Raw genomic sequence first — 130146 nt, 5'->3', positions numbered from 1 at the left:
CAGCCTGGTCTACAAAGTGAGTCCAGGATGGCCAAGGCTACACAGATGAACCTTGTCTCAAAAAACTAAAAAAAAAAGAGAAGAAGAAGAAGAAGAAGAAGAAGAAAGGGGAATAAAGGAATATCATATGGAAAATACATAGAAATAATAGAAAAGGATAGGTTATTTAATATGCTTTTCAACTATAAAACTATTGAGCATCTCAGACTTTTAATTCATTGGTATAGAATTCCATATATTGATACAGAAATAAGGTTACTTTTGGCCAGGTGTGGTGGCGCACGCCTTTAATCCCAGCATTCAGGAAGCAGAGGGAGGCAGATCTCTGTGAGTTCGAGGCCAGCCCGGTCTACCAAGCAAGTCCAGGATAGCCAGGGCTACACAGAGAGATCCTCTCTCAAAAAAACAAAACAAACAAGAAAAAAAAAAGGTTGTTTTTGATAGATGGGTATAAAATTTTACATATTGATTCTAATTTAAGGTTATTTTAAAATATTTATTTATTTATTATTATGTATAGTGTTCTGCCTGCACGTACACCTGTAAGCCAGAAGAGGGCACCAGATCTCATTACAGATGGTTGTGAGCCACCATGTGGTTGCTGGGAATTGAACTCAGGACCTTTGGAAGAGCAGGTGGTGCTCTTAACCTCTGAGCCATCTCTCCAGCCCCAAGGTTAATTTTGGTACACACATATATGTATGTTTCTACTCTGGTATATGAGGTATCAGACCTATGCAACCCATTTACAAATGGAAGGCTTTCTTCCAGTCCTGCTTAAAAACCGTTCAGGATAATTGACTTATACAAGTTAATGGTTAATCATTCAGACTCACGGTTAAGTCCAGTTGATCAGAGAAATATACATTCTAGGTTGAACAGATAGTACATATCTAGAAACAAGCAACATTTGCCTATTCAGACTTATGATGATAGATACACACATACATACATACAAGCCGGGCGTGGTGGCGCACGCCTTTAATCCCAGCACTCGGGAGGCAGAGGCAGGTGGATCGCTGTGAGTTCGAGGCCAGCCTGGTCTACAAAGTGAGCCCAGGACAGCCAAGTCTACACAGAGAGACCCTGTCTCAAAAATAAATAAATAAATAAATAAATAAAAATAAATAAATAAAATAAATAAATAAAAATAAAAAGATACATACATACATACATACATATATAAATACATAGATAAGCTAGGTAGATAGATAGATGACAGATAGATATGATTATGCATTATGTAATAGTCTTGAAGAACTTGAGAGGCCTACAGAATATAGCATTTAAAGAGCTCCTGGCAACATCTCCAGCCTACCTCAATGAAGATGATGAGCATCATAAAAATCTCCTTTTTTGGGCTTGTAGAGATGGCTCAGTGGTTAAGAGCATCGACTGCTCTTCCAGTGGTCCTGAGTTCAATTCCCAGCAACTGCACAGTGGCTCACAACCATCTATAATATGATCCGATGTGCACTGTATATATAATAAATAAACAAAAAAAGATTTATAAAAATAAAAATTAAAATCTCCTTTTGGAGATAGCTTCAGGAATGGCAAGCCAGCTGCTGGAGAAAAATGTCCCAGCTCTCTTTACAGACAACATGTTATCCAAAACGGACAAGACTTGCATGCGGGCTGAGTTGTCTGCCAAGCTCTGCCGTGACAACGAAGCCCTTCACATTTCCTGCTCCACAATTGTGTCTGCCAGATATACTGGGCCATAAGACTGGAGGTGATGTTCCATTGTTTGGTTGGTTTTTTAAAATAATTTTTTAGATTATTTATTATTACATATACAGTGCTCTGCCTGCGTGTACACCTGCCGGCCAGAAGAGGGCACCAGATCTCATTATAGAAGGCTGTGAGCCACCATGTGGTTGCAGACAGTGCCCTTAACCTCTGATCCATCTCTCCAGCCCCTTGGTTTTGTTTTTATGCTTACTTGTTTGTGTGTGTAGGCACATGCGGAGGTCGGAGAATAACCGACAGGAGTCAGTTCACTCATTCTACCCTGTGGGTTCTGAGGATCAAATTCGGGGTGTCAGGGTTAGCGCCAAGAGCCTTCATCCAAAGAGCAAGTTAGCACTTGCCAGCCTTGTTTGGTTTGTGAGACGGAACCTTGCTCTGTAGACCAGGCTGGACCATAACTCAACACTGTTCTTCTCTTCCTCCTGAACAGTTAGGTTTCCAAGTATCTGAAAGCACATCCAGGTTCAATCCTCCCTCTCTCTCTCTCTCTCTCTCTCTCTCTCTCTCTCTCTCTCTCATGTTTGTTGTTATTGCTTTTGGAGACAGGGTTTCTCTGTGTAACCCTGGCTGTTCTAGAACTCACTCTGTAGACCAGGCTGGCCTTGAACTCACTAAGACCCACCTGCCTCTGACTCTGACTCTGACTCCTGAGTGCTGTCATTAAAGATATGTACCACCAACTCCCTGTTTGTTTTTTGTTTGTTTGTTTTTGTTTTTGTTTATTTGGGAAGGGAGGTTGCTTTGTTTTGTTTCTTGGCTTGTTTTGTTTTGTTCTTTTGTTTTTGTTTTTTTTTTTTAATATTTTATTTAATTTTAATTTATGTGCATTGGTGTGAGGGTGACAGACCTTGGAGTTACAAACAGTTGTGAGCTGCCATGTGGGTGCTGGGAATTGAACCTGGGACCTTTGGAAGAGGAGACAGTGCTCTTAACCACACAGCCAACTCTCCAGCCCTGTTCTTTTGTTTTTTGAGACAGGGTTTTTCTGTGTAGTCTTGGCTGTCTGGGACTCACTTTGTTGACCAGGCTGGCCTCGAACTCACAGAGATCCACCTGCCTCTGCCTCCCGAGTGCTGGGATTAAAGGTGTGCGCCACCATGACCAGCTAATTATATATAATATATATATATATATATATATATATAATATAATATAGATATATTTTTTTTTTTTTTTTTAATAATAAAAAAGTATTGCTGCAGGCATGGCAGCACATGCCTTTAGTCCCAGCATTTGGGAGGCAGAGGAAGGCTGATCTCTGTGAGTTTGAAGCCAGCCTGGTCTACAAGAGCAAGTTCCGTGACAGCCAAGATTATATGGTAAGACCCTTTCTTAAAAAACAAGGGAGCTGGAGAGATGGCTCAGTCGTTATGACTGCTCTTCCAAAGGACCAGGGTTCAATTCCCAGCATCCACATGGCAGCTCACAACTGTACCGCCCTCACACAGACATTTATGCAAGCAAAACACCAATGTACATAAAATAAAAATAAATTAATAAAAACAAAAACAAAACAAAACAAAAAACCCACAGAACCACAAACCAAAAAAAGAAAAAACAAAAAAAAAACTGTCTCGAAAAACAAGAACAACAAAAGGTGTGCGTGTGTGCGTGTGTGCGTGCGTGCGTGTGTGCGTACCCGTGTGCGTACCCGTCCGCCCGCCTGCCTGCGTGAGCACCGTGCGCAGGGTGCACCCCTGAGGCCAGAGGCATCAGATCTCCTGCATCTGAAGTTACTCTCCCGGATGGTTCTGAGTGTTGGGCACTGAACTCTGGTCCTCTGAACACGTAGCAAGTGCAGTCTGCAGGCAGAGACAGGATTGTTATCGAGGCAAGTTTGAAGCCATCCTCCGCTAATCGGTGAGATCAAGGCCAGCTTGAGCTACTTAGGAAGACCCTAGTTAAAACAGAGAGAGAGAGAGAGAGAGAGAGAGAGAGAGAGAGAGAGAGAGAGAGAGAGAGAGAGAGAGAGAGAGAGAGAGAGAGATGGCGAGATGGCTCGGTGGTCGAGAGTTCAATTCCCAGCAACCGTACTGTGGCTTCCTTCCACAGAGAAGGAAGAAGGGAGGGTGTGTGTGGAGCCAAGAGGAGGAGCCTGCCTGGCTGGGGTGGTGGCTAGCTTACTGGGTGCCCTGGGGCAAAGAGACCCATGTCCACGGAGCCCCGTGGCGGCTGCCTGAAGCACAGTTAGGGAGAACCCTACAGGTCCGGCAGGTTGGGGTGCAAACCTGCCTGGCAGTCACTTCCTGCAGCCCTGTGCATTCCTGAACTTGGCTTTCCGCCACACCCTTTTCACTTCTTTTGAAAATCTGGGTACTTAAACCGCAACTTAATCTCCTTCACCTGCCGTGGGACCCAGAGCGCCGGTCGTTTTAGTGCCTCCCCTCTAGGACACAGCTAAGTCCTCGACTCTGTTCTTAGCGGACTCAGCTCTCCGACCTTTGATCCCACGCTACGAGCAAAGACTGACACCTTCAGCCACAATTCAGGAAGGGGTGCTGTGCCCCGAAGCCCCTCCCTACGGGGTGTGGAAAACCAAGGCTCCAGCACCCTCCTCCTCTGCCAGCCACCTCTTTCCTCATACCAATAAACCTGGACTCCAGCAGTCCTCCCTCAGACCCAGGGCTCCAGGCCCAGCCCTGGTCCAGCCCCAGCCCTCCTCCCTCAGACCCAGGGGTCCAGGACAGCCCTCTACTCTCAGACTCAACAGCCCGTCCCCTTTAAGGCTGCAGCCACCTGCAGTCCCCTCCCCGTTTTCCAGAGCCCGCCCTCCCACCCCCCGTCCCTCCTGGTCCCGCCCCAACCTGGAGCCTTTTCCCTCCGCACCCCTTGGTCCCAGACCGCCCGAAGGACCCATGGCTGCGGGGACAGGCGCGCGAGGATGGCAGTGGGGAGAGCCACGCACGCTCGACCGGGCGGTGAAGTTGCTACAGCGCCTGGAAGAGCAATGCAGGGACCCCAGGCTGGTCATGGGCCCCCCGTCGCTGCGGGACCTGCTGCCCCGCACCGCACAGCTACTTCGAGAGGTGGCAAAAGCCCGGCGCGAGACCACGGGAGACCCCGAGGGTCCAGGTGGCGCCGGGGATTTTCTGGCCATTTACCTAGCCAATCTGGAGGCGAAAGGCAGACAGGTGGCCGAGCTCCTGCCACCCCGAGGCAAAAAGGATGGGAACGAGGAAGTGTTCCGGGAGGGCTCCAGATTCAGGTGAGCGCTGACCTCCTCATAAACTAGCGGTCTCCGAATTGGGCTACCAGCCACCTCTTTCCTCAGACCCATGGGGCCCAGACCCCCAAACCCCTCCCCCTCAGATCCCAGAAGACCAAGTTCCCGATCCCAAACCTTCTCCCTTAACTCCAGGAGTCCAGGCCCCTCCTTCCTCAGACCTAGGGGCACAGGGCCAGCCCTCCTCCGGAAGACCCAGGAAAACTAAACATTCCATGATTTCCCCTCTCTTAAGCACTCATGTCGCCAGACTCCCTTTCTTCCTTTTTTGGAGCACCTTGCACCTGGGGGCCACCTTGCACCTGGGGGGTCACCTGGCACCTGGGGGCCACCTTGCACCTGGGATCCACCTTGTACCTGGGGGGTCACCTTGCACCTGGAGGCCACCCTGTACCTGGGGGGCCACCTTGTACCTGGGGGCCACCTTGCACCTGGGGACCACCTTGCACCTGGGGGCCACCTTGTACCTGGGGGCCACCCTGTACCTGGGATCCACCTTGCACCTGGGGTCCAGGAATCCCTCTCTCCTAAAGAGCTTAGATACACATCTGCCTGTGAACGTAGGGATCTGTAGAGACTTCCTGTTGGGGGTTGAGTGAACTCACCTCTCCTACCTGAACACAAGGCCAGCCCAGGTCCTGCCTGGGTTCTGTCATGGACGTCAGTTCCTGAACCCGAGGCTATGGACCTTGGACTTGCCTGCCCTCTGTCCTGAGGGACAGCTGCACGGGAGAACTGGACACCCGACACAACAGCTAGGTCTAAGCAGGTGTTTTGGGCCTGGCTCTCTAGCCTTAGCAGTGGCTGGCCTGGCTTACGACAAAATGAAACAAGCCACCTGTCTGTCCATGTTATTTAAATTCCCATTATCCCTGAATTATACCTGGTGAAAGAAATACTATTTAAAATATAGTTATAGGGCTGGAGAGATGGCTCAGAGGTCTTCCAAAGGTCCTGAGTTCAATTCCCAGCAACCTCATGGTGGCTGGCGCCCTCATCTGGAGTGAAGGCATACATGCAGGCAGAACACTGTATATATAATAATAAATACTTAGAAAAAATAAATAAAATAAAATATATTTATATATACTATATGAAAAGTGCAAAAAAATCAATTTGTTTTGTTTATTTGAGACAGGGCTTCTCTGTATGGCGTTGGCTCTCTTAGAACTCACCTGGAATTCACAGACATCCATCTGCCTCTGCCTTCTGAGTGCTGGGATTAAAGGTGTGCGCCACCACTGCTCAGCTGCAAATATTTTGGTGTTGTTTCTTTCTCCTTTTGGTTTTTCAAGACAGGCTTTCTCTTGTAGTTCTGCCTGTCCTGGACTCACTTTGTAGACCAGGCTGGCCTTGAACTCACAGAGATCTACCTGACTTTGCCTCCCAAGTGCTAGCATAAAAAGTATGCCCCCACCACTGCCCAGCTACAAATGTCTTTTTGCCGGTGTTCTTAACAACAACTCTTGCCCCAATTGTTAAAATTTCTGTTGCTTTCTTTTAGCCTGCCTTGTTGCAGTCTGGCAAAAGGTCCACAATTAAAGCACCTGCTAGAGAGATGGCTTGAAGTAGTGTTTCTCAACCTGGGGGAGGTCCACAGAGGTCACCTAAGGCTATCAGACTTTTAAATTACAGTAGCAAAAATTACAGTTATGAAGTAGCAATGAGAACAACTTTAAGGTTGGGGGGGTCACCGCAATTTGAGGAACTGTATTAAAGGCTCACAGCATTAGGAAGGTTGAGAACAGGTAGCTTGGAAGTTAAGAGGGCTTACTGCTCTAGCACAGGACCCAGGTTCGCAGCATCTAGATGCGCACAATTGCATGTAACTCCAGCTCCAAGGGATCTGACACCCTCTTCTGGCCTCCTCTAAAATCCAAATTCCTGCGCACACACACACACAAATGCACACACACACAGACACACACACACACTTAAAATAAAATTTAAAAAAAGAACCAGTTTATTACTCTGGGCTGATCTTGGTTGCAGAGGCTTTTGACTCCATATCTCGGGAGGCAGAGGCAGGTGGATCTCTGCGGTTGAAGCCAGCCTGGTTCACACAGTGAGTTCCAGGTAATCTGGTAATGAGACCCTGTCTCAAAACAAAAAATAACAACAAAAACAAAAAGGAAAGAAAAGAAAGAAAGGATAAAGAAAAAAAAAGTACCTTCCAGTCTGAACCAGCCAGGTTGCTAAGAAACTGTCAGGAGCCCTACAGACCTGAAGGAAGCTATTAATATAAATGAGAAATATAGTAAAATCAGCATATACTGAGTGTTAACCCAATACAATGTGCAGGTTTTGTTTGATTTTGAAATGCTGAGGATGGAACCCAGGACCTTGAGCATGCTAGGCTAGGGCCTCTACCACTGAGCCACACCCCCAGCCCCTCACTGGGGGATTCTAGGCAGGGGCTCTACCACTGAGCCACGCCCCCAGCCCCTCACTTGGGGGATTCTAGGCAGGGGCTCTACCACTGAGCCACACCCCCAGCCCCTCACTGGGGGATTCTAGGCAGGGGCTCTACCACTGAGCCACGCCCCCCAGCCCCTCACTGAGGGATTCTAGGCAGGGGCTCTACCACTGAGCCACACCCCCAGCCCCTCACTGGGGGATTCTAGGCTAGGGCCTCTACCACTGAGCTACACTCCCAGCCCCTCACTGGGGGATTCTAGGCTAGGGCCTCTACCACTGAGCCACACCCCCAGCCCCTCACTGGGGGATTCTAGGCAGGAGCTCTACCACTGAGCCACGCCCCCAGGCCCTCACTTGGGCATTCTAGGCAGGGGCTCTACCACTGAGCCACACCCCCAGCCCCTCACTGGGGGATTCTAGGCAGGGGCTCTACTGCTGAACCACGCCGGGAGCTGTGCCCTCTCTGTGTTCATAAGGCATAGCCAAGACTCTCATTGCTCCCCAGTGATTCAGGAGCTAAATTCACATGTTTATTTCCACTTCACAGGTGAGGAACTGAGGAAACTTGGGGAAAATATTTTTTGATGATTTTCCAATACTTCCATAGTTGTTGAGTGGGGAAAAAAAAGAAAGAAAAGAAAAGAAATACAGCTTCCTATATCCTGATCTCAAAACTCAGGGCAGCCAACACACTCACTGGTGTGGAGGACCGTTCTGGGCATGCGCCGAACAGAGACTGCAGATAGTTGGTTCCCGCCATCTTATTTGTTTGTTTGTTTGTTTTTCGAGACAGGGTTTCCCTGTGTAGCCTTGGCTGTCCTGGACTCACTTTGTAGACCAGGCTGGCCTCAAACTCACAGCGATCCGCCTGCCTGCCTCCCAAGTGCTGGGCTTAAAGGCGTGCGCCACCACGCCCAGCAGTTCGCACCATCTTAGTAGGCAAGGTTTCTCCAGCCAGTGCCGGCTTTGGTCCTGGACCGTGCTGCCTGAAGGCTGATCTGGTTAAAAGCTTCCACACTTCGTTCCTAGATGAGCAAACTGACGCAACGAGTGGAGCGGCCTCAGGACAGAGCCGCGCTCCTTTGGTGCAGTGACTCATTAGAGGAAGGTGGGGAGCCTTGCACCTGTAGGGACTCTCCCTACGTCGCCACGATGTTCCTATCTTTTTTCCTGCAGGCGACAGCTGGCCAAACTGGCCCTCATCTTCAGCCACATGCACGCGGAGCTGAGCGCACTCTTCCCTGAGGGAAAGTACTATGGACACCTGTACCAGCTCACCAAGGCCTCTGCGCACACCTTCTGGAGGGAGCGCTGTGGAGTCCGGTGAGTGAGCTTTCACCAGGGGAAGATGGGCTGCAAGTCCCTTAAATGCCCGGCCCAAGGACTCCAAGTGCGTGGGTGGGGTGAGGTGGGGGGGCGGAGAGGGGAGGGGAGGGAGAGCCGCTGCCTCCCGTTCTGGATAGACTCTCCCTCTGCCCCGGACCTCCTCCAACCTCACCCCTTCCCATCTAGGTGCGTTCTTCCCTGGGCCGAGCTCCAGTCCCTCCTGTGTGCCTGTCACCCTGTGGAGCCAGGCCCTACCATGCAGGCCTTGCGTTCCACCTTAGACCTCACCTGTAGCGGCCACGTGTCTGTCTTTGAATTTGACATCTTTACCAGGCTCTTCCAGGTCAGGGGAAGGTCAACGCTTGAGGACAGGGCCTGGACCCCTGGGTCCGAGGGAAGAGATAGGGACTGGGTGGGGACAGTGCATCTAAGGGAAGAAGGCTGGGTCTGGACCACTGAGTCACAGGGAAGAGTGGGTGTATGGCTGCCTGTGTGTATAGACATCGGGCAGAGGCGCCATGGATGTGAGCAGAATGGTGAATTCTTTGGTTTTTCGAGACAGGGTTTCTCTGTGTAGCCTTGGCTGTCCTGGACTCGCTTTGTAGACCAGGCTGGCTCGGAACTCAGAGAGATCCAGCTGCCTCTACCTCGCCAGTGCTGGGATCAAAGGCGTGCGCCACCACATCTGGCGAGCAGTGGGTTCTTGAACCCTGAAGGCCCTAAGGCATAGGCTGCTCCCTCAGTCGTTAGTGACCATCTCTGACCCCGCTCCCCCCCCAGCCGTGGCCCACCCTACTCAGGAACTGGCAACTCCTGGCTGTCAACCACCCTGGTTACATGGCCTTCCTGACATACGATGAGGTCCAGACACGCCTACAGGCCTACAGGGACAAACCAGGCAGGTGAGCAAAGCGGCACTTCATGGGGACAGGGCTGGGTACCTCGGGGGTCCTGGCTAGTGTGTGGGACAGTCTCTAAGCTTCCGAGAGACCAAGAATTGAGGTTCTGCTGGGCATGGTGACACAGGCCTTTAATCCCAATACTTGGAAGGCAGAGGCAGGAGGATCGCTGTGAGTTCTAGGCCAGCCTGGTCTACAAAGGGAGTCTAGGACCGCCAAGGTTACACAGAGAAACCCTGTCTCCAAAAACCAGAAAAGAAAAAGAGATCCTGACCCTCCCTGTTTGTTTTGTTTTGTTTTTCCAAGACATGGTTTCTCTGTGTAGCCTTGGCTGTCCTGGACTCACTTTGTAGACCAGGCTGGCCTCGAACTCACAGCAATCCACCTGCCTCTGCCTCCCGAGTGTTGGGATTAAAGGCGTGCGCCACCACACCCAGCCGGATCCTCCCTCTTTTACCTCCCTGAATACTGGGGTACAGTCACCACCGCATACAGCAGTTTGCCGTGGTTGTATTTGTTTGCTTCTGTTTTGTTTGGAGTCAGGGTTTCTCTGTGTAGCCCTGGCTGTCCTGGAACCCTCTCTGCAAACAAGGCTAGCCTCGAACTCAGAGATCCGTTTCCCTCTGCCTCCTATTGCCACCCAGCTAGCTGGATCTCCTTAATAGACTAGAGTAAGTTGAGCACCTGCAGGTTGGGAAGAAGACATCGGGGGGTTCATTGGTCTCTGCAGGGCCAAAGTGTGGCAGCCTCTGATAGGCAAGGCTACTCTCTGGAGCTTCCCTTCCCCCTTTCCCCTCTTCCCCACTCCCCTTCACCTCAAGCTGGGGGAAGGAAGAGAAGAAAGAGAAAGGGGAGACAAAAACAAAAACAAACAAACAAACAAAAAACCTACAAACAGGTCTCCAGCTGGGCGGCGGTGGCGCACACCTTTAATCCCAGCACTCAGGAGGCAGAGGCAGGAGGATCCCTGTGAGTTCGAGGCCAGCCTGGTCTACAAAGGGAGTCTAGGACAGTCAAGGCTACACAGAGAAACCCTGTCTCCAAAAAAAAAAGGGGGGGGGAGGCTCTTTCTCAGTCTGTGTCTATCCTCTGTCAGTATCTCTGTCTCCACGCTACACCAGACATGCATCTCAGTGGTTGCGTCCTTGTCAGGATGGGTCACTGGACAAGGTATCCTGTAGCCCAGGCTAGCCTTGAATCAGCTGCATAGGGGGAAAGTGAGGGGAAATTATAAAAGGAGAGAACCAGAATTCAGGCACAGATGGATCCAAGCTTTCAAGCCCTTTCCTTGGGCGTCAGCGTCTGGGTGTTCCTTGCCTCTGCGTTTCCCACGTTAGCCTCATTCTTGGATGTGTCCTGTCCCTGCCGTGGGCAATGGTACCTAAAGCTACAGCCATAGCCTTCCAGTCTGTAACTGTGGGTGGGAAGCAAGCCCCTCAACCCCGACCCTTTCCATAAAGTGTGAGTGAGGTAAGAGTAAAGACTGAGGAGGCAGAGGCCGGTGGATCGCTATGAGTTCGAGGCCAGCCTGGTCTACAAAGCAAGTCCAGGACAGCCAAGGCTACACAGAGAAACCCTGTCTCGAAAAAAAAAAAAAAAAAAAAAAAAAAACATGGGGGAGAAAAAAAAAAAAAAAAAAAAAAAGAATGGGGACTGAGGTACCCAGATCCCCAACAAGGCAGGCCGCTAGCTATTCCCAGCAAGGACAGCAGTGACAACTCCCCCCACCCCATCCTCCACCCCATCGCATCCTCCCATGCATCTTTCCACAGCTATATCTTCAGGCCCAGCTGTACTCGCCTGGGGCAATGGGCCATTGGGTACGTGAGCTCCGACGGAAGCATCCTACAGACCATCCCTCTCAACAAACCCCTTCTCCAGGTGCTCCTGAAAGGACAGAAGGACGGCATGTGAGTCCCCAACCTGATAGGAAAAGGGTGTCAGCAAAATTGCAGTTGGAAAGACTTTGCACAAAAATCATGGTTTTTGGCTGGAGGGGTGGGGCGAGGTAGCGCCCACGGCACACTAAGCTGCGGTGCCGCCGGCGCCCAGCAGGGGGAGGCCAGGAGGCTCTCGAACCAGGGAAATGTGTGCATCCACACAGCGGGCTGCACAGTGCAGGATTCCTTCCTTACACCGAACCCCAGAGCCTGTGCTTCTAGAGACCGTATCCTGCTCTAAGATCTAGACCGGCAGGGTGGGGGCAGGGAAACAGTCAGACTAGTGGTTTTCCACCTGTGAACCTCAGCTGCCTCCCGGAGGTTTCCTGCAGGGGTAATAGCCCGTGGTAGGGAGGGGAAGGGATGGGACGGGAGGTGCCGGCCTTGAATTCACAGAGATCGGTCTGCTTCTTCCTCCCTGAGTGCTAGGATTACAGACGTGCACCACCATGCCCGGCGCTTGCGCTCCCTCTCTCTCTCTCTCCTCTCCTCTCTCCTCTCCCTCTCCTCTCCCTCTCCTCTCCTCTCTCTCTCTCTCGCTCCCTCTCTCCCTCCCGCTCTCTCTCTCTCTCTCTCTCTCTCTCTCTCTCTCGGGTTTCTCTGTGTAGCCTTGACTGTCCTGACTCACTCACTTTGTAGACCAAGCTGGCCTTGAACTCACAGAGATCCGCCTGCCTCTGCCTCCAGAGTGCTGGAATTAAAGGCGTGCGCCACCATGACCAGCTCAGCTTTCATTTTTTTAGTGTCATTTTTTAAAAAATTTTTTTGGTCTTCTGTTATTTGTTTTGAAAATGTATTGGTCATGAGCAGGAGTGGCGGGGGTAGGGGGGATTGGAAGGTGTAAGTATTCAAGGTATAGGAGGATCCTGAGATCTGCATTCTAAGCTACACAGTTAGACCCTATTTCAGTAAGAAAAAGAAAATAAAAGTATAGATCATGCATGGCTGAGTGGTAGGGCCCCTGCCTAGAATCCCCCAGTGAGGGGCTAGGGGCATGGCTCAGTGGTAGAGCCCCTGCCTAGAATCCCCCAGTGAGGGGCTGGGGGTGTGGCTCAGTGGTAGAGCCCCTGCCTAGAATCCCCCAGTGAGGGGCTGGGGGCGTGGCTCAGTGGTAGAGCCCCTGCCTAGAATCCCCCAGGGAGGGGCTTGGGGTGTGGCTCAGTGGTAGAGCCCCTGCCTCGAATCCCCCAGTGAGGGACTGGGGGCGTGGCTCAGTGGTAGAGCCCCTGCCTAGAATCCCCCAGTGAGGGGCTGGGGGTGGGCTCAGTGGTAGAGCCCCGCCTAGAATCCCCATGAGGGGCTGGGGTCGTGGCTCAGTGGTAGAGCCCCTGCCTAGAATCCCCCAGTGAGGGACTGGGGGCGTGGCTCAGTGGTAGAGCCCCTGCCTAGAATCCCCCAGTGAGGGGCTGGGGGCGTGGCTTAGTGGTAGAGCCCCTGCCTAGAATCCCCCATGAGGGGCTGGGGGCGTGGCTCAGTGGTAGAGCTCCTGCCTAGAATCCCCCAGTGAGGGGCTGGGGGCGTGGCTCAGTGGTAGAGCCCCTGCCTAGAATCCCCCAGGGAGGGGCTGGGGGTGTGGCTCAGTGGTAGAGCCCCTGCCTAGAATCCCCCAGTGAGGGGCTGGGGGCGTGGCTCAGTGGTAGAGCCCCTGCCTAGAATCCCCCAGTGAGGGGCTGGGGGTGTGGCTCAGTGGTAGAGCCCCTGCCTAGAATCCCGGAGTGAGGGGCTGGGGGTGTGGCTCAGTGGTAGAGCCCCTGCCTAGAATCCCCCAGCACACACACCAGGTAGATGAGGTAGGTGGGTCCTTGTGAGTCCAGACACTCACAGCCTATTTTTCCCTCAGCTACCTCTACCCTGATGGAAGGAACCAGAACCCAGACCTGACTGAGCTTTCCCTCGCAGAAGCCCATCAGCGCATACAAGTGTCAGAGGTGAGTTTCACACTCATACTTGCTACCCACTCCCTACTCTTAGCCTCAACTTGCCTCAGCTCAGAGACCTGGGGGTGTGATGCTGGCTTCAGGCTCAGTGACCTTGAGCCACGCCTGGCTTCTCTGAGGCTCTCTGATTTTTTCCATTGGGGACTACAGCCTCCGCAGCCTCCTTCCCAGGGGTTTTTCTTGGATATGAAATAAAGAAAATAGCTTCTGAGATCATCAAAACAACTGATGTATTTGAGTGCTTATCAGCTCTGAGTCTGAACAGATACCCAGCAGCAGCAAGGCTAAGAGCCAAGATGTTTTTCTTTTAGTTTTTAGCATGGAACCCAGAAAGTTGTGTGAGCTAGAGCTCTACCACTGAGCCACGCCCCCAGCCCCTCACTGGGGGATTCTAGGCAGGGGCTCTACCACTGAGCCACGCCCCCAGCCCCTCACTGGGGGATTCTAGGCAGGGGCTCTACCACTGAGCCACACCCCCAGCCCCTCACTGGGGGATTCTAGGCAGGAGCTCTACCACTGAGCCACACCCCCAGCCCCTCACTGGGGGATTCTAGGCAGGGGCTCTACCACTGAGTCACACCCCCAGCCCCTCACTGGGGGATTCTAGGCAGGGGCTCTACCACTGAGCCACATCCCCAGCCCCTCACTGGGGGATTCTAGGCAGGGGCTCTACCACTGAGCCACGCCCCCAGCCCCTCACTGGGGGATTCTAGGCAGGGGCTCTACCACTGAGCCACGCCCCCAGCCCCTCACTGGGGGATTCTAGGCAGGGGCTCTACCACTGAGCCACATCCCCAGCCTTCCACCTCACCACCATACTTTTTAATAAAAAAAAAAAAAACAAACCTTATTGACTGTACTGCAAGGGCTGGGCAATAACACTGCTAACGAAAGACACTGCAGCCAAGCCTCATGACCTGAGTTCAGTTCCCGGCATCCATGTGATGAAAGGCAAGAAGTGAAAGTCAATCCTCCTCTGGCATCATCATTGCACTATGGCATATATACAGAGTATCACCAACGGTCAGTCCAGCCATTGGTTCTTGTGGGTGTCCCCTCCCGTGGTTGTTTTCGTTGTTGTTGTTGTTGTTGTATTGACGCTAGGTCTCTCTTTGTAGCCATGATGTCTGTTCTGGAGCTTGTTATGTAGTGGTCTCCTAGGCTGGCCTTGAACTCACAAAATCCATCTACCTTTGCCTCCCAACTACTGGTATTAAAAGTATGCACCACCACACCTGGTCCTTGAGTTTTTGGTACAAGGTCTTTCTATGTAGCTGAGCCTGGAGCTCCGAATCCTCCTGCCTTGGCTTCTAGTACTAACAGGCCTTTGATACCATGAAATCTATTTTTTTAATTCATACGGCACTCTGCCTGCATGTGCGCCAGCGCGCAAGAAGAGGGAACCAGAAGTCACGATAGATGGTTGTGAGCCACCGCGTGGTGGCTGGGAATAGAACACTCAGGACCTCTGGAAGAGCAGTCAGTGCTCTTAACTACTGAGCCATCCCTCCAGTGCACTATGAAAACATTTTAACCTAAGAACATCCCATTCTATATTTAAGATACATTTTCTCTTCACATATATATGAAGAGTAAATGTATCATATATATATTTGTCCTTTTTTGAGACAGGATTTCTCTGTGTAGCCCTGGCTGTCCTGGAACTTGTGCTGTAGACCAGGCTGGCCTCGAACTCACAGAGATCCACCTGCTTCTGCTTCCCAACTGCTGGGATTAAAGACATATGCCATCACCACCCAACTTCATGTTACTTTTTTATATTTTTTTTAGTACTTATTTTTATTATTTAAAAAAAAAATATTTTATGTGTATGAGAGTTTGCCTGTGTGTGTGTGTGTGTGTGTGTGCACCTTCTGTGTGTTGTGTCCAGAAGAGGGCCTCAGATGTCCTGGAACTGGACTTATAGAGGTTGTGAGCTGTCACGTGAGTGCTGGGAATTGAACCTGGGTCCTCTGGAAGAGCAGCCAGTGCTCGTAACCACGGAGCCATCTCTCCAGCACCTGTTTTTTTGTTTGTTTTTCCATTATGTGTCTATGTCTCTGTCTGTGTCGGGGTTTATGCTTGTCAGTGCTGATGCCCGGGAAGGCCGGAGGTGATGGGTCCCTCTGGAGCTGGAGTTACAGGTGGTTCTGAGTTTCCACATATGTAATACTGGGAACCTCAGGGCTGGAGAGATGGCTCAGTGGTTAAGAGCGCTGCTTGATCTTCCAGAGGTCCTGAGTTCAATTCCCAGCAGCCACATGATGGCTCACAACCATCCGTAATGTGACCTGATGCCCTATTCTGCAGATAAAGTCCTCATATACAATAAATAAATAAATAAATAAATTAATTAATTTAAAAAATACTGGGAACGTCACTCAGGTCCTCCGCGAGAGCAGCGCAGCCTCCTCACAGAGACGCCATCTTCTGCTTCATACTCTGCCCTCTGTTCTTCTGAAATCCAAATGGGGCCATGCTGCATTTGCTAAATCAAGCAGTTCTGGCACCGGAAATGAAGCTCAGTGATTAAGAGCATTTGCTGGTCTTGCAGGGGACCCAGGTTCGGTTTCTGGCACCCACCTGGCAGCTATAACTCCAGCCCAGGCATTCAACGCCTTCCTCTGACATCCGAGGGCACCAGGCACACGAGAGGTGCACACAGGCACACACGCAGTCACTCACACGTACACGTTAGAATAAAAACAGAAGAACCTTTCAGAACAAATAGCTAAAAATTGCTAGCGCTTCCGAGGGAAGAAGACAAATCCAAAGGATGAGTCTCTTGTCCAGAGTTGAAGAGATACTTGGCCCGGTGGTGACATGGGACTGTAATTCCACCGCCAGGTAGACTAGGCTCCGTCCCTGGACTACGCAGTAGGATCCCGTGGCCAGGAAAAATAAGGCAGAATGAAGAGAGCTGTGAGAGCCTCAGTTGCACTGACCTGCAACCTGGTTGTTGGTTTTCTGGGCGTGGTGGTGCGCACCTGTAATCCCAGCACTCCGGAGGCAGAGGCAGATGGATCGCTGTGAGTTCGAGGCCAGCCTGGTCTTCAAAGTGAGTCTAGGACAGCCAAGGCTACACAGAGAAACCCTGTCTTGAAAAAAAAAAAGCAAAAACAACAAAAAAAAAGGGGGGGTGGCTGAGGAGATGGCTCAGAGGTTAAGCGCACTGACTGCTCTTCCAGAGGTCCTGAGTTCAATTCCCAGCAACCACATGGTGACTCCCAACCATCTATAATGTGATCTGACGCCCTCTTCTGGAGTGGAGGTGTACATGCAGATAGAGCACTGTATACATAATAAATAAAATCTGAAAAAAAGAAAATTAAAAAAATAAGTTCCTAGGTAATCGGAGGTGACCTTGAACTTCTGACCCTCCTGCATGTACCCTCCTCCCCCCACCCCCTCCCCCAGTGCTGGGATTACAGGCCTGCGCTGGCACACCAAGTTTATGTGGGGCTGGGGGGGGGGGGTGGTGGGGAGAATGTCAGGCTGTCCCAGATGTTGGAGACCTCCCTCCCAAATGTCCCCATTCACGAACCTCCAGGAACAACTGCACCTCTATCAAGCCATGAACTCCACATTCGAGCTGTGCAAGATCTGCGCCGAGAGGGACAAGGACGTGAGGATCGAGCCCTGTGGACATCTGCTGTGCAGCTGCTGCCTGGCTACCTGGCAGGTGGGGCCACCGGCTGCCTCTGCCCACCCGCATCGCCCCTTCTCTACCCTAAAAGCCCCACCTGCGTCACTCAGGGCCCTCCCTGGCTATCAGCGTGGGTGCCCCGGTAACCATCTCACCCTGAGTTCCCTACCCTCAGTTTCTCCCCGAGCAGCTACGTAATGTGTTTTAGAAAGGGCTCCTTAGCCCGGCCGTGTTGGCGCACGCCTTTAATCCCAGCACTCGGGAGGCAAAGACAGGCGGATCGCTGTGAGTTCGAGGTCAGCCTGGTCTACAAAGTGAGAAAGTGAGTCTAGGACAGCCAGGGCTACACAGAGAAACTATGTCTCGCGGAGAAAGAAAGAAAGAAAGAAAGAAAGAAAGAAAGAAAGAAAGAAAGAAAGAAAGAAAGAAAGAAAGAGAGAGAAAGAGTTGCTCCTTTGCAACAAGCTACATGGAGCCAATAGCTTTCCCTTACTGGATCTTGACATCAAAAAATAGAACCAGGGCTGGAGAGATGGCTCAGAGGTTAAGAGCACTGTCTGCTCTTCCAGAGGTCATGAGTTCAATTCCCAGCAGCCACATGATAGCTCACAACCATCTATAATGAGATCTGGTGCCCTCTGCTGGTGGGCAGCACACGTAAACATAATAAATAAGTAAGTAGATAGATAAATAAATAAATATTACAAAAAAAGAAACAGAACTAAATATCCTATCATCGGTGGCATGGTGACTGGCCAGTCCCAGGAGGCCTTCAGCAGAGGCCCTAGCAGCTCTCCTGGGCTAGGCCCTGGCCTGTGGCCACCTCCTGGAATCAGACTATACCAGCCACATTCCAACTTTACCCCACCACCCCCACCCCACCCCCCCACCCATTCCACACAGGAGATGACAGGGTGAGTCACATTTTTCTTCTGGGTCCCCAGCAGTCAGACAGCAAGACCTGTCCCTTCTGCCGCCGTGAGATCAAAGGCCGGGAAGCTGTGAGTATCTGTCAGGCACAAGAGAGGGCAGCGGAGGTCAGGGCCACTGCAGATGAGTCAAGAAACCACCGTCACCAGGACGCTGCAGAGGCGGAGCTGGAGCCGGTGAGCAGGGCCATGGGGGGACCTGGAAACCACTATTCCCAGGGTCTGAGGGATGAGGGCGGGGACTGGAGTCCTGGGTCTGGGGGAGGATGCTAGAATCTCTCCATCTGGGTCTGAGGGAGTGGGGCTGAGACCTGGATTCTGGTGTGAGAAAAGAAGGTTTTTTTGTTTTGTTTTGTTTGTTTGTTTTTCAAGACAGGGTTTCTCTGTGTAGCTTTGACTGTCCTGGACTCGCTTTGTAGACCAGGCTGGCCTCGAACTCACAGCGATCTCCCTGCCTCTGCCTCCCGAGTGCTGGGATTAAAGGCGTGTACCAACACGCCCCGCTGAAAAGAGGGTCTTGAACAGGGTTCTGGGTTGCTAAGGTTCCTGTTCCCGGTGTCTGCCCTAGCTTTCCCTGGCAGTGTGGCCTGTGGGGGAGCCAGCCCCTGCACCTGTGGCTTACAGAATCTGCCCAGCGCCTCCTGCTGGCCGCTAGGAGAAGCGCGTGTAGGTGTGAGGAAAATAGCCCACAGTCCGCCTCCTCTGTCTCTCCTCAGGTGACTCCCTCTGTTCCGCCACTGGCCCCTGAAAATCCGTCTCCTAAGAGACCCCAAGACAAAGGCTGGCTGACAGTGGTGAGTGAGGGCTGAGGTGGCTGGCTGGGGTATTACTTCACCCTGTGAGGGTTCTGTGCTCACCGGCACAGGCTCATCCTCAGCACCAATATGCCCGTTGTTGTTGGGCTTTGTCCTTTTGTGTTTCAAGACAGGGTTTCCTTGTGTAGCCCTGGTTGCCCTGGAATTCATTCTGTAGACCTGCCTCTGTCCCCCAACTGCCGGGTTTAAAGGCGTGTGCCGTCACAACTGACTTTTTTTTTTTTTTTTTTTTGGTTTTGGTTTTGGTTTTGATTTTGGTTTTTGAGACAGGGTTTCTCTGTGTAGCCTTGGCTGTCCTGGACTCGCTTTGTAGACCAGGCTGGCCTCGAACTCACAGCAATCCGCCTGCCTCTGCCTCCCGAGCGCTGGGATTAAAGGCGTGCGCCACCACGCCCAGCTTTAAAAAAAAAAAAAAAAAAAAAAAAAAAAAAAATATATATATATATATATATATATATATATATACACACACACACTATATATATATAGTGTCTGTGTGTGTGTGTGTGTGTGTGTGTGTGTGTGTGTGTGTGTGTGTGTGTGTGTGTGTGTGTGTGTGTGTGGATGAGTGTTTGGCTTGCATGTATTTCTGTGCGCTATGAACATGCAGTACCCACAGAGACCAGAAGAGGGGGTCGATCTGCTGGAACTAGGGTTGTAAGCTACCACGAGGGAGCTGGGAACTGAATCGGGGTCCACTGCTAGAGCAGCCAGTGCTCTTAACTGCTGAGCGAGCCTTCCAGCTCTCTGTTTTCTTTTCTTGTACTTTTCCTCCTCTCCTTATTCCCACGCCCGTCCCCTTCTCATCCGACCCCTCCTTTTCCTCCCTCCTCCCCTTTCCTCTCCTTCTGGAGACAGGCTTGCTTAAACCCTCCATCCTCCTGCCTCGGCCTCCCCCACGTTCCTAGGCCCAGCTCCCACACGCTCACTCCCTAAACTGAGCTCCGTTTAGCTTTTGTCCCACCTTCCCATTTATTTACCCACCCGTGGACCTTCTGAGATCTTTGCCCAAGCAGGGAGGGCAGTTGTCCCAGCATCCTAGCTGAGCACACACACGGACTGAGATCAGTACCCAGCTGACTTCAAACAAACAGCTCAGGAAATCCGGGAACATTATTCTACCCGAGCAAGCGGGGGAGAGAGGCAGCAGGAAGGGGGGCCAGGGAGCCCAGGGGAGGGAGGGAAGCTAAAAACAGATCTGGACCCACGGCCAAAGGCAAATGGAAACATTAGGAGGCACTCAGCTGGCTCCCTTGAGGGCCAGGAGGGGGCCACAGCCAGGACGGCAGCCTGCTGGTCACCTCTACCTTGGCCTGGGCTGTGTCCTCTGTTTGGCGTGAATCTCCCCAACTCGCGACACATTCCTGTCCACTCCTCCTCCTATTTTCAATCAAACGCACCAGGGAAGAGAAAGCCTTGTGAACACACCCGTGACCATAAAAGTGGCTGTAATTTGAGAACAGTTCAAACGCACGTGGCTTTTGTTATGTCCTTCACCCCCTCCCCCCACCCCCCCATTATTATTGTCATTTTAAGATTTATTTAGTTTTTGGATGGAATGTGGCAGCACGGGTCTCTAAACCCAGCATTCAAAAGGCAGAGGCAGGCAGATCTCTGTGAGTTCGAGGTCAGCCTGGTCTACAGAGTGAGTTCAGGACAGCCAGGGCTACACAGAGAAGCCCTGTCTCAAACAAACAAAGGTTTATTTATTTTACGGGATGATTATTTTGTCTGTCTGTGTGTGTGTGTGTGCATGTGTGGTGGTCAGGGAAGTCAGAGAGTGTTAGGTCCCCTAGGACAGGAGTTACAGTTATACACAGTCACCAAACCATCATATGGGTATTGGAACTGAACCCAGGACCTCTGCAAGAGCAGCTAGTGTTCTTAACCACTGAGCCATCTCTCCAGCCCCATTCTTTTATTTTATTTTGAGACAAGGCCTCACTATGTATCACTGCCTGGAACTTGCTCTCTAGACCAGGATGGTCTAGAAACTCACAGACATCCTCCTGCCTCTGCCTCCCCAAGTGCTGGGATTAAAGGCTCTTAACCTCTGAGCCATCTCTCCAGCCCCCCTACTCCTACACCACGCCTTGCCTGGTGGGTTCTCCCTCCCTCCCTCTCTCTCTCTGAAGCAGTAAGTCACTTTCGTTTGTGTTTTCGTTTTTGTTTTTTGAGACAGGGTTTCTCTGTGTAGCCTTGGCTGTCCTGGACTGACTTTGTAGACCAGGCTGGCCTCGAACTCACAGCGATCCTCCTGCCTCTGCCTCCCGAGTGGGAGGCCACTTCTCATTTTATGGCCATGCGTATAGGCCTGATGCATGGTGCGTACAGTGTGCATACAGGTGTGCACACATCTGCAGAGGCCAGAGAGTGTTCGGTCCCCTGGAACTCGAGCTAAAGATGGTTGTGAGCTGCCATGTCGGTGTTGGGAACTGACTCTTGCGCTAAATCACTGAGCCATCTCTCCAGCACCCCTTCCATCTTTATTTTTGAGGTCCTAAGGATTGAACCCAGAGACTTGGATATTTTAAACAAGTACCCCAGTACTCCACTGAGGACCCTAGCCCTTCTCTGGCAGTCACCCCTCCCTTCTTTGTATGTGTGGGGGGTGGTATTAGGTTTGGGGTGGGCGTTGAGACAGAGTTTCTCTGTGTAGCTCTGGCTGTCCTGAAACTCATGACATAGACCAGGCTGGCCTCGAACTCAGAGATCCGCCTGCCTCTGCCTCCCGGGTGCTGGGATTAAAGGCGTGCGCCACCATGCCTGGCATAACTTTGTATTTTTACAAGGATAAAATAGTTCTAGGGTCTGGAGGAGATGGCTCAGCGGTTAAGAGTACTGGCCACTTCTTCCAAAGGACCCAGGTTCAATTCCCAGCACCCACATGGGAGCTCACAACTGTCTGTAACTCCAAGATTGGACACCCTCATACGTATATGCAGGCAAAACACAATGCACATTAAAAAAAAAAGTTCTAAGTCTGCTTCTCTGAGGTCAGTCTGGGGAGTTGGTGTGTGTGTGTGTGTGTGTGTGTGTGTGTGTGTGTGTGTGTGTGTGTAAAACTGAGTTCGAAAGTGACTTACTGCAGCCTGGTATGGTGGCGCACACCTTTAATGCCAGCACTCGGGAGGCAGAGGCAGGCGGATCGCTGTGAGTTCGAAGCCAGCCAGGTCTACAAAGCGAGTCCAGGATAGCCAAGGCTACACAGAGAAACCCCGTCTCGAAACACAAAACCGAAAACACAAACGAAAGTGACTTACTGCTTCAGAAAGAGAGAGGGAAGGAGGGAGAAACCATCAGGCAAGGCATGGTTGTACACACATGTCATACCAACATGAAGGTGGAGGCAGGAGGATTAAGAGATCAAGGCCAGCCTTGGCTACATAGAGAGTGAGAGGATAGCCTGAGGTCCATAAAAGAAGGGACGCCAGGCAGTAGGGCCCGGTCTGTTATTAGGGATCTAGGCTGCTTGCCAAGCCTCGCCCTTCCAATAGCGCCGCAAGCCCCGCCCACCAGAGAACCTCCCACTCTGGAGCTGCCCCCTTCCCCCCCTCGCTCCCTTAACCCTCGTCCCCCACCCCTACCCTTGCCTCCTTAACCCCCATCCTACCCCCCCTTCCCATCCACCCCGGCTTCTGGTCTGTTATTCCAGTCTCCCAGAGGCCTTTGCAGCTGCACTCCTCTCTCTGGCCAAAGTCACTCTCTCCTCCTTTACTTGAAAAGACTGAGAACATCCATTTCCTTGCTTGGGAGTGCCTGCCGGTCCCTCCTCCCTCCACCTCAGCCCCACCACTGCAAGAACGCTTTTCTTTATTTCTCCATGTATGTCAGTTCTACAAGAACAGAGATGTTTTTCTCATTCGTAGCTGTGTCCTGAAGGCTGCAACCATCCTCCAGAAATGTTTGTGGCATGAGTATATAAGTGTTTTTGAGATGGGGCCTCACGTAGTTCCTGCTTTGCTCAAACTGGCAGTGTAGCCAAGGATTACTCCCCCCCCCCCTTTTTTTTTCCTTGTTGTTTGTTTTTGTTTGGTTTGGTTTGGTTATGCTTTGGTTTTTTTTGGGTTTTTTTTTTTGTTTTTTTTTTGTTGTTGTTTTTTTTCTTTTTTCTTTTTGGGTTTTGGTTTTTCAAGTCAGGGTTTCTCTGTGTAGCCTTGGCTGTCCTGGACTCACTTTGTAGACCAGGCTGGCCTCGAACTCAAAGCGATCCACCTGCCTCTGCCTCCTGAGTGCTGGGATTAAAGGCGTGCGCCACCACGCCCGCCCGGCTTTATGCTTTGTTTTTTCGAGACAGGGTTTCTCTGTGCAGCCCTGGCTGTCTTGGAACTCACTCTGTAGACTAGGCTGGCCTTGAACTCACAGGAATTCCTCTGCCTCTGCCTCCCAAGTGCTGGGATTGAAGATGTGTGCCACCATTTCCGGGGCTGGCGGGGGGGGGGGGGGACTTCCCACTTCTGATTCTCCTGTCTCTGGCATTCCCAGCATCCTTCTACCTTTGTTTGAGACAGAGTCTCCTGGAACTCACTCGGTAGCCGAGGCTGGTTTCAAACTGTCAGCAACCCTCCTACCTCAGCCTCCCAAGTACTAGGATTACAGGTGTGATTATAGGATGGACGGATAGATGGACAAATGGACGGATGACAGACAAGCAAACTAACACTTATTTGAAAACAGACAGGCGAAGCCAGGTGGTGGTGGCGCATGCCTTTAATCCCACAACTCAGGGAGGCAGAGGCGGGTGGATCTTTGTGAATTCTAGGCCAGCCTGGTCTACAAAGTGAGTCTAAGACACTCAAGGCTACACAGAGAAACCCTGTCTCGGAAGAGAGAGAGAGAGAGAGAGGAGAGAGAGAGAAGGGTTTGACAGCAAGCAGCATTATACACTGAACTGTCTCACTCGCCCAAGGAAACATTTCCAAATCTTTCCCTTCCAGGCACCACTCACCCTGCCCAGACTCCGAGCTCCACTTCCCTTGCCAAAAGTGGCGTCAGTCCTGTGGGATGTCACCTCCAGGCCTCAGGCCAGGGAGAGGACCACAGAGTAAGTAGAGAGGCCCCTCCATGTGACTAGGTCTTGGGGTGCAGTGGGTAGAGGGAAAAGACTGACCCTCACTGACCAACACTACCTGATAACTCTCTTCATGGCAGAGGCTGCTGAAAGCATTTGCACCCCTCCAGCTAGCTCTGTGGGGCCTCCCGTTGTGTCCAAGACCCAGAGGCAAGGTGAGTCCAGCTTACTTCCCCACCCTACTCCCCGTCCCAGATATGACTGGATCTGATACCACTATTAGCAGAGCGTGGTGGCGCAGGCCTTTAATCCCAGCACTTGGGAGGCAGAGGCAGGCGGATCGCTGTGAGTTCAAGGCCAGCCTGGTCTACAAAGTGAGTCCAGGACAGCCAAGGCTACCCAGAGAAACCCTGTCTCAGGGAGGAAAAATCCTGTCTCAAAATAAGGAAGGAGAAGAAGTTGAGCGTGTGGATTTGGGTTGGGTGCTTGCCTGACTTAAAGTCCTGGGTTCGATTCTCAGCACTTCAGAAACTCAGTGGTGACAAATTTCTGTAATCAGAGCACTCAAGGGGGTAAAAATGGGACGATCGGGAACTTAAGGTCATCCTCGTCTACATACTGAGTTCCAGGTCAGCCTGGGCTACATCAGACTTGCTCTTTATTTTTAATTACAAGTATGTATTTACATTGTGGTGGGGGGTGGAGGTATGGCACATGCCACAGCATATGTAGGCAGCCAGAGGACAACTTCTGGGAGTTCATTCTTCCCTTCTACCATGTGGGTCTCAGGAGAACGGAACTCAGGTCTGCAGGCAACGCCTGATGAGCTGTTTTGCTGGCTCTCTGTCGTTTGTTCTTGGTAAGCAACAGCAAACGAGGTTTGGGAGAGATAGCTCAACTCAGTTCCCAGCACCTACCTAGGTTAGATGGCTCACAATTGCCTCTCTCTTTCCAGTTCCAGGGGGAATATAGCGCCCTCTCTGGCCTCCTTAAGCATTGCACCAACGTACACATACTCACACACAGACACATAATAAAAAAAAAGGAACCTACATTTTAAAAACACAAATAAAAGCCGGGCGTCGTGGTGGTGCACGCCTGTGATCCCAGCACTTAGGAGGCAGAGGCAGGTAGGTCACTGTGGTCTACAAAGCAAGTCTAGGACAGCCAAGGCTACACAGAGAAACCTTGTCTCGAAAAAACAAAAACAAACAAAACAAAATCCCACACAAATAAGCAGGATGGTGGTGACAGACATCTTTAATCCCAGCACTCAGGAGGCAGAAGCAGGCAGATCTCTGTGAGTTCGAGGCCAGCCTATTCTACAGAGTGAGTTCCAGGCCAGCTAGGGCTACACAGAGAAACTGTCTCAAAAAACCAAATATATAAGTAAATAAGTAAAAAAATAAAAACTCTAACGCCCTTTTCTTCTGCATGGCAGGGCACCTGGACTGGAAGAAAGGAGCCCTGGGGCTGGATGGGTAACGCTGAAATAAAATTAAATCTTGGTTCTTTAGTCCTCCAGATTGTGAAGGAAACCAGCAGTGCCACCAGGGCGTAGCTTGGCTCTGGGGACGAGTGGCCTGCAGTCTTGACACCTGCCCCATCCCCAATTAACTCAGGAACCTGGGTTCCCCCTTCCTCAGATCTTCATACCCAGGAGCCCTATGTTAGATGGCTCACAGTTGCCTCCACCTCCAGTTCCAGAGGAATCCAGCGCCCTCTCTGGCCTCCTTAAGCATTGCACCCACGTGCACATACCCATCTTTCTTCATCAGACATGGAGTCCTGCGTCCAGCCCTGTCCCCATCCTGTCACCACCTCTTGGGGCCAGATACCCAAATTCAAGAATCCACTTTGGGGCATAGGAGTTGGCAGTTAGGGACCTGGCTTGCCACAGCCTGTTATATCCCTGTATAGCCCAGGCTGACCTCGGCCTTGCAGCAATCCCCCTGCCTCTACCTCCCGAGTGTGGACACAGATGAACGGTGCCACAGCGAGCCACAGCTGTCTCCTTCCTCCTTTCCTCTCACCCCGTCTCAGAAAGCAAAGGACCCACTGGTCTTGAGCAAGATGCAGACTTTCCTATCACTGTCATTGACTCTGGAGGGACCCGGGCTCTGTTGGCTTTACGTTCGGCCAGCCCTGTGGCTTCCGCACGCCCTCTCTCTTACCCATTCTCCGCTGGGCCACTTGTTCCATGTGTCTGTGGCCCAATGGACGACGCAAGTGTCAGCTGGCCCCAAGTGGGCAAAGTTGCTGTGGAAGGGGACACTGGGGGACTGTAGGAGCTCAGAGGGAGGTACCTAGCCTGACCCCAGATAATCAGGGAAGGCTTCCAGGAAGAGGGGACGTGGACACTGAGACTGTGGAGATGAGGAATCAGTGTTCCGTGGGAAGGATGCCAGGAGGCTTTGACTTGCAAATAATAAGTAACAAGAACCATGTCGGGAACACAAAGGAGTTTGTTGAGAGGACGGGGTTTTTTGGTTTTTTTGTTTTTTGGGTTTTTTTTTTTTTTTGGGTCAGTCACAGAGTCCCAGGAGCAGCTGGGAGAGCTGGGATTGGAAAGCAAGTGAGACCAGTGGCAGCTAGCCAGCAACGGGCACCAACTGAAACCACTCGACAGAACCGGTTGGATGAGGACACCTCAGGTTCCCCCAGTGACTGAAGTGTGCCATAGTCCCAGCCACTAAGGCAGGGTGTTCCTGGCCTTTTGCTCAGCACTTGCTCGTCAAATGTCGCTCCTTAGAGTAGCGGATGATGGTGCTGACCGTTTAACTGCTTGGAATTGCTGCAGATGGGGAAATGAGGGTGTGTGTGTCTGTGTGTGTGTGTGATTTGAGTGATTCTGGCTCAGGATTCCATCAGAAGATGTGATCAGTAGCTCCCTGGACCTGGAGGTATCATTTAGCAGAAGAGCCATTGCCTAGAATTCCCCAGTGAGGGTCTGGGGGCGTGGCTCAATGGTAGAGCCCCTGCCTAGAATCCCCCAGTGAGGGGCTGGGAGTGTGGCTCAGTGGTAGAGCCCCTGCCTAGAATCCCCCAGGGAGGGGCTGGGGGCGTGGCTCAGTGATAGAGCACCTGCCTAGAGTCTTCCAGTGTGCTGGCTAGTTTTATATTAATTTAACATAGACTAGAGTTATTTAAGGGAAGAGACCCTCAATTGAGAAAATGCCTCCATAAGATCAGGCCTGTTCTTTCTTTCTTGTTTCTTTGTTTTTGAGATGGTTCTCTGTGTTGCCCTGGCTGTCCCAGAATACATTCTGTGGACCAGGTCTACCAAGAATGCAGAGATTCACCATTGCACCACCAATTGATAGGGTCAGGCCCAGCCCATTGTGGGTGGAGCCATCTCTGGGCAAGTGGTCCTGGGTTCTATAAGAAAGCAGACTGAGCTGGGGGTGCTGGGGGTGCACACCTTTAATCCCAGCACTTGGGAGTCAGAGGCAGGTATATCTCTCAGTTTGAAGCCAGCCTGGTCTATAGACCAAGTTCCAAGAGAGCCAAGGCTACACAAAGAAACTCAGTCTCAAAAAGCAAAACAAAAAAAAGCCAGTAAGCAGCACCTCTCCATGGCCTCTGCATCAGTTCCTGCCTTCAGGTTCCTGCCCTGCTTGAGTTCCTGTCCTGACTTCCTTCGATGATGAACAATGACGTGGCAGTGTAGGCCAAATGAACCCTTTCCTCCCCAAGTTGCTTTCGGTCATGGTGTTTCGTCACAGCATTAGTTACCCTAACTTAGCTGCCCAGTGAGGGCCTGGGGCTAAGTTGTTGAGCAGTCCCCCAGCATGCAGGAGGCCCTGAGCTCTATCCTAGCCCCACCCAAAAAGACAAAAGTTCAGTGCAAGCCTAGGCTACATAGCAAGACTCTCAACAAAAAATGAAAGCCAGGGGCTGGAGACGTAGCTCAGCTGTTAAAGGCTAGGCTCTCAACCAAAACAAAAAGAAAGAAAGAAAGAAAGCAGGGCGTGGTAGTACACCCCTTAAATCCCAGCACTTGGGAGGCAGAGACAGGTGGATCACTGTGAGTTTGAGGCCAGCCATGGTCCAGGACAGTCGAGGCTACACAGAGAAACCCTGTCTCGAAAAAGCAAAAACAAAAACTGAAGAGCCAAGCTCTCAGATACGGGAAAATGACTATTCCACTGAGCTCTGAAGAAGCTGTGTGGCTGCTTCCCCTCACGGTGGTGGGGTGATGGGTGGTACTGCTTCTGGTTCCTCCTGTTAGTTGTGTACCCCAAACTTTATGATCTGACAGGAAGAAACGAAGAACCTTACTTTTCCTTTCATCTTTCCATTCTTCCATCCTTCCTTGTTTTCTTGTGTGCTAGGATAGAACCTAGATCTCTGGCCTGCTGAGCAAGCACTCTGTCATTCAGCGACCGACCTGACCTGTCGTAGCCCCTCACTGGGGGATGCTAGGCAGGGGCTCTACCACTGAGCCACACCCCCAGCCCCTCACTGGGGGATTCTAGGCAGGGGCTCTACCACTGAGCCACACCCCCAGCCCCTCTCACTGGGGGATTCTAGGCAGGGACTCTACCACTGAGCCACACCCCCAGCCCCTCTCACTGGGGGATTCTAGGCAGGGGCTCTACCACTGAGCCACGCCCCCAGCCCCTTACTGGGGGATTCCAGGCGAACACTCTACTGAGCCAAGGCTCCAATACCCACTTCCTCATGCAGGGAATGTCAAGATATGATTGTAGACGGTCTTGTGAGGGTGAGAAATTGTTTCTGCCATCTTTAGAAAATAGGATCTCCTCCAGTTGCCACGGTTGGGAAGCCTAGCCAAGGCTGGCTTTCTCTGCAACATTCACTCCTAAGTCAAACGTCTGGCAGGGTTTTCCAAGCTTAGATCACCTTGGCTCCCGGCAGCAGAACAACAAACACCTGCCACCGTCAGTCTCCATAGAGGGCGGGGAGCTTCCAGACGTGAGGGATGGGGCAGGTGGCATGTAGCCAATGCCTGACAGCATCCAGTGATGCACTGGTGAGATGGCTCAGTAGCTAAAAGTCCTTGGCACCAAGTCTTACCACCTGGATTGGATCCCTCGAACACACAGGGGAAGGACAGAACCATCTCCAAGGGTTGTCTCTGACCGCCAGTGTGCTATGCCCCATATTAATGTTAATAATGTGTTTTTAAAATGCATTAGGCAGGGGCTGGAGAGATGGCTCAGAGGTTAAGAGCAATGCCTGCTCTCCCAGAGGTCCTGAGTTCAATTCCCAGCAACCACCTCACAACCATCTATAATAAGATCTGATGCCCTTTTCTGCTGTGCAGGTGTACGTCCAGGCAGAGCACTGTATACATAATAAGTAAATAAATCTTTAAAAAAAGAAAACAAAAAACATTAGTGGCTGGGTATGGTAACACACGCCTTTAATCTCAGCACTCAGGAGGCCGAGACAGGCGGATCTCTGTGAGTTCGAGGCCAGCCTGGTCTACAAAGTAAGCCCAGGACAGGCAGGGCTACACAGAGAAACCTAGTCCCGAAAAATCAAAACAATAAGAAAATTATTGACCACCCCTTTGAACACCCTAGAGACATATGCCTTTGGTGTTTGTTTGTTTGGTTGGTTTTCATTTGGGGCTTTTTTCTATTTTTTAATAAGTTCTCGTGTACCTTAGGCTGGCCTTGAATCTACCATACAGTCAGGACTGGCTGAAGTCTTCATCCTCCACTTCTACCTCCCGAGTGCTGAGGTTTCAGGTGTGTGCTACCATGCACGGCTCTCATCTTTTGGGGTGTGTGTGTGTGTGTGTGTGTGTGTGTGTGTGTGTGTGTGTGTGTACACACACATATGTGGAGGCCGAAAGCTGAGGTTGGATATCATCCTTAGTCACATTCCAATTTTATTTTGGTTTTTTGGGGGGGATTTTTGAGACAGGATTTCTCTGTGTAGCCTTGGCTGTCCTGGACTCACTTTGTAGACCATGCTGGCTTCAAACTCATGGAGACCTGCCTGCCTCTGCCTCCTGAGCGCTGGGATTAAAGGCATGTGCCACCACTGCCCAGCCACACTCCAGCCTTGCTTGCTCAGCCTGTTGTGTAGCTGTTTCCTGCCCGTTAAAGCATTTCATTGTAGGGGAAAGCTTTAGACTTGTTAAGACTCTGGAAGCTGGCAATTCACAAGTCTCAGGAAGTCCCTGAAACTGACAAACTGCACAGGACTCCCTTGGTCCCCAGGGTTATATAATCAGTGAGGAGTGATGGGGAAAGGAGGGGACGCCCTCTCTCCAACCTGCTGAGCTGCCTGCAGGTTGTACAGTGACCTCCAGGGTCTCAGATTTTGTCAGTCATCACCCACGCCAGGCTGGGCTTTTGGTGATGGAACCTGTCTCTGAGTGTTCTCTGCTCCTGTAAGTGACCCCAATAAACTCATTTGTTCACTTCAGCCTGTCATTAGTTCTCTGCCTGGGATGGGTAGACGTTTTTACATGCTCCCCAGGAATAGTGTCACACAACACTGTTCCACAGTGGTAGGATTATAGGTATATGCCACTAGCCCCAGCTTTCATGGGGATGGGGTACTGGGGACCCAAACTCAGGGCCTTATGCTTGCTCAGCAATCACTTTACCAGCCGGGCAGTGGTGGCGCACGCCTTTAATCCCAGCACTCGGGAGGCAGAGGCAGGGGGATCGCTGTGAGTTCAAGGCCAGCCTGGTCTACAAAGTGAGTCCAGGACAGCCAAGGCTAACACAGAGAGACTCTGTCTCGAAGAAACAAAAAACAAAAACAAAACCCAAAGCAATCGCTTTACCAAGTGAGCCTTCTCCCTACCCCACCTTGTTTAGCTTTTTGAGACAGGGTTTAGCTCTGTAAGTCAGGCCAGCCTGGAATTTATTCTGGTTTTTATGGCCTTGTTTGTTATTGTTAGAGACAGTCTTGCTATGTAGTCCCCTTTGCTGGCCTAGAACTATTTAGACAAGTCTGACTTTGAACTTTTGCTGGTTCTCCGGTCTCCCGGTCTCTGCCTCCATGTGCACACACACTCACTCATGTGCACTCAACACATGCACACACTCACATGTGCATGTGCGCATGCATGCACACATACACATACAGATGTACACAAGCACACACAGTCAACACACATGCATGCAACACATGCACACATGTAGGTGCACACACACGCACACTCAACACATGCACACATGTAGGTGCGCACACACACACACGCACTCAACACACATGCACACACTTGAATGTACATGTGCACATGCGCACACACATACACATACTGATGTGCACAGGCACAGTCAACACATATGCCCACATGTACGTGCACGTGCACACTCGTACACACACATGCACGCTCCCGTGTAGCCCAGGCTGATCTTGAACTCCTGCTCCTCCTCCTGCCTCAGTCTCCCACGCTATGACTGCACCCGTGGGTCCAGCCTGCCCTTGGTTCACATCCTTCCACCTCATCTCGCCAGAGCTGTTTTCTGAGACATCCTCGCACATGTAGCTCTCCACATTAAACCCTAAGTGAGCTCACACAACAAAGACTATCCAGCCGGGCAAGGTGGGGATTACGTGCCTGCCATCCCAGCACTCGGGAGGCTGAGGCAGGTGGATCGCTGTGAGTTTGAGGCCAGCCTGGTCTACAAAGCGAGTCCAGGACAGCCAAGGCTACACATAGAAACCCTGTCTCAAAAATAAACCTTACAACAACAATGAATTAAATCAGAAAGAGAGTCTCTCTCTCTCTCTGGATCTCAGCTACGGCTACAGGAGGCTCCCCATTGTCATGTCAGTGAACTAAAAACTCTGACGCTGTGAACAAGTCCCCAGCTAAATGCTTCCTTTTATAACAGTTACCTCGATCATGGAATAGTGACTATGACAATGGCTCAGTAGTGAAGACACTTCCAGAGGACCCTAGTTCAGTTCCCAGCGCTTGCCTGGAGGGGCTCACAGCTGTCTGTAACTCCAGCTCCAGGAGCTCTGGCGCCCTCTGCTGGCCTCTGCAGGCTGCTGCATAGACATGTACACACATAACAAATAAAGAAAAAAAATCATTATTATAAAGTCTACGGAGAGACGCACATAGCTGATTAGCAGTGTTTTATTTGGGGGACAGTGAGATGGAGTCATGTGCCACACAACACAACGAGACTCCGCGTGCAACAGTGGCCCATAAAATCCTATCGTCTGATGATGTCCTAGATGGTTTTGCTTCCTGATGCTCACATGAGGACCCATTGCCTAGCAACGCCTTAATCTGAACGGATGCCCATTGTTAAGTGGCCACTGACTGTCAATCAATACATATGAGACAACATGACAGAGCCAGAACATGACTTAATTCAGTACATAAATATTTGTTCCAAGCCAGGCAGGCACTGTCCTAGACTCTAGAGATAGATACCCTTGCGGAGTTCCTGTTCCCTTGGGGCATGGATTCTGTGCCAGACAATACAAGACAAACAAAATTTACCCAATTTTCCCGCCACGATAAACGGGACAGAGGTGGGACAGGCGGGGCAGCTGGGAGGATGGGAGCTGGTATCCGAGGCTCTCTAAGGATGCACGAAGCACAGAGAAGGAGAGATTAGAAGCAAGCCAAGAGGAAGCCACTCAGTGAAAGGATGCCCTGGCAGAGGGGATAGGAAGTGCAAAGGTCCCGGGGTTGATGGAACAGCGAGTCATCAGCGCGACAGAAATACTGCTTGAGAGGGAGAACGGACAGAAGGCGGATGAGGTCTGAGGAGCAAAGGGGTCAGGTCTGCAGGACCTTACAAACCGCAGGGACAGCGCTGGCTTTTACTTTCAGCGAGATGGAGCCAGCCGTAGGCGCATTCGGAACAGAGTGGTGGCCAGAGCTGACTCACATCTCCACAAGATTCTCCTGGCTGCTTTATGGGACCTAATTGTAGGGGACAAAGGAAGGCAGCACTGGTGCTAGTTTCTACAAGTTCAAGCCTGATTCCTGTACACTTGCCCTGTGGCCTCTTCCTTCACACAGCACCGTGGCCTGCTGACTTCTCATATACATATTTGTTTATTTATTTATTTATGTGTTTATTGGCCTTTCTCCTCTTCTTCTTCTTCTTCTTCTTCTTCTTCTTCTTCTTCTTCTTCTTCTTCTTCTTCTTCTTCTTCTTGTCTTCTTCTCTTCTTCTTCTTCTTCTTCTTCTTCTTCTTCTTCTTCTTCTTCTTCTTCTTCTTCTTCTTCTTTCTGAGACAGGGTTTCTCTGTGTAGCCTTGGCTGTCCTGGACTCGCTTTGTAGACCAGACTGGCCTCGAACTCACAGCAATCCACCTGCCTCTGCCTTCCGGAGCACTGGGAGCTAAAGGCGCCTACCACCATGCCCAGGTATCCTAAAACTCACCGTAGCCAAGGATGACAGAACTTTTGCTCTTCCTACCTCTAGAGTGTGAGGATCATGGGAGTGGGCCACTCTGCCTAGTTAGCGGGCGGGGGGGGGGGGGGTGGGGGGGTGGCATTTTCCTGTGAGCCTCTGGGCCTTTGCGTATGCATCTTGCATCCCTTCCTTGCCTGCTGTGGGGCCAGGAGGAGCTGGGAGGCAGCCTGGACTTGCACAGTAGCTGGGAGTCACGTAGAAGAGATAGATGCATCCCAGGCTGTTACAGAGCTGACAGGGGGAGTCCAGAGATTTGCAGGGACACATAATGACATGCCAGGAGAGAGTCAAAGGAGGACTTCCTGAAGAGGAGTTGGAGGAGCCCAATGCAAAGGTCACTTTTTTCTGGTTTCACAATTACTGTCCTGTGTGACAGGAATGCTAAAACAGCTTTGAGAGCCAGGCCCACACCTATAACATAAAGCCTTTCCACTGGGGCTGATGGGTAAAACTTTGGCCCCCTAAGCTCACTGCTGGTCACCCTCAGACTGGCTAGAGATGCGAGGAGGGGGAGGAGGAGCCCCTCTTAGCATGACCAGTGAGCCGCCCGCGGCCCCGCCCCCCATCCCTACCAGTATCCTAGGCTAGCTTCTACCCGCTGAAGAGCGGCAAAACCCTCTCCTTCCCTGGCTCCCACCCCGGCATTCTTGAGATTTTGTTCCAGACTGACTTGGCTTGTGAGGACCCTGGAGTAGAGTGATCTGTGACCCCTTACTGTGACCTGTGACCTTCTCTTCCGTCCAGTGGCCCCAGTGGCTCGGTCTTCTCGTCCCTCCCCCACTCACCTGCCCGGAGCCAGCCCACTCCTCCTCCCCTCCCCCCCAAGGTGGGGAGGGAATAGCGGGGAGAGACTCGAGGAGGAAGGGGGGTGGGGTGGTGGCATTCCTTGGATTCCCAGGATGGGGGGAAGTGAGGGAGTTAGGGAGAGCAGAGAAGAGGGAGGGCTCCCCCCCCCATCCCCACCCCATCCCCAAAGAGGCCTTACCGAGGACTGGGAATTGAAAACCCATTAGAGAAAAGATTGACCTGACCAGTTCCAGGCCACTGCTCAAGTCAGAGGGACACTTCCCAGCAAGGTGGCTCTAAGGGGAGGGCATCCTAGGGCACCCTGGGAAGAGCCAGCCATGCAGGAGAGACTCCGGACAGAGAGAGAGAGAGAGAGAGAGAGAGAGAGAGAGAGAGAGAGAGAGAGAGAGCCCAGCCCAGCCAACTAATTGTACCAGGGACCGTTGGTTAAAACCGACAGTTCACAAACCCAAGGGCGATGTCTCTCAACCTTGTAATCCCAGTATTTGGGAAACTGAGACAGGATTACCACGAGTTCCCGGCCAGCCTGAGCTACAGTGTGACACCTGCTCAAAAAAAAAAAAAAAAAAAAAAAAAAAAAAACCAAAACAAAACAAAACTAGGAAGAAGATCCACCCACAGCCAGGGGCCTTGGCCACTTTTTGGAATGAGAGTCAAGGCCCCGCAGGTGGCCAGGAAGTAAAGGAACCAGGCTCTAAGCGGTGTCCCTCAGATCTCAGCTCCGGGCACTGGCTAGACTGGTCTGTCAGGACCCCTGGCCGCGAGGGACAGCCGCAGGCGTGGGGTTGCATGGAGCGGCTAGCAAGGCGGTGCTGGCGGGTCCCCGCGCGCGCGAGGGTGGGAGGTCCTCTCAGGGCAATAGGAGGTCTTGGACCTGCGCCCAGCCTGGGGATGGGGGGGGTGGGCGTGGCCCGGGGCGTGGCCTCCGCTGCCAGCCTCAGTACGGCCGAGAGCCTCACCCGATCTCAGTCGCCGCCGCCACCGCAGGGAACATGGAGCCCCCAGACGCCCGCGCAGGGCTGCTGTGGCTCGCCCTCTTGCTGGCGGGCCATTCAGGTATGACTTGGGGCTACGGGCAGATCTGAGACTTGGGGTTCGGGGTTGTGGGGGAATGGCCCCTGGGATCCTCGCGAAGACAAGAGGAGCAAGCTTTCATCTCTCCAGGGAACAAAATCTAGGGATTCCCCACCAGGGAGGAAGGCGGGGAGGCCTTGGGATGTACCCGATCTGAGAGCCCGAGGTCCTCAAGCGCTGGAGCAAACACAATCTGAGACAGCTGTCCCTTTCCGGCTCTCTGGGAACCCGGCAATCTAAGCCCTGCGACCCCTAATAACCTTGGGTACCTGGAATCTAGGCTCGGTGTCCCCCTTAGTCCCTTAGACTGGAGTCCAGCCCACGCCCTCTCCCGTAGTCAAAGTACCTTCTGCTAGGACGCTGAAGATTAACATCCCATAGCTGTTCCCTAAGTAATTAACTTTCAGAGTTTCCTCCGAGAAGCTGGGGACCCTGAGGCTACAGCACTTTCTATAGTGTTGAGGTTTCCCCTTAATTAAGAGCTTAGGCGGTCTCTAAAGGACATCCCCCTCCCCCGCGCACAACCCCCCCCCTCCCGCCTCCGAAACGGCGTGGAGTACCAAGCCTGTCAGGGAACATGGAACAGTGTTTGCCACTGACAGGGCCCCTTTCCTGGGGCCTCTGATAAATCCACACACCTGCGTGTGGTGAGACGCGAGGAGGAACAGAGGGGCTGAGGCGACACTGGGACAGAAGTAAAGACATCAGGGAAGACAGAGGTTACGTATCTGCTTTGCCTTGGCTCTTTGCTGCTCACAGCCCAGTCTGGGGCACCAGCCTGGCCCCACATCAGCTCCCCTGGGAACAGGCTGGGGCCAGAGGTGGGTACCTAGGAAGCCAGGCTCCTGGCACAGATGTGGTGTAGAGTGGAATAGGCCTGGGCCAGGCTGGGTGGGAAGGAAGGATGCCAGGATGCCAGCCCAGAGGGTAGATTCCTAGCAAGAACCACGCTACCTGCCAGACTCTGACAGGGATCCAAGACCCAAGTTCCCTGCTCCCTAGGACCCAGGGGTGCATGTTTCCAACACTCAGCCTGCTATGCCTCAGGCGGCTGGGATGGACTCCCAGCCTTTTCTCCCTCAGGACCCAATCTCATCCCCTGCCCAGGTGACTCACCTAACCAACCCTTTTCAATCTACTCTTGTAGAGAGGTGGAGGGGAGGTGTTGTCAAGGGGCTGGTAGGGGGCTCTGGCGCCAAGCCGGGCAGGTCTCAGCCAGCCTGGCCCTCCCACATTCCTGAAACCTGCCCAGCCCTGTCCCCCCCCTCCCCTCCTCTTTGCCACTCCCACACATCCATCCAGCTCCTGGCCCAGCTGCAGCCCCACACCCCAGCCCACCATGCATGAGAGGGCCCCCAGGAGCTACCAGGGAAGATAGGATGAGACATGGAAACAGATGGAGAAAGACCTGTTATTCAGCCCCAGGCCAGATCCTGCCCTGGGTGCCGGAGGCTGAGGGGAAAAGCCAGGCCAGGCCCTTCCTTGAGGGGACGTTTGCTGTAGTGGGTGAAAAGAAGTCAGACTTTATCCTGCAGTGCTGGAGAAGACTCTACCTTAAGCCTTACAAGGCCGGGTGGCCCAAGACTTTAATCCCGTCGCTCAGGAGGCAGAGGCAGCTGTAGATCTCTGTGAGTTTGAGGCCAGCCTTGGTTGCAAAGCTAGCAAAGCCCAAGAAGCCAAGGCTACCAAGTAGGACCACATCTTCAAGAAGAAGAACCGAAGAGATGCTGGTGGGACCCAGGTTCTGAGGGAACCAAGGAAGGAAAAGAGGGCTGCATCTGACGGAAGAGCCTGGGCTCCTGTCTGAGGGAGGAGGCGAGAGTCCGGACTTCTGTGTCTAAGGGAGGAGAGCTGTGGGCTACAGCTCTCCAGTCTGAGGGAGGAGGCTAAGACTCGGAGGGCTCTCCCTGTCGGTGGCATTGGGCAGACATCCGATGCTGCGCCATCCTGCAGGTGCCCAGGCTGAGGTGCACGTGTCTGTACCCCCACTGGTGGAGGTGATCCGAGGAGAACTGATCACCCTGGACTGTACTGCATGGGAGCACCCTGAGCATTATGTGATGGAATGGTTCCTTGTAAGTGCTCTGTGCTGGAGATGGGGAGGGGGGACGTAGGAAGGGGTGTGGGGGGAAGGAGGGAAGGGAGAGTCCAGTGGCCTGGTCGCATTAGTACCCATTAGCTCTGCTTACCCCGATCCTCTGCTCAGAGCCAGAAGACCCTACATGGAGCCATCTAAGGCTGTTATTTCTGCCTCACAGATGAGGAAGTTGAGACCTAGGAAGGCATGTGGTCTGCAAAATGCCAGGTGTCTGAGCAGGGCAGTCTTGAGGAACTTAGGAACATGGCTCTCTCTGGAGAGAGGGGTCACACAGAGTCAGAGACTACCACAGACAAGAGGGAAGAAGAGGAACGGAGAGACAGGGCAAGCCGGGCGGTGGTGACGCGCGCCTTTAATCCCAGCCCTTGGGAGGCAGAGGCAGGCGGATCGCTGTGAGTTCAAGGCCAGCCTGGTCTACAAAGCGAGTCCAGGGCAGCCAGAGCTACACAGAGAAACCCTGTCTCAGAAAGAAAGAAAGAGAGAAAGAAAAAGGGCAAGAGCCCAGTGAGATGGAGGAGACGTGGGGACAAAATACAGACAGTGGAGGACACTCGGGAATTCATCGGGACTTGAGAGAGAGGACAAGGATGGGAACAAAGGGACTAGAGAAGTGACAGGTGGCTCAGGCCTGGAATCCCGGTGGATCATGAGGGTGAGAAGCTCAGGGTCTAGCCACGCTATGAAGTTGGACCCCATCGCGACATAAAAATGAAAGACAGCCGGGCGTGGTGGCGCACACCTTTAATCCCAGCACTCGGGAGGCAGAGGCAGGCGGATCGCTGTGAGTTCGAGGCCAACCTGGTCTACAAAGTGAGTCCAGGACAGCCAGGGGTCCAAACCAAAGCAAAAAAAAAAAAAAAAAAAAGGCAAGGCTGAGGGTTTGCAGAGGTGGGTGAAGCCCTGAGCTCACTTCTCAACACTCATAGGCCTGTGACCTAGCTCCAGAGGATTCTATGTCCTCCACGGAGATCTGTATTCATGTGCACACATACATCACACAGAGACATATATACATACACATAAATACCAAAATAAATACTGTTTTATAAAAAAGATTTAAAGCTGAGCTGTGGTGGCACACGCCTTTGATCCCAGCAGGCAGAGGCCGGCAAGATGACTGTGAGTTCAAAGCCAGCCTGGTTTTCAGAGCCAGTTTCAGGACAGCCAGGACTACACAGAGAAACCTTGTCTCCGGGGGGGGGGGGGTGGGGGAAGGGGGAAATCAGTTTTTTAAAGAAGGAATGACCATGCATGGTGTCCCACACCTTTAATCCCAGTCTCAGGAAGCAGAGGCAAGCAGATCCTTGAGTTCAGAGCAAGCCTGGTTTACAGAGCAAGTTCCAGGGCAACCAGATATATACAGAGAAACCCTGTCTCAAAAAAAAAAATAAATTAAAATTAATAATAATAAGAGAGATGAAGGTGTAACTCACTGGTAGCTGATAGAAAACTAGCATAGGATCCCCAGTGAGGGGCTGGGGGTGTGGCTCAGTGGTAGAGCCCCTGCCTAGAATCCCCCAGTGAGGGGCTGGGGGTGTGGCTCAGTGGTAGAGCCCCTGCCTAGAATCCCCCAGTGAGGGGCTGGGGGCGTGGCTCAGTGGTGGAGTGATTACTTAGCATATGGGGGCCGTTATGTTTCTTCCCTAGATGCAGAGAGGGAAAAAAAATCTTGGAGAGAGAAAGAAGTAAAGGAAGGCTTAGGTTCAAGCTAAGACTGTCGCCTGGACGTACCCACAGGTTGATGCTTCTGGGGCCCGGCACCACCTGGCTTCTGTGGAACCACAGGGCTCAGAGTTCCTAGGCACAGTCCACAACTCTCGGGGCCGCAAACTCCCATACAAGCTGGACTCCCATGGGCGCCTGATGATAGAAGATGCCCAGGTGGGGGATGAACGGGACTACGTGTGCGTGGTGAAGGCTGGGGCGGCAGGCACCTCAGAAGCCACTTCAAGCGTTCGTGTGTTCGGTAAGTGTCTCCCAAACCATCCCGAGGAGCCAGGGGACCAGAGGAGGCCCTCCTGACGTGACCGTATTTCCAACAGCAACACCGGAGGATACGGAGGTGTCTCCCAACAAAGGGACCCTGTCTGTGATGGACCCGTTTGCTCAGGAGGTAATGTGGGCTGGAGTTGTGAATAGAAGGTGAAGAGTCCAAACTTGGCCCTTTTTTTTTTTTTTTTTTTTTGGTTTTGGTTTGGGTTTTGGTTTTTTGAGACAGGATTTCTCTGTGTAGGCCTAGCTGTCCTGGGCTTGCTTTGTAGACCAGGCTGACCTCGAACTCACAGCGGTCCACCTGCCTCTGCCTCCCAAGTGCTAGGATTATAGGCGTGCGCCATCACACCCAGCTCACTTTTTGGTGTGTGTGTGTGTTGTTGGAGTTTGAACTCAGGGCCTCGAGGATACCAGGCAGATACTCTACCAATGAACTATAAGCTATAATCTTCAGTCTCCCTATTGATAGGGTTTTTTTCTCTTATTTCGGTCTTATTTTTGTTATTGGAGGGGGGTGAGGGAGACTTTATGTGCCTTGACGCATGGCTGGTTTTGGTTTTTTTTTTTTTTTTTTTTCTTGGTTTGGTTTGGTTTGTAGCAGCGTCTCATAGCCCAGCATGACCTCAAACATGACCTCCTGATCTTCCTGCCTCTACGATTGGTTCAGCGCTAGGATTACACGCCTAGCTTTGGTTCGAGGTTGTGTGACACAGGGTCTATGGAGCCCAGGCTAGTGTCAAACTGATGTTTCTAGCTCAGCCTCTGGAGAGCAGGAATTAGACTCGTGTGCTGCTACACTTGATCCGGGTTTTTAATTAGTTATTGAGGGGTTGGAGCGGGGGCAGGGGGATGATTCTCGAGATCTAACTCAGGTCTTCCACCTCCCCCACAAGCACGCTTGTCAGCTCAGCAGTCTCACAGGCGGGGAGGGGGGGCACTCTGGGCCTTTTAGTGGGAGGATGGGGAGTCAGGGATTTCTATTTGCTCTCCTGGAGAAAGAAAGCCCAGTGGACACATCTAAAGGGGAAAAGAGAACCAGACCTCAGAGTCCTGGCACCAAGCCTAGGCCACGCCCGTGTCTTTCCCAGATTGCCACCTGCAGCAGCCGCAACGGAAACCCAGTGCCTCGGATCACTTGGTACCGGAATGGGCAGCGTCTGGATGTGCCCATGGAGGTGAACCAAAGTGAGCAATCAAGGAGCCCCGGGGGACAGATGGTGTCGAGGACAGGATGGGAGTGGGGTTTTTTTTTGGGGGGGGCGTGAGGGGGTGGGTGTCAGGGCTGGGGAAGGAGATGGAGGCTGCCAACCCATGTCATCCTGCCCCTATCTCACAGAGGGCTACATGACCAGCCGCACCGTCCGGGAGGCCTCGGGCCTGTATTCCCTGACCAGCACCCTCTACCTGAGACTCCACAAGGATTATCGGGATTCCAACTTCCACTGTGCAGCTCACTACAACTTGCCCTCAGGCCAACATGGCCGCCTGGACAGCCATACTTTCCACCTCACCCTACACTGTGAGTCCCCGTGACCCCACCCCCCAGCCCCTAACCTAAGATCCCATCCCATCAAGGCCCCAATTCCCAGGCCCTAATTGTAATCTGTGTCCTTGCCCGGCAGTGGTGGCACACGCCTTTAATCCTAGCAATTGGGAGGCACAGGCAGGAGGATCGCTGTGAGTTCGAGGCCAGCCTGGTCTACAAAGTGAGTTTAGGACAGTCAAGGCTACACAGAGAAACCCTGTCTCGAAAAACAAAACAAAACAAACAAAAAAACAATCTGTGTCCTTACCCTACCTCCTTACCCCTGCTGAAATGACCCTGGGGTGGGCTGTTAACCTTTGACCTCTGACTTCAAACAGTAACCCCCCCCCAAATAAACATACTGACACTGACTTCAGCATAGGGCCCTGCACCCCGTGGGATGCTCCACCTTCTCTCACTGAACTGGGTCCCCACCTGTTGTCTGGTCTTAAACCTCAAATTGTACCTAGACCTCTGACCTTTGAGCCATCCTGTCAACTTACCTCGACCTCTGAGAGTCAGTGTGAACCTATTAGTGAGGTGTCATGTGCCTGTCATCTCAGTACTGAGTAGGCTGAGACAGGAAAAAGGAGAGTTCAAAACCAGGCTGAGTGACAGAAACATTTGGAGTGATCTCAAAATCAAACACACACGCACACACACACACACCAACACCAACCTTACTTCCTATTCTCCCACAGATCCCACGGAGCATGTGGAATTCTGGGTGGGCAGCCCATCCACCACTGAGGGCTGGGTACGTGAGGGTGACACTGTCCAACTGCTCTGCCAGGGTGATGGCAGCCCCAGTCCAGAGTATTCATTTTTCCGTGAGCAGGTAACTCCCTCTGTGGTTCCCTTTGGACCCCAACGGATCCTGTGTCATATTAACCCCATCAACCTCTTGTTTATATTTAGTGGTGAGGGAGATAGAACCCGGGGCCTGTCACAAGCTACCCGGGGCCTGTCACAAGCTACGCAAAGGCTCCCCCACTGAGCCACACCCTCAGTCCCTCACTGGGGGATTCTAGGCAGGAGCTCTACCACTGAGCCACACCCCCAGCCCCTCACTGGGGGATCTAGGCAGGGGCTCTACCACTGAGCCACGCCCCCAGCCCCTCACTGGGGGATCTAGGCAGGGGCTCTACCACTGAGCCACGCCTATAGCCCCTCAATGGGGGACTCTGGGAAGGGACTCTACCACTGAGCCACACCCCCAGCCCCAACTGCTAATTTTGACCCAGGGGTGTTTGTCTTGGCAAGGAACCTTGATCTGAAAGACCTCTAACCCTGACTTGAGACAGTTTGGAGGATACACCCAACTTGTGTGACCCCCGCCCCCTCCGACCCTCTGCTTGAACAGGCTCTAACCAAGTATGGCACCAGCTTGGTGGACCCTTGGCCCCACTCCCAATTCCCCCCCCCACAAAACAGCTTAAAGCTGGTGTCCCTTACTCAGGGTACCCAGGAAGAACAACTGAACGTCAACCTCAAGGGGAACCTGACCCTCGAGCGGGTGCGTCGGGGCCAGAGCGGAACCTATGGCTGCAGAGTGGAGGACTACGATGCAGACGAAGCTGTGCAGCTTGTCAAGAAGCTAGAGCTCCATGTGGCCTGTGAGGACATTGGGGGAGGGGTGGGGGAGGGATGGGGAGGAGGGGGCGGGGTGGGGAGGGAGGGAGGATAGGGGAAGGAGGCCCAGGCTTCATCAGCGCCCCCTTCCTCTGGGTCCCCCACCCTGGCTCCCCCCACAACTGCCTCTTAGACTCTCCAGAGTGCCATTTCCAGAGCACACACACACTGGACTTTCCCCCCTGCTTAGAACCTGCTGTGGGTCCTTGGTGTTTTATAAAGAAAAGATCAGGTCCCTTTTAACCAGCTATGTTCACTGGAGCAGCTTCACCGTCAATTGACTCTCCACCCCCACCCCCATGCCCACCCCTACCCCCACCCTCACCCCCACCCCCATGCCCACCCCCACCCACCCCCCCCACCCCCATGCCCACCCCCACCCTCACCCTACCCCCCCCCCCCCCCCTCCCCCACCCCCCCCCCCACCCTCACCCCCACCCACCCCACCCACACCCCACCCCCACCCCTCCCCCCACACCTCACCCCCACCACACCCACACCCACCATGTCCACCCCCACCCTCACCCCACCCCCACCCCACCCACCCCATGTCCACCCACCCTACCCTCACCCCTACCCCCACCCCCACCCACCCCCACCACCCACCCCCCCCCCCCCCCACCCTCACCCCTACCCCCACCCCGACACCCATGTCCACCCCCACCCTCACCCCTACCCCCACCCCATGCCCACCCCTACACCCACACCCATGTCCACCCTCACCCCTACCCCCACCCCCACACACATGTCCACCCCCACACCCACCCCCACCCTCACCCCCACACCCATGCCCACCCCCACCCCCATGTCCACCCCCACCCCCATCGAGGCTGCAGCTCCAGCACACTGAAAGTTCCTCTCTTTCCTTTAACTTCTCAATCTTTTTTTTTTTCCTTTCCAAGACAGGGTTACAAGCCAGGTAGGTGGTGGCGCACACCTTTAATCCCAGCACTCGGGAAGCAGAGGCAGGCGGATCGCTGTGAGTTTGAGGCCAGCCTGGTCTACAAAGTGAGTCCAGGACAGCCAAGACTACACAGAGAGACCCTGTCTCAAAAAACACAACAAAACAAAACAATCCAAGACAGGGTTCTCTATGTATCACTGGCTGTCCTGGATTCTTTTTGTAGACCAGGCTGGCCTCAAACTCACAGCAATCCACCTGCCTCTGCCTCCCAGAGTGCTGGGATTAAAGGGGTGTGCCACCAAGCCCGGCAATCCTGGGTTTCGAAACAGCTTTTTCAGTTCACTTCACCAGGAAGAAAGCTCTGTTCTTTAGTATGTGTGTGTGTGCCTGTGCACATCCACCCCTATGCATATGTGTGTTGAGGGTGGAGTCAACCTTAGCTGTTGTATTCCAAACTGATTGCTTTAGTTTTTTTTTTTTTTTTTTTTTTTTTTTTTTTTTTTTTTTTTTTTTTTTTGGTTTTTCGAGACAGGGTTTCTCTGTGTAACCTTGGCCATCCTGGACTCACTTTGTAGACCAGGCTGGCTTTGAACTCACAGCGATCCGCCTGCCTCTGCCTCCCGAGTGCTGGGATTAAAGGCGTGCGCCACCACGCCCAGCCTTGCTTTAGTTTTTTTGTAAAGGATCTCTTCATCGGCCTGGAGTTGATTAAGCTAGTCTGGCTGGTCAGCCAGTATACCCCAGAGATCTTTCTGCCTCTGCCTCTGCCTCTGCCTCTGCCTCTGCCTCTGCCTCTGCCTCTGCCTCTGCCTCCTTAGTGCTAAGATTATAAGCATGTACAACTATGCCTAGCCTTTTTGTATGTGTGTGGAATATGGGGCTTCTAGGCAGGTTCCCTACTACTAAGCCACACCCCAACCCCTCACTGAGCGATTCTAGGCAGGGGCTCTACCACTGAGCCACGCCTCCAGCCCCTCACTGGGGGATTCTAGGCAGGGGCTCTACCACTGAGCCACGCCTCCAGCCCCTCACTGAGCGATTCGAGGCAGGGGCTCTACCACTGAGCCACGCCCCCCAGCCCCTCACTGGGGGATTCTAGGCAGGAGTTCTAGGACTCTGGCCCTTATACTTGCATAACAAGCACTGGATCCACGGAGCTGTCTCCACAACCATTGTTTGGCTGTTTTGTTTTCATTGAGACAGTTTCATGAAGCTAGGCTGACCTTGAACTCACTATGTAGCCAGCGCCACTATGGAAGCAGAGGCCACAGAAAAGTGCTAGTCTGAGCACTTTTTAGTGACATTAGCATGTCTTAGCGCAGGAGCTTTGATAAGACAGAGGTAATAGGTTACATAGGATTGTCACAGTCTGAGTTCCCTGGAACCGTTCTCCTCCACCGGCTTGACAGGTAGAGTGTTCATGCAAAGTCTCTATGTATTCTGAAGCGGCAAGAATCAGGCAGGAACAGAAGTTTGACTGAGGTTTACGAAAGGCATGGGGGGAGGGGAGGGGAGGTCCCACAGTTGTCCCCAGTTAGGATGAAGGAGCTGAGCCTGTGCAGGAAAAGGGGCACGACCTTGGGTGAAGGGACTCCTTGTAGTTGAGGGCATTCCCACAGAGGGTTGACAGCTGAAGGTTGGCAGCTGCCAGCCCTCGCGGCAGCTGGGGGAATCAGTTGTCAGGGTTGGGAGAGAGAGATCCGGGTGTCTCCAGTAGCCAGGGCAGTGAGGGCCTCTGAGGGAAGGCGACACGTGGGTAAGAAACTGAGTGATGATCCAGGGAACCCAGGGAGCTGGAAGTTTCTGCTGCAGGTGGAGAGAACTAGTGCAAAGGCCCTAGCGATGCACTTGATGTCCTTGAGAAAGCTAAACCTACAAACAGGTCTCCAGCTGGGCGGTGGTGGCACACGCCTTTAATCCCAGCACTCGGGAGGCAGAGGCAGGTGGATCTCTGTGAGTTCGAGGCCAGCCTGGTCTTCAGAGTGAGTTCCAGGACAGCAAAGGCTACACAGAGAAACCCTGTCTCCAGCCAAACAAAAAGCTGAGGGATAAACTAATGTAAAGAAGCTAGGGTTGGGGCTGGAGAGATGGCTTGGTGGTTAAGAGCACTGCCTGCTCTTCCAAAGGATCCAAGTTCAATTCCCAGCACCCACATAGCAGCTCACAATTGTCTGTAACTCCAAGATCTGACACTTTCACACCAAGGCACATAGATTAAAACTAAATAAAATATTAAAAAGAAAGTTAGGGGTGTTGTGGGGGAAGAATCTCATGAAGGGAAGTAGGGGTGCTTTCTGGAGAACAGATTTAAAATCTTTTTTCTGCCAGCAGTGCCTTGCTATATAACCTATGCTGGTCAGAAACTCAGATTTTTTTTTGGGGGGGGGGGGGCCTCAGCTTCCCAACTGCTAGGATTACACGCATGAGCCGGAATTTTTTTTTTTTTTTTCTGCCTTTTGAGATGCTAGCAAATGAACCCAAGGTCTTATCTATGCTGGACAAAGTCTCTACCACCAGTATTTATAGCCAGCTATGGTCCCATCCAATTGTCTGGTAACCTTAAATTATTCTTACATTTTATGTGTGTGTGTGTGTGTGTGTGTGTGTGTGTGTGTGTGTGTGTGTGTGTGTGTGCGCGCGTGCGCACGCGTGGGTTCATCAGAGGACCACTTGCAGGAGTCTGTCGTCTATGGATCTAGAGGAGAAAAGACAGGTTGTCTGGCTTAGAGATAAGTGTCTACTCATTGAGCCATCTTGCTGGTCCAAGCCTATCACGTTTCTATGGAGATGGGTTGGGAGTGATGCAGAGGAGAGAGCAAAAATTTGAGCTTAAGGAAAACTTGGGGCAGAGAGCTGGAGGCATAGCACTGAAGTAGAGCCCCTGCCTAGAATCCCCCAGTGAGAGGCTGGGGGCGTGGCTCAGTGGTAGAGCCCCTGCCTAGAATCCCCCAGTGAGGGGCTGAGGGGCGTGGCTCAGTGGTAGAGCCCCTGCCTAGAATCCCCCAGTGAGGGCCTGGGGGGCGTGGCTCAGTGGTAGAGCCCCTGCCTAGAATCCCCCAGTGAGGGGCTGGGGGCGTGGCTCAGTGGTAGAGCCCCTGCCTAGAATCCCCCAGTGAGGGCCTGGGGGGCGTGGCTCAGTGTAGAGCCCCTGCCTAGAATCCCCCAGTGAGGGCCTGGGGGCCGTGGCTCAGTGGTAGAGCCCCTGCCTAGAATCCCCCAGTGAGGGCCTGGGGGGGGCATGGCTCAGTGGTATAACACTTACTTGCTTGGCATGTGGGAGGTCCTGGGTCCAATCCTTAGTCCTGTAAAGCCTCACATAGCAGGTTAGATAGCCCATTGTTTAAGACTGCTTTTACAGGTGTTGTCTGAAGGGCCTGAATGGAAAGTAAGGATGTCATCGTATTGGGGAGAATTAGAAAGAACAACATGGCGTCATCTACCCCTGAAAGCCAACTAGAGACCCTGACTGAGTGGGCACAGGGCTGGGGAATGTGACCATATTTTCTCGGCTGCAGACCTGGATCCATTGGAGCTGAGTGTGCCTGAGGAGCTCTCTGTATTTCTGAACAGCAGTGGCACAGTGGTGAACTGCTTGTCTGGAGGCCTGCCTTCCCCTACTGTGCGCTGGACCAAGGTGAGGAAGGGAAGAAGGAGCTGTGGGCCCCCAGGGAAGGGGAGGACTGTCTCCGCCTATGCCTCTCATCCTCATCGCCCTGCCCTGCCGGCTTCCTTCCTGTCCCTTCCCCAGGATTCTGTGACAATTGCAGATGGCCCCATGCTCTCTCTTGACTCGGTTACCTTTGACTCGGCTGGCACCTACATGTGTGAGGCCTCCACACCCATAGTCCCCCTGCTGAGCCGCACACAGAGTTTCCAGCTGATGGTCCAAGGTTTGGATTATTGGGCGGTTTGTGTGGGGACAGTGTCTGTCTTTATTTTTCTTTCTTTTTGGTGTGTGTGTGCATGTGTGGTCTATGGAGGTATTCACGTGTGTGTGTGTGTGTGTGTGTGTGTGCGCGCGTGCGCGCCTGAGATCGGAAGTTAACCCTGGGTGTCTTCTTCTGTGCCTCTTCATTTTTTGCTGGGAATGGGGGTGTTTGTTGTGAGACACGAATCTCACTCTGTAGCCATGGCTGTCTTGGAACTCACTATGTAGTGCGGGCTGGTCTAGAACTCACAGAGATCCACCTGCCTCTGCCTCCCGAGTGCTGAGGTTCATGGTGTGCACAACTGTTTTGTTTTGTTTCTTTCTTTCTTTTATTTATTTGTCTGTTTGGTTTTTGAAACAGGGTTTCTCTGTGTAGCCTTGACTGTCCTTGGACTTGCTTTCTAGACCAGGCTGGCCTCGAACTCACAGCAATCCACCTGCCTCTGCCTCCTGGGTTCTGGGATTAAAGGCGTGCGCCACCACTGTTTTTTTTTTTTGTTTTGTTTTGTTTTGTTTTTAATGTTTATTTATTTTGCGGGGAACAAGTTTGTGATGGTCAGAGAGCAACCTGGGGGAGTCAGTTTTCTCCTTCCCCCACCTCGGTTCCAAGGACAGAACTCGGGTTGTCAGGATTGGATGCATGGTGCTTTCACCAGCTGAGCCATCTTGCCAGCCCCCCACCCACACCCACACCCCCATCTCCACACACATACCCCACCCCCTGCCCCCCACCATCCCCATCCCCCCCACCAATCCCCCCTCCCAACCGCCCCAACCCCGTCACCCCCCAGCCCCCCAGCCCCCACCCTCCCAACCCCCTATCCCTGCACCCCCCCCTACCCCCTCATCCCCATCCCCCACCCCCCACACCCACCCCGTCTACCTACTTTGAGATCTGGATCTCAGAGAACTCCAAGAACTTTCCTGTCTCTCCACTTCCCCCACACCAGCACTGGGGTTGCAGATGCCAACTGGCACACCCATCTTTTTTTTTTAATAATTTATTTATATTTACTTTATATGCATTGGTGTTTTGCCTGCATGTGTATGTCAGTGTGAGGGTATCAGATCTTGGAATTACAGACAGTTGTGAGCTGCTATATGGGTGCTGGGAATTGAACCCTGGGTCCTTTGGAAGAGCAGTCAGTGCTCTCAACCGCTGAGCCATCTCTCCAACCCGCCACACCCATCTTTTATGTGGTACGCTGGGGATCTGAACTCTGGCCCTCGCGCTTGCACGGCAAGCCCTTTATCTACTCAGCCGCGCCTCCAGCCCCTCGTCTCTGTTTTCTCGTCTTGGCTCCTCGGTGTACTCTCCTTTCCCCCTCACTCTGCTACGGTCCTCACCACCCGCAGGCCCACCGGAATTAAAACCAAATGAGATAAAATCCAAATCGGGGAACGGCTGGACAGAAGGCGATGAAGTCATGCTGACCTGCTCGGCCCGAGGCTTCCCAGAGCCCAAACTCACCTGGAGTCAGCGAGGCGATACTGTAAGGGACTTTCCTTGCCACCCTGAGCCTACCCCCAACTTCCACAGGAGACCCTGACCCCCATCGATCCAAGCTTCGTATCCCCTACACTCCACCTCAGCCTTCACCCCCGCCCAGCCCTTGATCCCAAGGGGCTAGGCCTGATCCCAGCCTCCACAGCCAGGAGAGACGCCCTTTGAGGGCAGAGGTTGGACCAGCAGCTCGCTGATGGTGAAAGTGACCAGCGCCCTGAGCAGAGAGGGCGTGTCCTGCGAGGCGGCAAACATCCATGGCAAGATAGGCCACGTCTTCCACTTTGGCTCCGGTGCGTAAACCAAAAGGGGAGCAGCTGGGCGGGCACACAGGCAGTCCTGATCCATCGAGCTGAGCGCCTCATGGTTCTGTCTTCTCCACACAGTGGCTCCTCAGACTTCCCAGGCAGGCGTGGCCGTCATGGCCGTGGCCGTCAGCGTGGGTCTCCTGTTACTGGTGGTCGCCGCTTTCTACTGCATGAGACGCAAGGGGCGCCCTGGCTGCTGCCGGCAGGCGGAGAAGGGGGCCCCGTAAGTGCCTGCAAGCTTCAAGTCCTTTTGCAGTCTCAGCCGTGTCTTGCCCTCAGCCAAACGCTCCCAGCTCTGTTGCTAAGGGAATGCCAAAGCAATCGGGTACCTGGCCTTTCCCATCTGTCTTCACTCGTCTCCAGACCCAGGATGACGGCCTTGCCTAACTAACCCAGATTTCTACCAAAGCCACCTTAGATCTCATCCAGCCAGACCCAACTCCATCTCCATCCTGTCATCCGCTGTTACAAGTCTTTATCTGGCTATAGCTCTAGGGTTTTTTTTTTTTGTCTCAAGCAGCCACACACCTACAGGACAGTGGTGGCGCCCGCCTTTAAATCCCAGCACTCAGGAGGCAGAGGCAGGAGCATCTCTGAGTTCGAGGCCAGCCTGATCTACTGAGTTCCAAGGTAGCCAGGGCTACACGGAGAAACTCTGTCTCAAAAAAAAAAAAAAACAAAACAAAAAAACAAAAAACAAAACAAAAAAAGAAAAAAGGAAAGAAGAAGGAAAAAGGAAAAAAAAAAAAAAAGCCCTACAGGCCTGATCTTATGGAGGCATCTTTTCAGTTGTGGATCCCTCTTCTCAAATGACTCTAGCCTATGTTAAGTTGATGTAAAATTACTGGGGGATTCTAGGCAGGGACTCTACCACTGAGTCACGCCCCCAGCCCCTCACTGGGGGATTCTAGGCAGGGGCTCTACCACTGAGCCACGCCCCCAGCCCCTCACTGGGGGATTCTAGGCAGGGGCTCTACCACTGAGCCACACCCGCAGCCCCTCACTGGGGGATTCTAGGCAGGGACTCTACCACTGAGCCACGCCCCCAGCCCCTCACTGGGGGATTCTAGGCAGGGGCTCTACCACTGAGCCACGCCCCCAGCCCCTCACTGGGGGATTCTAGGCAGGGGCTCTACCACTGAGCCACACCCGCAGCCCCTCACTGGGGGATTCTAGGCAGGGGCTCTACCACTGAGCCACACCCACAGCCCCTCACTGGGGGATTCTAGGCAGGGGCTCTACCACTGAGCCATGCCCCCAGCCCCTCACTGGGGGATTTTAGGCAGGTACTTTACATGTATTCACCAGCCCCTTGTTGAGTATTTTGAGACTTGTCTCACTGAGTTATCCAGGTTGACCTTGAACGTTCAGTCCTCTTGCTTTACCCTTTCAAGTGTTGGGATTAGAACCCTGCTCCATGAGGCCCAGCTTTATCTCCATTTTGTCTTATCTGAAGTCTCTCACAGGGGACTGATTCCACCCCAATCTTAGCCACACCCTTACCTGCTCTTTAAAGCCCCACACCTCCAGGAGCCGTCATCGTAGCCCCATTCCAACAACCCCAAGTCTGTGGCTAGCCCCAAACCCCATCCCCTGTACCCAGTCTCTCTACAACCCTCACCTGTAACCAACCAAATCTATCCACATCTCACCCCCAGCCTCATCTTATGACCATAATCCTTCCCGACTCTCAGAAGCTATGGCCTTGCTTCAAACCCATCTCCCGCCTCAGCTACCAGCTCCTCACCTCCTACCGCCAAACCCAATGCCACTGCCACCCCTACCCACTCCCACGACCTCATGTAGCAGTGATCACTTCACCATGCCACTGTCCTTCTTCCCCCCACCACCCCTCCCCCCACAGGCCAGCAAGGGAACCAGATCTGAGCCACTCTAGCTCAGAACGACCAGAGCACACAGGCCTTCTCAGAGGCGGGCCCTCCGGAGGAGGAGGCAGAGGTGGCAGTGGGGGCTTTGGAGATGAGGTGAGTGGTGGTCTGGGTGTCCAATGGGGAGCCAGCTAAGTGCAGGGCCAGCTTCCAACGGGCTCAGGCTCAGTTGCTTGTTCTGTCCCCAGTGCTGAGGCTGAGAACATCCCAGAGGCAGTCTCTGGATCTGGAACTTTGGGCAATCATCGGAGGATCGGCTCGGCTCTGCGCACGCCCCCGCCCTCCTTCCTCCTTCAGCCTTAGGCCCTCCCCTTCCTTCCTCTGCCTGCTGGGCAGGGACCCACAGTAGCCAGCAGCCTCAGGGAGGGAAAGGGGGGGGGGTGAAGGTGGGGGAAAAGGGGCTGGGAGGGGGACCTTCCTCCAGGGAATGTAACTCTCCCAGGCCCCAGAATAGCTCCTGGACCCAAGCCCAGGGCCCGGCCTGGGACACAGCACAGAGGGTCGGCAGGCTGGGGCTATTTTTACCTCCTGTCTCCCTTGCTGGGCACAACCCCCCCACACCTGATACCCTGCTGTGTAGTCTGACACTGGAGTCCCCATCCCACCTCATCCCTAACTTTGTCCCCAGCCCATCATCCGTGAACACTGGATTCTGAAATAAATGCTGCCTATATCACAAGGGTACTTCTCTGTGGCCTGGTCCTTTTTTAGGGAATGGGAGGGGGATGAGGGAAGGAAGGGAAGGGAAGGTACAGCCCATTTTTTCCCTTATACTCTACCACCGCTGGCTGGCTGCCTCCTCACAGGCCCTCAGGAAAGGTCTGATGTCAAGAACAGGAGATAAGCTGGCGAGGGCGAGAGACAGCTAACATGGAACAAGACTCAGCTGGCTGATGCTGGAAGAGAGACGCCAGGGGTCCCAGCATCAGCCTGGATGGACACTGTGAACCAGTGCCCGGTGTTTGCTTAGGGATAAGGTCCTGTCCTCTTAAGGAAAAATTCCCAGAGTCCCTAGGGAGCTGAAGCTAAGACGGGGCGGGGGGGGGGGGGCCTCTTCCCTTCCTGGAGCTGCTGGGGACTCCCTGGGGAAGCAAGGGGTGACAAGAGCAATGCAAAAGCAACCTGGGGCAGAATGGAGACACTGACAGACTTTCTGAGGTCCAAACACGGGTTGGGGAGAAGGATGGAGGCCTGGCATGGTGACACGCCCCTGTCGCCTGAGCAGTTGGGATTTGAGGGAATTGGATAGTGAGTTCAAGGCCAGCCTGGACTACGTAGTGAGTTCCAGATGGGCCAGACTGCAAAGCAAATAACAAAGTAACAGGGGCTGGTAAGAAGGCTTAGTGAGGGGCTGGAGAGCTGGCTCAGAGGTTAAGAGTGCTGCCTGCTCTTCCAAAGGTCCTGAGTTCAATTCCCAGCAACCACATAGTGGCTCACAACCATCTGTAATGAGATCTGGTGCCCTCTTCTGGTGTACATACAGGCAAAACACTGTGTATATATGATAAATAAATAAATTAAAAGAAAAAGAAGGCTTAGTGAGTCAGGGTGCTTGCTACCAAGCCTGGCAGCTTGAATTGGATCATATAGCCCAGGCTGGATTTGAACTCACACTGTGTGGCTGAAGATGGTACTAAAATCTAGATCCTCTGCCTCTGCTTCCCAAGTCCTGGGATCGCCAGGGGTATGCCACCATAGATGGTTTCCACTTCACATTTTTAATAGACATCTTCCCCCTTGAGACAAGGGGTTTCTCCCAATGTCCCAGTGGATTCCAGAAACATAGAAACTGCCAAGCCTTATATACACTGTTTTTCCCTTATACTCAAGCACTTAGGATAAATCCCATGCTACAAACTAAGATCAGTAGGAAATTAGTAGCTGCTAATAAAGCAAGGTGTGGCAGCTCACATATCATCCCAGCCCTCGGGAAGCTGAGGCAAGAGGATTGCCATGAGTTCAAGCCCAGCCTGAACCACAGTGTGAGAGTCTGTCTCAATAAGTGAAGTAAGGAAAAAAAAAAAAAAAAAGAATAGAAAGAAAGTGAGCAGTCATTAGTAAAACAGAGGGTTGAAGAGAAGGCTTAGTCAATAAAGTGTTCATTTTGCCCAAATGTGGAAAACAAAAACAAAAACAAAAAACCCAAAGCCGGGTGTGGTAGCATGCACCTTTAATCCCAGCACTCGGGAGGCAGAGGCAGACAGATCGCTGTAAGTTCGAGGCCAGCCTGGTCTACAAAGTGAGGCCAGGACAGCCAGGGCTACACAGAGAGACCCTGTCTCGAAAGAAATTTGCCAGAATGAGACTGTGAATTCAATCCCTAGATTCCCCACATAGAAAGATGGACACAATCCCAGTGCATGGGAAGCAGAGCAGGCAGGTCCCTGGGGCTTGCTAGCCAATTAGTCCAGCCTGTTTGGCAAGTTTCCAGACCAAATGTTTCAAAATGGGGCTGGAGAGTTGGCCCAGTGGTTAAGTGTGCTAACTGCTCTTGCAGAGGTCTGGAGTTCTATTCCCAGCACCCATGTCAGGCAGCTCAGAAGAACCTGTAACCAGCTCCATGGGCCCTGGCACCCTCTTGTGGCCTCTGCCGTCACCTGCACTCATGTGCAAATACCCATACGCAAGACACATACACATAATTAAAAGTAAGATAATTTTTTAAGTTGATAGTGGTAGGCTTTGAACTTTTTCAAAGCTACTTTATTTTGGGTTCCTTAATGCTTATACCTCCCTTCCAACCCACCTACCCTAGATGGGAGAGAAAAGAGGTTAATGGGAACGGAGGTAGACCTTTTTAGACTTAGTTCCTTGGAGCGATTCCACTCTTCTTCCTGGTCAGGATTTCAGCAGACCCGTTAAACAGCGAACCAGCAATTCAGCAAAGGTGACTGCAACCGCAGCCGCCGGGCCCCAGAGCAGCAGCCAGAACCTCGAAGCATTCATTGGAGTGGTTCTCTCTAGGAGCTTCTTGGAGGGGAGCGATGAACCGCCAAACAATAGGAAATGATGCTAAGACCAAAAAAGCCTCTCAGAATCCATGCTAGGATGTTTATCTGTTGGCGAAGACCATGTCGTCTTCTAGTGGATAAACATCACCTGTTCTCTCACAAGTCTGTTTCCAGCAGACAAACACCACACACCCTCACACAAGCCTGTTTCACATCCCACACTTGGGATCAAAGCAAAAACATTTTCATCCACTACAGCTAGTGGTTAAGGGACACCTGAGATTGTCCTCTGGCCTCCACGTGTATACCATGTACACAATCGCACACATGCACAGCTACACACCTCACCTCCACGTGTATACCATGTGCACAATCGCACACACACGCACAGCTACACAAATTGCACAGAATAATCACAAGGACACAAAATATGCCGTTGTTAAAAATTTGTTGCTTAAAACAAAAGTTATTTTAGACTCATGAATTATTTATATCTGGAATGTTCCGTTGGACATTTTTGAACTGAGGCTGACTGTGGTGCAACTGAAACCATGGGAAGTAAATTGGATGGGGGGGGCTACTTCCAGTCCCCAGATCCCACGCCTTCTCCCCGTTCCTCCCGTCTCTCTGTCCCCACAGGTAGCGGTTTCTCATCCTCTGACTGGCAAAGTTGAAGACAGCAATTGTGTGTTTTTGCTGGCTTGTTTGTTTCTGACCGGGTTTCCAGTAGCCCAAGCCGGCCTCAAATTCTCCATCCTCCTGCCTCCCACTCTAGACCGCTGGGGCAAACAAACAAAGGGAGACTGGTGAGGTGGCTCCAGAGGCCAGCGTGCTTGTCCCCAAGTCAGGTGACCTGAGTTTGGTCCCCAAATCCCACACAATGGAAGGAGAACCACCCCACACAGACTGTCTTGTATATGAGTACCAACGCCCAGGGGCACACACACAATGCTAAGTAAACAATAAACAAATGGGGGTGGGAATGAAACTTTGATTTAAGTCCGTCGAGGCAGGATGGTTTACACCTGTATTCTCAGTGGAGGATTGCTGCAAGATTAAGACCAGCCAAGGGTGGTTTGTTTGTTTTTGTTTTTGTTTGGTTTTGGTTTTCCCTGTGTAGCTTTGACTCTCCTGGACTTGCTTTGTAGACCAACCAGGCTGGCCTTGAACTCACAGAGATCTGCCTGCCTCTGCCTCCTGAGCGCTGGGATTACAGGTGTGAGCCACCACCGCCCAGCAGAACCAGCCAAGGATGTAATGAGACCCGCAGAAAAACAAACAAAAACCAAGTACAGTGGTACATGCTGGGAACCCACACATTTAAGAGGCAGAGCCGGGCGTGGTGGCGCACGCCTTTAATCCCAGCACTCGGGAGGCAGAGGCAGGCGGATCGCTGTGAGTTCGAGGTCAGCCTGGTCTACAGAGTGAGTCCAGGATAGCCAAGGCTACACAGAGAAACCCTGTCTCGAAAATTCAAAAAAAAAAAAAAAAAAAAAAAAAGAGGCAGAAGCAGGGGGTTTACTGTATATTTGAGGTGAGCTGGAGACCCAGGCCAGGTAATTGAGACCCCATCTTAAAAAGTAAACCCCCTCCCAGCACTTAGGAAGCAGAGGCAAGCGGATCTCTGAGTTTGAAATCAGCCTGGCCTACAAAACGAATTTCCAGGACAACCAGGAGGACTACACAGAGAAACCCTGTCTCGGGGAGGAAAAAAAAAAGTATCACCCCCACCACTAAATAAAATTTAAAGCCGGACGTGGTGGCGCACGCCTTTAATCCCAGCACTCCAGAGGCAGAGGCAGGCTGATCGCTGTGAGTTCGAGGCCAGCCTGGTCTACAAAGAGAGTCCAGGACAGCCAAGGCTACACAGAGAAACCTTGTCTCGAAAAACAAAACAAAAAACAAAAATAAATAAATAAATAAATAAAAATTAAAAGCTAACTGTATAACTGGGAAGTTCAAAGACAAACTACTTCAGGAACAGTTGGATTCAGGAGCTCAAATCTACTTCCATCTCTGAGCCGATAGCGCTGATTGGGAGAGGGCGGGCTCAAACGCTGTGATTGGCCAAAGGTAAGTGCCTCCAGCTTCCTCTGCCCGCCAGAGCAGGGTTGCTGCGCAGGTAAATACGACTTGCTCCAGGAAGCCTTTGGCTCTGTTCCTAGCAGGCTCCCGCTCCTGAGCTAACTGCTACCTCTGGGACTCCTTGACCCTGGAAGTTGACTTCACAAGTATGAGACCCACCCAGTCCTTTGTCAACAAACCAGGCGGATCGCCCGCCCGGGCTGAGGCGTGCCTCAGAGGCATGGAATCTGGGATCTCCACACTCCAGCCCGCACTCCTCTGCCTTCCTTCCTGAGCCTGCCCTACCCACAAAGACCAGCCAGGAAAGAGCCGGTTTGATGACCGTCCAGAGGAGCAGGTGCAAAGGGGAGAGAGACCGCCTCACAGGCTGACTCTTACCAGTCACAGGAGGGGGGTGGGGTGAGGCAGGAGGGAGGACTTTGCAAAGTCAATAAAGAGGCTGAGGCAAACACCCCAGACCTCCACCATCTTTAGTTGGGTCAAGATAAAAGGGCTTCGGAGAGTCAGTGATGGGTCGGCAAGGTGGCTTTTGGGCAAAAACTGTGTCAGTCTGACCATCTTGGTTTGCTTTCTGGAACCATGATAGAAGGAGAGGGTCAGGTTCCCTAAATCTGTCCTCTGACCTCCATGCAAGCCCCCTCCCCCAGGAGAAGAAAAAGAGGAGGAGGAGGAGGAGGAAAAGGAGGAAGAAGGCAGGGATTATGATCCAGAGCCTATAAAATGGTACTTGCTGCCGAGCCTGACCCCTGAGTTCAATCCCTGGGGACCCACAACAGTGGAGGAAGAGAACCGATTCCAGCAACTTGTCCACATAGGCCCCTCCCAAACACAAATGAAAAATTTGAAGTACATACATACATACATACATATAGATGGATAAATAGATAGAAGGATGGATGAATAGATGGATGGATGGGCCGGGTGTGGTGGCGCACGCCTTTAATCCCAGCACTTGGGAGGCAGAGGCAGGTGGATCGCAAGTCCAGGACAGCCAAGGCTACATAGAGAAACCCTGTCTCTAAAAACAAAAACAAAAAGATGGATGCATGGATGGATGATGGATGGATGGATGGATGGATGGATGACCCAGGGCTCATGAGCATTACTCATTCTTTCTTGTTTTGTTTTTTGAGACAGGGTTTCTCTGTGTAGCCTTGGCTGTCCTGGACTCCCTTTGTAGACCAAGTTGGCCACGAACTCACAGCGATCCACCTGCCTCTGCCTCCCGAGTGCTAGGATTACAGGCGTGCGCCACCTCCCCACCCCACCCTCGGGCTAGTTGTTCTTTCTTGTAGAGAACCTAGGCCTATTTCCCAGCACCCATAGGGCAGTTCACAACTATCCCTAACTGCGGTTCCAGAACATCTGACACCCTCTTTTGGCCATCACAGGCACCAGGAAGATACACGCAGGCAGACCGCTCACGTCCAGGAAAAGAGAAATTTAAAACGCTCAGCTTTATCCTCAGCAAGAAAATCTACAGCTGGGCTTAGACATATGGAGTCTCACTCAAACACAACACAAAACAAACAAAACAAAAAACCCAAGTTGGACAGCCTGCTCAGACTAGCTGCAGAAAGGTGGCATGGTCTTGCGGGGGGGTGGGGGGTGGGGGTGGGTCAGAGCATCCAACAGGGTTCCAAAGTGAAGTTGGTAGCTTGCGCATCCACCGGGTCTTCTATAGCTGCATCGTCTGTAAAGCACTGTCGACAGGCCCTAGCCATTCACAGCACAGCAAGAAAGTTCAAGCGCTTAGTGGTTTGTCCCATTATTGTGGCAGGTAGCATGGTGGCAGGCAGACAGGCAGGCAGGCAGAAATGGTGCTGGCGAGGTAGCTCCGAGCGCTACATCCCGATCTGCAGGCAGCAAGGAGAGAGAGTGACACCGCATATACGGAAAACTAAGTCGATCTCAAACTCAGGAGAAAGTCATCGAGGCTCTGGGTGTGGTGCCACACCCCTTTAATCCCAGCATCAGACAGGCAGAGACAGGGAGATCTCTGTGAGTTTAAGGCCAGCCTGGTCTACATAGGGAGTTCCAGGACAGCCAAGGCTACGTAGTGAGACCCTGTGTACTGGCTGCTTTTGTGTCAACTTGACACAGGCAAGAGACATCAGAGAGGAAGGAGCCTCAGTTGGGAAAAAAAAAATGCCTCCACAAGCTCCCCGCTGTAGCTGGGTGCACCTGTCATCCCAGCACTCGGGGAGGCAGAGGCAGGCATATCTTTGTGAGTTCGAGGCCAGCCTGGTCTGGAAATCAAGTCCAGGACAGCCAGGGTTACACAGAGAAACCCTGTCTCAAAAAACAAAAAACAAAACCAACCAAACAAAAAAGATCCAGCTATAAGGTCTTTTCTCAATTAGTGACCACTGGGGGAGGCCCAGCCCACTATGAGTGGTGCCATCCCCGGGGCTGGTGGTCCTGGGCTCTATAAGGAAGGGGGCTGAGCAAGCCTGTAAGCAGCACCCCTCCACGGCATCTGCATCAGCTCCTGCCTCCAGCGTCCTGCCCTGCTTGAGTTCCTGCCCTGAGAAACAGCCATGTAATAAGCCAAATAATAAACCCTTTCCTCACCAAGCTGCTTTTTTTTTTTTTTTTTGGCATGGTATCTCATTGCAGCAATAGAAACCCTAGCTAAGGCAACTAGCCTTTGGGGTGAGGGGCAGGGATTGTTGCGACCTGGAGAGCATTCCTTCTGTGCCCAGTTATCCACACAGCTGGCCTCACATCACCTTTGTTCCAAGCCAGAGATCGTATCTGGAGGTCATGTTGCTCAGCGACTAAAGACAACAACAGTCCAGGTTCAAACCTCATCTGGCTATGTCTCTGGTGGTGGTTTGGAAAGGGGCCGTGCCTCAGTTTACCTTTCACACATGGGCATCATTGTAGTGTCCCCTTATTGGGATTCTTGTTTGGGTGTTTTTTTTTTTAATTTATTTTTATTTATATTAGTGTTCTGCCACCATGTATAGATGTGGGAGGGTGTCAGATCCCCTGTAACTGGAATTTCAGACAGCCGTGAACTGCCATGTGAGTGCTAGGATTTGAACCCCGGTCCTTTGGAAGAACAGCCAGTGCTCTTAACCACTGAGCCATCTCTCCAGTCCCCCTTGTTTGGGTGTTTTGAGACAGAGTGTCTCTGTGCAGCCCTGGCTGATTAGAGCTGGCTCTGTAGACCATGCTTGGAACTCCAAGAGATCCTCTTGCCTCTGCCTCCTGAGTGCTGGGATAAAAGGTGTGTGACACCAACCCGACCCCGACCCTTCCTGAGATTTTTTGTGAGCAATGAACAAAGACAGGGGAATTTTATTTTATTTATTTATTATATGTATACAGTGCTCTGCCTGCAAGTATGCCTCCATGCAGAAGAAGGCTGTGAGCCACCATGTGGGTGCTGGGAATTGAACTCAGGACCTCTGGAAGAGCAGTCAGTGCTCTTAACCTCTGAGCCACCTCTCCAGCCCCAACAAGGGAATTTTAAATAGTGTTAATTCTGGACCTGCCCATCCCCCCATTTTTTTTTTTTTTATTCTGACTTTGAAACCAAGTCATTTTCCCCTCCCAATGACTCTGTTTCCCTACCTCCCCCAAGGTCTGATGGGAGCATTATTTACAGCAGGCTTACATGAGTGCCTGGTAGATAATAAAGGCTGAAACCCTTTATTAATAGTATTGCTTTTTAAATTAATTTATTTCATTTTATGTGCATTGATGTTTTGCCTGCATGTCTGTCTGTGTGAGGGTGTCAGATCTTGGAGTTATAGACAGTTGTGAGCTGCCATGTAGGTGCTGGGAATTGAACCCGGTTCCTTTGGAAGAGCAGTCAGTGCTCTTAACCTCTGAGCCATCTTATTGTTAAAAGGATATGGCAGCATTCCCTAGCAGAGAGTGTGCTAGCTAAACTCAAGCCTGGGCACTCCACATAACCTAATCCCAGCGTCCTAATCCTCAGCTACATAACCAGCCAGGACCACATGGGACTCTGTCTCATAAAACACAACCAAGGTGGGTGAAATGGCTTTGCACTTAGCCACCAAGCGGCAACCATCTGAACTGGGGCTCCGGGACCCAGCTGATGGAGAACCGACTCAAGCCAAGTTGCCTTCTGACCTTCAGAAGCAGGCATGGCCTGCACGCGTGCAAAATAATAAGCAAGCAAACAAGTAGTATCATTAACAAGAGTGGAAATGAAGTAGGAGAATTTGGCCCTCAGGCAAATTCTCTCCCTTCTCCCCCCACCCCACCCGCTCTCCCCCTTCCAGCCTCCCCCCCAGTCAAGTGGACCTTCTCATTAGCTCCCCTCAGAGGCCCTGGGAATGTGAAAAGGCAGGTGGGGGGCGGGGAGTCGGAGGAGTGGAGCTTTTAGGAAGAGACAAAAGGGCCAAGTCAAAACCAGACACAAAACCAGAGGAGGCCGGCGAGTTAGAGAAAGTGGGACAAGCACCTCGCGGGAGGGACTGATGGGGCCTGAGGGCCCCACTGACGGGTCCAGCCCCACCCTGCGGGGGTGGGGTTGGGGTTGGGGGGCCCTCGGCTTGCCGGGTTGGTCTGTGCTGCCCCCTAGCGGAAGGCTGCGGTATACAAAAAAAAGGATACTGGGTGGGAGGGACACAGAGGCCAAGATGCAGGGATAGAAACATCAAGTGTGACACTGAGAAAGATGCGAGGCAGGAAACAGAGTGTGACAGGGACGCAGGGAGAGATGCACACACGGTCAAAGGAATGCGACGAGACACTGGGGTTCCAAGCGACACAGGCACATGGACAAAGAAAACACCAGGAGCGGAGCGACACAGAGAAACATTAGGGACGCAGAGGGAGACTCAAAGATGGTGAGACAGACAGAGAGGAGAAATCTGGGAAGAAACGGATGGGGCGGCACAAGAACCCAAGGCCGAGATCAAAAAGAAACGAGGTCCACTGAGGAGTGACCCCCGACCCGCCACAGCAGCAGGACTGGGGGGGGAAGAGGGTGTAGGCTCGCCAAAGAGGCGGTGCCTCAGGAAGGGAGACCCTATGAGAGCCCACATCCTCAGGCTAACCAGAGGGCAGTGGGGCGTGGTCTGGGCGAGGAGGCTGGGCTTCTGCTGATGGGAGCCGACCGGAAGTTTAGAAGGGGGTGTGACCGCACCTCAGTAGAATGACCAGTAGGGGGCGCAGTGGGCCTTCCCGGGAGGTGTGTGGGCGTGGCTCAGTGTCTGGTGGGCGTGGCCAATTCGCTGAAGGGGCGGTGCTTAATTCTAGGAGAGGGTGGAGCCGGACAGGTGTTGAACCCTGGAGGGGGCGGGGTCATAGCTCCCGGAGGGGGCGGGGCCTGAGCCCCAGGATCAGCTTGGCGAAGAGGGGCGGGGCTGTGACGTCATGAGTCCGGCCCGCTGGAGCTAAGCAAGGGGCCGGGGGGCGCGGATCCTGAGAGCCAGGCGGGCAAAGCTGGGCCAAAAGAACTGATCCCGAGAGCCGCGTGCGGCCGAAGCCGGCCTGGAGCCGGACACTTCAGGTCGCAGACTGCCCTCCCAGCCGATCCGTGCACGAAGAGTGGTCCCTAGGCACCCTCTGCCCGGGCCCTGTCCTTCCCCGGGCCCCCCATGGCCCGGGCCGCAGTCCTCCCGCCGTCCAGATTGTCACCGACGCTGCCGTTGTTGCCGCTGCTGCTGCTCCTGCTTCGGGAAACAGGTGAAAACGCGCGGATGCCTTCCTCTGTCCTCAGAAAGGAGGGAGCCGGGGCATCGTCCCCCACCTCACTCCCAGCTCCCGGAGGGCCCTTCCCTCGTGTCCCCTTCCAGGCTGGCCCTACTGGCCCTCAACACACCTGACTCCCCCTCCGAGTCTCCTAACCTCCCTCTCTGCACCCTCTCCCCCTTAATCACAAGTGCCCATTATAACCCGGGTTTCTCTGTGTCGTACCCCCCCCCCACCTCCCTCGGGGTGGAAGGGGTTAAATTCTCCCCATCCTGGGCTGATCACTTATCCGGAATCTGGATTTCCGTCTCTGCTTCCCCCTCCTCAGGAATGTGGAGAATGTTCCCCCCACACTCACACTAGCTAGAGGGTCGTGATGGTGAGGAGGGACCGTCTGCCGCCCTCCTCCCCCCCCCCTTTCCTTGTTGGGTTGGGCGTCTGAGGCCCGGGGAGAATTGGGCGCGAGGGGACCCACGGTCGAGGTTCCCTAGACGAGGGGTGAGGAGCTCGGCCTAAGGGGGCCCTTGGCAGGCCAATGATGAGAGTTGGGGGGCACCCTGCGGGGGGAAGGGTGAGTCTGGAGTGCAAGCCTCAGGCCTCGGGGACTTTAGAAGCATTGTCCGCTGGGTTCTGGAAAGATTAAGAGCCAAGGGGTTCTGCCTCCAGGATCTCAGGAGGCTATCTTAACCGAGGTCTGGATAGAATTGGGGTGAAAGGGGTTCAAACTTGTAGGTCTTGGGTTTAACTGTGGGCAAAGAGCTCTATTCGCTGGGGTCCAAGTGCAGTTGGGGGCCAACCGCACTATTTTGGCAGCTTCGGGTTTCACTATGGGCAATGGAATTTAATGACGAGGGGGACTCTTGACCTTTGGCCCCCAAATAATAACCAAAAGCTAAAAGCTCTGCCTGAAATTGGGGACTCAGTCGCTTGCGAACCAGGTAGAAACGTTGGAGCGGAGGTTTGGAGTTCGCTCTCTTTCCCTTCCCCCTTTCCCTGTGAGCGCTTAGTGGCGTCGTCCCCAGGGAAGTTTTCCGGTATCGCTTTCACCTAGTTTGGGAGGGGCGGGGCGGGGCTGGAGCACTCAGGAGTCCGACTCCCGGTTTCGGGGGACCTTATCTTTCCTTTGGTCACGCCTTTGTCCTCCAAGCACTTGGAGAGGTAAATAGGAGGAGTCTGCTCTCTTAAGGCACGCTGTCCTTTCTACCCCTCTTTCATGGAGGGGAGAGGCCCCAGGGGCCCGCTGGTAGGGAGGGGACAGGTGTGCTGACCTCACCCAGCCTCTAGCAGGTGACACTATGGAATGTGAGGCCAAGAGAGTCCCCCACCACACCACCACCCTAGTTTGCCCAGAAAGGGGGTCAGAAAAGAATGCCTCATTTTTTTCTTTTCGATGCCTACTTCAGAGGTCATCAGCCTTGACCTCCCAGCTCCCTGCCTCTTGTCTCTGCCTCAGCGCTAGATGAGATCAGAACCACTCTTGGGTCCGTTCTCAGACTCCATCCTACCATCCAAGCCAAGCGCTGGTTTGTGTGTGAGAGACCTTCGCACAGAGTGATTCCACAGAACCCCAAAGCAAACTGTGTTCCTCTTCCCAGCCTGCTGAAGAGGAAACAGGAAAGGGCATGCTCTTTCCCAAAGTCCATTCTGTGTCCCTTGGAGGCCTTTGAAAGCCAGCAGGCTCCCTGTGTCCTAGAGCTACAGTGACTGTCACTTTTCTGCTGCTCCCCCCCCCCCCGGGGGGGATTCCCAGGTGTTGGGCATACCAAGAGAAAGCTGGAGAGGGGACCTGGGCTCTTCCTAACCCACCCTGCTTCTATCTCCACTTCCTCATTCTCTCTCTCTCTCTCTCTCACTTTTCTTCTGATTACATCCTCTTTTCTTCTCTCTCTTTTTTTTTTTTTTTTTTTTTTTTTTTTTTTCTTTTCTTGGGACAGGATCTATCTGTGTAGCCTTGGCTCTCCTGGACTCACTCTGTAGAGCAGGCTGGTCTTGAACTCACAGCGATCTGCCTGCCTCTGCCTCCCAAGTGCTGGGATTAAAGGCGTGCGCCACCATGCCTGGCTCTCCTTTTTTTCACTCACTCCTCCTCTCCTCTCCTCTCCTCTTCTCTTCTCTTCTCTTCTCTCTCTCTCTCTCTCTCTCTCTCTCTCTCTCTCTCTCTCTCTCGCTCTCTTTTTCGAGACAGGGTTTCTCTGTATTATCTTGGCTGTCCTAGACTCACTTTGTAGACCAGGCTGGCCTCGAACTCGCAGCCTCACTCACTCTTTCATCTCTCTCCCCTCCCCTTTCTCTCTCTTCCCACCTCCGGCTCCCTTCCACTGGCTCTCTCTCTCTCTCTCTGTTTGTCTTCTTCTTCTCTCCATCTTGCCCTTGCTTTCCCTCCATCTCTGTCCCCAGACTCTAGCTGGTCAGCCTCCCCACTTCTGGCCTCCTGGGGGGAACGGGTTTTGCATCACCTGGACCTTCTGCCTGAGCCTGATCCTCCCTCCCCGGCTCCTCCCCACCTCTCTCTGCTCACCCCTGTCATCTAGGCAGCCCCGCACATCGGTGGGGGAGGGGAGGAGAGGGGACTGCCGGCCTGGCTGTCTCTTCTCGTTAGGGAATGGGGAGTGAGCAGAGGAGAAATGGGGGGGGGGGAGGCAGGGACAGGATAGAGAGCAGGGATAGGGACAGGAGCCAAGAGAGGGAGGGGACCGCGAATCAGATCCTAAGGATGGAGTCATGCGCAAAGAGTAAAGGAAGATTGCGAGGGAGGGCTGAAAGATACTGGAGAGGGGCGAGGGTGTAGGCGGCGGAGGGGGGTCGGGAGCGGACACCCGGAAGGGCAGAGAGGTTTGGTGACAGGAGAGAGAAGACTAAAAGACCCTAGCGAAGGGACTGTGGAGATCCTGTGACCCAGAGAGGTCAGAGCACGGACCAGTCTCAAGGCCAGCCAACATGCAGGGGCCACAGGGAGTTAAAGACACAGAAGGGACAGGGAGTCTTGCAAAAAGGGCAGCTCCCCTGCCCCCGCCTGGGATGCTGTTACATTTTTAATGCCCTAGCACTGCTGAAAACCCGGAGCAGGAGGTGGGGGAGGAGGAAAGGGACCCGGAGAGATGGCCCGGGCAGTGAGAAAGCGTGTCAGGAGCTGTGGAAAGGTGTGGGTGCTGGACACACAGGGCTACGGAGACCCCAGGGTCACGAGCAGCAACGACCACATACCTGTAACTCCAGCACTCCAAGAAAGCTGAGGCAGGAGGATTGCAGGGAGTTCAAGGGCAGGCTGAACTACATAGGAAGACCTTGTCTCAAGAAAAACAGTGGTGGAGGCCGGCCTGGAATCTCAGCGCGAGCCCCCGGGTAGGCTGAAGCCTCAGAACCCCGTGGCCCAGGACCAGCCAAAGAAAGTGCTCACGGAGCATGCGTGAAGCCCTGGGTTCCGTCCTCTGCACCTCCTAAAGCCGGCGTGGTGCCCATGACTGGAGTCCAAGCGTAAGTTCAGGATTCCACGGCTACATAGTGAGATCGAGGTCAGCCAGGGCTAACTGAGCCCTTCTCTCAGGGGGGGGAAAAAAAAGAGGGGCTCAAGCAAACTGGGGGCGTGGCGTGCATGAAGCCTGGCGTTCGATCCCTTACACCCTAGAAATCACCAGTGGCCGTGTGCAATCCTGCAAATGGAGGGTAGAGACCAGAGCTTCAGAGGTTCAGGGTCATATTTGGCTCCCTTGATTACATTCAGGCCAGCCTGGACTACATAAGACCTTTAATTCCAGCAACTCGGGATGTAGAGGAAGTCAGGTCTCTGAGTTCGAAGCCAGCCTGGTCTGATTAGAGTTCCAGGACAGTCAAGGCTATATATATATATATAATATTATATATATATATAATATATATATATATATATATATATATATATTATTTATTATTTATTTATTTTTTTTCTAGAGAAAAATATTTTTTTTCTAGAGGAAAAAAAAAATATATATATATATATATATTTTTTTTTTCTAGAGAGAATTAGGCAGGAGCCTAGGACTCTGGGGAATGAGAGGCGAAAGGTCAGGGAGACAAAAAAACAGACCCTAGAAATAGGACCTGTATACAGGCAGAGGCCAGAGTCTCCTGGGACCAGGATACACACTGAGGTGTCCACTCTCTCGGCAGAGCCTTCGAGAGCTTCACCTTCCACAACGGAAGCTCTCTGGGAGCTGCGCCCCTGTAGGAAAAAAGGCGTCTCATCCAAGGGGCCAAAAGAGCCTCCTCGAGTAGCTCTCGAGTGTTAAAACTGACGCCCACCTAGAAATCCAGACACAGCCCTGGCTGTGCACCCGGCTGCAGTTGGCTGCGTTCTCAGCCCTCCGACGGGCTCCGGATGTCCTCTGTGGGGGGTGAGAAACTATGATTAATGTAATTAATTAATTAACCAGGTGGCTGAGGCAGCAGCTGATGCCAGCGCTCGAGGCACGCTGGCCTTGAAGGCTTTGCTCCAGCCCTGCCCCACCCTGGCACGGTGAGGGGGTGGGACACTGCATATTTTATAGGTGTGCAGGGGCCAGCTGAGATGGGAGGAGCCAGGCAGGCAGGAAATCTAAGAGGCCAACGGGGTCCATCACTCAAGCTTTCTTCCCCAGACCCAGGGTTTCACACTCTGACCCCCAACTTTCTTCCTTCTGAGCCAGCCCTCCTCCTTCAGACTAATAGACCCCAGGACCAACCCTCCCCTGTGTCTTTGCTCCCCGCCTGGAGGCTTTCCTTACGCCAGAGGCAGTTCCTACTCAGCGTCCAGGAAGCCTGCTCTCCCTGTCCTTGGGGAGAGGAAGTGTGTTTGAAGACCCAGCTGACACCTCTGTAGAACTGTCACCAGTCAGCCCTGCTGAGGCAGGCAGAGGGAAGCAAGCGAGCGTTCCCATGGGCTCTTTGCTGGCCACCATGTATGGGGTATGGCGTGCGTTGGCAGTGTCCCTGCAAGGTCACAGACTCCCAAGTCCCCACCAGTCTCTCTTTCGCTCCCATTACCAGTTGTGAGAAAAAGCTTCCGTGTAGATCAGCGAGCGCTTCTCAACCTGCTTTCGTTGCTCTTAGGAGCCGCCAAGCGTAAGCTGATGCTTGGTGCTACTTTACTTCATAACTGTAGTCTTGCTACTGAGCGCTGTGTCGGTTCCTAAGACCGTTGGAAACTGGTGTTTTTCAGTGACCGGGACCCACAGGTTGAGAACCGCTGATCTCCATCCATCTAGCCGCTGGCCTGATCCAGAGAGCCTCCCCCGCCCCCTTGGGTGTGTGCCTCTTCCATGCTTTTTGACTGTCCATCACTCACTCACTCACTCACTCACTCACTCGCGCATTCATTCATTCATTCATTTACTCAGCACAGTCACAGAGCATCTTCAGAGCACCAGCCTGTTCTAGGCTCTTGGATACAGTGATGGATGAAACAGAGGTCCCTGCTGGGGAGATGGGTGCTCGGTTCTATGTTGAAAGGAGGAAGTTAAGACTCCTTGTTATCCAGCCGGGCTTGGTGGCTTGCTCCTGTGATCGCAGCACTCGGGAGGCAGAGGCAGGTGGGTCGCTGTGAGTTCGAGGCCAGCCTGGTCTACGGAGTGAGTCTAGGACAGCCAAGGCTACACAGAGAGACCCTGTCTTGAAACCCAAACCCAAAACAGGGGCTTGTTATCAGTATGGTGATCAGCTCCTGTGTCACTAAAGGGAGATAAGGAGGAAGCCATGCTCACCTGGGAGAGAAAAACAGAGAATGCAAAGGCCCTGAGGCTGGCCTTCTCTGAGCCAGAAGGCCTGAGGGGGGATGGGGAGAGGGGGAGGGGCACGAGTACGGAGAGTTCTGAGTGAGGAGGGGACAACTGAGGGCTCCAAGCAGAGACGGAGGACAGCAGCTACCATAGTCTCTCTCTGTCCGTGTGGGGAGACAAAGCTTTGGAGGTAGATACCTTGGAGGCGACCCGAGCTCAGAGTTGGGTGAGGTAAGCCAGAGTGGGGACCCTCAGGAGATAAATGTTAAAGATGGAGCCTATGAAGATGGGAGAGGATGGATCAGGCTTCCATCCTGACCTTCTACTGAGGTTTCAGAAGGCCCTTAAAAAATGGGCTACTGAACAGCCCAGTGGTGGTGGCGCACGCCTTTAATCCCAGCGCTCAGGAGGGAGAGGCATGTGGATCACTGTGAGTTCGAGGCCAACTTGGTCTACAAAGGAAGTCCAGGACAGCCAAGGCTACACGGAGAAACCCTGTCTCAAAACAAACAAACAAACAAACAAAACAAAAAACAAAAAACTAAAAAAGAAAAATGGACTATTGAGCCGGGCATGGTGGCGCACGCTTATAATCCCAGCACTCAGGGTTAAGAGAGACAGAGGCATGTGGATCACTGTGAGTTCGAGGACAGCCTGGGCTACAAAGCGAGTTCTAGGACAGCCAAGGGCTACACAGAGAAACCTTGTCTCACAAAACAAGCAAAGGACTACTTGGGGTGAGGAGGGTGCTGATACAAGCATGTGACCCCAGTATGCTGAGTTCCAGGATAGCTGAGACTGTGTATGTAGCCAGACTCCATCTCGAAAACCAAATATCACGGGCCAGGGAGACAGATGAAGGTGCGCGCTGCCAAATTTGAGGGCCTGAGTTTTATCTCTGAGATCCCCATGGTAGAAAGGGAGAGCAAAGACCCCCCCCCCAACAAACACACACCTAAGCATTGGCACACCCACACCCTGCCGGCAAATAAATAAACAGGCAGCTGGAGAGATGGCTCAGAGGTTAAGAGCACTGTCTGTTCTTCCAGAGGTCCTGAGTTCAATTCCCAGCAACCACAAGGTGGCTCACAACCGTCGAAATTGAGATGTAGTGCCCCCTCTGGCCGCAGATGTACATGCAGGCAGAATACTGTGTACGTGATAAATAAATGTCTTTAAAAAAAAAGTTCGTCCCACAGGGGTCTGAACATGCTGTTCTTTTATATAGAATTAGAAACTTAGTCTGGAGGTCTTGGGCTGTGAGATTTTTGTCATTTGTGCGATTTTTCTTCTATTGATTTGAGACAGGGCCTCCCTGGGTAACACAGGTTAACCCGGAGCTACCTGGAGCTCACATTTAAAGTCTACATGCCTCTGCCTACTTAGTGCTGGGATGACAGCTGAAGGCCACTAAGCCTGGATCACTGGCGCCTCTTGTTCTTTTTTTTTTTTTTTTTTTTTTTATTGCACATGAGTACTTTATCTGCAGAAGAGCGTATCAGATTGCATTATGGATGGTTGTGAGCCACCATGTGGTTGCTGGGAATTGAACTCAGGACCTCTGAAAGAACAGGCAGTGCTTTTTTGTTTTGTTTTTGTTTTTGTTTGAGACAGGGTCTCTCTGTGTAGCCTTGGCTGTCCTGGACTCACTTTGTAGAGCAGGCTGGCCTCGAACTCAGTGATCCGCCTGCCTCTGGCCTCCCGAGTTCTGGGATTAAAGGCTCTTAACCACTGAGCCATCTCTCCAGCCTGCCTCTTGTTCTGTGTGCATGCGCGTGTCACAACACAAGTGTGGAGGTCAGAGAACAACTTTCAGGAGCCTGTCCTCTCGATGCACTATGTAGATCACAGGGGGTCGAACTCGGGTTCTCAGTCTTGGCAGCAATCACCTTTACCCACGGAGCCATCCCACCAGCCCCTCCCCAAAATGCTTGTGTTGTCCTCTTTGATGTACTTCCGGCGGGGAGGGAGGGGGTCGGCGCTCTAATTCACATTTACTAGGAGGTGTAATTCCAGCACTCAGGGCGGTGAGGCAGGAGGATTGATCTGAATTCAAGGCCAACTGGAGCTAAACATTGAGACCCTATCTACACAAACAAAGTAAAACCTCTGCCTGGGCAGAAGCGAACTCAGGCCAGATGTGGCCTGTGGGGACAAGCACTGACCCTGTGACCTGGCCTGCAGAGAGTGTCAGATCTTTTACTGGAATTGTACCAGGGGACCCGGCAGGGTGGCTTAAATGTCTCCATTTCACACATGGAAGAACTTGGGCTTGAAAAGGTCACCCAGGCCGGAAGCCGTGGCCAGCAGGAAGCTCACATCTATCGGTGTTGCAATCCTTTTAAAAAGTACTTCTCCTGATGCTCCTCCTTGGTAGGGCAGGAACCCAGAACTTTCCATATGTTCTACGGGTGCTCTCCCACTGAGCCACGCCCCCAGTCCCTCACTGGGGGATTCTAGGCAGGGGCTCTACCACTGAGCTGCGCCCCCAGCCCCTCACTGGGGGATTCTAGGCAGGGGCTCCACCACTGAGCCACGCCCCCAGCATCTCACTGGGAGATCCTAGGCAGGGGCTCTACCACTGAACCACGACCCCAGCCCCTCACTGGGGGATTCTAGGCAGGGGTTCTACCACTGAGCCACGCCCCCAGCCCCTCACTGGGGGATTCTAGGCAGGGGCTCTGCTGTTGAGTTGTCGTCTTCCCAGCCCTCATGGTTCTACTCAGCAGCAAAGGATGCAGCCCTTTTGGTCTAGGTGTTCTGCCGGGTTTGAGCAGTGAGGCATACTTGGAGGCGGTGTGACTCTCTTAAGCCTTCAGTGGTGGCCACTCACCCATCCTCCCTAGCACTGTCTGTCTGCAGTATTGTGCACTGTCACAGTCCCACATCAGGGCCACCAAGTTCTTCTTTCTTAAAGACATTTAAGAGTAAATCAGTGTTTTGTCTACACTGATTGTCTGTGGGCCACAGGCGCGCAGTGTCCTAGGAAGAGCTAGATGGAGTTCAGGTTGGTTGTGAGCCACCACTTGGGTTCTAGGAACACAACGCAGGTCCTCTGTAAGAACGGGTGTTCTTAATATCTGAGCCATCTCTCCAGCCCCTATTTTATTTCATTTTATTTTATTTCTGTAAAAAAAATTTTTTTTTGAGGCAGGGTGTGGCTATGTCTCCTTGGTTTGCCTGGAACTCACTATGTAGCCCAGTCTAGCCGTCAAACTCCCAGAGACCACCTGCCTCTGCCTTCTGTGTGGTGAGAGTAAGGCTATGGCTACCACACCCCAGCTTCCCTGGCGTCTTGTGTGTGAGGAGGCCGGGATGGTACCTGTTTCCCCCTGTACACGAAGCAGGTAGCTCTGACGAGCTCGCTCCCTCTCTCTCTCCAGATGGTTGTGAGCAGTTGCTCATGGGCGACAGGTTATATGCTGTGTTGTTGAGTCCCTGACCTCGGGGCTCGCTGTCAATGGCCACTTGTAATTATCCGGCCTCTTTTCTTGTTTACCTAGTTCAAGTTTCCTGTGGACCTTATGCTGAGTGCTCTTCAAGCATTCCTTGGTCCTCATAACACCCCTGGAGGGTGCGACACTGTCATTATGCCCTCATTATGCAGTTGGGAAACTGAGGCACAGAGATGTAAAGCCACATATTATTGTGCCCTGGGTCATCAAGGAGTGCTTCCTCCCAAAGCTGGAGACACAGGCTGTCTTGTTTCTATGGTTGTTCAAAGTAGGGAGACGGGCTGGCAAGGTGGCTCAACAGTTAAGAGCACTTGCTTAAAAAAAAAAAAACAAATAGAGCACTTGCTACTCTTAGAGAGAACTTGTTCTGTTTCCAATACAACTGCCTGCAGCTCTGAGGCAAAGGACTCTTGATGCCTTTGCCTGGCCTCCACAGGTACCTGCCATACACAGATGCTGACGCACACACATAAGTTATAAAATAAAATAAGGCGGGTGGTGGTGGCGCACACCTGTAATCCCAGCACTCGGGAGGCAGAGGCCAGGTGGATCTCTGAGTTCGAGGCCAGCCTGGTCTACAGAGCGAGTTCATGGAGAGCCAAGACTACACAGAGAAACTCTGACTCGAAAAAAAAAAACCAACCAAATAAATAAATGGTTTGTTTGTTTGTTTGTTTTTAAGTGAAGAATTGGTGGCTGGAGAGTTGGTTTGGTGGTTAAGAGCTTTGGCAGCTCTTCCAGAGGGTTCCATTCTCAGCACGCACACGGCAACACCGTTGTGTGTAACTCCTGTCCCAGGGATCTAATGCCCTCTTCTGGCCTCTGTGGGCACCAGGCACACCTGTGGTGCACAGACATACATATAGGTAAAACACCCATACACATCAAATAATTTTTTTTAAATACTTTATTTAATTTTGAATTTATGTGCTTTGGTGTAGGGGCGTCAGATCTCGGAGTTACAGACAGTTGTTAGCTGCCATGTGGTTGCTGGGAATTGAACCCGGGTCCTTTGGAAGAGCAGGCAGTGCTCTTAACCACTGAGGCATCTCTCCAGCCCCCCACAGCAAATAAATTTTTAAAAAGATTTATTTATTTATTATGTATACGACATTCTCTTGCATGTATCAACTGCAGGCCAAAAGGGGGCATTGGATCTCATTAGAGGTGGTTGTGAGCCTCCATGTGGTTGCTGGGAATTGAACTCAGAACTTTTGGAAGAACAGCAAGTGCTCTTAACGTCTGAGACATCTCTCCAGCCCCCACATCAAATAATTAAAAAAAAAAAAAAAGTTTAAGTGAAAATACAGCCAGGCACAGTGGTGCATGCCTTTATAATCGCAGCATTTCCAGAAGGCAAGAGGATCTCTGGGAGTTCAAGGCCAGCCTGATCCACATAATGTGTTCTAGACCAGCCAGGGCTGTGTAGAGAAAGCCTATTTGCAAAAGGACAAAAATAAATAAAGTGGGAAAATAGGAAGAAGGAGCTCATAAGATCCCAGCCTCCTCAGGAGATATTGGCAGTTAATGGTTGCTGAGGGAGGGGGGAGTCTTCTAGTGGTGGTTTTTTTTTGTTTGTTTGTTTTTGTTTTTCCAGATAGGGTTTATCTGTGTAGCCTTGGCTTGCTTTGTAGACCAGGCTGGCCTCAAACCCCTGCCTCTGCCTCCCAAGCGCTGGGATTAAAGGCCAGTGCCACCACCGCCCAGCAAATTAATTAATTTTTAAAAAAGAAAGAAAGGGGCGCAACAGGAGCCATTAGGGGCACAAGAAGGCAAAGCAGGTGACAGTTAACAGCTCCATTGTATACTTGTACGAAACCCTCCAGGAGAAAGGAACGTAACTCAGAGAGTAACACGCTCTGAGTTACTAGGCTCAGCAAACACCTAGCTAGTGGGGTATTTGCCCTGAGTCAAAAAAAACGACAGCAGCCGGGCGTGGTGGCGCACGCCTTTGATCCCAGCACTCGGGAGGCAGAGGCAGGCGGATCGCTGTGAGTTCGAGGCCAGCCTGGTCTACAAAGTGAGTCCAGGACAGTCAAGGCTACACAGAGAAACCCTGTCTCAAAAAAACCATTAAAAAAAAAAAAAAAAAAAAAAAAAAAAAAAAAAAAAAAACGCCAGCACCGTAAAAATAGGCAGAGAACAGAGTTGGGGAGATGAATCCATGGGCCAATACTTTCTATGTCACTTTGAGGACCGGAGTTTGATCCCTGATCGCCAGTGGCCATGTGAAAAGCTAGATGCAAACACATATACATCGGGAATCCCAGCACTGAGGAGCCTGAGACCCCGGCATCCCTAGGATTTGCTGGCCAGCCTAGCTGGACCAAGGAGGCCAACCAGCGACTCAGATAAGGTGGGAAGCTGAGACAGGTGGCCTGTTCTTCCTGAGGATCTAAGTTTGGTCCCCACCTTCCACAAAGAGGCTTAGGACTACTTGTACCTCCTGTTTCGGGGACTCTGACACCCCCTTCTGGCCTCTACTGGCATTGCATACATAGGGTGCGCAGACATACATGCAGGCCCATTACATAAACTAAAAATAAATACTTCAAAAAATAAAAACAAAACAAACAAACAAACAAAAAGCCGAGGTTAGGTGTGCCAGCGCCCGACTTTAATCCCAGCACTGGGAGGCAGAGGCAGGTGGATCTCTGCGAGTACAAGGCAGCGTTGACTACGTAGCTGGTTCCAGGCCAGCCTGGGCTACATAGTGAGTCCCTGTCTAACGTAAGTAAATTGAGTAGGTATCTCATCGCTGCGTTGGCCTTGCTGTCCTGGAAACCTTTTGCTTGGCCCCTCCCGGACGAAACTAACCTCTTTCCTTTCTCCCCAGGAGCCCAGGATGTCCGGGTACGAGTGCTTCCCGAGGTTCGGGGGCGCCTGGGAGGCACCGTGGAGTTACCGTGCCACCTGCTCCCCCCCACGTCGGAGCGCGTCTCTCAGGTGACCTGGCAGCGCCTGGACGCCACAGTCGTGGCCGCCTTCCACCCATCCTTCGGCGTGGATTTCCCCAACTCTCAGTTCAGCAAGGACCGCCTGTCGTTTGTGAGCGCGAGACAAGACAGAAACGCGGACCTGCGGGATGCCACGCTGGCTTTCCGGGGACTGAGGGTGGAGGATGAGGGCAATTATACCTGCGAGTTTGCCACCTTTCCCAACGGGACCCGCAGGGGGGTGACCTGGCTCAGAGTCATAGGTGAGTAGGAGGTGAGTAGGGTCAGGGTGGGGCGTGGGGATAGTGTGAGAACCCCTTACCTGGCTGTTTCAGCTTGACCGTCCATAATGTGTTGGCAAGTGCCTTTTGTGTTTGTAGAAGCTTGTTTGTATTTTCATTTTGTTGAGATGGAGATTCGTGGCGATTTGGCAGGCCTCAGACTTTTTTTAAAATTAGGTATGAGTGTGTGTGTGTGTGTGTGTGTGTGTGTGTGTGTGTGTGTGTGTGTGTGTGTGTCCGGCCATCCTTCAGTATTTGAGATCAGAACCACAGGAGTCTTGGGTATCAAACTCAGGGTGCCTGCTGACTGAGCCACTTTTCCTGTTCCAGCCTCAGCCATCCATGTGACCTGGGATAAGCTAGAATTTTCTTCCTTTCGCTCTTTTTTTTTTTTTTTTTTTTGTTTTTTGAGACAGCCTTGGCTGTCCTAGACTCGCTTTGTAGACCAGGCTGGCCTCGAACTCACAGCGATCTGTGCCTCCCGAGTGCTAGGATTTAAAGGCGTGCACCACCACACCCGGCTAATGAGCTGGAAATTTTGATCCTTTCATTTCTGCCTCTACCTCAGAGCGCTTGGATTAAACATGTGAGCCATCACACTCAGCTTGTTTGGGCCTGGCGACAGACCCAGCACTTTGTGTGTAGTAGGCAAGCAGTCTACCAACGGAACTACATCCCTGGCTTCAGGGTTTGTTGTTGTTGTTGTTGTTGGGTTTTTGTTTTTTGTTTTTTCCTTCCTTCCTTTGTCTTAGATAGGCGCTCATGTAGCCCTGGCTCGCCTAGAACTCAGTGCTTATACAAGGCTAGCCTTGAACTCTAATCCTTCTGCCTCCATATCCCAAGTGCTAGGATTGCAAGACTGTGCCAGCACACCCACCTAGCTTTGACAAATGCTTATTAAGCCTCTACTGAGCATAAGCTGATTACTCTGCCCGCCAAGGCTATAGCAGACAATGAGCCATTCTTTTTTTTTTTTTTTAACTCGACTAAGGGTCTCAACATGTGGCCCAGGCTGGCCTCAAATCCAAAGCAACCCAGTTGCCACAGGGCTGGGACTATAGCCGGATGGGCCACTGCACTCTACTGTGCTTTTGCCCTGAGAACAAGAGCCATAGAGGTTCTATTTTTTTTTTTAATTTTTTATTAATTTATTCTTGTTACATCTCAATGGTTATCCCATCCTTTGTATCCTCCCAGTCCTCCCTCCCTTCCATTTTCCCCTTATTCCCCTCCTCTATGACTGTTCCTGAGGGGAATTTCCTCCCCCTGTATATGCTCATAGGGTATCAAGTCTCTTCTTGTTAACCTGCTATCCTTCCTCTGAGTGCCACCAGGTCTCCCCCTCCAGGGGACATGGTCAAATATGGGGCACCAGAGTTCGTGTGAAAGTCATACCCCACTCTCCACTCAGCTGTGGAGAATGTCCTGTCCATTGGCTAGATCTGGGTAGAGGTTTAAAGTTTACTGCCTGTATTGTCTTTGGCTGGTGCCTTAGTTTGAGCGGGACCCCTGGGGAAGATTTATTTATTTATTATGTACACAGCACTCTGCCTGAATGTACACCTGCAGTCCAGAAGAGGGCCTACATTACATGATAGATGGTTGTGAGCCACCATGTGGTTGCTGGGAATTGAACTCAGGACCTCTGGAAGAGCAGTCAGTGCTCTTAACCGCTGAGCCATCTCTCCAGCCCTTCCATGGAGATTCTGAGCCAGCACGGAGCTGTGACTTGGTAAGTAATGCTCTTGGTGTCACAGAGAGCTCTGGCCAGCTTGTTCGAACCAAAATACGCGACTGGGTCGGGGACTGGAGAGGCAGGAAAAGCTCAAGGGAGCAGGTAGCGAGCTGTAGGCACACTGTTGGCCTGACGTGATTCCAGGCGAGGCAGTACAAAATAGAGGAAATTTTAGGCAGCTTTGTACTGCTGTGTCTGGTTTCCAGGAAAAGGAAAAGGACACCCGTGGGCCTGAAGAGATGACAGGAGCCGGGCGTGGTGGCGCACACCTGTCATCCCAGCACTTGGGAGGCAGAGGCAGGTGGATCTCTGTGAGTTTGAGGCCAGTCTGGTGTACAAAGTGAGTCCAGGACAGCCTGGGTTACACAGTGAAACCATGTTGTGATTTAAAAAAAAAAAAAAAAAAAAAAAAAAAAGAGTTCCAGCGTCTATTTCACAGGACCCAGCACACACATGGCAGCTCACAACCATCTATAAATCCACTTCGGGGATGTCCGATGCCCTCTTCTCTCCTCTGTGGATACTGAAGAAATGTGGTGCCCAGACACATGCAGGCACAACACCCGTACACAGAAAACAAACTATGAAGGGCTCCCAGCAATTGACTGGTCCAGCCAGTTGGCACAGCGGCAGAGATTGCTCACCGAAGCCGGGAAGTCCCCTGCAAGGAACATCATCCAGCCCTCAGACACCACATTAGCCCCCCTGCCCCCCCAATCTTGTTTCCTTTCCGGCTCTAGAGAGTTGGAAGCTGTCACAGTCATGGCTGTGTTGCCTTGAGGAGGCACCATGATCACGGAAAGCCTTACACAGGAAACCATTTCACTGGGGCTGGCTCACAGTTTGAGAACTTTAGTCCATTATCGTCATCATCGTGGGAAGCGTGGCGGCGTGCAGGCAGACATGGTGCTGGAGGAGGAGCTGGGAGTTCTACATCTTGATCCATAGGCAGCAGTCGGGGACTAGACTCCACAGCGGGCAGAGCTTGAAGATACATGGATGGATGGATGGATGGATGGATGGACGGACGGACAGACAGACAGACAGACAGATGGATAGATGGATGGATGGATGGATAGACGGACGGACAGATAGATAGATGGATGGATGGATAGATGGATGGATGAATGGATAGACGGATGGACAGATAGATGGGTGGATGGATGGATAGATGGACGGACGGACAGAGGGATAGATGGATGGATGGATGGATAGACGGACGGACAGATAGATAGATAGATGGATGGATAGATAGATGGATAGATGGATGGATGAATGGATAGATGGATGGACAGATAGATGGGTGGATGGATGGATAGATGGACGGACGGACAGAGGGATAGATGGATGGATGGATAGATAGATGGATGGACGGATAGATAGATGGATGGACGGATAGATAGATGGATGGACGGATAGATAGATGGATGGATGGATAGATGGATGGATGGATGGATAGATGGACAGACAGACAGATAAATAGATAGATGCTCACTGGGCAGAGCTTACAGATAGATAAATAGACGGACAGACGGACAGATATGCATGAAGTTAAAGCCCACCTCCACAGTGACGCAATTCCTCCAACAGGGCCACACCTCCTAATAGTGCCTCTCCCCAGGGGCCAGACATTCAAACATGAGTCTTTGGGGGCCACACCTATTTAAACCACCACAGAAGCCTCCCTGTACATTCTGGAACAGATGGACACCAAAAGGGGGCTCCTGCCGTAGCTCAGAGCACATCTCTTGCCCGTTCTCGGGGAGCAGTCCTGTCATCCCCGCTGCTCAAGAGGCTGAGGCAAGCGACAGAGTGAGTTGAAGGCCAGCCTGGAGAACTTGAGACCCTGTCTCACAATTTTTAAAAAATGGCTGGCTAGGGATAACGCTCTATCAAGGATTTTCCTAGAATCCCCCAGTGAGGAGTTGGGGGTGTGGCTCAGTGGTAGAGCCCCTGCCTAGAATCCCCCAGTGAGGTGCTGGGGCGTGGTTCAGTGGTGTAGCCCCTGCCTAGAATCCCCCAGTGAGGGGCTGGGGTGTGGCTCAGTGGTAGAGCCCCTGCCTAGAATCCCCCAGTGAGGGGCTGGGGGTGTGGCTCAGTGGTAGAGCCCCTGCCTAGAATCCCCCAGTGAGGGGCTGGGGGTGTGGCTCAGTGGTAGAGCCCCTGCCTAGAATCCCCCAGTGAGGGGCTGGGGGCGTGGCTCAGTGGTAGAGCCCCTGCCTAGAATCCCCCAGTGAGGGGCTGGGGGTGTGGCTCAGTGGTAGAGCCCCTGCCTAGAATCCCCCAGTGAGGGGCTGGGGGTGTGGTTCAGTGGTAGAGCCCCTGCCTAGAATCCTCCAGTGAGGGGCTAGGGCGTGGCTCAGTAACAGAGCAAGTGTAAGCATGTCCAGTGTTCTAGGTTCAACCTTCTACACACACAAAAAAAAAAAGAAAGAAAGAAAGAGACAAAAAAATGTGGCTTAGTTGGTAAAGTGTTTTCCCCTGGGTTTGATCTCTGGCACCACATGAAACGAATGGTGATGGCACATGCTTACAATCCCAACACTTGAAAGGCAGAAATAGGATAATCAGAGGTTGAAGGTCATCTTCAGGTGTATATAGTGAATTGAGGCCAGCCTGGGCTATATGAAATCCTGACTCAAAAATACACACACACACACTGCAAAGGCCTTCTCCCAAACCTTGTAAAACCCTCTCTCTGCTCCTGTGCAGTACCTTGGACAAGAGTGTAGTCAAGACGTACTTCAAGCCGGGCGTGGTGGCGCACACCTTTAATCCCAACACTCAGGGGACAGAAGCAGGCAGATCTCTGTGAGTTCAAGGCCAGCCTGGTACTACAGAGCGAGTTCCAGGACAGCCAGGGCTACACAGAGAAACTATCTTTAAAAAAAAAAAAAAAAAAAAGACTTCAAGCCAGGAGTGGAGGCATGTGTCTCTTCTCTCAAGCGTGTTTGAGGCCAGCCTGGGCTAGAGAGCCAGACCCTACTCTAATAAAGAAAAGGAAAACTGAGGTTTTCGCTCAGTAGTGAGTGCCTACCTCGCATGCACAGGCTCCTAGCAGGTGTGTGCCTAAGCTGTGCTGAACAAGAGACATAGAGGGGCCTAGAGAGATGGCTCGGAGGTTAAGAGCACTGGCTGCTCTTCTAAGAGTCCGAAGTTCGATTCCCAGCAGCCACATGGTGGCTCACAGCCATCTATAATGAGATCTGGTGCCCTCTTCTGGGGTGCAGGTGTACATGCAAGGCAGAGCGCTGAATATATAATAATAAATCTGTAAAAAAAGGGGGTGGGGTGGAGAGTGGCTTAATAGCCGACCGCATGCTAAGAGTGAGAAAGGTGGGGTGAAGGGAGCGAGGGCAGGCAAACTTAGGACATCAATTAGGCTACAAGCACTGTGTGTACAGCAACTTCTACCTCTGTGGAGAGGCTGGGGATGTTGGGGGCCACAGAGTCCAGAAAAGTCCCCTTGATGGAGTTAGCCCTGAGCTGGGGATGAGGTCTGGAGGGAACAGAACCCCCAACCTAGGGCAGGGCCTCCTAGCCAGGCTCCACAGGTGAGAGGAGATTCCCAAGGGAAGGGTCTGGACCATCCCTGTGGCCACTGCTGGGCAGGATGGCCTGGTGGGTCCCCCTTTGGTGGTCAGGAGGTGACAGATGGCTGAAAGGAGAAGACTGATAGCCCAGGGGCCACCTGCTCAGGAAGCGGGTCCAGGACACTGGAGAATCACAAATCCTGGCTCCAGGGACAATAGTGGATAAGAGACACTGGGAACAGTGTGTGCCATCTCCCTTGGAGCCTTTGGCGTGTTTTCCAGCAGGATAAGGTGAGAGGGCAGCAGCCATGGCCAGCTGAGGAATCCCTGTTGTTTTTAATCCCATTTTGGAAGCACAGGACAATGGTGATCACAGGAAAAGAAATAGGACACTTTGTTTTTACCCTCCTAGTGCTGGGGGGGATGGAACCCCCGGCCTCAGATCCTAGATAAGAGCTCCCACACTGACCAAGCCCACTCAGACCTTACTGGAAGATTCCAAGTTTGTTTTAAGACAAGGTTTCTAACCAGGTGTGGTGGCTCAGGCCTTTAATCCCAGCACACAGGAGGATCACTGTGAGTTCAAGGCCAGCCTGGTCTACAAATCAGTTTAAGACAGCCAAGGCTACACAGAGAAACCCTGTCTTGAAGAAAAAAAAAACTAAAAAAATTAAGGCAGGGCTTCTTTGTGTGTGTGTGTGTGTGTGTGTGTGTGTGTGCGCAGGCGCGCACATATTTTTCTGTGTAGTCCTGGCTGTCCTTGAAACCAGGCTAGCCTCAAACTCAGATCCAGCTGCCTCTGCCTCCCAAGCATTGGGATTAAAGGCATGCGCCACCACTTAAATTGGCTCAAGGTAGACGTTCAAACCATATGACTCAGCTATAGAATTTGCATTTTCTTCCAGACTATGGAGTGCTCTCGCTCTCTCTCTCCTTCCCTCTCTCTGCTTTTGATTTTATTTATTAATTTTAGCAGCTTTGTTGTTGTTCTGTTTTGTTTTTTGAGACAAAAATCTCATGTATTCCAGGAGGTTGTGTGACTAAGGCTGACCTTAAACTTCTGATTCTCCTGTCTCCACCTCCCTAGTGCTGGCATGCACCACCCACCATACCCTTGTGTGTGTGTGTGTGTGTGTGTGTGTGTGTGTGTGTGTGTGTGTGTGTGTACACATGCATACATGCATGCATATATATATATACACATACATGTGTGTGTGTGTGAAGGAGTATGTCAACTTCTTTGATCCATGCCATCAGTCCCGTGGGGTGGGGACTTACGTTACTCTGACATTAGAGAAAATGGTTAAGATGGCGTGCCCACAGCTGTGCACATACTAGGCTGGTGAACTGGGCTCTCGACCCGGGAAGCAGATCGTGACTGTGTGGCCCCGTGTGCCACCGCTGCTGTTCAGGTGTTTGTGGAGTGACCACAAGTCTTGAGTCACGCGCCTCCTTCGGTCCCATTCCCAGCCCAGCCTGAGAACCACGCCGAAGCTCAGGAGGTCACGATTGGTCCCCAGTCCGTGCCCGTCGCCCGCTGTGTCTCCACGGGGGGACGTCCGCCTGCCCGAGTTACCTGGATCTCATCCCTGGGTGGAGATGCCAAAGACATTCAGGAGCCGGGGCCACAGTCTGGCACTGTCACCATCATCAGCCGATACTCCATGGTACCCACGGGCCGAGCGGATGGCGTCAAGGTCACGTGCAAAGTGGAACATGAGAGCTTTGAAGAACCGATCCTACTGCCGGTGACCCTCTCCGTGCGCTGTGAGTGTAATGGGGAGGTGGCTTTCCCTCACGCCCACTGTTGATGCTGTTCCCCAGTGCTGTCTGCCTCAGTGTCCATCGGCCCACGCTTGCCTGTTGTCTGTACAAGCTTCCGGAAGGCCTTGTGGATGTTCAGCCTCCATGGTCTACCCTGGGCTTTTTTGTAAGCCAGACTGGCCTGCAACTCAGAGAGATCCACCTGCCTCTGGGTCTTCCAGATACTGGGATTAAGGGCGTGCACCATCACACCAGGCTAATGCTGGCTTCTCTGGGTTCTTGCCTTCCACCCCAGAAGCAAAGAGAAGCTGAGAGTTGGGGGTGAGAGCCTGGAGGTTCACTTACTTCCCAGTTGAGAAGTGGGAGATCAAACAAGAAAAATAGAAAAGCACGCCAGGTGGCGGCGGCGCACACCTTTAGTCCCGACACTCGGGAGGCAGAGGCAGCAGATCTCTCTGAGTTCCAGGCCAACCTGGTTAATAAAGCAAGTCCAGGACAGCCAGGGGCTGTTAACACAGAGAAACTCTGCTCTGAAAAAAAAAAAAAAAAAATAGACTGGGTTTGCTGCAAACAGCTGTCCCTGCGGGGCTTTTTTGTTTTTTGGTTTTTTTTTTTTTATGATCTTATTCCCTGATGGTCTCCGTTAACTATCCTGGACCACGGTCCACACTGCTCGCCTTGGTGCTGTTGCCACACTTTATTCATTCATTGATTCATTTTTGGAGATAGGGTTTCATGTAGCTTGGTCTAGCCTCAGACTCCCCAGACAGCTGAGGATGACCCGCCCGTACACAGCCCATGACCCTCGCGGGTAACCCTCTTGCTCTCCACACGGGGCTGCTCCCCTGCCTGAACCGCCTGGATTTCATCCCTCACCTCAGCCTCACAGTGTCTGTGGTTCCGAGGCCAGGTCTCGTGTAGTCCAGGCTGCCCTCATGTAGCTGAGGGATAACCACTGATCTGAACCTTTGGATCCACCAGACGCCACTTTCCGGGGTGCTGGGGTTATGGGGGTTCGGGGGTGGGGGCAGGCATACTAGGCAAGCACTCTAGCCCAGCCCTCCTCTCCCTCCCCTGAGGCCTTCTACTGACCTCTGCTCTCTAGTATTGTTTCCTTTGGCCTCTAGGGGCCTTGGGGTTCACCCAGCCTTCCTACAGTGTTCCTAGGCTCCTCAGCAATTGCCTACAGTGACAGCCCTCGGTTTCCCCTAGGGGCACCTCCAAGCACTCACCGCACAAAAGCTGGAAATACTCACCACCAGCAACCCCCCCCCATCCCCCCATCCCCCATCCTACCCCACCCCCCACCCTGTTCATTTTTGTTTTATTTTTCCAGCCGGGTGTGTTTTGAATAGGGGGGTCTTGCTATGTAGCCCTAGCTGGCCCTGGACTTTCTACATAGACCAGGCTATCCTTCAACTTGAAAAGACAGATGATCCTGCCTCTGCCTCCCGAGTGCTGGGATTAAAGGCATGTGCCACCATGCACGGCAGTTTCGTTTTGTTCCTTAAAGGCTTATTTTGCTGTCTGTGTATCTGTGTCTGTCCCAGATGCCCCTGGAGGGCTGGAGGCACTGGCAATTGTGAGTCACATGATGTGGATGCTGGGAACCGGCTTCTCAGTAAGAGCAGTACATACACACTCGGGAGGCAGAGGCAGGGGCATCTTCATGAGTTCGAGGCCAGCCTGGTCTACAAAGCGAGACCAGGATAGCCAGGGCTACACAGAGAAACCCTGTCTCGAAAAAGAAAACAAAGCAAAAAACCAAAATAACAGAACAGCACATACTCTTTTTTTTTTTTTTTTTTTAAAAAGACAGTGTCTCTCAGCCGGGCAGTGGTGGCGCACATCTTTAATCCCAGCCCTTGGGAGGCAGAGGCAGGCGGATTGCTGTGAGTTCGAGGCCAGCCTGGTCTACAAAGTGAGTCTAGGACAGCCAAGGCTACACAGAGAAACCCTGTCTCGAAAAACCAAAAAAAGACAGTGTTTCTCTGTGTAGCCTTGGCTATCCTGGGCATACTTTGTAGACCAGGCTGGCCTCAAACTCACAGGGATCCACCTGCCTCTGCCTCTGAGGTGCTGGGATTAAGGCGTGCACCACCACCACCCAGCCATACTCTTAACCATCTCTCCAGCTTTTATTTTGGTTTGTTTTGATTTGGGGTTTTTGGGGTTTTGTTTTTGTTTTTGAGACAGGGTTTCTCTTTGTAGCCTTGGCTGTCCTAGACTCACTTTGTAGACCAGGCTGACCTCGAACTCACAGGGATCCGCCTGCCTCTGCTCCTGAGTGCTGGGATTAAAGGCGTGTGCCACCATGCCCGGCCAGCTTTTGTTTTTTGAGAGAGGCGTGAGGCTGGCCTTGAGCTCCCTATAGCTAAAATGACCTTGAGCTCACCTTCCGGTATCTACCGCCTCAGTGCTAGGGTTACAAACATGACTCACGCCACTCAGACCTGCAGCACCACCCTGTCGGCTCACTGCGGCAATTGGCCCAGGATCTCAGTGGGATGGCCGTACCCTCGACTGTGTCGTAGAGTCCCCTATCTCATCTGCAGTGTCTCCTTCTAGCTCTATGCACTCTGAGACCCCCAATGTGAGTCTGGCCACCCTGGCTTCCTGTCTCTGTACATTGGCTGCCCCAACCTGTGTGGATATACTCTCTCCCACGTGCACTGCTCTAGGCGTGTTATATTACACACACGCGCACGTACACAGGCACACTCGCGCGCATACACAGGATACCTATAGTTGCTATCTTGTCCCTGTCTGAGCTGACATCCAAGTGGCATCCTGGGTGGGGTCTCCTCTGGTTAGAGCATACACGTAGGGCCAGCTAACCCGAGTTCCTTATGACTGATGGGTCTCTTGCCACCTGTGCTGCTAATGTGTCTCCAGTTCTGGATTCCACTTGTCTGAGTCAGTCACCCCTTTCTCCTAGACCCTCCAGAAGTATCCATCTCTGGCTATGACGACAACTGGTACATTGGCCGCAGTGAGGCCATCCTGACCTGTGATGTACGAAGCAACCCAGAGCCCACAGGCTACGACTGGAGCACGTGAGTGACGTGAACCCAGGACTGGGTCTGAGGGAGGAGGGCTGGGCCTGGACCCCTGGGTCTGAGGGAGGAGGGCTGGGCCTGGACCCCTGGGTCTGAGGGAGGAGGGCTGGGGCCTGGAACCCTGTGTCTGAGGGAGGAGGGCTGGGGTCTGGACCCCAGGGTCTGAGGGAGGAGGGCTGGGCCTGGACCTCTGGGTCTGAGGGAGGAGGGCAGGGCCTGGATCGCTGGGTCTAAGGGAAGAGAGCTGGGCCTGGATCCTTGGGTCTGAGGGAGGAGGGCTGGGCCTGGAACCCTGTGTCTGAGGGAGGAGGGCTGGGCCTGGACCCCTGGGTCTGAGGGAGGAGGGCTGGGGCCTGGAACCCTGTGTCTGAGGGAGGAGGGCTGGGGTCTGGACCCCAGGGTCTGAGGGAGGAGGGCTGGGGTCTGGACCCCTGGGTCTGAGGGAGGAGGGCTGAAGTCTGGACCCCTGGGTCTGAGGGAGGAGGGCTGGAGTCTGGACCCCTGGGTCTGAGGGAGGAGGGCTGGGCCTGGACCTCTGGGTCTGAGGGAGGAGGGCAGGGCCTGGATCGCTGGGTCTAAGGGAGGAGAGCTGGGCCTGGATCCTTGGGTCTGAGGGAGGAGGGCTGGGCCTGGAACCCTGTGTCTGAGGGAGGAGGGCTGGGCCTGGACCCCTGGGTCTGAGGGAGGAGGGCTGGGGTCCAGACCCCTGTGTCTGAGGGAGGAGGGTTGGGGTCCAGGCCCCTGGGTCTGAGGGAGGGGGGCTGGGGTCCGGACCCCTGGGTCTAAGGGAGGAGGGCTGGGGTCTGGACCCCTGGATCTGAGGGAGGAGGGCTGGGCCTGGACTCATGGGTCTGAGAGAGGAGGGCTGGGCCTGGACCCCTGGGTCTGAAGGAGGAGGGCTGGGCCTGGACCCCTGGGTCTGAGGGAGAAGGTCTGGGCCTGGACCCCTGGGTCTGAGGGAGGAGGGCTGGGCCTGGACCCCGGGGTCTGAGGGAGGAGGGCTGGGCCTGGACCCCTGGGTCTGAGGGAGGAGGGCTGGGCCTGGACCCCTGGGTCTGAAGGAGGAGGGCTGGGTCTGCACCCCTGGGTCTGAGGGAGGAGGGCTGGGCCTGGACCCCTGGGTCTGAGGGAGGAGGGCTGGGCCTGGAGTGCTGGGGTCTGAGGGAGGAGGGCTAGGGTCTGGACCCCTGGGTCTGAGGGAGGAGGGCTGGGTCTGGACCCCTGGATCTGAGGGAGGAGGGCTGGGCCTGGACTCATGGTTCTGAAGGAGGAGGGCTGGGGTCTGGACCCCTGAGTCTGAGGGAGGAGGGCTGGGCCTGGACCCCTGGAGCTGAGGGAGGAGGGCTGGGCCTGGAGCCCTGGATCTGAGGGAGGAGGGCTGGGCCTGGAGCCCTGGGTCTGAAGGAGGGGTCCTGGCCTCCCGGGTCTATAGAAGGAGAGCTGCCAGTTGGAGTCTCCGGGTCAGCCTGCTCTCCCTGGGCGCCTGCTATGCTGCTCACCCCATCCCACACCCCTAGGACCTCGGGCGTGTTCCCATCCTCCGCAGTCGTCCAGGGTTCTCAGCTGCTCGTCCACTCCGTGGATCGAATGGTCAACACGACCTTCATCTGTACTGCCACCAATGCCGTGGGGACAGGCCGTGCTGAGCAGGTCATCCTCGTGCGAGGTAAGGAGGTCTTGGTACTTGAGCACAAAGCCCAGTGGTTTCTCCCTGTGGGGATCGCATCCACTTTGGGGTATCATTGATACTACCCTAGGACAAGAGAGAGAGTCAGACCCGCCTCACTCTGCAGCTTGTCCATCTGGGCCTGAAGGTGTAGGCTCTGACCATAGGCTCTGACCAGGGGTGACCAGAGAGGAGCGTTGGTGGAGAACTTACAAAGAAGGGGGGCCTGTACTGGGATGTCTTAAAAGCCAAAGCCTAAGCTGCGCCTGGTGGGCATCTATAGTCCCAGCACGTGTTCAAGAAGCTGACGCAGAGGCATTACTGTGAGGCTAGCCTGTGCTACACAGTGAGACCATGTTCAAGAAACTGAAGCAGGGACATTACTGTGAGGCTAGCCTGTGCTACACAGTGAGACCATGTTCAAGAAACTGAAGCAGGGACATTACTGTGAAGCTAGCCTGTGCTACACAGTGAGACCGTGTTCAAGAAACTGAAGCAGGGACATTACTGTGAAGCTAGCCTGTGCTACATAGTGAGACCACCCCCACCCCACCCCCCCACCCCTGTTTCAAAGAAAGAAAAAGAAGCCCCAATGTTCACTGAGGGCAGAAGTCGCTTGGGCTCTATGGTGGAGGCAGAGGAGACAGGGTGGTCTTAGCGTTTTGACTCCTCTAGCCACTGATATACAGACCCACGCGGAGCAAGAGGTAGTTTGTTCAGTCATGAGAACCACAGTTGGAGACAACTCAAGACTGTGAATTCTCTAGAAACTTGGAAACCCAGTCACCCAGATGTAACCTTATATAGTCAGAACTGTTGTCACCAAGACATACCCCCAAGAAAGAGGGATGCTGGCCAGGGCCTATGACACACCACAGGAACCAGGAAAGAATCATTCTTAGGAACACTCTTAGCTAGACCTGGTGGAGGTGAGGCAGAGGAGTAGCAAGTTCAGAGCCTACAGGGACTGCAGAGTGAATTCTGATCTAGCCTGGGCTACGGAACAAAGCCATAATCTCATAAAAGAAAACATAAGAGGCCTAGGGGAAATGACTCAGTGGTAGAGCCCCTGCCTAGAATCCCCCAGTGAGGGGCTGGGGGTGTGGCTCAGTGGTAGAGCCCCTGCCTAGAATTCCCCAGTGAGGGGCTGGGGGTGTGGCTCAGTGGTAGAGCCCCTTCCTAGAATCCCCCAGTGAGGGGCTGGGGGTGTGGCTCAGTGGTAGAGCCCCTGCCTAGAATCCCCCAGTGAGGGGCTGCGGGTGTGGCTCAGTGGTAGAGCCCTTGACTAGCATGTTGGAAACTTTAATTTCAAGTTCAAACCTTGAGCCAGGCCCAGTGGCCACACCTTTAATCCCAGCACCCAGGACGCAGAGGCAGACAGATCTCTGTGATTTCGAGGCCAGCCTGGTCTACAAAGTGAGTTCTAGAACAGCCTGGACTATATAGAAAAACTCTGTCTCAGCCCGGTGTGGTGGAGCACACCTTTAATCCCAGCACTTAGGAGGCAGAGGCAGGCATATTGATATGAGTTTGAGGCCAGCCTGATCTACAAAGCGAGTCCAGTACAGCCAAGGCTACACAGAGAAACCCTGTCTCAACAACAAACAAACAAAACCAAACCCCTCAGTTCTGAAACAGAAAGAAGATTCAGAAATACTGTTGTAGGTACCACACAGTTTGCCTATGTAAATACATGAATCTGAAATAACGACCTTAGCAGGCAGGACCTGAGCCCCTCAGAAATACCACAAATGGCTTAGAGGGACAGTGAAAGCCATGACCTGGCCTGTGACGCGGCCGGACACACCCTTCTTGAGAACACACCTTTGCTGAGACACACTCACACACACACACACACAACTTTTGCTCAGACACCCAAAGAGGACCCAAACTCATCTTGCTCCTCAGCTCAGAACCCTGAGTGGAAAATGCTGTCAAACAGGGCCACAGTTCACATCCTTCCTCCCACACCCACAGAACATTCCAGAAGATACCTCTGTATCCAGAAAGCCCATTACAGAAGAGATTTTCAGTCACTCCGTCGTCTGCTAAGCAATACCTATTGTGATTCCCTCTATAAGGAGAGGTTTCTCTCAGCTCAGGGATCCCGCTGGGACAGACGGATCCTCCGGGCGTCATGTAGAGACATTCTTTGCTGCTGCATGCAGAGACAGCACCGGGCGTCACGCGACAGACACGGGAGAATGGGTTTATATGTATGTTCCTTTCTCTCATGTTTTGAGACAGGGTACATAGCCCAGGCTATCTCTCTCTCTGAGTGCTTCAGCCTCCCTCCGCCTCCAAAGTGCGGAGGTGACAATTTGCACGGCTGTACCTGGCTTGGTGAATAGTCCACTGTATCTACAAATGCTCCTGTACCCTAAGTGCAGAGAGAAACCTTGGAGCAGCTGGAGAAATGGTGCAGTGGTTAAATATAGGCCTTATTCTTGCAGACAGATAGACAGACAGACAGACAGACACACACTTTGGTTCACAGCACCCATGTTGGGTAACTAACAACCACCTGTTAATTCCAGCTACAGGGGCACTAATATGTGCATGCATCTACACACACACATACGCAGAGAGAGAGAGACAGACAGACGGACACAGGGAGAGACAAAGAGAAAGAAAGAGTTTGAAATAAAATAAACCTTTAAGAGAATGGGCTGAGCGTGGTGGCGCACACCTTTAATCCCAGCACTTGGGAGGCAGAGGCGGGCGGATTGCTGTGAGTTCGAGGCCAGCCTGGTCTACAAAGTGAGTCCAGGACAGCCAAGGCTACACAGAGAAACCCTGTTTCAAAAAAACCAAAAAAAGAAAAAAGAAAGAATGAAAGAAAGAAAGAAACAGAGAAATCTTGGATAGCTAACCTCTTCCCCTCCCCCCAAAAATGCAGATACCCCTTACTCACATAAAGGTAGCCACAAACCCACCTTTTGTAGACTCTATTCCCAGGGAGATAAGAACAAATGTCTACATACCCCAAACAGGGACTCAGCGAGATCACTGTACGGACAACGAGCTCCATAGTCCGACTTGGTGAACCCTTGAGTTGCACTGAAGTTACTTACAGAAGCAGAAGTGACAGGAAGACAGCTGTGTCCCCAAAGCCCACCCCAGCATGAGTGACAGCTGACAAACCTGGGAAGCTGGCGCTTACTGCACAGTCTGCAGGCAGCTCCACAGGGTGGGGAGTGTCCTTCCCAGCAGGCTCAGCAGGTCTGAGGGTCCCAGCTTCCCTCGCTAGCCTCTTACATTTGCTTAGACAGGGAGCTTATGGGCCTGTGTGTCATCGCTTTCTGGGACTTCCTGTAACCTTTGGGCGCTTTGTTTTCTAAGCTCAAGGCGATTCCCAGAGGATGGAATGTTTTATGTCACTTTAAACAACCCGTCTACCTTAAGGTGAGGTTTTCATTTTAGAGGAAACTGCCACATGACACCACCATATTTAAAGGACGTCATCTCAAAGACAAGCCCAAAATGTCACACCATCAGAAACGGACACACTGAGCACCATAGGAATCCAGTGGCTGGGCCCGGCTTGTGGGACGCACTTAAGACTCTAGCATTCAGAAAGGCAGTCGGAGGCCAGGAGGATCAGAGAGGTGTTCGAGGCCCGCACTGGCTACTTAGTGAGTCCAAAGTCAGTGTGTGCAGCCTAAGGCCCTGTCTCAGAAAACCAAACAAGTTGAGCATGGTAATACGGCCCTTTAATCACAGCATATGGGAGGCAGAGGCAGGAGGATGTCTTTTAGTTGAGAGCCGGGGCAGCCTGGTCTACATAGCAGGTTTCAAGTCACCATATCTTTAAAAAAAGAACATAGAAGGAAGAAAACAAATCCATTTGGCCGCTGGGAGTCTTGGTGTACGCCTTTGATCCCAGCAGGCAGGCAGATCTCTGTGAGTTCGAGGCCAGCCTGGTCTACAAAGTGAGTGCAGGACAGCCAGGGCTATACAGAGAAACTCTGCCTCGGAAAAAAATAAAAAATAAATCCATTTGGCAGTAGTTGGAGAGGTCCAGCCACTCTCTGAGGGACTGACTTGAAGCCCTGCTCCCAGGAGCCCATCCTTAATTCCCACACATTCTCAGTTCCCGCGTGGCTGTGGTTTTAGCTTCTTGACAATGAAAATCAGTGGACACGCAGTGCTATGTGGCAGACCTCTCTGCAGAGATCTCCCAATCCTTAACTCGCACCCACACAGAAACAGGCTGCCTAAGCCCCAAAGCCCCTCCCTCGCGTCCTGGGTGCTCTCACATTCCCAGCGAAGACTTCAGGGACTCTCTGGCCAGCACTCGGAGAGACAGCTTAGGGGCAGACATCCTGTCAAAGTCTCCTTTCAGAGGCCACCCCCGACCCCTGCCCTCCTCCACCCCTGCCTGCAGATTCAGGTCCATATATATAGGACAGTGTCCTGTTTGCATAGAACTTGCACACAACCCCAAAAACCGTTACGTTATTTGTATATTTGTATATTTTTATTATCATGCTTATTTGATTTTGGTTGTTGTGTGTTGTTTGGAGGCAGGGTCTCACTGTGTAGCCCAGGGTGGTAGGGAGTGCACTGTGTAGACCAGGCTGGCCACCTTGAACTCAGAGATCTGCCTGCCTCTGCCTCCTGCTTGCTGGGATCAAAAGCCTGTGGTAACTGGACCCAGCATGACACTACTTGAAAACCTTACTCAGAAGCTGGGGTTGGTAACCCCAATTTGAGAGGTGGAGAAAAAAGATGAGGAAGTTGAGGTCATCATGAACCCTCTGAAGAGCAAAAAAAAAAAACAAATCCAAAAGCTAACACTGTGGCTAGAAGAGTATCTTAGAGATAGATAGAGCCTGCCTAGGATCCCCCAGTGAGGGGCTGGGGGCGTGGCTCAGTGGTAGAGCCCATGCCTAGATCCCCCAGTAAGGGGCTGGGGGTGTGGCTCAGTGGTAGATCCCCTGCCTAGAATCCCCCAGTGAGAGACTGGGAGCGTGGCTCAGTGGTAGAGCTCCTGCCTAGAATCCCCCAGTGAGAGACTGGGGGCGTGGCTCAGTGGTAGAGCCCCTGCCTAGAATCCCCCAGTGAGGGGCTGGGGGCGTGGCTCAGTGGTAGAGCCCCTGCCTAGAATCCCCCAGTGAGGGGCTGGGTGCGTGGCTCAGTGGTAGAGCTCCTGCCTAGAATCTCCCAGTGAGGGGTTGGGGGTGTGGCTCAGTGGTAGAGCCCCTGCCTAGAAACCCCCAGTGAAGGGTTGGGAGCATGGCTCAGTGGTAGAACACCTCAGCATGAATAAGATTCAGAACTCCATTCCAAGTGCTGTAAAATAAAACTGAAAGTGTTGGGAGAAAAATCTTGCTTGGCCAACGCAGACCTTGGGTCCGCTAATGAGCAACTTCTACTCCTGGCCACCCACACAATCACTGGTCAGAAACCTTCAGGCTCCTGTTTGTATCTCCCTAAGTGGGCTGAGGGCCATCATGACAGCCCATGGGAATCTTGTATTACAAAATAACAGAACTCGGGTGGGCGGGACTTCAAATCTCCTGTACCATTGATTTCCTTTGTATTCCCCTTTGTGGTTGAGCAGGTGGGGAGGGAGCTGTGGGAGGTGAGCATGAGATAGGCGGGAAGCAGGGAGCACTAGGAAGAGCAGTGTCAGATGGGGAGATGATGTGAGACCTCCCAAACCAAGGAGATACACGGGTCTGACCAGTGCTTCCCACCTCCACAGTCTGGGTCCTAGTGGGAGAAAACAGAGGGGCTTCACCCTCACCTGCTTCTCCTCCTGCACCTCTGTACATACGAGGGGCTGGGAACCCACCTCCTGACTATATCTGTTACTGACTTGATTGTCTTTTGCTGTTTTGAGGGAGGGGTGGAGAGAGTCCGGCCTCAAACATGGGGTCTTACCTGAGCTTTCCCAGTCGGTGTGACTACAGGTCACAAGAAACAGATTTAATTCTGAGTGTTTGGTAATGCTGGGGTTAAAATACAGGACCTCTAAGGAAACAAATATGCTACCAATGAGCCACATCCCCAACCCCTCACTGGGGGATTCTAGGCAGGGGCTCTACCACTGAGCCACACCCCCAGCCCCTCACTGGGGGATTCTAGGCAGGGGCTCTACCACTGAGCCACGCCCCCAACCCCTCACTGGGGGATTCTAGGCAGGGGCTCTACCACTGAGCCACACCCCCAGCCCCTCACTGGGGGATTCTAGGCAGGGGCTCTACCACTGAGCCACGCCCCCAGCCCCTCACTGGGGGATTCTAGGCAGGGGCTCTACCACAGAGCCACACCCCCAGCCCCTCACTGGGGGATTCTAGGCAGGGGCTCTACCACAGAGCCACGCCCCCAGCCCCTCACTGGGGGATTCTAGCAGAGGCTCTACCACTGAGCCACACCCCCAGCCCCTCCCTGGGGGATTCTAGGCAGGGACTCTACCACTGAGCCACGCCCCCAGCCCCTCCCTGGGGGATTCTAGGCAGGGGCTCTACTGCTGACCATCCTCAGCCCAGGTTTTTAGAGTTTTGCGATAAAGCCTCACTGTGTGGCCCAGCCTAACCTTGATGGCGCGGTCCTTTTGCCTCCTTTTTCTAAGTGCTAGAATGAGTCTTGTGCCACCACACCTTGCTGCAGTCTTCGTTTTTTGAGGACGTGTGGGTATGGATAGCTCCCTAGATGGCGTCAGCGGGCAGCCTCCCCTTCTACAGTGCCCATCTTAAAGTGAAGGGTCGTGGGCAGCCCTTCCTCTTCCTCCTCGCCTTCCTCTTCCCTTCTCCCAGCTAGTCACCTCCTAAGTTCCAGTCACTAACTAATGTCCTGGGTCTCCCCCATACCCTCACCCCCTGATGTGTCCTCTTGACTCCGTCTCCTTCTCTTTTTCTCTCTCCTTCCTCTCTCCTCAGACACCCCCCAGGCCTCCCGAGATGTGGGTCCGCTGGTGTGGGGGGCCGTGGGGGGAACATTGCTGGTGCTACTCCTGGCTGGGGGGTTCCTGGCCTTGATCCTGCTGAGGGGGAGGAGGAGGCGGAAGAGCCCTGGAGGAGGAGGACATGAAGGCGACCGAGGATCCTACGATCCAAAGACTCAGGTGTTTGGGAACGGGGGTCCCGTCTTCTGGAGGTCATCGTCCCCTGAGCCTATGAGGCCAGATGGCAGGGAGGAGGAAGAGGAGGACGAGGAGGAAGCGAAGGCGGAGGAAGGCCTCATGCTACCTCCACATGAGTCACCTAAGGATGACATGGAATCTCATCTGGACGGCTCCCTCATCTCTCGGCGGGCAGTTTACGTGTGACCTCCCCACGATGTAGACACTGGACACATAGAAACGCCAATTCCCACCCCCCACTGCCAACCACAGCCAGCCAGCAAAAGGATGGCTAGGGACCGGTCGGACTGGTTTTTCTGGAGCACACTGGAGTTGCAGGGCCACCTCCCTGCCGCCCCTTTCTGGATGGAGGACAAGTGGAACCACACACCAGACTCCTGTCTCCAGAGCTTCATGGATAAGGGGGCCCCAGGACCCCATGGTGCACACTCAGGACTCCTCAGAGCTTGCTTTCGGCCCCAGACTAGCCCTGGCCCCCCGAAACACTCAGGAGCAAATAAATGCCTTGTCGGAAAACCTCAGGGGTGTTTTGTAATACCTCAGACCCCTCTCTTTGTGTCCTGGGGCTCGAGTGGGTGGGGCAGGAACCACTCAGTACCAAGGCTTGGGAAGAAAACCTTGATGGGGGCTCAGATCTCAGGCCACTTGTGCTCCAACCACCCTGGCTCTGCGGGGATATAAATGGTGTCCCTGACGTTGGGGTTCTGAGACACAAGTGTCGGGAAAGGAGTTTGAACTCTTAGAGACTGGCATAGACCCGAGCGGCCAGAATGACCTCAGAACTGAGCTTCCTGAGGGAGAGTAAAGCCAGCTGCTTCGCATCCCGGGTCCTAATGCTCTGTGGGGTGGCAGGGCCCGCAGGGCTCTCCTTTCTCTATTGTTGAGGGTCCTAGGAATGGAGGGGGGGCGTCTCTCTGTGTTTGAGGACCTCAAGGCTTGTAGAGGCAAGCAGCAGGTGTTGGCAATACCCAGATGTCCCCACCTTGATGTTTTCAAAGCAGCCTGTCAGTGGTTGCCTCTCTCCCATCCTCCTAGCAGGGTTTGGTCTTGTGATAGTTATTGGCAATTCTAATGTGTCTCATGGCCCCCACGGCAACACACACACACACACACACACACACACATATCTACTTGTACGCACACACAGATACACCACACATCCAACAGACAGACACATACACAGACTCACACAGAAACACAAACAGATGCACTACCTGCACAATATACAGGCATACGCATTCTTCTAGCTAGCAGTCTCTTGACTCCAAAGAGGTCTAAATCATTGGTTCCTGAGAGAAGGAAGTGAGCTCTCCCCTTCCCCCACCCCCACCCAAACACCTATGGCCTCCTGGGACACTTAGCTAGGATCAGATGACACCTTCTGGGTGGGTGGAGCAGCCAGGAGGCCTGGTTACACATTCCTCTTCAAGCAGTATTCACAGATCCTCTAAATGCAAAGCCCGTGTCCGCCATGCTGGGGGCACAAAAGTGGCCCAGATCGCCGAGCTCTGTCCTGTGGGAACGTGGCCAGAGACGACAATGACAGGAAGTACTGAGTGTTTGGGATGGCCGTGTGTAGTGCATCCTGGTTAACAACACACACACACACACACACACACACACACACACACGGGTGCTTCCTGGAGGATACACGGCTGGACAGCGGATGTTGACTCTAACCCTTAGGCAGCTTCCACATGTCACCAGTGACACCTCTAGGGCTTTGTGTCCTTGTCTGTTTTGTTTGTTCTCGGTGAGCCAGCCATGGGGAGGGGGCAGGGTGGGCGATTTGCTTGGCTTCTTTCTGCACACAGATCCCCTCTAAGGTGCCTGCCATGTCCGACCCTGGGGAAATGGGCCTAGTAAGGAAACGCATCCGGGAACTCCGCCATAAGGAAAGGCCCTCGGAAAGATGGAGATCGGGTGGGAAGCCCAGAGCTCTCAGTCTGGTCTCCTGATGGGCCAGAAAACACCAACAATCCCATAATAATGAGGGGTTCTCCTCCTTGGCACCACGGCTTGCTCACCACATCCTTCATCTCTCCCCTCTTCAGCTCTGCTCCACAGTCTCCTTGCTGTTTCTCTTTTCTCTTGTTTTTCACCTTGGTCTTTGAACACTGCTGCCGAGGCTAAACTTGAGGCTCTTCCTGCTGTTTCCACCTTGTATGGGGAGGTTGCCTGTTTGTTTGTTTGAGACAGTCTTGGCTATGTAGCTCTGACTGGCCTGGAACCCACTATGTAGCCCAGGCTGGTTTCATGCCCTCATCAGCCCTCCTGCGTCAGCTTAGAATTACAGGTGCCTCTAAAGTGTCACAACTGGCTCTCCTTGTTCCTTAGAATACCCCGAGGCTGTCCCAGGATCTTTGCATTGGCTGTTTGTCTAAAAAAACGCACCAAGATGACTCCTCCACAGATAGCCTGGCTCGGTTGGGTTCAGCTTTCTGTCACTTCCTTGTCCCCCGTCCCCAACCTGACCATGTATGTGTCCGGCTCCATCTTGACACCAGATGGCATCGGATCTGCTTGTTTGCTGTTGGCCAAGCCCAGCCTGAGCTACAGCAAACTTCAGCTCCTCGACGCTGCAAACGGTCTGCATCCAGTTCATCCCCACGTCTTTTCCCCTCTACACAGATGCACACAGGGCAGTTGGATGAAGCCAAGTCCAGCCCCACCCCCACACTCCCAGCCATGTTTGGGTGGACAGGGAGGGGACGTGCTCAGGCCTAGAGCACTTGCCTAGCATGCTTGAGGCCCTGAATTTAGTTCCCAATGCAGCCAAACGGAATTAAACAGGGCCGCCGCAATGACGCGGTAATACCTACACTTGGAGGGCAGAGGCATTCACTTAGCCTGGTTAACATAGAGTTCCAGCCAGCGTCGGCTACGTGGTGTCTCAGTAAAGAAATAAAACGAGCATGTTGAAAAGTTTGGCATAGGTGGTGTCTGAGGAATAGGGCCAGAAGAGGCGGCTGTGAGTTCCTCATAATGACCCAGTCTTTCCGCTGCTGTCTTTGTCCTGACAGAGTCGCCCAGCACGGCGGGAGCGGGGGCCACGGGTGGCATCATCGGAGGCATCATCGCTGCCATCATTGCCACCGCGGTGGCTGCCACCGGCGTCCTCATCTGCAGACAACAACAGAAGGAGCAGAGGCTTCAGGGGGCAGATGAGGAAGAAGAGTGAGTGATGGGGGTCTGAGAATTGATTGGGGGGGGAGGAATGGCAGAGTTGGGGAGCACTGAGTGGGGACGAAAGGAAAACGTCATGAAGGCGGTGTGAGATGGAGACCCCACCATCAATTGAGATCTTAAATGCAGTGGTGAGGAAAGGTTTTTCTCTTCTTCGTGAACAGTGGGTAGTAGAGACTGTCACTGAGACGTCATCAGAGCCCAGGCTCCCACCAGCTTCTTGCTCCTGCTTTCCTAGAGCTTCAGGTCTTAAGGGCTGCTAAATGTGGGGTCCCAGCACTTGGGAGGTGGAAGCTGAAGGATCAGAAGTTCACTGTTACATGAGAGTCTGCCTCAAAAAACAGCAAGGACGGGACTGGAGGGATGGCTCAGCGGTTAAGAGCACCGCCTGCTCTTCCAAACGTCCTGAGTTCAATTCCCAGCAAGCACATGGTGGCTCACAACCATCTCTAATGAGATCTGGTGCCCTCTTCTGGAGTGCAGGTGTACATGCAGGCAGAGCATTGTATACTAAATAAATAAATAGAAAGATTTATTAAAAAAAAAAAAAAAAAAAGAGCAATGAAAAAAATAAGTAAACAAAAAGTTGTACAGCAGCCAGGGAGATTAGTCAGTTTGTAAGAACCAGAGTTCCATCCCTAAGGCCCTTGTTGGAAAAATAAGAATAATAATCTCTGTGAGTTCCTGTCTACAGAGTGAGTTCCAGGATGGCCAAAGCTACACAGAGAAATCCCGTCGTCCCCCCCCCCCCCCCCCCAAAAAGTTTATTTTCTGTGTATGTTTGCTTGCATGTATTTCTGCACATTACGTGCATGCCTGGTACCCAAGGAGGTCATGAGTTACCATATGGATGGATTCTAGGAATCGAACCAGAGTCCTTTGAGAGAACAAGTGGGCTCAGGAAGCCATCACTCCAGCCCTTTATCTTTGAGATAGGGTCCCAGTGTGTGTGGAACAGGCTGGCCTCAAACTCACAGCCATTTGCCTTCCTGTTCCTCCCGAGTGCTGGGATTTAAAGGCCTGTGCCACTGCCATCTGGTTTGTTTACATGTTGTAGAAGTAGCATTATTGTGTGTCTGTTTGTGCATGTGTACGTACGTGCCTTGGCGTGGCTGGGGAGGCCAGAGGATGTGTGAAGTCGCTGGGTCTCTCCTTCCACTTTCTCATATGTTCCAGGACATGTTAACCTCACGTCTCAGCTGTTCAAGGCCTTTATCTGCTGAGCCAACTTGCTTGCCCCATTCGTTGCTGTTGATTCTTTCTTTTTTCTTTCTTTCTTTCTTTCTTTCTTTCTTTCTTTCTTTCTTTTCTTTTCTTTTCTTTTTGGTTTTTTGAGACAGGGTTTCTCTGTGTAGCCCTAGCTGTCCTGGACTCGCTTTGTAGACCAGGCCGGCCTCGAACTCACAGCGATCCGCCTGCCTCTGCCTCCCGAGTGCTGGGATTACAGGCGTGCGCCAGATAAGGCTATCTTATTAGAGGTCAGAGGTCAGAGGTTCTCCTTTTCCACTGTTTGGGTCTCAGGTCATGAGGCTTGGTAGCAAGCCCCCTCCCCCATTAAGCCATCTTACTGGCCCTGTTTTGCTTTTTATGTGTGTGTGATACAAGCTTAATCCAGTGTGCGTTTCTGAACCTGTGCTCATACATAGGGAAGGAGAAGGACAGCCTTGGGTGATAGTGCGCAGGCTCCACCCGCCTTGGTTTGTTTGAGTCTTAAACAGGCACAGGGCCCCACTATGTAGCACTGGTTGGCCTGGAGCTCCTCATGTACCCAGGGCTGGCCTTTAATTCAGAGATCCTCCTTAGGGCTGGGGTTACAGCTGTGTGCCACACACCAGGTTCACCTCTTTGAAAGAGAGTTCTCTGAATTTCTTCTGGAGGGTTCTGGCATACCACAAAGGTGACTCACTGAGTTTGCCGCCCTCACAGCACTGGAGTCGGGGCAGAAATGGTGCTGAAAACCACAGTTTAAAAAAAAAACAAAAACAAAACAGCATTTTCTACCTAACCAGCAAGGGACCAGACTTCCTGGCAAGGGCCAATGTGACCAGTCCTTATTCCTCTGGTGAACCAAAGACACTACCTATAAGAGGAGAAACTGGGGGGTGGGGGTAGGGGACTAACCTCCCCCTTGATCTGCCTCCTACCCCTGCAGACTGGAAGGACCTCCCTCCTATAAGCCACCAACCCCCAAGGCCAAGCTGGAGGAACCAGAGATGGTGAGCTGTTTGTGTGGAGGCCAGGATATCCTGCCTCCGTACCCACTCTTCCTCCCTGGGGTCAAGCCTGGAGGGGGTTACTGGGTTGGGGCAGGGCTGGGAGAAGTCGCCACAGGGGTCCTGGCTTACCCTTGTGTCCTGCAACAGCCCTCCCAACTTTTCACTCTGGGGGCCTCGGAGCACAGCCCCGTGAAGACGCCATACTTCGATGCTGGTGTCTCTTGTGCTGATCAGGTGGGAGTTTCTGGATAAACTGGGATGGGTTAGGGGCTGGGTTCAAGGTCAAGGGTCAGGGCTGGGTACAGTGGAGGGACTTAGAGCCTATGAGTTGCCCAGGGGCTGTACCTGTAGCCGAGATACCACCATAGAGCCATTCCCCTGGGGTCCCCTCTATAATGGAGACATCCCCCAAGGTCTCTCTATGATAGAGACATTCCCCTGAGGTCCCCTCTATGATGGAGACATCCCCCAAGGTCTCTCTATGATAGAGACATTCCCCTGAGGTCCCCTCTATGATGGAGACATCCCCCCGGGGTCTCTCTATGATAGAGACATTCCCCTGGGTCCCCTCTATGATGGAGACATCCCCCAGGGGTCTCTCTATGATAGAGACATTCCCCTGGGTCCCCTCTATGATGGAGACATCCCCCAAGGTCTCTCTATGATAGAGACATTCCCCTGAGGTCCCCTCTATGATGGAGACATCCCCCAAGGTCTCTCTATGATAGAGACATTCCCCTGAGGTCCCCTCTATGATGGAGACATCCCCCAAGGTCTCTCTATGATAGAGACATTCCCCTGGGTCCCCTCTATGATGGAGACATCCCCCAAGGTCTCTCTATGATAGAGACATTCCCCTGAGGTCCCCTCTATGATGGAGACATCCCCCAAGGTCTCTCTATGATAGAGACATTCCCCTGAGGTCCCCTCTATGATGGAGACATCCCCCCGGGGTCTCTCTATGATAGAGACATTCCCCTGGGTCCCCTCTATGATGGAGACATCCCCCCGGGGTCTCTATGATGGAGACATCCCCCCTGGGTCCCTTCTGTGATGGAGACATTCCCTTGGAGTCTTTTCTTTTTTTCTTTTTCTCCGTGACAAGGCTTCTCTGTGTAGCCTTCACTGTCCTGGACTCACTTTGTAGACCAGGCTGTCCTCGAACTCACAGCGATCCACCAGCCTCTGCCTCCCGAGTGCTGGGATGAAAGGCACACACCACCATGACCACCTTGGCGTCCTCTTTGATGGAGACAGTCTCCTGGGGCCCTCCTCTCAATGGCCAAGAGTCAGATAAGGAAGCCAAAGCAGCAAGAGGTTTAAAGATCTGATTGGCACTCAGGATTAATTAAAGACTGAGGTCAGAGCTGAGCATGGTGGCTCCATCCTGCGATCCCAGCACTTGGGAAACTGAGACAGGAGGACATCATGAATTCAAATCACAAGTCGGGGTGTGGTGGCACACGCCTTTAATCCCAGCACTCGGGAGGCAGAGGCAGGCGGATTGCCGGATTGCTGTGAGTTCGAGGCCAGCCTGGTCTACAAAGGGAGTCCAGGACTGCCAAGCCTACACAGAAAAACCATGTCTCAAAAAAAAAATGTAGAAAAAGAAAAAGAAGACTGAAGCCAAGCCTGGTATGGGGGTATACCCCTGTAATCTGAGTACTTCAGAGTCTGAGGCAGGATTACCATGGTTTGAGGCCAACCTATGCTATGTAGTGAGACTTTATGTAAAAACAAAACAAAGGGGGAAAAAGTTCAGCCGATCACAACAGTCACCACTTGTCATCCCAACGTTAAGGAGATGGAAGCAGGAGGATCAGGAGTTCAAGGTCATCCTAATTTAAGAGCAGCCTAAGTTACATGAAACCCTGTCTCCAAACAAACCAAATGGTTGGGAGAAGGCTGGGGTTATGACTCAGTTGGTACTGTTCTGTCCAGCATGCACAAAGCCCTGGGTTCGATCCCCACCATTTTGGAATTGTGGTAGTCCAGACCTGGGAATATTTATTTATTTATTTATTTAGATTTATTGAGCCAACAGGCCAGAAGAGGGCACCATAACTCAATAGTGATGGCAATGAGCCACCATGTGGTTGCTGGGAATTGAACTCAGGACCTTTGGTCGAACAGCCAGTGCTTTTAACCTCTGAGCCACCCTTTCCAGGGTCCCCCTTTTTTTTTAAACCTTTATTTTATGTGTATTGGTGGTGGTTTTGCCTGCATCTATGTCTATGAGAGTGTCAGATCTTGAAGTTACAGACAGTTTTGAGTTGCCATGTGAGTGCTGGGATTTGAACCCAGGTCCTATGGAAGTGCAGTCAGTGCCCTTAACCACTGAGCCATCTTTCCAGCCCTTAGACCTGAGATTTTAACACTCAAGATGTAGAGGCAGATCTGGTCCACCAGAACAGCCAGGGCTACATAAAGATACCTGGTCTCAAAAAAAAAGAAAAAGAAAAAGAAAGAAAGAAAGAAAGAAAGAAAGAAAGAAAGAAAGAAAAGAAAAAGAAAAAGGGAGGAAAATTGGAAGTTCAAGGTCAGCCTTGGCTATACAGTATATTCAAAGTCACTTCTCAAGAAAAAAAAAGTGAGACTGGAGAGAGAATTTATCATTTGTTAAGAACATTTGGGAGCCAGGTGTGGTGGCACACGCCTTTAATTCCAGCACTCGAGAGGCAGAGGCAGGCAGATCGCTGTGAGTTCGAGGCCAGCCTGGTCTACAAAGCGAGTCCAAGACAGCCTAGGCTACACACTTCCAGAGACTTGAGTTCAATTCTTAGCGTCCATGTTGTACAGCTGACATTTTCTTTAACTCCAGCTTTAGGAATACGAGGCCTTCCTCCTGCTTCCTCGGGCACACATGTGGCACACACACACACACACACACACATATTATGAGAAGAAAAGAAAAGAGAGGGTGGGGGTGCAGACCTTTAATCTCAGCACTCTGGAGGCAGAGACATTCAAATCTCTGAGCTCCAGGCCAGCATGGTCTACATAGTGAGTTTCAGGATTAGTAAGTCCCGGCCTCTTTTTTTTTTTTTTTTTTTTTTTTCTGAGACAGGATTTCTCTGTATAACAGTCCTGGTTGTCCTGGACTTGCTTTGTAGACCAGGCTGGCTTCGAAATCACAGAGATCCACCTGCCTCTGCCTCCCTGAGACCCTATCTTAAAGAGTAGAGGTCAGATGTACAGAGCGGTTCAGTCCAGGGAGAAAGGATTGCCAGTGGTGTGGTTGGGTCTGATTGGCATGGGGCAAGGTTGGTCGGGAATCTCGGGTCAAGGGACAGATCTAAGATGCCATCGGGAGACTGAGGTGACCTTGACTTCCTGCTGGCTCCCACCTTCTAGGATCAGATGCCTCGGTATCATGAGCTGCCCACGCTGGAAGAACGGTCAGGACCCCTGCTCCTGGGGGCCACAGGCCTGGGACCTTCTCTTCTGGCTCCTCCAGGACCCCCTGTTGTGGAAGGGGTTTCCCTGGGTCTCGAAGATGAGGAGGAAGAGGAGGAGGAAGACTTCCTGGATAAAATCAACCCTATTTACGATGCCCTGGCCTATTCCAGCCCCTCTGACTCTTACCAGGGCAAAGACTTTTTTGTGTCACGGGCCATGTATGTATGAGACACAGGGGCTCTGACCTCTCACCCTTCACCCTTGACCCCTCAGCTTTCCACCAGTGATCTAGAAACATTCTGACTTCCAGCCAAGCCAGGGTCAGCAATCACCCCTGCAATCCACCTCTGACTTCTTAGTGGCTCTCCACCATGACATCCAATCTATGATTTCTGAGGCAGCCGAACCTACGTGACTGGAAACCTGGGAATTTTATCTCCCGAAGCAGGAGACCTCAGAGGATCCTTCTGCACCACCCGTGACCCTCCGACCAGGCCACATTCACACAACCACCCTTAAAGTCCTAAAGAAGACTACGGACCATGGACTTGTCCTCAGGCGATAAGAGTCCCCACAGGTCTGCAACAATGGGACCGGGGGGCTCCTGCTGCTCAGACCTGAGCCCTCCAGGCAGCAGAAGTTCACCCTGCTCCCTTCCCCCCCCCTGCTCCCCAAAGGTGAAAAGGAGAGGACCTCCTCAGGTCCACCCACCCCTGCAGGCAGGAATCTCAGGGTTCACACCCTCTCCTCATCACCCAGCACCCTCGTTCCTGTTTCCAGAGCTTAAAGCGCAGGCCCAGTGCCAGAGGGGAGAGCCTGATGCAGGTGTGCCTTGCCACCCAGGTTTGGGAGAACCTGCTCTTATCTTGAAGACTACTGAATCCCTTTAACCTCTGCCCAGTGGGATGAGACCTACACATCCCGCTTTAGTGGGGTGGTGTGTGTGTGTGTGAGATGGGGTATCTGGGCATCTGGGTTGGGAGTTAGGGCAATATTATTTTGTAAGCATTTCCTAACAAAATATGAGTTTCTACTTTGATAAAGTCTTGTGTTTTCTGTGAGAAGTCAAGGGGGTGGGGTAGGACATGAGGGAAATGAAAACTAGTGGCTGGAACTCGAAGGTATCGGTAAGCAATAAGTCAATGCAGAATAGATTCCCCCCGCCCCCCAGAAAAAGGCCAAAGATGCCCCACAGAAACTGATGAGTAATAAGCAAAACGGTATCAGCTAAACCAAAAAACGATACAGGGATGCGAGAGCTGCCTAACATGAACACTGCTTTGAAAGGAATAGCTCCAAAGCTGCCTCATAATAGGAACGGAAACAGATAAGCAGTAACCAGGCAGAGGAGCTTAGGTTTAGGAAGCCAGCGGCAACTCACAGGCTAAGGGCATTTAGGATGCTGAGGTAGCATCGCCCACAATTCAAGGTCAGCCTGGTGTACGCGGCGGGGCTGGGGAGTGGGGTCATTAAAAAAAAAAAAGTCACATCGGGGACGTATTTTCAAAGCAGCCCCTAAGGCGTGATGGGTAATGTAGCTAAACGAATGAACCAGAGCGGCAAAGAGATGAGGAGAAAGAGGAGCTGTGGGCAATAGCTAGGAGGGAAAAGATCCCAAGACGGCTAACGGAAGGCCGGAAGGACGGTGAGAGTGAACGTGCAGAAACGCGCTAATCCGAGACAAGGAAATGGAGCTCAATGAATGGGCGAATGAATGAATGCTGGGTAATGGGAAAGGAATGAATGGACCAAAGATAGAAGCCACGGTCACGCGGGAGAGGACGGCATGATGGGTATTTAAAGAAAAGGGGGGGGGTGGCGGCGGGGGTCAAGGCAGCTGTTGCGTTAAGGGAGAGAGCGGGCATTATGGGTAAGTAGGTGCGGGCCAGTTTTCACAGGACAGGTTTGAAACTTTCCGGAGGCGCATTGGGAAGGGGCAGCACTTCCGGCTTTCCAATGGGCGACCCCGCCCCTCCACCGCGGTGCCTGTCGGGACGCGAGGCCTGACCTTGCTGCCTAGCAGCGTCTGCAGCGCAACGCACCCTTACCCGTGCCCTTTGACCCTGACACCTTAGCCAATGAGGGCACGGGCGTAAAAAAACGTCACCTCGGCCGGCCCCGCCCTTAGACATAACGTAGCCAATCAAAACGCGAGGTGAGCCAAATCCCACCAATGGTCACGGCGTTTGCTGAGGCGGGGCTCCGCTTCCTCCAGGAGGAGGGCGAGGCAATGAGTAAGTAGGCGTTCCAATGCCCGCGGCGCCGACGAATGGCGAGCTAGCGCCGAGACCCGCGGCGTCGCGAACCAATAGGCACGGGACTTACGAGCCAATAGAAAAGGCGAGGAGGCTTGCACCGACCGCCCGGTGGAGAACCAATAGAAATGGGAGTTTCAACGAGATGGGCGGACCTTCCTGCCGAAGGTCCAATAGGATGCCCGGTCTCTACGGTGGTGGGAGGATCCCGGAGGACACTGAACCAATGGGCTCCGTGGGGCGGGGAGACGGCGGCGGCGGCGGCGGCAGCGGGTTCGGTTGCGCGTAGCGCACGGGGCAGGAGCGGAGCCCAGGCCGGGAACAGGCGCCGCCGCCGCCAGTGAGAACCGGGTGCGAGTTGGGGTGGAAGTGGCTCGAGGCCGTATCCGGGGGGGAGGGGTTGGCGTGTGCGATCCCTGACCTCTGCCCCCTGACCTTTCCCCCTCGCAGGTCCACCATGGGGAACGTGTTGGCCGCTAGCTCTCCGCCCGCAGGGCCCCCGCCGCCACCCACGCCGTCCCTCGTGGGGCTGCCGCCGCCGCCGCCTTCGCCGCCCGGCTTCACGCTGCCGCCGCTCGGGGGCGGCCTGGGCACCGGGTCGGGCGCGGGCCGGGGTTCGGAACGGACCCCCGGGGCTGCGGTCAGCGGCGGCGCCGCGGGGGCCTCGGACGATGGGGGCTGCGGCTGCCTGCCCAACCCGGGCACGTTCGAGGAGTGCCACCGGAAGTGCAAGGGTGAGGGGCGCCGGGCCGGCATCGCCCGGCGGGGAAGGACACCCCCCCCACACACACACACACCCACCCCCGCCGCCGGCAGGATGGGCGCGCATCGTTGCCATCGCTGAACCGAACGTTAGGAGTTGAGGATGGGATGGGACGGCGGGGGGTGGGGGGGACCTTGGACGGGGGGCTCGGGACTGTGATCACATCGGGAACTCCCTGGGGAAGAGTGCCACAGCAGGAGAGGGGTCTTGGGGCACTGAGAACCCCGGCACCAACCCCGCCGGAGTCCTTAGTGTGCCCAAGGTCATGGTGTCAGGAGGTGTCCCCCAATGTTCCCGTGAGGGCTGCAAACCCAAGGAATACAGAACCTGGCCTAGGATCAGTTTGAACATACGGGGTACATTCTTATTTTTGATACTTAGATATTTGTGGTGAGGCCCCCCACTGTAGGGATGAGAAATTTGGCAAGAAAGTGAGTTTCCTGGGTACAGGTGACTGCACTGGGTCTTAGAAACCGGCAGAGGGCCTAGCCCCGTCCACTAGGTGGAGTTTTCCTCCAGTGGTGGGATTTTTGTGTGTGTGTGTGAAGTGTGGGTCCCCGGAGAGAGCTTGGGGTGGGAGGAAAGGAGGGAATTTGGGGTGTGACAGCATCTTTCTTCTGCAGAGCTGTTTCCTGTTCAGATGGAAGGTGTCAAACTTACAGTCAACAAAGGACTGAGCAATCGCTTCCAGGTGAGTCTGTCTGGCGCCTTGACCCTCCAGAGGTCATGAGAGCCATACCCCTGTATGCATACAGATCTTATACGTAGATGCTCTGAAAAGCCTGCTAACAAAGACTCAGGACACTCTAATCACAGCACTGGCAGGGGCTGAGGCAGGCAGAGCCTATGTCCCAGACCAGCCTGGGATCAAGACATGAAAGGCAAAGGCTGGAGAAATGATTCAGAGGTTAAGAACACTGGCTATTCTTCCATAGATCCTGAGTTCAAATGCCAGCACCCACACGGCGGCTCACAGCCACCTGCAGTAGGATCCGAGGCCCTCTTCTGGCATGCTGCAGACAGCGTACTCAGAGACACAAAATAAATCTTTAGAATAAAAATAAGGAAGGGAAACTAGTGACAAGTCTTGTACATTTCAGGTTGACTCTCAAGGGGCGGGGGAGAGTTTGGGGCCTAAATTCAAAGGTGCCTCGTACCCCTGTAGTCAGGAGTGTGATAGCGAGCTTGTAGCCCACCCTAGCCCTACTTTCCTCACCAGTAACCTCTAATCTCATCAGTCAGTCCTAGTGTTTTGTTTTCTCCCCTAGGGTAGAACCCTGGACACTGATGCTAAGTATGGCCTGCCACCTGGCGCGAACTCCCCAGCCCCACACTGCTAGTTTTCATCCTTAGCCAGCCCCAAAACTCTTGTGTTTGCATCCTCAAAGTGGACATACAAGCCCCGCCCAGGCCTCTCAGCTCTTGTCTTCTTGCAGGTGACCCACACAGTAGCCCTTGGCACGATTGGGGAGTCCAATTACCACTTCGGGGTCACATACGTGGGGACGAAGCAGCTGAGTCCCACGGAGGTAAGGTCTAGCATCGACTCTTCCGTTAAGGAAACAGGTAGCCCAGTGACAGGCTCGGGGGAGAATGTGAGGAGCCGAGGGCGGAGGAGGTGTTGGGGCATGGGGGATGCCTTCCTACAGCAGTGTTCCTAACACCCTGGGCTTTGTCTGGTCCTGGGCTGGGTGGTGCTGGTGGCAACGGGTTTAGGGGTGGGGGGACCACCTAGTGATGACCTGGATGCTGATGTCAGGTATAGGAGCCCGAGTGTCAAACTGTATGCTTGGATATTCTCTAGGGGGCGCTAGAGAGCCACAGAGAGATTTGACAAGGGAGAAAGAGGGTCAGGTAGGTGCCTCAGGCGTGGTCTTCAGCTGCCCTAGCAGGGGACGGGTCATGGGGTGTGGAGTTGGGTGGGGGCTGGAGGGCTGAGGAGGTACCGAGTTAGGTGTCTGCTTATGTCACTGTGTGCGTTTTGTATCTGGAGGCAGGGTTTCATGTGGCCCCCGAGTGGGCTTGAGCTGTTGCTGAGGATGATGTTAAACCATCAATCCTCCTGCCTTTACCTCCCCAAGTGCCGGCATTTCAGGCATCCATCATAGTGCTCCGGTTCGCCTGGTGCTGGGAATTGAACCTGGGCGTGCTAGACAAGCGCTCTCCTGGCTGGGCTGTGTCCCTAGCACGTAACCTGCGTGCACTTCCGTGTGTGCGGATTACCCATGCGTGCAGATGCCTCAGAAAGGGCAGAGCAGGGCATCTGACCTGGAAGCTCGCCGATTAGGCTAGACTGGCTGGCTAGCACACTCACGGGGCCACTGTCCCTACAGTGTTCCAGCGGCAGGCATGTGCAGCCGTGCCTGGTGCTTACACAAGGGCTGGGGGTTTAGACGTGAATTCTACTTGCAAGTACCTTACCTATCTGGAACTCCCTATGTAAGCCGGGCTGGAATCCAGCTCAGAGAGCTTCTTGCCTCCTGCCTGTCTCCCAAGTGCTGGCATTAAAGATGTATGCCGCCGTGCCTGGTTTTTTTTTTTTTTTTTTTTTTTAAATCTTTCCAGTCTTGCAGATCAGCAAGGAACAAAAGCCTCCTGGAGCTGCGTTAGAGTAGCAAGGTCGCCTGCTTGGCAGTGCCCATCTGTCACAGTGCCCTAGTGTTACAAGGCTGAAAAGGCCTGAGCTGCACTTGAAACTGTGTCTGTTAGGTTGGGGAGGGGGTACTGTGGACGGCAGAGGACAGCTGGCAAGAGTCATTTTGTTCCTTCCACTTTGTGTGCGCTGGGGTTGGTGACATGTGCCTTTACCTTCCTGATGACCTGTCCCGTTGGCCCTTGAGTGGAGCTGGTAGTTCCAGGAGTTGGAGCTGGACTGTGCCAAAGCTTGTGAAGTCCTCAGGTGTGGGACACAAATGGTGTAATGGTTGGAGAGGAGGTATGCTGTGGTAGCAGGGAAACATGGCGGCAGAAACGGAAGACTCCATAGCGGTCACGTGTCGTCAGGAGTCAGCTTCCCAAAGCCAGCCGAGTCTCCTGCACACCCAGCCTGGTGCTTGGGAAACCTGTGCTGGAAGGATGAGGAGCCCAGGGCCACAAGCAAGAGCTACTTCCATATGTAAACAAACAAAGGGCAGGCTGGGGGCCCAGACCTGTGATCCAGCACTCAGGAGGCCATGGCATCCTCAGCAACTTAGCCAGAGTGCTGACTGAGCTAGTGCAGTCACCTGGGCAGAGGAGCCGCCTTGTCTATTTGGTGATGGATGTAGGAGGCCCAGCTCGCTGTGGGCGGTGCTGCCTCTGGGCTGGTGGTCCTGGGTGCTCTGAGAAAGGCTAAGCAGCGCAGTGAGAGGCACCTTCTGTGGCATCAGCTCCTGCCTCCACGGTCCTGCATCACATCCTGCCCTGGCTTCCCTCAGTAATGGACTGCAGTGAGCTGTACGCTGAAGGACACCTTAGCTTTTGGTCCTCGTGTTTATCCCAGCAATAGAAACCTTAGTTAAGCCAGGTGGTGGTGGTGCACACCTTTAATCCCAGCACTCGGGAGGCAGAGGCAGGCGGATCGCTGTGAGTTCGAGGCCAGCCTGGACCTCCTCTCAGAAAGAAAAGCAGCTCATCTATAGCCAGACTGCCTGCCTGGCTGTGGGGATTACAACCCAGTAGCTCCAGGGGCAGAAGTGTCATGGAAGTGGTGACCCAAGTGGGCACGGTCTAAGCACTGAGACCATCATGGTGGTGGGAATGCCAGTGTGATGCTCAGGATCTGCCCTTGCTTAGACTTGCTACTTGCATTTAGCTTTTTGCAACAAGGTTTCTCTTTATAGCCTTGGCTGTTCTGGTCACTTTGTAGACCCCGGCTGGCTTCTGACTCAAAGCAATTCACCTACCTCTGCCTACCGAGTGCTGGGGTTAAAGGTGTGCGCCGCCGCCAGGCCCGCGCTGCTTGCAGTCTTCATGCATGACCTCTGACCTCTAAGCCACCTTCTGTCTCACAGGCTTTCCCGGTGCTGGTGGGTGACATGGACAACAGTGGCAGCCTCAATGCGCAGATCATCCACCAGCTGAGCCCAGGTCTCAGGTCCAAGATGGCCATCCAGGTGAGTGATGCATGGGTACGGCCTGTCGCCCTCCCAGGGACCCTCTCCATGCCTCTCACGCTGCCCCTGTCCCACAGACCCAGCAGTCGAAGTTTGTGAACTGGCAGGTGGATGGGGAGTACCGGGGCTCAGACTTCACAGCTGCTGTCACCCTGGGCAACCCAGATGTCTTGGTGGGTTCAGGTAAGAGGTGGGGGGCTCACAGGTGGTCAAAAAGTCTCGATCCAGGTCCCCTTTCTCCACAAGGCACATGGCTTCGGCTCTTGGGACCTCCAATGCTTCCTTCAGGAGTGACTTGAGATCCTTGGGTGGTGACGCTCACTACCTTGTGATCCCAGCACTCACAAGGCTGAGGCAGCTTGAGTTTCTGGCAGGCTGAGCTATGAATCCCTCAGCAGAGCAGGAAGGAGGGAGGGGGCTGGGGGAGGGAGAGAAGCAAACCGAGCTGGGCGTGATGGCATACATCTTTAATCCCAGCACTCGGGAGGCAGAGGCAGACAGTCACTGAGTTTGAGGCCAGCCTGGTCTATATGTGAGTCCAGGACAGCCAAGGCTACACAGAGAAACAAACAACAACAAAAGCAAAACAAAAAACCAGGTGCTGCCACACCTTTAATCCCAGTTCTACTGGAGAGGGTCAAAGATGAAGGTTGGCTCCCTGGCGGGTAGGGATACGTACTTGCTATTTTAACTTTATTTGGTATGTATGGTATTTACCTATATGTGTCTGTGTGCTTGAAATGTGCCACTGCCCTCAGAGCCCAGGAGAAGGTGTCCAGTCCCTTGAGGCTGGAGTTACAGGCTGCTGTGAGTCACCTTGTGGGTGCTGGTGGGACCTGATCTTCTGAGAACCGCCAATGCTCCTGAGGACAGAGCTGTGGTTCCGGGCAGGTGGAACGTACCCTGAAGCCTGGCGCTAGGTGGATCCCTCCCTGGTCTGCATAGTGAAATGAAGAAACAGAAGACTTGGGTGTAGTGTGCTAAGATACCTGAGGGATGCAGCCTACAGAAGGAGGCCTTAGAGAGCCAGAGGGATGAGACTTTGTCATGAGTCGGGCGTGGTGGCGCACGCCTTTAATCCCAGCACTCGGGAGGCAGAGGCAGGCGGATCGCTGTGAGTTTGAGGCCAGCCTGGTCTACAAAGCCAATCGAGGACAGCCAAGATAGCATAGAGAAACCCTGTTGGGGCGGGTAGGGGGGCGAGTTTGTCATGGCAGTGAGATGTGACTAGTGGCAGGCCTGACAGCAAAGCAGGAAGCAAAGACCACTGGAAATGGCACGAGTCCTTGGAACTTCAAAGCCTGCCCCTGGTGGCATTTCCTTAAGCAGCCCAAGCCTGAGCCTCTCCAAGCATCACCACCAGCTGGGGTGCAAATGTCAAGATGGCCGAGACTTCAAAAGAACTACACTGGGCATGGTGGCACCTGTCTGTGATCCCAGCACTCGAGAGACAGCGGCAGGGGTATTGCTGTGAGTTCAAGGCCAGCCAGGACTACACAGAAAAACTCTGTCTTCAAAACAAACAAAAGAGATGCCTGACACTCTGGGGACGTTTCTCACTCAAACCACCACACCTGGGTGATGTAGTAGAAGCCTGCCCCCCTCCACCAAAGAAAACAAAGCGGTGATGTGTAAACTGGGGGACGTGCGGCACAGTGATAAAGTCCCTGGACTTCATCCTCGTGGGATAAAACTGCGGTCCCATCAGGCAGGAGCTGTAGTTAGGTCATAGTTCATCCCTGGCCTGCTACTGTCTCTCAGCCATACCCTAGAGACGCTAGTGCGGCTTGGTGGACTCAGGCCCGTAAGGTCAGACGCGTGCCGGGCTGGTGGTACAGATGGCTCTTGCCTGGCTACTCTGCACATCTGTGCTCTCTCCTTTCTTGTGAGCAGGAGTTGCTGGCCACCTGTCTAACCGCCCGCTGAATGCGAGTCCCATACAGCATATTTAAGCACTGATGATGAGACAATGGGCAAAAACGCTGAGTCCACCTGGGAAGGTGTCCATCCTAGCACGAGCCTCCAGTTAAAAAGCTCGGAGAGTTGTCAGCTGTAGCCTTGAGTGTGGCTTAATGCCTGCCTAGCTCCACCAGTGAGGGTTGGCTTATGTATAGTTGCAGCACCATAAAAATAAGTTTTGTGTTGGTTTCTCTGTAGCCCTGGCTGTCCTGGAACTCACTCTGTAGAGGGCTGGCCTCTGGAGATCCTGGGTGCTGGTATTAAAGGCATGTGCCACCACCGCCTGGCAGCTGATTACTCGCTTTATCATTATAGTGAAGTATGTCAGTTCATGCTGTGGGTGTGCGTGGAGGTTCTCCTTCCACTGTGGGCACCAGGGATGCTAGTCAGCTCCTGGGCTCACACAACAGGCTCTTGTCCCTTCTGTGCTATCTGGCTGGCCCAGCTGTGATGGCTTCCAACAAGGGCCTAACCTTTCCTGGAGTGACCCACACACCTTCTCCAAAATACCAGGAAAAGAGGAAGGGTGGCCTTGGGTTTTTTGTTTTGTTTGTTTTATAATTAGGTGTTCCTGGCATGTCAGGGATGGGAAGGTCTGCTGGAACACCGGGCCACCTACCCTGCAGGAGGCCTGCCTGCACATCCGCATGGTGACTGTCAGCCAACCAGGCATAGTGCTGCACGCCTTTATCCCAGCACTCAGGAGACAGAGGCAGGTGGATCTCTGAGTTTGAGGCCAGCCTGGTCTACAAAGTGAGTTCCAGGATAGCCAGGGCTACACCAAGAAACCCTGTCTTAAAACCCCCAAAAAAAAAAACATTTAGAAAGCTGTCAGCCTTCATCAGGCTGAGGCCTGGTGGGGCCTCCCAGCCTGCCTGAGGCCTGTGCTTACGATGGCTCTAACCCTGCCCTTTGAGTTTGGATGGTTTAGTCCCTTAGAGCCACTTAAGTTTGTTCATTTGCTTGAAGGACGTGCTTTGTTGTCACTTGTGAAGTGTCAGGCTTCATGTTACTCAGTAATCTGTTTGCTAAAGATGAAAGCCAAAGCCTCAGTGCACATGCCGAGCGATCTTTCCACCGCTGAGCTGTGTCCCCAACATTGCTTCAGTGCCTCTGAGTTTTCAGCCTCAGGACATGGCGCTGTGCCTGGGTGGGGGTTGGTTACCCATGGGCAGGCCCTCCACGCACCGTCAGAAGCATCTTCACATATCGCAGAGTGTGGGAGATGCTGCTGTAGTCAAAACTCTGTCCTGTAATGGAGACCAGTGCAGACAAGCATGGTAGGTAGGGCCTCCTCAGCACCCGGGGATAAAGTCAGAACCAGGATAGGGCTGCTGGGGGAGCCAGGCGTCGCACAGACAGGCCTGCCTGCCAACCCGAATACTTGCCTAGCATGCACAGAGCCCTGCGTTCAGACCTCAGCAATCAGCTAACCAAAGCAGGTGGCAGGGCACACTCCAAGTCCAGGGTCCTTACGGGACGCCATAACATCTTGGGTTGGAGAGACTTGTCCCAGCCCAGCTGAGCTTGGTGGCTCGCACTGGTAATCCTAGCACTCGGGCAGCTGAGGCAGGAGAACCCATGCTAGGCCTGGGCCATCCTGATTACACAAAGTCAAAACAACAGTGAAAGAACGAGTTGAGGACAGCCTGGCCTCTGCACATACCTGCACTTGCACAAGCACTGATACATGCTTGCACATGACTGATGGGGTGGGGGGGTGAGGTCTTGAGCAGAGTGCAATGGCACGTTTCTATAATCCTAGCCACTTGGGAGGCCAAGACAGAGGATCCCAAGTTTGAGGCTAGCCAGAGCTGTACAGCAAGATCCTTATTTGTTTATTGAAACAGGGTGCCTTTATATAGTCCTGGCTCTCCTGGAACAAAGTACCAGGCTGTCCTTAAACTCACAAGAGATCCATCTTTCTTCCACCTGTCTCATGTTGGTATGATAGGCACAGCTGGCATGGGACTGTGTTACCTACCTGTAACTCCAGTTCCGGGCAATACCATAGCCTTTGGCCTCTATGGGCACCAGGCACATGTCACAAAACACCCATGACACATAGATCTAAACAAGCAATGAACCAGAATAAAGCTGAAGCCAGCCTCCCTAGCTATTTATGGGGAAGGAGCAGGGGCCATGTGCTCAGACTTGCAATTCAGCCCATTAGAGGGCTGGTATGGCAGGTAGACCAAGCATTCCATGGTGGTGGCTTCAGTGCAGGTGAACTTTCTGTACCTGTCGAGCCAGAGGAGTAGAAGGCAAGCTTTGGTGGCCGGCTGTGTCATGGCTCCATTTTTTATTCGAGGAGCTTGCATCTTCCCAGGGCACTGGAGAGCAATAGCAGGTTCTTGGTTCATGTTCTGGCGAGATCCCCTGTATGTGCTATGAGGCTGTCAGGGGCTGCACCTGTGTGAGGAAGAGAGGGGGCCCTGGGTAGAGAAATGGCTCAAGAAGGCCGTGGTGACCCAAAGTTAGAGACACATGTAGGGGTGGCTTAGTCCCCATTCTCAGCAGTCGGGGACTATACGGCATCGGGATGAGGGAAGGGCCTTCTGCCTTGAAGGTGCTGTCTGTAGATGTGGGGGCTCCAGCTCAGTTTCCTCTCCGTTAGATGGGTTGACAGTGGTCATGGGGTATGCTGGGATTGAGTTGATCCTGTCTTGAAGCTAGTGGTCCCCTGCTTGCTGAGGGAACACTCACACTAGCTCATGAATCCATGGTACCTGCCTCTGCCCTAGCCATGGTCAGACTTCTCAGAACACACCCAGACCCAGCTGAGAACCCTGGGCCTCACCTCACACAAACTGGTCTGTATGCGTAGTTCTGCTAGATGCTCCTCTGGAAAGTCTTGTTTTTCAAGACATGGCATCACCCTGTACCCCGAGCTGCCCTAGAACTTATTCCTCTTCTGTGGGAAGACACCCTCTGCGAGTTTAGGGATCCTGTTTGCCCCCCTCCCCATTCTAGGGGTGGAATTCAGAGCCTTGTTCAGGCTGGGCAAGAGCTGTTGAACCGAGCCTCTGCTCCCTCCCTTGCCAGTCATTTGCAGAGGGGAGGAGTTGAGACGGTTTCTTTTGTGTTAGCCTTAACTGTCCTGGACTTGTTTTTTGTAGACCAGGCTGGCCTCAAACCCACAGCAGTTCACCTGCGAGGTGTGCTCGTGCCTCTTCGGGGGTCAGGAGAGGCAGAGTGACTAGAAAGGCATTAAGTGTTGTGAGGAGGAGGCCACTGGGGAAGTAGAGCCAGGCCAGGGAGTCTGACCGCCCTCTCCTTCCGCAGGAATCCTCGTGGCCCACTACCTCCAGAGCATCACGCCCTGCCTGGCCCTGGGGGGAGAGCTCGTCTACCACCGGCGGCCTGGAGAGGAGGGCACTGTCATCTCTCTAGCTGGGAAATACACACGTGAGCCAGGGGGACACTGAGGGTGGCTGGGGTCTGAACAGTAAGGCGTCCAGATGCCCACATCCCTTGCTACCCAGCCCTCACCCACCTCTGCTCTCCTAGTGAACAACTGGTTGGCAACAGTAACGCTGGGCCAGGCAGGCATGCATGCGACATACTACCACAAAGCCAGTGACCAGGTAAGCCAGAGGGAGTGCCGAGTTCCGAGTCCCGGGCTGGGTTTGCTGGTGCTGTCAGTGGGCCCAGGAGCCCTAATGGGCAGCTCACCGGGTGCCTGTCTCTTCCCCCCCCTGCCCCCCCCCCCGCCCAGCTGCAAGTGGGCGTGGAGTTTGAGGCCAGCACCAGGATGCAGGACACCAGTGCCTCCTTTGGGTACCAGCTGGACCTGCCCAAGGCCAACTTCCTCTTCAAAGGTAAGGAAAGCCTCAGTTTCCCTCCTTGAAAACAGACCAGAGATGCCTCAGCTGCCTGTGTGGTGAGAGAGGGGGAAGATGAAAGGGGGGGTACCTCCAAATTCGGCAGGGAGACTTGTCAAACAGTGGAGCTCCTACCCTGGCACATTGGTGAGGGGCGGGGCAGGGGGGGGTGTCACACTTTAAACCCTGTCTCCCATTCCCTTTTCGCTAGCTCTCTGAACTTGCCTTCTGCCCCTGGCCCTCCCCCTACTCACTCTTGACTTACTTAGGGTTATGCTGTGATGAAACACCATGGCCGTAAACAATTTGGGGACGAAAGAGTTTATTTTGGCATATAACTCTCAGATCATACGCCAACCACTGAGAGAAGTTGGGGCAGGACCTGGAATGCATGGCTGAGGCAGAAGCTCCTCATGGCTTCCTCAGCTGCTTGTTTGTACCCAATCGGCCCCAGGGTGGCCCCACTACCACCCACAGGGAGCTGGGGCCTCCATGTCAGTCACTAATTAAGAAGTTGCCCTACAGGCTTGCCTGCAGCCCTCTGTTCTTTTGTTTTGTTTGAGACAGGGTTTCTTTGTAACAGAGCCCTGGCTGTCCTGGACTCTTTGTAGACCAGGGTGGACTTGAACTCAGAGAAATCTGCCTGTCTTTGCCTCCCAGGGGCTGGCATTAAAGGCGTGCGCTGTTGGCTCTGTGGCGCTTGATGTATAAGCTAGGCCACAACCTGCTTCTTCTAGTTTTAGAAACAAGCCGGTTGCCCTGAGCAGAAGAAAAAGTCATTAAATTTTAAATAAACATCAGATAGATTTTCATTTTTTCTTAGGATTTATGTATATAGTAGGTATCTTGTACCTACATAGGCAGCTTGTATGTTCCTCTTTTTAACCTTTTCTTGGTCCTTATCTTGACCAACAGAATATATTTCTTAGGCCGTAGGTATCTTGTACCTAGCTGTTTACATTTGTTGTGGGTGGTTTTGCCTCACCCTTTCTCTGCGAGGGAGCCCTGTAGCTTCACGTCTGTCTCCCCATTCAACCTATGTCTTTACCTTAGCCAACAAAACACACTTACAGCATTTTTATTACTTTTTAAAAAAACATATAAACCTCAGATTGATGCGTATTTATCCTTTAGATTAGTAAGTATATACAATCCATTGTTAAAAAGGAACATACCAAAAAATGTCGCTTTAAATCCTGAGCAGTCTCTTGTAAACAACTTATCAGCAGGGGGTCAAGCCTGTGGAAGCCAGGCCGGATCTCAGGAGCCCTCCTGGCTTTTGTCTCTGCTGTGCTGGGATTGAGTAGTGGTGCCTCCACCGCCCTATTTTATCTTAATCAGTCAACAATTTTTAGAAATCTCAGCAAAAAATCAAACAAGGAAACCAGAGAAGTCTAAGCCTTGGGTCATTTTTGCCAATTTAGGCTTTAGTTAGTGAAATTCTGTCCATCATTCCTTGGAATTTAGTTGCTATTATCTCCCTTTGGTGAGCCTTTTCCAGAACGTCCTGACAAACACCTTGCAGCTAAGCAGCTCAGAATCCCAGCTGCTGTCAACTTTATGGAGAAGAGCTCAGTTCCTCCTTCCTTCCTAGTTGTTAGTAACTTAGTCTCATATTTCTCCGCTCTCTGCCTTTCTCCCTGAACTTTTTTAGAGACGTAAGGAGAAGTGTGACCTTTACTAAGCTCACTGCAAACAAATTCATAAACACCAAAAAGCCAAAAATGATCCAGGAGCCTCCTGCCATGACACCTTGTAAAGGGACCATAGTAGGGTTGTTTTTTGTTTTTTTGGGGTTTTTTGTTGGTTTTTTGGGGGGGGGGGTTGGTTTTTCGAGACAGGGTTTCTCTGTGTAGCCTTGGCTGTTCTGGACTCACTTTGTAGACCAGGCTGGCCTCGAACTCACAGCGATCCGCCTGCCTCTGCCTCCCGAGTGCTAGGAATAGTTTTTATTTTATTATTTTTTTTGGCATTTAACTACATTCCTCAGGCTAATTTAGAAGACTGTCAGTCTCTTAGGTCCGCCTCTCCAACTGGCCACATGTATGTAGCCATCTTTGTTCTGGCTCATGGACGCTCTGTGAGCTATGACAAAGTGTGGATACCTGCCCCATGTTGGGTGCCACTTATTGTTTTTAAATTTTATCTATATTATCTGTAGGCCTGCCTAGCAACCAATCAAGACAGACACTTGTTATATTTTAAGACAGCCTTAGTTAACCTGGGGCAGGGCAGATATCAATCCTCTAAACCACCTCCCATAGTGGGGCAGGCATGGGATCCCTACCTCAATCCCATGCCATCTGCTTCCAATAACTTTTATCAAGCTACCTCCCATCCATAATCCCAAATACTTGCTAATGTTCTTCATCTGAGCCGGGTTCTCCATCCACGCCACCGGCCATGCGTTTCTCCTCCAGCTAACCCATGCGGCCTTCCTCTCTTCACTTCAGGTCTCTCTCCTTTTCCTTTCTCTTGGTGGCAGTCCTCCTTCTTCCCAGGGTTCCTCTCTCTCTAAGCCCCACCTATCTCCTGCCCTGCCCAGGTGGGATGGCTTTTTATTAAGCAAAAGGTAGGTCAGACAGCAAGCAGTAATTGGCATCAAAATACATCAGACCATCCCCCAACGGTGGGCCACCTGGCACCTGCATCCCTCTTAGGGAGATGTTTCTCTTTTTGTTCCCTGGACAGTGAGTGCTAGAATAGCCAGGGCTACCCAGAGAAACCCTGTCTCAGAAAAATGGCTAGCTTGTATAAAACTAGCCAGCACTGCTGGGGAGTCGGGGTGGTGGCAGCCAGGTTCAGGACCTGCTCATGTCAAACCTGGGTGACGCTGAGGCTTAGGGTGGCCACAGTTCACTGTGGAGGCTGTGCTGATGGTCTGGGCTGCCTTGGTTGTGACCCGAGCAGTGTCCCCTTAGTTGGGCCAGCTGTGTGCTGCCTCTAGCCTGTCATTCTATCCCTTTACCTGGGGTAGCTGGGTCCCAGCACCACGAGCCCTGTGTGCACAGAAGCAGCCATTCCCAGAGCAGGCCCAAGCAGCTGCCTGACCTGTGGCAGCATGTACTACCTCAGTGTCCAGTGTGACCATCCTAGAGGTGACCGGGCACATCAACCCACCGAGTCTCTGTCCTCCCACAGGTTCTGTGAACAGTAACTGGATCGTGGGTGCCACACTGGAGAAGAAGCTGCCACCCCTGCCCCTGACACTGTCCCTCTGCGCCTTCCTGAACCACCGCAAGAATAAGTTCCTGTGTGGCTTTGGCCTTACCATCGGCTGAGCACGCCTGCCCTTCCTCTGCAGACACCGCTGGGCCGGCCGCCCTCCCCCTCCTCTCCCTCCCTCCTGGGGTCGGGGCAGCGGGAAGGAGGGGACCCTCCCCACGCCTGAGGAAACCCAGCGCCAAGGGACAGTGTCCAGGGGGCCTAGGGTCCCGGAGGGAGTTCTGGAATCTGAAGGGCACTCGACTGTGAGCGCCCAGGCAGAGGCGGCTGCACAGGCTCAGGGAGGAAAGACAGTGATGTCCCTGTCCTCCCGAGGGCAGCAGAGGAGCACCGGCCGCCCATCACTTTCCCTTCCACCCCTCCATAGAAATCATGTTTATAAGTTATGGAAGAACCGGGACATTTTACAGAAAAAAAAAACTTAAAAAACAAAAAATACACATGGGGAAAAAAACATCTGGGTGGCCTGAGTTTTCTCCAGTTGCCTAGCGTGGCTGCCAGCAGGGGGCGCCGAGCAGCTTAGGAAAAGCTTGGCCTGCCACACCCTCTGCTTTTGGGGACTTGAGCAGCCAAGACATCACAGGCCTGGAGGGTGGCTCCAGGTCACTCGCCCCAGTGCAGCCTGGCCTGGAGAGGTGGCAGAGGACTTTGTCTCTGCAAACAGGGTGGGGGCAGGGAGAATGCGACTCAGGAGCCTCCCCATTCCAAAATGGGCTGAGGTGGCAGCAGGTTGTGACTTTCTCCCCATGGGAAGGTCAGAGGTCTCAGAAACTTCAGGAAGAAACTAAGTTCCTGGAAAAAGTTGAGCACAATACAGAAAGTAGTTCTGAGGGTGGAGGATGGGGCCCTAGGACCTTCCCAGACTAAAACAAAGGAAATGTCAAGACAATGTTTTTGCAGGGTTGTCGAGACCTTGTGTGTGTCAGGCAGGTGCTTTTCCAGGGGGGCTACATTCCAGCCAGGGTGTGGTGACCACCTCAAACCGGGCATTTCAAATGGCACCTCACTGGAAGTCTAGTGCTTTGCCAAGCAAAGATGTCCTTCGAGACAGCAGCACAGGAACCCTTTCTAGTGCCTGTTCTGGGGATATGAGCTGTGCAGTGGAGCTGACCCTTAGTAACCCAAGGAAGCCATCTCACCACACCCACTCCTTGCTAGCGTTCTCTGAGGCCAAAGCTAACAGGCCTGGGCCTGGCCAGGCACCCTTTACCCTTCTTGGAATCAATTGTTCACCTCTTCCCATCCCACAGAATCATGTGCCTTCCCCCCGCCCCCCATCCTGTGCCAAGCCTTGCTGAGTGGCTCCCCCTCATACTAACACCCTCTCTGGGCAACATCTGGGAACAAAAACGCTTTGTGCAGTGCATCTAGCAAGCTTGCCAGTGGCGTGTGAGCCCTTTGCCATACCGAGACGGCCCAGTACCACCTGCTTTCCCCACTTCTTGTTTTTAGCATGGGCATCGTTCTATTCTCTAAGCTCGCCCTGACACAGGATCCTGCCTCAGTTTCCTGAGTACAGGCACGTGTCCCCCAAAATAACTGCCTTTCTGGTTTTATGAGTAAAACTTCAGAAAAGCCAAATTCACACACAGTGGCACACACCTGCAATCCCAACGTGCTGCAGAAGGTTGGTTGTGACTTTGAGGGCAGCCTAAGAATCCTGTCTTAAAACAACTTTTTAAAAGTGCTGGGCAGAAGCCGGGCGTGGTGGCGCACGCCTTTAATCCCAGCACTCGGGAGGCAGAGGCAGGCGGATCGCTATGAGTTCGAGGCCAGCCTGGTCTACAAAGCGAGTCCATGATGGCCAAGGCTACACAGAGAAACCCTGTCTCGAAAAACCAAAAAAAAAAAAAAAAAAAAAAAAAAAGTGCTGGGCGGTGGTGGTGCACAACTTTAATCCCAGCACTCAGGAGGCAGAGGCAGGTGGATTGCTGTGAGTTCGAGGCCAGCCTGGTCCACAGAAGTGAGTCCAGGACAGCTAAGGCTACGCAGAGAAACCCTTGTCTCGAAAAACCCAAAAAATAAAACAAAATGCTGGAGTGGCTCTCCCTCCGAAGGTCACACATCTGTCTGCCAGTTGCCAGAGACAAGACTGAATCCCCAGGGCTTGGCTTGATGTATCGATTCAAACCCATCAGGAGCCACCACCAAACAGCTCCTGAGGGCACTGAAGAGTGTCCCAGCCTGGGGCTGGGGACAGTTCTGTGGCTGAGGAATCAGCAAAGAGGGGCCAAGGCTTCACCCCAGAAGCTGAGCATCTGACACAAGTCCCCAGCCCACCACCCTTGCCTTACGGTGCACCAGACCCCCCCCCCCAAGGAAAGTGGGGAGGCCGTACTCGGTACCCCAGCACTGATGCCTGGATAATTTGATGAGGCGTCCGCTCCCTTTGGGGGCGGGGGTGGGGGTGCCACAAGGCCTCCAAACTCCACCTTTTTCCTCTGCCCTGCTGTGAAGAACCAGAGGACAACCCGCCTCGTGACAGGGGGCTGGCCCAGCCCGCCCTATCTCTGAGGAGGAGGCGGGGCAGGGGGAGCCCTATAATTGGACAAGTCTGGGATGCTGTGCCCTATTCAGCCCCGGGTTAAGGACTTGATTTCCTGAAGGAGCTGGTAAGACGGGCTGGGGCTGGGGGACCCTCTCACCCAAGGAGCCTTGGGATCGATCCCCTGGTGTCCAGGAAGCAGGGACAAGAATTGAAAAGTCAGGAAGCGTGGTAGAGGTACTTGGGGAAGAACTAAGGACAAGAGGTAACTAGCCTTTGCCAGAGTCAGGACTGACGGAGGGGCCGTCTCGAGGGGTACGGGACTGGCCGTGCGCGGCACACCAGCACAGCTAGAAGATGACACCACCATCCTATAGCGAAAGAACCCAGGATGAGCCTTAGGCTGCGTTTATAATAAACACCTACTGGTTTCCCTCACTGTCCCCAAGTGACCCGGGCTGGTCTCAAACCCTCGAGGCTCAGCGTCCCACAGAGTTCTGGGGTGTGGGAGATCAGGGCTGGAGGAGGATTTAAAAAAAAAAAAAAACAAAAACCACAATTGGAAGGTAAAAAGAGGAGTGTAAATTGGACTAAGGGCTGTGGCTTGGTCGAGTGGAATTTGAACCCTAGAAGAGGGGGCTGGAATTTTTGGCAGCGGATCCACCCTGCGGATGCGAAAGATAGTGAACAGACCTTTTGGGAAGAGCTGGAAACATTGGGAAATGTTTGTGATTGGCTAAAGTCTCACAGATCTGAGAGGGGAGGTAGGGTGAGGCTCTCTGGGTGGGTGGAGTCCCCCCACCCCTCCCTCCTTCGCTGTTCAAAGACAATTTCTTTCTCCCCAGACTCTCACAATCAGGAAGATGAAAGCTCTGTGGTTCCTGCTGGTCACGTTGCTGGCAGGTACGGGGGCAAGGGCTTGCTCTGGAGGCACTTTGCCTTTTTGGTTTTTTCCAGACAGGGTTTCTTCTGTGTAACAGCCTTGACTGTCCCTGGACTCGCTTTGTAGACCAGGCTGGCCTCGGATCACAGCGATCCGCCTGCCTCTACCTCCAGAGTGCTGGGATTAAAGGCGTGCGCCACCATGCCGGGCTTTATCTACTCCTCTTCTTTGACCCCCCGTTCTAGCCCCAGTCCCTTCTGCTGGCTGGCCCGTTGGGCCTGGGGCATTTCTGAGACCTTAAGCCTCGATTTCCCCTATGACAGGATTGATGGCTCAGTGGGTAAGGGTGCTTGCCACCAAGCCTAAAGGTCTATCTCCAAGACCTATGTGGTGGAAGGAGAAAGCCAATTCTCTCTAGTTGTCCTCTGACCTCTAAGGGCCCACGTGCGCACCCCACACACAAATTAAAATATGTCTATACATTTTTTGTTTTTTGTTTGTTTTGTATTTCAAGACAGGGTTTCTCTGTGTAGCCTTGGCCATCCTGGACTCACTTTGTAGACCAGGCTGACCTCGAACTCACAGCGATCCGCCTGCCTCTGCCTCCCGAGTGCTGGGATTAAAAAGCGTGCGCCACCACTGCCCGGCGCTATGATTTTAAACAAGGGAGGTATATATTTTCTGATAACCTACTTGCCTGGTCTCAGCTCTGCATTACATAGATACCAAGGCAGTACGTGCTTGTAATAACTAAACAGACCCCACTGCCTCCCGACCCACTGTTACTTCAAAGAGACCTAAGAGCACTGTGGGTCCTGCCCCAGCCTTGAACTTACTCTACGCAGGATGCGTGGCCGAGGGAGAGCCGGAGCTCGAGCCAGAGGTGACAGATCAGTTCGGATGGCAAAGCCAACAGCCCTGGGAAATGGCCCTGAGCCGTTTACGAGATTACCTGCAGTGGGTGCAGACGCTGTCTGACCAGGTCCAGGAAGAGCTGCAGAGCTCACAAGTCATGCAGGAACTGACGTGAGTACCCAGCCCCTGCTCCTTCACCCACTGAACATCCAGGCCTGGGGTCTCGCGCTATCTGGGACAGGGTCTCTCTGTGCAGCCCTGGCTGTCCTGGACTCTCTTTGTAGACCAGGCTGTCCTCGAACTCACAGCGATCCACCTGCCTCTGCCTCCCCAAGTGCTGGGATTAAAGGCGTGCGCCACCACTGCCCAGCTAGCAAGCATCTATTTATGCGTTTATTTATTTGGTTTATTGGCTTTCGGCTTTTCTGAGACAGGATCCCAATCTGTAACTCAAGCTGCCTTCGAAGGCTCTGCAATTCTCCTGCCTCAGCTTTTTCAACTTCTGGGAATACACGGGAGTGCCCCACCACACCTTGTTTCTGGTCTGAGTTTCTCACCCATGCTAGTTTACTGGGCCCTTCTGTCTCCGTGGCCCTCACCCCACCCCACCCCCACTTCCTGTGTTTTCCCTGGGCCTGCAGGGTTCTCATGGAAGACACCATGACGGAGGTGAAGGTTTACAAAAAGGAGTTGGAGCAAGAGCTGGGCCCAGTGGCCGAGGAGACGCGAGCCAGGCTGGCCAAAGAGGTGCAGGCGGCACAAGCCAGGCTCGGGGCGGACATGGAGGACCTACGTAACCGACTGGGGCAGTACCGCAATGAGGTGCAGACCATGCTGGGCCAAAGCACAGATGAGCTGCGGGCGCGCCTCGCCACCCACCTGCGCAAGATGCGCAAGCGCCTGATGCGGGATGCAGAGGATCTGCAGAAACGCCTGGCCGTGTACAAAGCCGGGGCACGCGAGGGCGCAGAACGAGGTGTGAGCGCCATCCGTGAGCGCCTGGGGCCTCTGGTGGAGCAGGGTCGCCAGCACACAGCCAACCTGGGTGCCGGGGCTGTGAAGCCCCTGCGCGATCGCGTCCAGGTTTTGGGTGCCCGCATCCAAGGGCGACTGGAGGAGATGGGCAACCAGGCCCGGGACCGCCTAGAGGAGATGCGCGAGCAGATGGAAGAGGTACGCGTCAAGATGGAGGAGCAGACAGAACAGATACGCCAGCAGGCCGGGATCCTCCAGACCCGCCTCAAAAACTGGTTCGAGCCACTGGTGGAGGACATGCAGCGCCAGTGGGCAAGCCTGGTAGAGAAGGTGCAGGCCTCCATGGCTGCCAAGCCCTCTGTGGAGATGTCCAAGGAGAGCCAATGAACGGCCCTCTCCTGCCCCCTGCTGCCGACGTCCGTGACCAGCAGGTGGCCCTGTCCCCAGCACCACTCTGGCCCACTGGTGGCCCTTACGTAATAAAGGTTCTCCAAGCAACTGCTGAGTTTCTGTGAATGATTGATTCCACACGGCTTTAGCCCCCAGTTCGTCTTTTCTGCCTCACACAGCATCCATTCCGTGACACCGTCTCTGTCTGTAGAGTAGGGAGAGCCTGGTGTGCTTTGTTTCCGCTCTACTTTGGTTTCTTAGGCTTTGTGTTTTCAGCTATAGAGATTTAGCCTAGGGCCCAGCAGTCTGCAAGAACAGGGGCTCTACCACTGAGCCACACCCGCAGCCCCTCACTGGGGGATTCTAGGCAGGATCTCTACCACTGAGCCACGCCCCCAGCCCCTCACTGGGGGATTCTAGGCAGGGGCTCTGCCACTGAGCCACACCCCCAGCCCCTCACTGGGGGATTCTAGGCAGGGGCTCTACCACTGAGCCACGCCCACAGCCCCTCACTGGGGGATTCTAGGCAGGGGCTCTACCACTGAGTCATGCCCACAGCCCTTCACTGGGGGATTCTAGGCAGGGGCTCTTGTATTTACCACCCTTTTTTTTTAATGCTGAGCTAGGCTCTCAGCTGAGTTTTCTTGAACTCACTCTAGCCTAGGCTGGCCTTGACTATTCGAATCTTTTGTGTTCAGTCTCCACAGGAACTGAGAGGGCAGACGTGTACCACCCTGTGTCTGTTGGGTTACTTTTCCCAAACTTCAACACCTGCTCCAGGGTGATGCTGAGAATGAAAATGCAGAAGAGAGCTGGAGCCTTGTTTACTCTTCCACTTGCCTCCTCCCTGTGGCCTTATCTGATTTCCTCTCTTCTCCAGGCTCTGTCTCCTCTCTGCTCACTCCTGGGCTGCCCTCTCTGGCTTCCTGATTTCCTGACTTATCTCACCCTCCTGCAGTTTCTTTTGCTCTGCGCCTTCACGTGTTCCTTCCTTCCAAAACCTTGGGTTCTCAGAGCCTCAGCCTTTCCCCTTTATTCTGAAGTGAGCTGTGCCTTCGGGGACCCCTGGCTCCAGCCCCATCCTTTCTCTGCACCCTCCCCCCACCCTGTGCTATTCACGCTGGGGACACAAAGATGCTCCCTCCACATCTCTTTAAGAGCTGACTGGAATCTGGCATTCAGAAATTAGCTTAAGTCTGTAATCCTTTCTACCGAACTCATCCTAACAGACTTCTCACAAAAATTTCCCTGGGTCTCCCATTCATCCCCTTCTGAACCAATCACCTGCCCTGCCTTACAAACCAAGATTGTAAGCTGAGGTAAATCGCTGCCGCTTTGCTCGCTCCCGGGTTTCCGTTACCAATTTTATGTTTAATATAAGAAAATGATAAGAAGATGCCAGGCAGCAGATATTGGAATATATGAGGTTTATTAAATTAGTTACCATAAGGGGGAGGGGTACCCCAGAGAGACAGAGGAAGAGGGAGGGGCGGGGGTAGCTTGGTCGTTTTATATACTGGGCATGGCCATGCCACACGTCAGGTAGGCAATGACGTCATAGGTAGGCCGACTGGAGCGGAATTCTAACACCCTGGCTGGCATTTCCCTCCCACCCCCTCAGTTCTCAGGAACCCATCAGGGCTCCCACCAAAAGAGGCAGGCCAGGGCTTGAGCTTGTCTCTTGGGGTCAGGCCAAGGCTTCAGTTCCCCCAGCTGCCTCTGGCACACCCGAGCTTGGAGCGTTTCCTGCCTCCGAGCTCAGCATTATCTGGTGGCAGTCACCCCTCCCACAGCTGAACCTCTGGGTCCAGTGAGAAGAGTCAGTGGGCTGAGTGGCAGGGCCCAAGGGAGTGGTAGCATCCCACAGGGACTGTTAGCTAGGAAAACATCCTCAGAGCCCCAGATACCAAAATGAGGGGAGGCCATAGCGGGTATGTTCCCGCTGAAGACCTGAATTATGTTTTTATGCTATTTGAGCCAGGCTGGCCTTGAACACGGACTCCTCTTGCCTCAGCCCCAAAGGCTGCAATGACAGGTTTGTGACACGAGGCCTAGCTGAGAGGTTTTGAGTTCTTCAGAGAGATTTTGGTTTTGTTTGTTTGAAACAAGGCCTCAGGAGCGCCAGGTGTGGTGAGGCACGCCTTTCAAGTCTTTCATCCCAGCACTCGAGGAAGCGGAGGCAGGAGGATCTCTGTGAATTCGAGACTGGCCTGGCCTACAAAGAGAGTCCAGGTCAGCCAAGGCTATAGGGAGAAACCCTGTCTCGAAAAACCAAAAAATAAAAATAAAATAAAATAAAGAAAGAAAGAAAGAACAAGGATTGTAAGAGGTGCCATGGAATGTTGGCCTGACCCTATTAAAACCCAGACTCAGGTGGGAGTGGAGGAAGCCAGGCCAGGCCAGGTGGTGGTGGTGCACGCCTTTAATCCCAGCACTCGGGAAGCAGAGGCAGGCAGATCGCTGTAAGTTCGAGGCCAGCCTACTCTACAAAGCGAGTCCAGGGCAGCCAAGGCTAACACAGCAGAGACCCTGTCTCGAAAAACCAAAAAATAAAAAATAAAAAGAGAAGCCAGGCCATCCTGGTGTACACCTTTAAAACCCATCCCTTGGATGCCGAGGCAGGTGAGTCACTGTGAGTTCGATGCCAGCCTGCTCTACAGAGTGAGTTCTGGACAGCCAGGGCTGCATAGAGAAACTCTGTCTCAAAACAAACAAACAAAACACCCACACGAAACAAAACAAAAACCAAACAAAAAAAAAAAAACAAATTCAGAGTTGAATGACTAATACTTTAACGACCTTAGCTGTGCTTCCCTTACCCTACCTGTGGCACAGGAAGCCCCTGTTTGCTAAGGAGAGGGTGAAACTGGGAGCACCAGAGCGCAGGGAGGGGAGAACCTGTCCCATTATTAGAACGGCTGCCTGAGGACTGAGCGGGACTCAGTTCAGCAAACAAGAGGCCCATGGCAGCCTGCTGGCGCCCACAGGGACTGCAAGCTGTGAGCTGGCCCTGGAGATGTTGCAACCCAGCCAGGGTCGAGCCTCTCCGACCCCTTTCACAACCATCCCCCTGGTGTGTGTGCCCCCCCCCCCCGCCCAGAACTGACACGTGGGTTGCAGCGGCACCAGGCCAGCCAACCTAAGAGTCTGAGACCCATAGTCACCAGCTGCCAGGGGGGTCACTGTCGGTCAGGGACAGCTCTGGGGGAGGGAAAAGGCCTTGGACTCCGGCCTCAGGGAAAAGGATGTGGTGGAGGGAGGGGGGGTGGGGAGGCAGGCTTGGGGCCAGGAGGGGGGGGGGTCTGGGAGGCCCAACAAGAGCTAATAGTGTTTTCAGGGGCAAGGAGTGGGGGTTGTGCCTGTTGTGGGGAGGGGGTGGAGGGGGACACTGGAACTTTGCAAGCTGAGAGGTTCTGCGGTTTTGGTTAGCTGAAGGGGGGTTAGGGGATGTCAAGTTAAGTCGCCAGAGGGTGTCAAAAGAAGATCTGGGGTACCCAGATGCAAAGGCATTGGAGGTGAAGGCATGCTGGAGGCAGGCTGGAGGCAGGCTGGAGGCAGACCCCAGCATCCTAGACAAAGGGGAAGCTGAGGCCTATATACAAGGAAAAAAAGAGCTAACCCTGAGGGCTCAGTGTGAACTAGGGGTGAGATTTGGGGATCGGTGTCCCCCTAAAACAGGACAGCCTCAGAGAGAGAGGGTGAGACCATTTATTCCCTGAGTGGACCGAGGAGCCGAGGTTGGATGAAGATCAGTGAGAATTGGGAGTGAGGGACGGTGCTGGCCAGTGACAAGCTGTAGGACTAAAAGATGGGCCTGGGCAGGGGACCTGGCATCCAATATCCACCAGGATAGGCGGAAGAGGACAGGCTGGTTGTGATGGTAGAAGCCTGCCATGCCAACTCACTAAAGAGGCAGAGGCAAGAGGGTCACATGTCCCAGTTCCAGGTCAACCAAAGATCCTATGTCACAAAAAGGTTAAAAAAAAAAAAAAGGTGGGCACAGAGGCATAGAGGAAGCTTAGAGGGAGGGTGATCAGCCTGCTCCGCCCCCCTCCCCAACCTGTTAAACCACTGTGCAGGATCCTCCCACCCCTACAGTCCTCCTGTCCGAGGCTTAGATCCAGGTTAGTGCATGGAAAACTGTTTCCCGCTTCCTAACTTCCTACTAAGAGACTGGATTGGTCGGGGGGGGGGGGGGGGGTTGGTGACAGGAAGGTGCTGGTGGTGGTGCTGGGGGTGGTGGTGCTGGTGGGTGTTAACCATGTCCCCACCTGTGTTTGCTTCCAGGGTGCCCCTGCAGCCACCATGAGGCTCTTCATCTGTCTTCCTGTCCTGATCCTGGCCTTGGCCATGGCTTTGGAAGGTAAGGAGGAGGCTTAGAAGTGTGAAGAAGCTGGCCGGGCATGCTGCAGCACGCCTTTAATCCCAGCCCTCGGGAGGCAGAGGCAGGTGGATCTCTGTGAGTTCGAGGCCAGCCTGGTCTACAAAGTGAGTCCAGGACAGCCAAGGCTACACAGAGAAACCCTGTCCCCCCACAAAAAAAAAAAAAAAAAAACCCATAAAATAAAAAAGAAGTGTGAAGCTGGTCATGGGCTCCCGAGGTCCAGGCTTAGAGGACCTGGAGCAAGAGCTCTGAGGTCCCTTTCTGATCTCCACCCTCTGATCTCCCCCCTCCCCCCCCCCACCCCCATTCTAACACTTGCCCGGTGACTTACTTTTCTGTCAAGGTGGATTAGTGCCTGAGGCAAGTCTATTGGAAAGTGCCTAAACACCACCTAACATAGACACACCCCCTCTTGGATTGGCTGATCTTTCTAAAAGGGGCGGGGTGTAGATGCTGGAGTTGGGCCACTCAGTCAAAGACAAGTGTCCAGTAACCCTCCCTACCCACCCCCGGCCGCCGCCCCACCCCGACCCCCCACCCCCTGCCTAACGGGTTTGCTTGCAACCCTCTCGCTGCAGGCCCAGCCCCCGCCCAGGCGGCCCCTGACTTGTCCAGCACATTGGAGCGCTTACCAGATAAACTAAAGGAGTTTGGGAACATTTTGGAGGACAAGGCCAAGGCAGCCATTGACCATATTAAACAGAAGGAGTTGGTGACCAAGACCCGGTTAGGACCTTTCAGGGCACGGATGGGTTCTGGAGGGAAGGGGGGTGTCTGCATACAAACCCTAAAGGGCAACCCAGTCCTGACACAACGGGGAAACTGAGCACCGGAAAAATGATTAACACTGTCCCTAAGGTCATTAGAGCTAGACCTTGGAGTCTGGGGACAGGCCGTGTAGCTCCTAGCCACCAGTTAGAGACGTTTCTAGGTGGCAGTGAAATGCCTAAGCTTGGCGGACAGCTAAGGTAGACCTTGAGCCACTCCTGTGTGATCTTGAGATAGGACATGACCTTGAAGGAAAGACTGTGTGAGAGTTGGGGGCAGGCGGGGCCCACAGTGGGAGGGAGCTGTCTAGCCAAAGAGAGGTTAGGGGGTTAATGCTAGGTGAATTTCCCAGCACCCAGGCGGTGGTGGCAATCGCCTTTAATCCCAGCACTCAGGAGGCAGAGGCAGGGGGATCGCTGTGAGTTCCAGGCCAGCCTGGTCTACAAAGTGAGTCCAGGACAGTCAAGGCTATATAGAGAAACTCTGTCTGGGGCCGGGGGGGGGGGGGGCAGGGGGACACGAAAAACAAAAAACAAAACAACAGCAGCAGCAGCAGCAGCAAAAAAGACTCCAGCAACTTGGGGAGCTGAGGGAGGAGGACGTTCAGGAGTTTGAGACCCGTAGCCTTGGCAGCATGACAAGACTCACTTAAAATGAAAACAAAAAAAACGGGGTGGCTTTGGGTGGGGGTGGGGAATGAAGCCACCCTGAGAGGCACCTGGTATGTTGTAAACAGGCTGGTTAGCCAATTTCTGCTCCTTTTTGGCAAGGAGACAAATCATTCATTTCAAGTGAGATCCGGGGGTGATTACAAATACCCAGCCAGGCCTAAACTTGGCAAGAACGTTTCCTTTGAAGGGAAAGTGCAAAGGCCCTGGGGCAGGAAGATCCATAGACAAGAGAGGGTGGCCTTCCAGGGAGAAGAACTCGGGCCAAGGTGGGAGGCGAGAAAGAATAACATCTTGGGCAAACCCAGCCTAGAGAAGAGGTGGGCAGCAAACAAGAGACAGCAAGCCTTGTGGGGTGTGGTGGCCCTGACTTTTTACAAGATTAAAAACAACAACAACTAAAAAGAAGATGGAAGGAGACTGAAGAAAGATAATTCATAAAATGTCTGCAAGGGCCTGAGCTTGATGCCCATAACCCACATTTATATTTTATATATTTATTATTGTTGTTGTTATTATTATTATTATTTTGGTTTTTCGAGACAGGGTTTCTCTGTGTAGCGTTGGCTGTCCTAGACTTTCTCTGTAGACCAGGCTGGCCTCGAACTCACAGCCATCCACCCGCCTCTGCCTCCCGAGTGCTGGGATTACAGGCGTGCGCCACCACGCCCGGCTACAATGGAGGATTTTCATTCTACAGACAGTGCAGGTGGAGATGAAAGAAAGGAACACCAAGGGTCTAGGAAGGAGAGATCCAGACTCCTTGGAGGGTTCTGTAAAAACTGACTCTGTCCTTATCTCTCTCCAAAGGACCTGGTTTTCAGAGGCGTTGGACAAGGTGAAGGAGAAATTTAAAAACACATTTGCCTGAGTGCTTAGCTGGTCGCCTCAAAGCAAGGACTGAGGTCTACGAG

At 53.0% G+C, this 130146-nt stretch overlaps 6 protein-coding genes across 9 annotated transcripts in view; all 6 read left to right on the top strand.

The window, feature by feature from the left end:
• The first annotated feature begins 4558 nt into the window (after window positions 1-4558).
• Window positions 4559-25383, top strand: Cblc (Cbl proto-oncogene C). 2 transcript variants are annotated; one of them, XR_007832382.1, is made up of 12 exons: window positions 4559-4957; window positions 8570-8716; window positions 8906-9062; window positions 9500-9621; window positions 11391-11528; window positions 13399-13486; window positions 17046-17177; window positions 18086-18247; window positions 18787-18864; window positions 23823-23929; window positions 24037-24111; window positions 25338-25383. XR_007832382.1 is itself a non-coding variant. In XM_051162551.1 (11 exons), the coding sequence occupies exons 1-11, from the start codon at window positions 4608-4610 to the stop codon at window positions 24044-24046; spliced, it is 1491 nt and encodes a 496-aa protein (XP_051018508.1). In that variant the 5' UTR covers window positions 4559-4607; the 3' UTR covers window positions 24047-24179. The 2 variants fall into 2 exon arrangements, 1 of the variants encoding a protein (XP_051018508.1); XM_051162551.1 differs by lacking the exon at window positions 25338-25383 and having other exon boundaries at window positions 24037-24179.
• Window positions 25384-35012: 9629 nt separating this feature from the next.
• On the top strand, window positions 35013-49278 carry Bcam (basal cell adhesion molecule (Lutheran blood group)). The gene is made up of 13 exons (XM_051162550.1): window positions 35013-35142; window positions 37114-37235; window positions 38996-39224; window positions 39301-39371; window positions 40339-40435; window positions 40587-40769; window positions 41477-41613; window positions 42235-42391; window positions 46827-46945; window positions 47060-47201; window positions 48596-48732; window positions 48892-49036; window positions 49130-49278. Exons 1-13 carry the CDS (start codon window positions 35079-35081, stop codon window positions 49276-49278), a joined length of 1752 nt encoding a protein of 583 aa, XP_051018507.1. The 5' UTR covers window positions 35013-35078.
• A 12051-nt stretch (window positions 49279-61329) lies between these two features.
• Nectin2 (nectin cell adhesion molecule 2) lies at window positions 61330-102212 on the top strand. 2 transcript variants are annotated; one of them, XM_051162548.1, is made up of 9 exons: window positions 61330-61649; window positions 73676-74038; window positions 80795-81091; window positions 84027-84144; window positions 85665-85813; window positions 95927-96080; window positions 98242-98305; window positions 98453-98539; window positions 101660-102212. In XM_051162548.1, the coding sequence occupies exons 1-9, from the start codon at window positions 61562-61564 to the stop codon at window positions 101930-101932; spliced, it is 1593 nt and encodes a 530-aa protein (XP_051018505.1). In that variant the 5' UTR covers window positions 61330-61561; the 3' UTR covers window positions 101933-102212. The 2 variants fall into 2 exon arrangements, with proteins under 2 accessions (XP_051018505.1, XP_051018506.1); XM_051162549.1 differs by lacking the exons at window positions 95927-96080; window positions 98242-98305; window positions 98453-98539; window positions 101660-102212 and adding an exon at window positions 92701-93275 and having other exon boundaries at window positions 61332-61649.
• Window positions 102213-104386: 2174 nt separating this feature from the next.
• Window positions 104387-118280, top strand: Tomm40 (translocase of outer mitochondrial membrane 40). Of its 2 annotated transcripts, none has more exons than XM_051162546.1 (9): window positions 104387-104693; window positions 105346-105413; window positions 106159-106251; window positions 108715-108816; window positions 108894-108999; window positions 114061-114183; window positions 114286-114362; window positions 114494-114596; window positions 117741-118280. In XM_051162546.1, the coding sequence occupies exons 1-9, from the start codon at window positions 104417-104419 to the stop codon at window positions 117878-117880; spliced, it is 1089 nt and encodes a 362-aa protein (XP_051018503.1). In that variant the 5' UTR covers window positions 104387-104416; the 3' UTR covers window positions 117881-118280. The 2 variants fall into 2 exon arrangements, with proteins under 2 accessions (XP_051018503.1, XP_051018504.1); XM_051162547.1 differs by having other exon boundaries at window positions 117724-117883.
• Window positions 118281-121115: 2835 nt separating this feature from the next.
• On the top strand, window positions 121116-123520 carry Apoe (apolipoprotein E). Its single transcript, XM_051162545.1, has 3 exons — window positions 121116-121212; window positions 122038-122218; window positions 122689-123520. Exons 1-3 carry the CDS (start codon window positions 121173-121175, stop codon window positions 123407-123409), a joined length of 942 nt encoding a protein of 313 aa, XP_051018502.1. The 5' UTR covers window positions 121116-121172; the 3' UTR covers window positions 123410-123520.
• A 4154-nt stretch (window positions 123521-127674) lies between these two features.
• Window positions 127675-130146, top strand: part of Apoc1 (apolipoprotein C1) — a 2529-nt gene continuing 57 nt past the window's right edge. The window contains exons 1-3 of the mRNA XM_051161916.1: window positions 127675-127775; window positions 128375-128522; window positions 130043-130146. The exon at window positions 130043-130146 is cut by the window's right edge and continues 57 nt beyond it. Coding sequence (XP_051017873.1) covers window positions 127718-127775; window positions 128375-128522; window positions 130043-130103 — 267 coding nt within the window. The 5' untranslated portion in view covers window positions 127675-127717 and the 3' untranslated portion in view covers window positions 130104-130146. The remainder of the gene's footprint in view (window positions 127776-128374; window positions 128523-130042) is intronic.

Source organism: Acomys russatus, chromosome 19, assembly GCF_903995435.1.
Source record: "Acomys russatus chromosome 19, mAcoRus1.1, whole genome shotgun sequence".
Taxonomy (NCBI): Eukaryota; Metazoa; Chordata; class Mammalia; order Rodentia; family Muridae; genus Acomys; species Acomys russatus.
This window is presented reverse-complemented; position numbering and strand designations above follow the sequence as displayed.

Coding starts and splice junctions, on each gene's coding strand:
- Cblc (XM_051162551.1), top strand. CDS start 4,608: ATGGCTGCGGGGACAGGCGCGCGAGGATGGCAGTGGGGAGAGCCACGC. Junction 13,487..17,045: donor AGCGCATACAAGTGTCAGAG/GTGAGTTTCACA, acceptor ACGAACCTCCAG/GAACAACTGCACCTCTATCA. Junction 18,248..18,786: donor CAGAGGCGGAGCTGGAGCCG/GTGAGCAGGGCC, acceptor GTCTCTCCTCAG/GTGACTCCCTCTGTTCCGCC.
- Bcam (XM_051162550.1), top strand. CDS start 35,079: ATGGAGCCCCCAGACGCCCGCGCAGGGCTGCTGTGGCTCGCCCTCTTG. Junction 37,236..38,995: donor ATGTGATGGAATGGTTCCTT/GTAAGTGCTCTG, acceptor ACGTACCCACAG/GTTGATGCTTCTGGGGCCCG. Junction 46,946..47,059: donor CTACTGTGCGCTGGACCAAG/GTGAGGAAGGGA, acceptor TCCCTTCCCCAG/GATTCTGTGACAATTGCAGA.
- Nectin2 (XM_051162548.1), top strand. CDS start 61,562: ATGGCCCGGGCCGCAGTCCTCCCGCCGTCCAGATTGTCACCGACGCTG. Junction 74,039..80,794: donor GACCTGGCTCAGAGTCATAG/GTGAGTAGGAGG, acceptor TCCCATTCCCAG/CCCAGCCTGAGAACCACGCC. Junction 84,145..85,664: donor ACAGGCTACGACTGGAGCAC/GTGAGTGACGTG, acceptor CCACACCCCTAG/GACCTCGGGCGTGTTCCCAT.
- Tomm40 (XM_051162546.1), top strand. CDS start 104,417: ATGGGGAACGTGTTGGCCGCTAGCTCTCCGCCCGCAGGGCCCCCGCCG. Junction 106,252..108,714: donor AGCAGCTGAGTCCCACGGAG/GTAAGGTCTAGC, acceptor TCTGTCTCACAG/GCTTTCCCGGTGCTGGTGGG. Junction 114,597..117,740: donor GGCCAACTTCCTCTTCAAAG/GTAAGGAAAGCC, acceptor GTCCTCCCACAG/GTTCTGTGAACAGTAACTGG.
- Apoe (XM_051162545.1), top strand. CDS start 121,173: ATGAAAGCTCTGTGGTTCCTGCTGGTCACGTTGCTGGCAG. Junction 121,213..122,037: donor GCTGGTCACGTTGCTGGCAG/GTACGGGGGCAA, acceptor TACTCTACGCAG/GATGCGTGGCCGAGGGAGAG. Junction 122,219..122,688: donor CAAGTCATGCAGGAACTGAC/GTGAGTACCCAG, acceptor CTGGGCCTGCAG/GGTTCTCATGGAAGACACCA.